This window comes from Desmodus rotundus, chromosome 9 (assembly GCF_022682495.2).
Source record: "Desmodus rotundus isolate HL8 chromosome 9, HLdesRot8A.1, whole genome shotgun sequence".
Lineage (NCBI taxonomy): Eukaryota > Metazoa > Chordata > Mammalia > Chiroptera > Phyllostomidae > Desmodus > Desmodus rotundus.
The window spans coordinates 39,504,595-39,643,929 of record NC_071395.1 but is presented as its reverse complement, the minus strand read 5'-3'; the positions used below and the strand labels follow the sequence as shown (position 1 = coordinate 39,643,929).

The 139,335-nt window shown below is 51.8% G+C and overlaps 6 protein-coding genes, 1 long non-coding RNA gene and 2 other non-coding genes across 19 annotated transcripts; 6 read left to right on the top strand and 3 right to left on the bottom strand.

Moving 5' to 3' along the window:
* The first annotated feature begins 632 nt into the window (after window positions 1–632).
* Window positions 633–17,218, top strand: PLIN3 (perilipin 3). Of its 6 annotated transcripts, none has more exons than XM_024568622.3 (9): window positions 701–778; window positions 2,962–3,063; window positions 3,166–3,247; window positions 5,654–5,852; window positions 6,018–6,100; window positions 7,952–8,249; window positions 11,680–11,879; window positions 13,418–13,546; window positions 16,366–17,218. In XM_024568622.3, the coding sequence occupies exons 3-9, from the start codon at window positions 3,182–3,184 to the stop codon at window positions 16,708–16,710; spliced, it is 1,320 nt and encodes a 439-aa protein (XP_024424390.2). In that variant the 5' UTR covers window positions 701–778; window positions 2,962–3,063; window positions 3,166–3,181; the 3' UTR covers window positions 16,711–17,218. The 6 variants fall into 6 exon arrangements, with proteins under 6 accessions (XP_024424394.2, XP_024424389.2, XP_024424393.2 ...); XM_024568623.4 differs by lacking the exon at window positions 2,962–3,063 and adding an exon at window positions 2,334–2,393 and having other exon boundaries at window positions 707–778; XM_024568626.3 differs by lacking the exon at window positions 2,962–3,063 and having other exon boundaries at window positions 633–778; window positions 16,369–17,218.
* Window positions 17,219–23,620: 6,402 nt separating this feature from the next.
* On the top strand, window positions 23,621–24,309 carry LOC112312259 (peptidyl-prolyl cis-trans isomerase A). The gene has a single exon (XM_053911216.2). It carries the CDS (start codon window positions 23,798–23,800, stop codon window positions 24,113–24,115), a length of 318 nt encoding a protein of 105 aa, XP_053767191.2. The 5' UTR covers window positions 23,621–23,797; the 3' UTR covers window positions 24,116–24,309.
* Window positions 24,310–24,757: 448 nt separating this feature from the next.
* TICAM1 (TIR domain containing adaptor molecule 1) lies at window positions 24,758–33,247 on the top strand. Its single transcript, XM_024569244.3, has 2 exons — window positions 24,758–24,877; window positions 30,774–33,247. Exon 2 carries the CDS (start codon window positions 30,914–30,916, stop codon window positions 33,044–33,046), a length of 2,133 nt encoding a protein of 710 aa, XP_024425012.2. The 5' UTR covers window positions 24,758–24,877; window positions 30,774–30,913; the 3' UTR covers window positions 33,047–33,247.
* A 9,743-nt stretch (window positions 33,248–42,990) lies between these two features.
* On the bottom strand, window positions 42,991–46,782 carry FEM1A (fem-1 homolog A). The gene has a single exon (XM_053911998.1). It carries the CDS (start codon window positions 46,584–46,586, stop codon window positions 44,592–44,594), a length of 1,995 nt encoding a protein of 664 aa, XP_053767973.1. The 5' UTR covers window positions 46,587–46,782; the 3' UTR covers window positions 42,991–44,591.
* Window positions 46,783–53,157: 6,375 nt separating this feature from the next.
* On the bottom strand, window positions 53,158–55,151 carry LOC123480611 (uncharacterized). The gene is made up of 5 exons (XR_006656693.3): window positions 55,080–55,151; window positions 54,679–54,814; window positions 54,526–54,566; window positions 54,130–54,196; window positions 53,158–53,597 (listed from the first exon to the last, which is right to left on the bottom strand). It is a non-coding gene; the product is annotated as an uncharacterized lncRNA (long non-coding RNA).
* A 30,053-nt stretch (window positions 55,152–85,204) lies between these two features.
* TRNAV-CAC (transfer RNA valine (anticodon CAC)) lies at window positions 85,205–85,277 on the top strand. The gene has a single exon. It is a non-coding gene; the product is annotated as a tRNA-Val (tRNA).
* Window positions 85,278–85,526: 249 nt separating this feature from the next.
* On the bottom strand, window positions 85,527–85,598 carry TRNAG-UCC (transfer RNA glycine (anticodon UCC)). Its single transcript has one exon. It is a non-coding gene; the product is annotated as a tRNA-Gly (tRNA).
* Window positions 85,599–85,845: 247 nt separating this feature from the next.
* DPP9 (dipeptidyl peptidase 9) lies at window positions 85,846–120,303 on the top strand. Of its 6 annotated transcripts, none has more exons than XM_053911992.1 (21): window positions 85,846–86,020; window positions 86,953–87,006; window positions 89,194–89,282; window positions 91,597–91,850; window positions 97,127–97,239; window positions 98,419–98,592; window positions 98,675–98,843; window positions 99,535–99,648; window positions 101,470–101,598; window positions 102,702–102,763; window positions 104,039–104,139; window positions 105,183–105,360; window positions 105,552–105,714; window positions 108,140–108,219; window positions 110,881–111,033; window positions 111,450–111,585; window positions 113,298–113,443; window positions 114,420–114,566; window positions 115,323–115,475; window positions 116,079–116,221; window positions 119,193–120,303. In XM_053911992.1, exons 3-21 carry the CDS (start codon window positions 89,227–89,229, stop codon window positions 119,617–119,619), a joined length of 2,898 nt encoding a protein of 965 aa, XP_053767967.1. In that variant the 5' UTR covers window positions 85,846–86,020; window positions 86,953–87,006; window positions 89,194–89,226; the 3' UTR covers window positions 119,620–120,303. The 6 variants fall into 6 exon arrangements, with proteins under 6 accessions (XP_053767967.1, XP_053767968.1, XP_053767966.1 ...); XM_053911993.2 differs by lacking the exon at window positions 86,953–87,006 and adding an exon at window positions 117,460–117,571 and having other exon boundaries at window positions 119,193–119,430; XM_053911991.1 differs by lacking the exon at window positions 86,953–87,006.
* A 4,540-nt stretch (window positions 120,304–124,843) lies between these two features.
* Window positions 124,844–137,876, top strand: MYDGF (myeloid derived growth factor). The gene is made up of 6 exons (XM_024569038.4): window positions 124,844–125,078; window positions 126,099–126,149; window positions 132,711–132,772; window positions 134,547–134,628; window positions 135,875–135,947; window positions 137,302–137,876. Exons 1-6 carry the CDS (start codon window positions 124,902–124,904, stop codon window positions 137,379–137,381), a joined length of 525 nt encoding a protein of 174 aa, XP_024424806.1. The 5' UTR covers window positions 124,844–124,901; the 3' UTR covers window positions 137,382–137,876.
* The last annotated feature ends 1,459 nt before the right edge of the window (window positions 137,877–139,335 follow it).

Here is a 139,335-nt window from a genome sequence, read left to right as displayed (position 1 = left end):
GCTGGGGACATCTGAGTTTGAGACTCTGGTTAATAGGCCAAGAGGATAGACGTTAGTTGTGTGTGGGGTTTTTTTGGGGGGGGGGATTCAAATGGGCGAGGCTTCAGGAAGTGGTTCCTACAGGAGTCAGAGATCCAGGAGTTGGTCCCTGAATTGCCCTAGATGGGCGGCTTCTGATCCTGTGTTCTCATCTGTAATATGAGGATAAAGAAACACACAGTGTTGGAGAGTTAAATGGCATTAGTGTACAGGTCGGGGAGGGCAGAAGGCATTGGATGTATCTGTTCACCGCCGTGATTAAAGCTGTTCATAATGCACGGACGGGTTTGACTTCTTCACTCCTGTGCCCGCCACGCATACATGGTCCCAGACACACCCAGTTTTACAGCCTCGGTTTGGCTACTGAAGAAAGGGGGGCCCGGGGGACCCCAGACTCGCGCTTACCTCCCAAAGCCAAGTTCATAGGGTCTGTAGGTGGGGCTGAGGTGCCCTTGGGTGAATCCGGCGTCCTGTAGCAGTCTCCCCCACCCCAGGGAAACCCTCGCAGGGCGCGTGCCTGACTCCCAAACCCGGCCCTTCCCGGACTTCACTATTGACTCCAACGTCCCGGGCCGGGGAGGGGCGTGGTCTGGCGACCCCCGACCGGATTGGTCGTTCGGACCGTCACTCGCGGGCGCCCGTCCCAGTATAAAGGCCCGCCCTAGACCTGCCCTGGACGGTTTTGAAGATATAACCTCAAAGTCGTGGTGGCCGCGCCCCGGACGTCCCGCTGACTGCGGTGAGAGGCGGGGTACCCGATTGAGGTGGGGGACGGGACCCACTGAGTGCTGGGACGCTCCAGGGGTGGAAACGGCGGGGAGGGCCTTCCCGGGCGCTCTGCTGGTCTCTGCGGCCTGGGGGAGGGTCTCCAGCCCGGGCAGATCACCCCTCCCCTACCCCCATTCCAACTTCAGGAACAGGCTCAGACTTTCAAACGCTCTCCTCTTAACTCCTGGGACTTTGGCGGGGGAGTTGCGAAAGAGTCCCCTAGAAATGGCAGTATCGAGCGGTGGGGAGAAATCCCCCGTACCAAACAACATCCTCGCCAAATTTAAAGTGTGTTTGCTTTGCTTGCAATGCCCTTTGGAGGCAAGCCGCAGCCCGTCCTGCACCGGAATTCCGCCCTCCCTGGAACTTCAGAGCCTTCCCCCACACTCACCATGGAGCGTCCTTCTGTCTAGCAGAGCCCCCTTCCCTACAAATGGTTTTGCTGGCTGTGGCCCTCCCTTGCCCCAACTCCTGACCCCCAAAGGACGGAGGCGAATCGAACCCCGCCCCCTTCCCTGGGTGGGTGTGGCCAGAGGATTGCACAAGGCCGCCGGACGAGGCTAGGGTTGGGGAGCGAAGGCCACCCCTTATCTGAGTCCTTGGGACCTATGTCAGCACTGAGATGAGGGGCCGGGCTCTGGAGACTTCGGAAATTGGATCTTAGTGTATCCTGGCAGCCACAGGGCGGGCTGCGCGATTCCACCCAGTTCCAGCCAGCTCTTGCTCTGGCAGCTGCAGGCGGGTTGTGGACCCCAAGGACTTTAATGAGGTGCGGACATCTGCATGGTCACTCTTGGTTAAAGTGGTTCAAAGGAGGACCTCTAAGCTGCCCAGGTGAGCTCAGGCTCAGAAGAAGGTGAGGGGGACACAGGTGATGACCATCAGGGACAGGTATGTCTCTTCACTCAGTTGGCTGAGGAGCTTGGGTAGCAAGTTGGTACCTCAGTAAGGAGCAAGAATCTCATTTCTGGCTGGCTTCACCCTATGTACATGGCAGCCACATGTACGTGGTGTCACATGGATCTGTTTATTGAGCAACTACTATGTGTCAGGCTAAGCATCACATGTGCAGCATGTCCTCCAATCTGCAGGGACTCTGAGCTAGGAATGGTTATCTAGGCTAATAGGTATACATGTAGCAAGCGAGGCTCCAAGGAGGGGTGATGCCTTTTCAAGCTCTCACTGCTAGTGAGATGCAAAGTGGGGTTAGAACCTGGCTGAGACTTCAGAACTGGTGCTCTGAAGAAGAAGCTCCTTGCCCAACATAGGGCACAGCGTGGACGGAACTGAGACTCCTGGAATCTGATGTGAGCATCTTCCACCCATCTCTCCTCACCTGGCCAGGAAAATGAAGCATACCTGTGGCTCCCATCTCACCTACAAATGTGTGCAGTAGACTCACCGGGGGAGCCTTCCTCGCCCCTCTCTCCCCTGAGTCTGACTTCATTGGTTTGCAGTGGGGCCAGGCATGGTATCTCTAACACTTTCTTTTCTTTTATTTTAAGCTTAATTTTTTTTTTGAACAGGTAATATTATCCACCTGGCTCAGAAGCTTGCCCCAGTTACCTGATCTTCCTCCTTGGAAGGTGGCCACTTTTAACAGTTTCCTGTGTCTCTTTAAAGATTCTGTACACCCTGGCAGGGTAGCTCAGTTGGTTAGTGTCATCCTGATGTGCCAAAGTTGTAGGTTCAGTCCACGGTCAGGGCACACGTAAGAATCAACCAGTGAATGCATGAACGAGTGGGACAGCAAATTCCACGTTTCTCTCTCAAAATCAATTTTAAGAAACATTTAAAGATTCACACCTTTGTCTCTGTACAGTATCTTGGTCCATGTCAATTACATGTAAATGCTCATTCTTTTGCCAGGCACTGGGCTAACCTGGTATTTTCTTTAGTCCCCTTCTGCTGGGCAGACAGGTTGTTAACCAGTGTCTTCTTGTGGCCCACACAGGTACACCCCCTTTGCCCACTTGGCAGTACAAGTGTGGGAGTGTCCCCACAGTGAGGTTTCTGGGTCAAAGGGAAGGTGCATCTTGAAACTTGATAGCTATTGGCAAGTTGCCATCCACAGAGGTTTTGCTCCATGGGTGTCTCTGGAGTTATTGTACAGGTGAGCCCTCCTGAGGCTGTAACCTGACCTTGCCCTTCAAGGTATAGCCCTGGATCAGCTGGATCAGCAGTAACGGGGAGCTTGTCAGAAATGCAGACTCTCAGCCCTGCTGAATAAACACCTGCGCTTGAACAGGCCCACAGGTGCATGTTAATGATTGAGAAGCAGGGCTCTTAGAATTGGGGGAAGGGTTGTCGGAGGGAGGGGAAGGTCAGGCTGTACCTGACTAGTCCATTTGTCCACAGCACGTGCTTCTGAGAAATGTCTACCAACGAGACAGAAGCCCCTGCCAACACCCAGGTGGCAGCTGAAGAACCGGCACAGCAGGTGAGGAAGGTCTGGAATCTATGGGGTGAGGCTTCCCACATCATGGTACCGTGGAACGGAGCCGGGGAGCTGCTGGCAGCACATGGGGGTTAAGAAACGTCTTTCTGACTGGGCTGGGGAGAGCCAGCCAACACACCCCTAACAGGTGTCGCACTAACACGTGGAGGCAGGAAAACTGGGGATCTCAGAGGCTCTCGGGAGAACAGGAGTGCGGTCTGAAACTGCCCGACACTTCACCCAGACACCCGTGCTGTGCCTCTGGAGGTTCTCTTAGGGTCCTCCTTCCAAGAAGTCAGTCCCTACTCCCCCCTCCACAGTTTAAATAAATTCCCTTTTTAATAGACTATTACGGTATCGTCTACATATAATAACACTCACCCTTACGAAGAGTGCGATTCGGTCATCTTTTTTAGTGAACTATCAAGTTGTGCAGTTATCACCACCGTAATGTTAGAACCTTTCTCGTCTCACCCAAAGGAAACCCCATGCCCAGTAGCAGTCACCACCCCTTCCCGTCTCCTCCTTGGCAGCCACTCACCTAGCTTCTGTCTCTGTGAGATTCTTCTTTCACTGAGTGTGATGTTCTAGAGGTTCATCCATGTAGTGTGTCCCATTTGCTTCATTCCTTTTTTAAAATTGTGGTAAAATAGCCCTGGCTGGTGTGGCTCAGTGGATTGAGTGCCGGCCTGCAAATCAAAGGGTCGCAGGTTCCCATTCCCAGTCTAGGGCACATGCCTGGGTTGCTAGTCAGATTCCCCAGTAGGGGGCGTGCGAGAGGCAACCACACATTGGTGTTTCCCTCTCCCTCCCTTCCCCTTTCTAAAAATAAATAAATAAAATCTTTTTTAAAATTGTGGTACAATACACATAACATAAAAATAACTGTTTAAACCATTTTAAAGAGTCCACAGCGCAGTGGCAGTAAGTACAGTGACAATGTGCAACCGCCCCCACCCCGTAATTCCAGAACTGCGTCACCGGCCCAGTCGGGAATCCCAGCCCCATTAGTAGCCACTCCCATTTCCTTCTCCCCCTCCCCGAAAACACTACTCTGCTTTCCGTCTATGGGTTTACCTATTCTGGTGTGGCTGTTTACCAAGAAACCTTTATTTACAAAACCAGGCAGCAATGGAATATTGTTTAGCCATAAAAGGAATAACATAGGGACACACACTGCCACGTGGATGCACTTTGAAGATACGCTCGGTGAAATAAGCCAGGCACAGGAAGACAGTACTGTGGGGTCCCACTCATGTCAGGTTCCCAGAGGAGGCAGATCCACAGAGACAGGAAGTGGATGGTGGGGCCAGGGGCTGGGGGAGAGGGAGTGAGCGTTTCATGGGGACAGAGCGTCAGTTTGGGAAGGTGGGAAAGTTCTGGAGACGGACGGAGGTGGTGGCTGCACAACAGCGTGAATGTGCTTGCGGCCACTGAGCTGTGCACTTACAAATGGCCCAAATGGTAAATTTTATGTTATCTCTACTTTACTATAATTATTTAATTATGTAGGTATGTATGTATTTTAATCCTCACCCAAGGATATGTTTTGTTGATTTTAGAAAGAGAGAAATATTGATGTGAGAGAGAAACATCTATTGGTTGCCTCCATTATGTGCCCTGACTGGGGATCAAACCTGCAATCTCTTGGGGTGTGGGTTGATGCTCCAACCAACTGAGCCACCTGGCCAGGGCTTTATTTTGCTACAATTTAAAAAAAATATGCATTCGAATACACTACTACATGAATGAACACTGAAAACATTACTCAGTGAAAAAGTCAGACACAAAAGGCCACAGAATACATGATTTCATTGATATAAAATGTCCAGACTGGGCAAACTCAGAGACAGAAAGCAGAGTAGTAGTTGCTGGGGCTGGTGGGAGGGGAGAACGAGTGACTGTTAATGGGTACGGGTTCCTCTCTGGGGTGATGGAAAAGGACTACAGTTAATGGTGATGGTTGCAGAACCTTGTGAATGGACTAAAAACATTGAATTGTACGCTTTAAAAATGGTGGAATTTATGATGTGTGAACTTGATCTCAATAAAGCTATTAGGAAAAAAACACAAGAATAAAAACATCGGGTGGTGGGCCATGGTCAGCAGACCCCAACTTTAGACTGTAAACCGTGTGAGAGTAGAGTTCTCATCTCTTACCAATCCCTGGCATGTAGTGGGTGTCAAAGTCACGTCCAAACAAATGAGCTGCAGAGCTAAGACAAAGGAAGCACATGGCGGAACCCTGAAGTTCCTGGGTTGCACAATCCTGTGGACCCAAAGCAAGGGCGAGCTGAGCCATTTCCCTGGCCACAAGCGAGAGCAAAAGCACAGGCAACGGAGTTTCGGGCCCTGCCCTCCGGCCTCCCCACCCCCGGCCCAGCCTGCCTCAGCTGCTTCTCCCTGCAGCCCAGCGTGGTGGACCGAGTGGCCAACATGCCCCTCATCAGCTCCACCTGCGGCATGGTATCGGCAGCCTACACCTCCACCAAGGAGAGCTACCCCCATATCAAGACTGTCTGTGATGCGGCAGAGAAAGGCGTGAAGACCCTCACAGCAGCAGCCATCAGTGGGGCCCAGCCCATCCTGTCCAAGCTGGAGCCCCAGAGTGAGTGAAGTCCCAAAGAACATGGACATCCCTGGCTGTTTGGGGGCGGGGGTCTGCCCCACCCTTGGCCCTGTTACCCCCAAACCAGTGGCTGACCTTCCTGGGACCCCGAGGGATGCTCATGTGAGGTAACCAACATATTTCTGTCTTCTTTCATGCCTGTAGTCACATCAGCCAGTGGCTACGCTCACAGGGGGCTCGATAAGCTGGAAGAGAACCTGCCCATCCTACAGCAGCCGCCAGAGAAGGTAATGGACTTCCGCCAAGGGAGCCTGAAGGAACAGGGACCTACCTGGGTGTTGGGTCTGTGGTCCACCTCAACTAGAAGAGACAAATGTGACAGCTTATTCCCTGACCTCCCTAAACATGCCCCTGCACCCCAACTCTACTCCCCTCTGGGCAGCTGGACAAATATTCTCAAAGCCAGCCAGATCTGCTCAAAACCCCCTCCTGTCTCCCACCTTGCCCAGAGAAAAGCCAAGGCCCTCCCCACGCTCACATGACCCTACCCGATCTGGCCCCACTGCCTCCCTGCCCTCACCACCCGCCTCTCTTGCTCCACTCCAATCACATTGGCCTTCTTATTCCCAGTCAGTGACATCGTGCTTGCACATACAGGCACAGCGGTGGAAACGGTTCCTGCCCGCATGGCACTCGTTCTGGGGCACTGGGAGAAGCGAGGGCAATGAGCACACCGGGCTCAGTCCTACCCCAGGGCCTTTGCACACGCAGTTCCTTCTTCGTGGACCAGGTTTTCAGGTCTCTGTTCTAATCACACCTCTTCAGAGGCCTTCCCTTCCCTGTTAAAGACTCTAGCGTAGCACGGCCCAGTAGAACTTTCTCTGAGGTCCGAGTTCTTTGTCTTCACTGTCCAGTAGGGGAACCATCAGACACGTGAGGCTGCTGAGTCTTTCCAATGTTGTCTAGTGTGACTGAGGAACTCAACTACTAATTTTAATTATTGTAAATTTAAATAGCTACTTTGTAATCTTCTCCATCCATTTTAGAACATTTCATCACCTCCTCCCCGCCCAAAGAAACTTCACACACCTTGGCTGTTATTTTCCTTCCCATCAAACATCCCAACCCCTGGCAACCACTAATTTACTTCTTGTCCCTTTGGATTTGCCTGTTTAGGACAGTTCATGTAAATGTGGCCTTTTGGGGCTGGCTGCTCTCACGGAGCACCATATTTTCAAGGTCCATCCCCCCTGCAGTGAGCATCAGTGCCTCACTCCTGTTCACGGATGGACCACGTTTTGTCTGTTCGTTCATCTGTTGACGGACGTTTTAGGTTGCTTCCGCTTCTTGGCTATTATGAATAATACTGCCGTGAACATTTGCGCACAAGTTACATTCGGTTTTTTATAACATCAAATGCACCATCTTAACTACGTCCGAGGGCACAGCTCAGTGGCGTTAAGCACACTCACACTGTTGTGCAGCCATCCCCGCCGTCCGTCTCCAGAACTTTCCCAAACTGTCACTCTGTCCCCATTGAACACTGACTCCCCTTCCCCCTCCCCCAGCCCCCAGCCCCCACCACCTACTTCCTGTCTCTGTGAATCTGTTTCACTGAGTGTAATGTTTCAAGCTTCTCCATGCGGTAGCATGTCAGAATGTTCTTCCTTTGTAAGGCGGAAAAACATCCCATTGTCTGGATGGGCCACGTTGTGTTTGTCCATTTGTCTGTGGACGGATTGCTTTAGGTTGCTTTTGCTTTCTGATTGTTGTGAGTAATGCTGCTATGAACGTGGATGTACCTATATCTCTTTGAGACCCTGCTTCCAATCACATTTTATTTAGTTTTAATTATTTTAAATTTAAATAGCCACATATAACTAGTGGCTACTGTATTAGACAGTGTGGCTCTGGGAAGATTAAGGCACAGAGAGGGGGAGTGACTGGCCTGAGGCCACACAGCTAAGAAGTATCAAGCCAGGGATTCTGACCAGACTGGCTGACTCCTGAGTAGTGGTCTTACCTGCGATACTGGAGCCACTGTTGACCCTTGGGCCTCCCTGGAGGTTGGGGTGCAGGGGTGGGGCTACCCAGGTGTGGAGGGCATGCAGAGATGCTGATGCTGGCCTGACTCGTAGGTCCTGGCGGATACCAAGGAACTTGTGTCGTCCAGGGTGTCTGGGGCCCGAGAAGCTGTGTCCAACACGGTGTCCAGTGCCAAGGACACAGTGGCCACCCGAATGACAGAGGCAGTAGATGTGACCCGGGGAGCTGTGCAGAGTGGAGTGGACATGACCAAGTCCGTGGTGACCAGCAGCGTCCACACAGTCATGGGGTCCCGCGTGGGCCAGATGGTACTGAGCGGAGTGGACACCGTGTTGGGCAAGTCAGAGGAGTGGGTGGACAACCACCTGCCTATGACAGACTCCGAGCTGGGTAAGTGTGGCCCATGGGCCTGGGGCCCTCTCACCCTCTCAGCCGCCCAGAGTCTGTCCATCTGAGTGGACATTTAAATGAACAGACAGGCCGGGAGTGGTGGTGAGGGAACAGCAGGGGAGAGTCTGGGTGATTTGCAGGGATTGAAGCAGCCTCTGAGCACCAGGCCCTGCCCCAGACACAGGGGCACAGTCAGTGACCTTTGTAGAATTGATGACAGAAGCGATGACCAGTGTTCGAGAGAAGAGAACAGCGTGTCAGGAGGGGGTGTGGGAGGGTTTCAGGACACAGCGCGGAGGAGGAAGTTTACATTCTTAGAGGCCCCACGGGAAGGAGGCGTCTGAGCGCAGAGCTGGAGGAGGAAGGGGGGTATCCCTTTGGATGTCTAGGGGAAGAGTGGTCCTGGGAGAGAGAACAGCACATGCGAAGGCCCAGAAGCAGGACCTTGCCAGTGTGTTGGAGGAACAGCCAGGAAGCCCCTGTGGCTGGAACAGAATGAGCAAGGAGGAGAGAGAGAGAAAGTGAGGGCCGGGGGAGAGGACAGGGGCAGGTGATGCAGGGCAGTGTGGGCCAAGGGGAGGACTAAGGGTCCTACCCCCAGGAAGGTGGGAGGGGAGGTGGGGGCCTGAGGGCAGAGGAGGGTCTGGATCTGATTCATATGCTTACAGGCGCCCTCTGGTGGCTGCTTCAGGGAGGACAGACTGGAAAGCAAGGGTGAGAGCTGAGGGACCAGGGCAGAGGAAGTTGCCCCTGTCCAGGCCAGTGAAAATGGAGTCAGAACCAGATTGGGGCAGAAATGAAGACAAATAGACAAACTGGGGGTGAAGCCATTGGAGACCAAGCAGCTGGTCCTACTCATGGTCTGTACTTGTCTTCGGACACCCATGGCCCTGGTGGTGGCTCTTGACACCATGTTTGAAAGGCAGCCCTCCTTTGTGCACACGCCAAAGACTGTCAGTGTGCTGGCGCATCAGCCTCCAAGGCCCATGGCCCCGAGGGCCCATGGGGGCTGCACCTGAGTAGACACCATGCTCCTTCCAGAGTGCAGCTTGGCCCTGTCCCACTGGCCAGGACTGGTGTGTTTGAATGAAGAGCCAAACATTTGGAGAACAGAAAAAAGTTGAAGACAGGCTAGATACGGTTTCCCAGCTACAGCATCACTCTTCTGTGGAGCCATCCTGGGCACAGCGAAGGCTGAGCAGCCTTTTTGGTCCCTACCTACTCGATGCCAAGAGCACCCCGAGTTGTGACAACCACAAATGTCCCCAGACATTGCCCAGTGTCCCCTGATGGGCAGAATCACCCCCGGATGAGAATCACTGCTTTGCCTGTTCTGGAACTTCATATAAATGGAATCACACGGTTCCCTGATGGGCGAACAGCTGATCTTTATCTCCATCCCTTTTTCCATCTGGGATTGCCACAGGTTGCTCTTAAAAGTATCACTTCTTTCTCTGTCGCTGGAACGCTTCTGTGGAGGAAGTTCTCTGCAACTTCGATTACCCCGAGGTACAGTTTATTGAGGAAAAGCAGGGAAAATGGCGTATTTATTTTGGCATCCTGGCTGGTTCACCAGCGCCCTCCAAGGGTCCACAGCGGTTTTTTCATTATACGCTTGAATATGTGGATTCACACAACATATTCCAACCCGAAATGTTTATTTTATTGACACTTCATTTGCCCCATTGTTTTCAGCCGCTTGGAGTCCCCCTAGAGTTGGCTGTGAGTCCCCATGACCCTCCCTAAGAACCCTCAGTGGAAGGGGGAGTCCATTGCTCTCTGGAGCAGCTCGGTGTCCCAGGCAGTCCTGCAGCGTGTGGCTTGAGTGTAATGTGTCACTTGTTCTTTGAGTTTTCAAAACCCAACTCCGAACCTCTTGGAGGATCGGACCTGGCTGATGTCTTCCCTACTGAATCCCAAGTTCAGTGCTGGCTGGCCCATAGTAGGTGCTCCTCCTCTGTAAGACTCAGCTGTGGACCTTGGCCCCTGAAGGCAGGAGGAGAAAGCAGGGTCTGTTGGAGGAAGGTCTTGAGCCAGGCCTGAAAGCCACAACAGGGAACAGATCCATCTGAGCGGCTTTGCCTTTCTGCATCTGTCCACTGAGGGTGAGAGCACTGTGCACATGGGTGCTTAGGGTACTAGGTAGTCAGTAGATGAGGGTGTGAGGAGCTGTTGCAGTGCCCTGTTAGAACCAGGCGTGTTAGTCAGGGGCTCGGGCTCCTTAGGAGGGCAGCCCTCCTCCCCCCACTTGAGGGTTCTCCTCTTTGCCAAGGGCACCTGTCCCTCCTCGGGGCCTTACCGGCTTGCTCAGACATGCCAGGACTCTGCCAAATATCCTTGGCCTAAGTTACAAAGCTGTTTTCTCTTCCAAGGGCAGAGCTCAAGGGCTCCCAGAGAGCCATGGAGAAGTTCTAGACATCAGCAGGGTGGGTTAAAAATGTTGCTAGTTCTGCTTAGTCTTTGCAAACCCATCTTTGGTGGGAGATTAGAGAGGAATCTGTTTTTCTCAAAATGCATTTATTTTTGCTTCCTCGAAGTGTCCCATGTCTTTTTGCTCAGTTTTTTAAATGTCAGCATGAAATAATTGTTCCAGGCAATCTCTTCCCTAGCCAACCGTAAAGCCCCATCAGGCCTACCACCTGCTTTTGTAAATAAAGTTTTATTGGCACACAGTCACATCCCTTTGTTTACATTTTTGTTTATGGCTGCCTCACACTGGTAATGGTAGAGCTGAGTAATGGAGGCAGAGTATAGCCTACAAAACAAAAAACACTGGCCCTGGCCAGGTAGCTCAGTTAGAGCGCTGACCTGATACACCGGGGCTGAGAGTTGGATCCCCCGACACGGCGCATTCATTCAGCCAATGAATGCATAAATAAGTGGCACAACAAATCAATGTTTCTCTCTCTGTGTGTAAGAAAAAAAATCAATTAAAACATTTAAATTTTAAAAATGTATGTTTCAGTCAGGCACTAATACAGGATCAGCTGGCTTTTTTCCGTAAAGGACCAGGTAATAAGTATTTCAGTCTCCGTTGGGCACGAGGCCGTGTACTCGCTCCGCTGTTGTAGTTGGAAAGGAGCCAAAGACAATATACAGTGAACATGCGTAGTTGTTGCATTCACCATTTGTGCAAAACTGGAGGCAATTGGGATGTGTCCTGTGGGCTGTGGTTGGCAGACCCTCATGCTAGTCTAAGACCTCTTAATCCTGGGAAGTTTGGTTCTCAACATACCCATTCTGCAGATAAGGAAAACAAAGGGAGGGAAATTCTTCACTCCAAGGCCTCAAGCTTGCATCAGACCCATGTAAACTTGAGTAGTCTGCGCGAAACCCAGGGGCCATACCCTAGTGTGCACCAGCAGAACCTGAGCTGTGTGCTCTGTCTGCATCCCAGCCTTCACGATGCTTCTCTTGCCTCCCCCTGCAGCCCACCTCGCCACATCTGTGGAGGGCTTCGACATGGCCTCAGTGCAGCAGCAGCGGCAGGAGCAGAGCTACTTCGTGCGTCTGGGCTCCCTGTCGGAGCGGCTGCGCCAGCGGGCCTATGAACACTCACTGGGAAAACTGCAGCACACCAGGCAGAGGGCCCAGGAGGCCCTGCTGCAGCTGGCGCAGGCGCTCAGCCTGGTGAGGCCCTGCCCGGGCGTGGGGGCATGGCACAGCAGCATTCACTTTCGTGAGCCCTCCCCAAGCCTAGTGGCTTACCGCTCACCATTCTGCACATCCGCCTGGGCGGCTGGTTCATGGGGCTTTGGTCCTGGGTGAGTTTGCAGGGGCCGCCACGACAAAGTCCCACAGTCTAGGTGGCTTAAACAGCAGGCATTTATTGTCTCAGTTCTGGAGGCTGGAAGGCCAAGATGAAGGCATTGGCAGGGTTGGAGTTTCCTGAGGTCTGTCTTTCTGGCTGTAGACGGCCGTCTTCTTCCTGCGTCCTCACGTGGTTGTCCCCCTGCGAGCTTCTGTGTCCTGATCTCCTCTTCCTATAGGGACACCGGTCACACTGGATTGAGTGTGACCTCATTTTATCTCGATCACCTCTTTAACTCCATCTACAAGTATAGTCGCATTCTGAGGTCCTGGGGGTGAGGGCTTCAACATGCACATTTGGAGGGGACACAGTTCAGCCCCATGGGTGGACTGGAGGCCGGGCCGCTGACCAGGGGCTCCTCCTTCAGCAAGCCAGCCCTTCCCCTGCAAGCAGCCTGAGGGATCCAGGTGCAGTGAGAACACATGAAGCACATTTTCTTTTTGTTTTGTTTTAAGTCAGTTTCATAGAGGTATAATTTATATACCATAAATATCACCCTTTTTAAAGTGTACCATTTGAGGAGTTTTATAAATGTAAGTGGATTTTCACTACCACCCCATAAAGTCCCCCTGCCTCTTCACAGTCAAATCCCCCCACCCAGCTGTTTTATTTCTCTGTTCCCTAAAGAGCTAAATTGCTGTTACTACCTCTGCTAAGTATATCTCTTCTCTTTTAAAACATTTTTAGTTGTGGTAAACCACACAAGGAAGTTTACCGTCATCACCATTTGTAAGCACAGCTCAGTGGCATTAAGGAATTTACTTTGTTGTGTGGCCATTCCCATTGTCCAGCTCCAGAACTCTCATCTTCCCAAACTGAAAGTCTGTCCCCATTAGACACGCCCCATCCCCTCCCCCGGCCCCTGACACCCACCATCTTTGTGTCTCTGTGACTCTGACTCCTCTAAGGACCTCATGTAAAGTGGAGTCGCACATATTTGTTCTGTTGTGTCTGGCTTATTTCGCCAAGTGTGATGTCCTCGAGGTTCATCCCCATTGTAGCAGATGTCAGCGCTTCCTTCCTTTTCAAGGCTGAGTGATGTTCCACCGAGAGCACTTTTTACGCTTGTGCTTCCGGTGTTCTGGTGGCCACAGCTGCTCAGGTGACCAGGTCCAGTTGCAAGGGAGGGGAGAAACAGACAAAAATGGGAGGAGCTGCAGAAAATGTATGGCCACTTTGTCGCTGTGGAAACCATGTGAAAACAGCGCCCCTCCCACCTTCCCTCCCCTGATCTCCGAGGAAAGGAGGACTCCCAGGGCTGCCTGTGTAATCTCCCCTCTCCTGGAATAACAGGGCTCTGCTGGCCTTGGTCAGGTGCTGGAGGCAGCCTCCTTCACTGCTCTCTCTCCTGCTCCAGATGGAAACTGTCAAGCAGGGAGTTGATCAGAAGCTGGTGGAGGGTCAGGAGAAACTATCCCAGATGTGGCTCACCTGGAACCAGAAGAAACAGCTCCAGGGCGTGGAGGGGGACCTGCCAAAGCAAGAGGTAACCCACTGTGGGGCGGGGCGTGTGGGGCTTGGGGCCCTGACTTCCCTTTCCACACCTCTGCTCAGAGGACCAACCTGCCTGGAGTGCTCCCCCCCTCCTCGCCTCCCTGTGCCTGCTTTCAGGACTCTCCAGCCTAGTTTTCTATTCTTGGGTATGGGGGCTGCTTCTGAACCTGGGGTACTTGATAGTGATGTGTCTGAACCTGCTAAGCCATGTCTTGAAACTCTTGTAACCTTCCCTCCCCCATCGCAGTGTCCCATCAAGTCCTTCATGTTTACCCACCTGGCTCCAAGTAACTACTAGCTTTCTCTGGTTCCTCCAGTCTGTCCCAAGCACTGGCCTCTCGTACCTGCTCTGACTTTGGCCGCCTGTACCTTCCCTCAACCCAGCTTTCATTGAACCAAAGCCTTACACAATTCTCACGCCTCATTCTGAATGGTCCCTCCTCCCCAGTCTTAGGTCTGTACTAATAATACTGGAGCTTCTCAGCTTAACCTCTCTGGGCCCTGGTATCTCCATTGGTGAACGGAGTATAGGACCTTCTGCAGGGCTGTTAAGATGAAACTAGCTAAACTTGTACTTGAATGTTCATAGCAGCCTTATTCACAATGGGCAGAGAGGGGAAAAAGCCCAGAGGGGATGGACAAAATGTGGCCCGTCCATCCGATGGAGTGTCACTCAGACGGAAACGGAATGAGGCACTGGCACTCGCTGTGACGTGAATGAACCATGAGTGTATTACACTCAGCCAAAGAAACCAGACAAAAAAGACCGCATATTGTATAATTTCATTTATGTGAAATGTCCAGAACAGGCGAGTGAATTTGTCCCTTTCTGCAGAGACAGAAAGTGAATTTGTGGTTGCCAAGGGCAAGGGGAGGGAATTCCTTTTGGAGGTGGTGGAATGTTCTAGAATTAGAGGTGGTGCACAACCTCATGAATATACTAAAATCCACTGAATCATACACTTAGAAGGGTGAATTTTCTGATATGTAAGTTATATATATATATATATATATATATATATATATATATATATATATATATATATAAGATTAAATGATGCCTTGGTTGGTGTAGCTTAGTAGATTGAGTGCTGGCCTGCAAACCGAAGGGTGGCAGGTTCGATTCCCAGTCAGGGCACATGCCTGGGTTGTGGGCCAGGTCCCCAGTAGGGGGCACATGAGAGGCAACCACACATTGACGTTTCTCTCCCTCTCTCTCACTCTCCCTTCTCCCTGTCTAAAAATAAATAAACAAAATCCTTTTAAAAAAGATTAAATGAGTTCATACGTAAAGCACATATGGCTACAAAAGTGATGTTTATAAAGATCCCACGAATATCTCTATAAACACACCACTGCTCCACATTGAGACCCGAACTGCAGAAAACCATCGCCCCTCCCCCCACTGCCGAACGCAACAGCAGCAGACACAGATTCCGGCTCTCCTCAGTGCCTCGCCTGCAGGCCCAAGTCCAGAGCCCTCCCCGGCAGCTCGGGGCAGGCCTGCGCTGACCTCCTTCCTGCCGCAGGAGTTTCCAAGGGCCCAATGTAAACTGCCTACAACTTCCGCCAGAGAGTTCTTCCAGATATTCTTTGTGACTCTGGTTTTTGGTATACAGATGCTCCTTGATTTACAACAGGTTATGTTCCAATAAACTCATCATAAGTCGAAATTCATTCACTACACGTAACCTACCGAACGTCCCAGCTTGGCCCAGCCCACTGTGGACGTGCCCTGGGGTTGGGCAAAATCCTCTAGTGCCGCGGCCAGCACCACGGGAGAGTATCAGACCGTGTATTGCTGGCCCAGCACAAGATCCAAACTCCACATTCGAAGTATGCATATCACTCTTGCACCATCATAAAGTTGCAAATTGGTAAGTTGAACCATCATAAATTGGGGACCGTCTGTATTCACAGGGTGCGGACTTTTACCACAATCCAGTTAAGACCTAATCACCCCAAAAAGAAACCCTGTGCCCATGAGCAGTCACTCCCCAGCCCTCCCCCCTAACCTCTAACAGCCACTCCCCACTTCCTGTCTCTGAAGATTCGCCTGTTCTGGACATGTCACATACACGGAACCACACACCGTGTGGCCTTCTGTGTCTGGCTTCTCTCACTGAGCACCATGGTTTCAAGTCCACCCACACCGTAGTGGGTCAGTGCTTCACCCCTTTTCATGGCTGAGTAATATTCCAGTGAGGGCCCATGTTGTGTGATCCAGTCACCAGTTGGTGGACATCGAGCTTGTTTCCACTTTGACTGATGTGAGTAGTGCCCCTAGGAATACTTGGGTACGGGTTTTTGTGGAGACGTGCTGCTAGGTTACATGGTGACCTGGTGGTTTAATATTTTGAGGTGCCACCAGTCTGTTTTCCACAGCGACTGAACCACCAGCCGGTCTAAGGGCTCCAGTCGCCCCCCACCTTGCTGACTCTTGTTGTGACCTTTGTGACTCTGTCAGCTCTCCCAGTGAGTGTGAAGTGGTGTTTCACTGTGGGCTTGAGCCGCGACTCCCGGATGGCTTGTGAAGTCGAACGCCTTTTCTCGTGCTTATTTCACATGCTTTTCCCGGCCGTCTGTGTGTCTTCTTTGGAGACCTGTCTGTGCCTCTTTTTCACTTTGACCAGTGTATATCTCACGGCTCAAAACTCTGAGAGCCGGTATTCCGGACCACAGTGCTGGGTGGCCTCTCCTATTTCCCGAAGGCCGGTGGTAGAACCGCTGTTTTCTTTTTCCCCCGTCTTTGGATCCAGTTTTCCCCAAAGCAATGGTCCTGATTGCCCCCCACCCACTCTCCCTTCTCAGCAGGTCGAGTCCCAGACGCTCACCATGTTCCGGGACATTGCCCAGCAGCTGCAGGCCACCTGCGCCTCGCTGGGGTCCAGCATCCAGGGGCTGCCCACCCATGTGAAGGACCAGGTGCAGCAGGCTCGGCGCCAGGTGGAGGACCTCCAGGCCACCTTTTCTGGCATTCATTCCTTCCAGGACCTGTCCGGCAGCGTCCTGACACAGAGCCGAGAGCGAGTTGCCAAGGCCCGGGAGGCCCTTGACCACATGGTCGAGTATGTGGCCCAGAACACACCCATCACATGGGTGGTGGGACCCTTCGCCCCCGGAGTCACTGAGAAAGCCCAAGAAGAAAAGAAGTAGGATAGACAGTAAGGGGGCTTGGTGTCTCAGTCCCTCCCGTAGCGGGCCAGCAAGGAGCCCTGGACCCCCTTCCCCCAACCCCCGGCCTATCAGCTGCTGCCCTGGGAAGCTGGGTCCTCCTCACAGACCAGTCCCACCCCCTCTCTGAGCCGGAGGAAGCATGTTCTAACCTTATCAGTCATTAATGTGAGGTATCTGGAAATGTTTATCTAGAAGGTTTTAAAACAATTGGTATAGAAGAAGGTTCCAAAATTTTTTTTTCTTTCTTAAAAACCAGGGATATAGTTCTCCCATCCCACTTCCTTTTCTACAGCCAGGGCCCCAGACATCAGTCTTTAGGGACTGGACTTGGACCTCTGGCCTGTGAAGTGGGCCTCCTGCCACAGGGTGGGGTTGGGGCTCCCTAGGTGCATTCTAGAGCAGAAGGGGGCTAAGACCTGCCCAGCAACTCATAGGTGCCTGACGCTTCAGTGTTGCCTTAATAAATTTTACCTGCCGCGAAGTATAAGCATGTGTGGGTGTGTGTTTTCCCAGCAGCTGAGCCATTCCGGGGGTCTCTGTGTGGCCACCTCGGCCCCATCTTCGCTTTGCTCGCATGGGTGGGACAGGGTTGGACCAGCTACTGCACTTGAAGTTCGGCACCCATGATGGTTGTCAGCAATGTGCTTGCCATACTTGAGTCATCGAATTTGGTCCTGACGTTGCAGAAGAGCAGGGTTCGAGGGCCTCTGCTCCCCACCCTGGCGTGCTGGAGTCTTGCCCCCTGGGCCACGTCATGTCATGTCATAGGTACGTAGCAGAGCGAGAAGCCTGCTGCGTTTTTTGTAGTGGAACTTCTTAGGTGTGGGGGGAACAGTGTGGCAGGCTGACCTCTCCGAAACACCCGCATCCTGACCCCTGGGACCTTCCTGCTTGACAGAGAGGACTTTGCAGATGGGATTCAGTTAGGAATCTGCAGATGAGAGGTGATCCTGGGCTACCCATATGTGCCCTAAATGTCATCACAGGGGTCCTTAGGGCAGAGGGAGGCCGGAGGGTCAGAGGTGGAGGAGATGGGAGGGCAGAAGTGGAGATGGGAAGATGCTCTGCTGTTTGCCTTGAAGATGGATGAGGCCACAAGCCAAGGATGCAGGCACCTTTATAAGCTGGAAAAGGCAGGAAACCAATTTTCCCCTGAAGGTTCCAGAAAGAACCAGCCCCGCCAACACCTTGAGTTTTGTCCCGTGAGACTCATTGCAGACTTCTGACCTCCAGAACTGTGAGATGATGCATTGCGTTTTCTCAGCCTCTAAGTTTGTGGTCATTGTTTGCAGCAGCAGCAGGGAGCTCACACCAGGTGCCAGGACTTCACGTTGCCACGAATAGAACTCAGCTTGTCCACTTGTGTCACTGGCTGTGTCCCCACTGCTGTGCTGCCCTTTACTTATAACACCGAAGCCAATCCTCTCCTTGCCCACTCTGGCCCAGGGCTGTCCCCCTCGCTTCTCTCACATACCCCTTTAATCTCCTCAACCTTGCAGGTTAGGTCTCCCCTCTTTAGAGGTGACAAAATGGAAGCACATGGCCAGGAATAGGGTTGCTGCCCCTCAGCTGTGTCCGCGGTGCCACTAATCTGGGCTCACTCTATTTGCTGCACATTCCTGAGGGCCAGGCGTTCTGTGCTCCTCGGTGCTGACTGGGCATCGCTGGACCCAGCCCAGTGATGGGACATGGGTCTACTGGCCAGCTCCCAGCTCCTGGTCCTTGGTGGGGGCCCCTAGGCGGGGGGGGGGGGGGGGGGGGACTTTGCTTCCCTATCCTCCGGTGTCATCATCTGAGACCCAGCTTCAGTGTAGCTCTGCTGCAAAGGTTGCATGGGATTGTGCATTTAAATAGCCTGGTACTGGAGTTTGTCCCCCTTGGTACAGCACACATTTGGAGCCGGATCCCTGTCTCTGGGCGGCCATCCTGGGCACTGTGGGGTGTTCAGCAGCATCCCTGGCCCCCGTTCACTTGATGCCAGGTCGAGACAACCACATGTGTCCTCAGATGTTGCCCAATATCCCCTGAGGACAGAATCACCCCCTGGTGAGAACCAGTGAATTAGTTGGTTTCCTCCCAAACACTTATTTTTGTGCCTTTTGCTTAAATGAGTCACTGAGGTTCCCCAAACAGGGCTGCTAACTGTGAGGGAGCAAGTGTCTTTTTGTACTAAAGATGCTCAGCTAGCATCAAGCATGGCCGTGATTGGGTGCTTTTCCCAGCACTCCCCAGGTGGGTGTCAGCCTCGTCCTCATCTTAGCCCTCCGAAGTGGTTGCTACTAATCTCCCCATTTTACAGGTGGGGGAACTGAGGCAGATAGAAAACACATAATTTGCCCAAAGTCTCCTGGCCCATAAGTGGTAGTAGACCTAGGTCTCAGACCTGGGCGGGCTGGCCCCAGAGCCCACGCAGGGCCTGGCAAGCAAGTCGGGGTTCTTGTCTTTCAACACGTACCCCAACTTGCTGGAGGAGCTTGGCGGATTGGCTTCCCCTCTCTGCTCATCATTGTTCCCACCCCTCTGCAAAACGGGATGTATTGGTTAGTTATTTTCGTGTAACAAGTTTCCGTGAACTTAGTGGCTTTCAACGTATTTTCCAAAATTCTTTCGTAAAGTCAGTTTTGATGTAATTAGAAGACTGTTTATCCACTACAGGCAGCATCCAGTCTGCTCATTTGTGTTTGTTCCTATTCTGATGGATGAGCAATTGCAGGCTTTTCTTTGTAAAAAACAACAACAACAACAACAAACAAAACCTGTTGGTGGCTCCGGGGGAAATCCCCTCTGTGTTAAAGGCTGGGATGGGAAGACGGAGGATCTCTTTTTCCATGGCCCAGAAAGCCTGACATTTCTACTATCCCACCCTGTGTCGGAAAAGTTTGCCAGCCTCTGCTTGGGGTTGTGCCTCCTGCTACGTTTTGCTGCTTAGACTGAAATATTCCTCCCGGTAGTTAAAAGCTGCGATGTGTTTTGCTGCAGTAACTGGAAACGTCATCCCGCCACACTGATGGTGCCGAAGCTGATGGCGCGGCCCATCTCCAGCAGCGCTCGCAGTGACGATGTGGGGCACAGGATAGCCACGGCCGATGCTGGGGTGCTGGGATGAACCGGCACCATGCCTGCCCCCAACTGAGGCACAGAAGTGGGAGGGGGACTTCGGCTCACACCCACCAGGCCCCCTGGAGAGCTAAAACGACCTTCTATGCTTTCTCATTAGCAAGGGCTGGGTAATGTAGCTTTCTCCTGAGGGCTCTGGGTCGAGGGGCAAGGATTTACAAAGCCTTATTTGAAAAGCAACCTGGGACCCTTTCCCTAGAGTCTAGCAGCCCCATCCTGTGTTCGTGCCCAAGCTTTGTGCGGATGTCCACACAGGGACTTGCCCCCAAATGTTCACAGCAGCTTTATTCACAACAGCCCCCAACTGAAACACCACCCGAGTGGGCGTCCGGAAGAGAACAGATAGCAAATTGGGGTAGATGTACTCTGTGGAATATTGTGCAGCAAGGAACAAGGATGAATTACCAATATTTGATATTTATAACCACATGGATGAAACTCACAGGCATGATGTTGAGTGGAAGAAGCCAGACACAAAAGAATCCATACTCTGGTTCCATTTCAGTGAAGTTTCAAGACCAGTGAAACTAAACTCCAATGAGAGAAATCTGCACAGGGGTAGCCCAGGGGGTAATGATGGAAAAGGGGCCGACGGGCAGTTCTGGAGTCTGAAATGACCGACCTCTTGATCTGGATGTTGGTTACCGGGAGTGTATATATATGCAAAAGTCCGCTGAATGCTCATTTAAGATTTACATACTTTAGCACCTATAAGTTATACTTCAACACAAATGAAGAAAGTGAAAGTAACATACGGTGGTGATGGAGGAAATGAACCCTTTCGTTCACTTGCAATGGGAGTGCAAACAGAGAGCACTGATTTGCAGAACAAGCAGTAGGATTTAGTAAGAGCGAGAATGCATCTTTTCCACATGGGAGGAGAAGTCCCAGAAGTTCCCCTTCCCCGTAGCTACCCTCCAGAGACCCTGCTGACAGGTGCTGTTATCACCTCCGTGTTGCAAGGGAGGGAGACTAAGGCACCAGTCAGAGGACTGGCCCTGAGCCCCACCTCACAGCTACTAAGGGTCATAGCACTCAGATCTCCCCCCACCCTGGTGCCATGGAAATTATGAAACTTCCACCTGGTAAGGTAGCAAGGCCTGTTGTGGGGGCAAAGTGGAAGCAACCGGCATGTCCAGTGACAGTGACAGGGGACTCCATAAATGGTGATACAGCTGTGCTTAATGAAACCATGACACACTTAAAAAGAACAAGGCTGGACTACACATTATTTGATTAGAAAAACGTTAGACATGTCAATGGAATAAAGCTAAACATTGATGCCATCTATGTCCAAAGTCAGCGAACTACGGCCAGTGTCTGGTCCACCACCTGATTTTGTAAATAAAGTTTTATTCGCACACAGTCACGCTCATTTATTGACACATTACCTGTGACTGCTACGACAGCAGCATCATGTCAGGCCAGAAATGCCGACAATAATTACTATCTGGTCCTTTACAGCAAAAAACATTTGCTGACTTCTGGCAGATACGAATTAAAAAGCCAAAGCAGACCGAAGAGTACTAAATATCACATTCATGCGTATGTGCGTACATGTGCAAAACTGAAGGGACGGGCACCCAGCTCGAACGTGGCCTTTCTCTCACTGAAGCACGGAGGTGGGCAACCTGTCTGCAGGTGGTCAGATTTATCCATCTGGAGCCCAGCATCTCCCCTGGGAGCTAGCACGCTCCAGCTGTTACTCCCTCTGAGCCTCAGTTTTCTCACCTATAAAAGGGGCACATTCAAACCTCCTGGAAAGGTCAAGTCACATATCAGATGCATTTGGCTTAGGGGCAGGCACAAAAGTTGGCGATGGTGGGGCAGCGGGGAGAGAGGCATGGGGAGGTGGGTTTAATGCACTTCCCCCTCCAGCTCCAGAGGCCCCAAAGGCAGGGGCCACTTCTTTCTTCCTGATGTAGCCCCAAAGACTACTCGCGCCTAGCATACAGTAGGCACTCATTAAAATTTCTCCCTCACCAGAGCCAAAGCCGGGCATTAAGTAAGGGCCGCCTGGGGGTTGCCTCCATATAACTTCCACTTGCTACGCCCCCACCCCATGACCCTTTAGGTGAACTCTGTCCTGCGATCCATGCACCTCTTGTAGGACCTGATGATAGAGTTCAGGGTGTCCATGGACTGCGGGGGAAATGCTCATCTTTATTTTCACTGACTCTCACTGATATTTATCACTTGCTTAAACTGTGAACAGAGGCAACAGCAGGACTTGGGACTGCACCACAGGTCAGACTGCGTTGCTGCAGACGGCTCAGAACACAGCTGACACTCACCTCCACTGCAGCACCCCTGCGGTCATTAGATCCTGTCAGTGAATTCGGCGGTAAAGGTGTATCCCTAAGCGTCTGTTTCAGAATAGCTCGACTTCAAACATATTTTTAAAAATATTTTATTTATTCTTAGACAGAGAGGGAGGGAGGGAGAGAGGGAGAAAAACATCAATTGTGGTTGACTCTCTCACACCCCCTCCTGGGGACCTGGCCTGCAACCCAGGCAAGTGCCCTGCATGGGAATCGAACCGGCAAACCTTTGGTTCGCAGGCCGGCACTTAAGCCACTGAGCCACACTAGCCAGGGGTCAAAAGTATTTTTAAAGTGATTGTCTTACAAGTTTTTTTTGGTCTTAAAAATTATCATAAAATATACTTAACATAAAACCTACCACCTTAACTGTTTTTAAGCGCACAGCTCAGCGGCATTACATCCACTCACACTGTTGTGCCACCATCCCCACCACCCATCTCCAGGACCTTTCCATCTTCCTAAACTCAAAGTCCATCCCCATGAAACACTAACTCCCCACGCCCCTCCCCCAGCCCCTGGCTCCCACTGTCTTTGTGTCTCTATGAACCTGACTCCTCTAGGGACTTCAGATGCATGGGATCACACAGTGGCAGTGTTTGTCCTTCTGTGCCGGCTTATGTCACTGAGCGTCTTGTCCTCAAGGTTCGTCCACACTGTAGCAGGTGTCAGAGCTTCCTTTTCCTCACTCCGGGATTTGTTTATTGATTTTAGAGAGAGAGGAAGGGAGAGAGAGAGAGAGAAACATTGGCTGCCCCACCTCACACCACACACCCCAACCTGAAACCCAGGCAGGTGCCCTAACCGGGAATCGAACTCATGACATTTTGGTGTAGAGGATGATGCTCCACCCAACTGAGCCACCCAGCCAGGGCAGAACTTCCTTTTTAAGGCTGAACAATGCATAGTCCATTGAACTGAAATATTACATTTTGTTTACCTATTCATCCAATGATGGATTACTAATTTGTTTAAAAATATATTTTAATAAATGCATTGCAACATAATATCCCTATAACCTCCTATATTTTGCTTTGTGAATCTACAAATGGCATTTTGAGAAGAGGCTCCTCAATTCTCCAGGCAGACAAAGAAGCTCAGAAGAAGGCATTTATAATTTGGTGGGCCCCTTACTCCATTAAAAATAATTAATTTATTAATTACTACATTTTACAACTGCATTGGTACAAAGATGAATATTATCCAGGCTGGTTTCTATTCATTCTTTTTCTCATTTTAAAATAATTCAAAACTTTTTGTGGGCCTCTAAAAGTACAATGGCCCTGAGTATGGTGTCTTAGCTATGCCCCATAGATATGTCCCTTCTGGGTCCAGGCCACCTGAAAGGTTAGGACCCCTGCAAATTCTAAAACATCGTGTTTGCAGCTTCAAGATATGCCATCTTGGCCTTGCAGACGTGGCTGCCTGGGAGCTTCCCCCGCCAGGCCAAGGTCAACCCCACCGTGTTCTTTGACATTGCTGTCCAGGGCGAGCCCTTGGGGCGCATCTCCTTCGAGCTGTTTGCAGACAAAGTCCCAAAGACGGCAGAAAACTTTCGTGCTCTGAGCACTGGGGAAAAAGGATTTGGTTATAAAGGCTCCTGCTTTCACAGAATTATTCCGGGCTTCATGTGTCAGGGTGGTGACTTCACCCGCCACAATGGCACAGGCGGCAAGTCCATCTATGGGGAGAAATTTCATGATGAGAATTTCATCCTGAAGCACACGGGTCCTGGCATCTTGTCCATGGCAAATGCTGGACCCAACACAAACGGTTCCCAGTTTTTCATCTGCACGGCCAAGACCCAGTGGCTGGACGGCAAGCATGTGGTCTTCGGCCAGGTGAAGGATGGCATGGATGTCGTGACAGCCATGGAGTGCTACGGGTCCAGGAACGGCAGGACCAGCAAGAAGATCACCATTGCTGACTGTGGACAACTCTCATAAATGTGACTTTTGCTTTATTGTAACCACCTGACCACTCCTTCTGTAGCTCAGGAGAGCACCCTTTCACCCCCATCTGCTTGGAATGTTCTATAATCTTTGTGCTCTTGCCCAGCTCATTGGGTTCCATGTTTCCATACCCTTCCAAGTTTAGCAGGATTGCAGAGTTAACTTTATGACTGTGAAATAAAAATTAACCAAAAAAAAAAAAGACATGCTATCTTGCTTCCCTTCATCCCAACACATGGGTTCCCAAAAACAACTCCTGGATTCCCGTTCCTCGAAATTTGGGGGCGCCCCTGGGTTCGCCCCGCATTTTCCCAGCCCCTGTTCTATTTCCTGGACAGCACTGATCACTGATGGAGATGCTCTGATTTTACATTGCGGTTCTTTTCTCACTAGACTGTGTCCGCCCCGGCCTAGGGCAGGGCTTTGTCCCTTCTGACCCGTGTTGTGGTTCTCAGAGCGCGCCTACCACAAGTGCCCAAACTGCAGCGGGGAAGCGTGCGGGACGGAGGAGGGAGGCTCTGCGGGACCTCTCGGGGACTTTCCGTGTACCGACAAGAAAAGCGTGACCTCACCTCCCAAGCTCCCGCCGGCCCGCGGAAGGGGCAGGCAGCCGGGAGAGCCCGCCCGCCCACACTCCCCGCCCACACTCCCTCGGTGCTCTGCCCTCCGCCTGCGCTACTGCCAGGCTGTCCGGCCGCAAACCCAGGCCTCGAGGACGTCAGCCGCGTGGACGGCCGCCCCACCACCGAAGCCCCGGTAAGTGGAGAAGGCGCGAGGGTCGGCCGTGTATCGTGGCGTGTGTCTGGGGCGCCTGCTGCTGGCCCGGCGCCCGCGGTGCCTTGCCAGGTTCAAGGCCGGCTGCCCCAGCCTTCAGAGCTTCCGGCGTCTGAGCGCTGCAAGTTTGGTGCCCCCCTCAAGGCTCCAGCCCGCCTCTCTGCTAACTCAGGTCCTTCCCGACGCCCCGTTTCTCCCACACCCTGAATCCCTTTCCACCACCCCGAATTTTTTCTCAATCCCTCAGATCTCCTTTAATCTCCGCCCCCTTTTCTCCCCTCTGTTTCTGATTCTCAAATCTCAGAGCTTTCTCTGCCTTAGCCCCTGTTTCTCTTACCCCAGAGGCGCTGCCTCCGCTGCTTCCGCCGCCCCTCCTCTTACCCCCTTCCGAGTCCTGAATCCCCACCTTTCCCAGGGGCTTCAGGGTGTGGGCCCCCCTCCCACGATAGGTCCCTGAAATCGGGAAATTTCCAACCCCCGCCTCAACCTCCTACCCTTTTCCGTGGCGTCTGGGATTGGCACGGAGAACCGCTGCAAGTCTGCTGAGTGCTGGCACCGGCGCCTGCCAGAGCCCAGGTGGCCCGGCGCCCACACGTCGGTCTTCCTTCTCATGGTGGTGGCTACGGCAGGGGGTCGGTGGAGGAGGCACCACAGTGTGACCCAGGCAGGCTGGAGGTCTGGGGTGTGGGTTCCAGAGTTTGGGGGTGGGTAGGTGAGTGAGGCAGACTCCAAAACTGCCTGGGCCTCTTTCCTCCTCTGCAAGGGGCATTTATTAAATCTCCAGCAAACGTTTATGGAGTACCTGCTCTAGGCCAGGAGACACTGTTGAGTGTGCTGGGCACACAGTAGGGACCATGTAGTGCCCTCATGGAGCCCACAGTCAAGAAATCAGCAAAAACTGTGAAAGGTCACAGCAGTGCATGCCACATGCCAAGAGTGGATATCAGGTAGCTTCCCCACTGGCCTGGTGTGAGGATTCCTCAGAGCCAGGCATGGGAAGGGGCCTACACATAGTAGGTGCTCAGTAAACACTGAATAACTGCCTCCTTGGTTTCCTATACAGCTTTCAGAGGGGGTCTGGCAATGTTTTGCTTTGCAGGTCTTGTAACAGTTCTTAATTAGCCAAAAGGAGTGAAGTGCACCCCTACTATGCTCCAGTCTGGGCGGACTCATCGATTAGACTCATTAGACTCCAGATTAGACTCATTGTCTTCCTGGGCAGAAAGGAGTCAAGCAGGAAACGTTTTTGAGCACTTATGATGTGCCAGATGCTATTTTGTCCATTTGTTGATGTATTCAGTTCGTAGATATTTATTAAGCACGTACTGTGTGCCAGTCACCAGAGATACAGCCGTGAACAGGGTAGATGGACATCCCTGTGTTAGTCGAACTTACTCCAGTAGAAAGTGATGCATATTCAACAAAGCGAATAAAAGTGAGTGTCAGGTGGTAAGAAGTTGACAGAAGAAAAAAAAAAGGCAGGGAGTGTGGGGAATGGGGTTCAGTATTAAGCCGGGTAGCCAAGGTCTGACCTTGATGAGGAGGTGCCATGTGGGCTGAGAACTGTAGGAGGCAAGGGAGCCAGCTGTGTGTATATCTGGGGTGTTCCAGGCTGAGGGAACAGCCAGAGCAAAGGCTCCCGGAAGACAGGATCCAGCATGGAGTATTTAATGAACAGGGTGGCTGGATCAGAGGGACCAAGGGGGAAAAGGGAAAGAGGTGAGGGCAGGGAGGTGACAGGGTCCTAAAACAATCCTCGATTACTCCCTCCAGACCCCAAATCAGCTTCTTCCACATCGTTCCAGGCTCAAGCATTTGTGCCAAAAGCCTAGGTGTCCCCCTTGCCTCCTCCTGCTCCTTCATGGTCTTCAAATTACCCACAGACCCAACCATTCCCATCCTTCAGTGAGACCACCACCTGGTCCAGTGGCCATCATTGCTTGCCTGAACCAGTGGTCACCTCCACCTTGGTCCCCAGCACCTCTGCTCCTGTCCTTGCCCCCAACAGTCTGTCCTCCCTGCAGTAGCCCCTCTGGGCTGTGAGCCCCTAAGTCAGGTCCCGCCCCCTCTCTGTCCACAGACCTCCAGGGCTCCTATCTCAGTGAGGTAAAAACCCAAGTCCTCCCCACCATGCACAAGGCCTGGCGTGACCTGCCCCCACCGCCAGTCCTCATCTCCCCAACCCACTCTGCTTTAGCCTTGTGGGCCTGCTTACTATTCCTCCAACACACCAGGCACAGTCCTACCCCAGGGCCTTTGCACGTGCTGTTTCCTCTGCCCGAATTATGAATTTCACATATATACTTTATATATATCTTATAGATAACATCTATAATATATACTTAATGTACTCACTGGACTGTCAGCTCCAAGAGGGAAGAACCTATATCTGTTTTTTTCTGTTACTCTCCTGGTAGGTTCAGTAATGCCCATTACATGGTTGAACCTGAAAAATTACTTCTTGAATGAATGAATACTATGCATGTATCCTTTCCCTCTCCTCACACCATTTATTTATTACACAACAAATATTTTTAGCCCTGAATGGTGTGGTTCAGTGGGTTAGGCATCATCCCATTAAACCAAAGGATCATCAGTTCGATTTCCAGTCAGGGCACATGCCTAGGCTGCTGGCCAGGTCCCCAGTGGGGGGTGTGGAAGAGGCAACTGATGGATGTTTCTCTCCTTCTCTTTTTCCCTCCTTTCCTCTCTCTCTAAAAATAAATCAATAAAATCTTATTTAAAAAACCAAATATTTTTAGAGTTGTTCCTCCATGGATGACACACTGGCCCACTTTTTTTTTTTAAGCTCACAAGTTCTCTTATTTGAATTGGCTGCCAACTTGGCAAAACCTAGCAGCTTCCTGAAAATCTGAATGTTGTCAAGCTTCTCTTGAAATATTAGCAGATCTGGTCCTGCCAAGTCCATTTTCTCTCATAGCACCATGCACAAGTCAAAGCCACTACATTCAGACAGGCCCAAGGTGGTTTTGGTTTTCAGGTCCCCCCTCCATTGGGGTAGCAACTCAAGCCCTCCCTGCAGCCTACAAAGCCCTGTATGGCCTCCCTTTTCCCTCCCTGTTCTCACCTCCTTTCTCCCCACCCTCACTCACTCTGTTTAAGACACACAGGCCTCCTCGCTGTTCCTCCAACGTGCCAGACAAAGTCCTGCCCCAGGACCTTTGCACAGGTTGTTCCCCCTGCCTGGATGTTCTCTTCCCTCAGAAGACCCCAGGGGTCAACTCCCTCTCCATTTTTATGTCTTAATGAAATCTCCCTTTTCACTGAGGTTTTCTTGAACCACGGTGTTTTAAACTGCAAACACCCACCCCAATTCTGGGTATTCGTGACCCCCCACCCCCCTGTTATGTTTTCCCATGGCACTTATCACCGGTTGATACACTGAGAATTTCACTTGTGTACCTGTTGATTGTCCTCCACTCTAGAAAGTCAGCTCCATTGTTTGGGTCTCGGCGGTTTTCTTCTCCCCACCAGCATTTCCACACGTCAGGCCACTTCCATTTTCCGAGCAGCCAGGCAGCCACCGACCTCCTTACACCCTTCCCGCAGCACTGCCGTTCTCCTCTGCGCCACTGCGCTAGTGCCCCTCAGTCACACCCCCGCACCTCCACTTGCTGGGGCCGGCATCCACCCATGCTCTCTCTGCCCTGCTGCTGACCTCCTTGGAATCGCCAACCTTGGCCCGGGTGCCCCAGTGGATGATATGACATCTGCTTGAAATGAGTTTTTTAAAAATCCTGAATCCTAGCTCCGGCTGGGTAGCTCAGTTGGTTAGAATATCACCCCAATACACCAAGGTTGTGGGTTTGATCCCCAGGCAGGGCACGTACAGGAATTAACCAGTGAGGGCATAAATAAGTGGAACAACAAATCAATCTCTCTCTTTCTGTCTCTCTCCATTGCTCCCTCTCTCTCTCTCAAAAAATCAATAAATAATAAAAGTTTTTAAAAGTCTCAAATTCTAGACTAGGGTCCCTCAACATCAGCATGTACTAACATTTGGGGCTAGATCACCCTCTGTGGGGAGCTGTCTTGGGCACTGTGGGGTGATGAGCAGCACCCCTGGCCTCCACCCACTTGATGCCAGGGGCACCTTTCCCCACAGTGTGACAACCAGAAGTGTCCCCAGACCTCACCCAGTGTCCCCTGGGGAGAAGGGGTGTCCCCGTTGAGCAGCACTGCTCTAGGCTGGGGTGCCCAGGAGGCACAGGCAGTGGGCCTCAGCCCCGCCACGCTGGGGGGCAGATGCAGTGTTCTTGGCCCCCTGGAATGGACCTGTGTTTTCCCCCAGTCTTAATATGACATGACTTGAGCACCTGGTGACTTAAATTACGGGGTTGGGACTTTGCCAGAGACCGTGGGAAGGCCTTCTCTCTGAGCCTGTTTTCTCCGCAGTGTTGGGAGGAGAGGACCGTGAGGCTGATTCCTTCATTCAGCAGGTGTCCGTCAGGTGCCTGTTCTGTGGTTCACTGTCCCAGCAGCGCTTGGGAGAGACTCGCCCTGCACCCTCTGATGCCCACTGGCCAGAAGGCAGACAGTAAATGTGAAAGGTTTAATGCACAGGAAAAGTTCTCCCAGGGGCAAATTCTGTTGTGGGGGAAACAGGGTGATATGAGAGGGACAGGCTGGTGTGGGGAGCTGAGGTGGTTGTGGAGGGCTCCGTTGTACCTGAGGTGGTGTCATTGTACCTGAGGGCTGAGCGGTGAGACTAAGGTCACCCAGGCAAAGGTCTGGGAATAAGGTTCTCCAAGCAGAGGGAACGGCGCCTGCAAAGAGCCTGAAGTGGGAATCAGCATGACACTGTTTGAGACATAGAAGAGGACGTAGCCTCCACATGGCTTGGCAGTGCTGTTAGACATAGAGCCAGCACTCGGTGATGGTTAGCGCACCGTATGAACAATGCTACTTGTATCAGTTAGCTATACGTATAGCCGTGTAACAAATCACCCCAGAACTTTGTGGCTCAACATCCACAAACAGGTATGATCTCACACAATTTCGGAGTGTCAGGCAGCTGGAGTCAGAGAGGCCGGGGGTTCTAGCTTGGAGTCTTCACGGAGGTCACAGTCAAGCTGGCCGCTCGGGCTGCTGCACCTGAAGACTTAGCCGGGGCTGGAGTCGATGGGAGTCTGAGCTCGATCCCTGCGTGGCTAGTGGTGGGGGCCCTCAGTTCCTGGCCACGTAGGCCTCTCCACGGGGCCGTTCATGATGTGGTTTGCCCCCAACAGCCTGACAGAGGAAGAGAGAAAGCCAGTGTGTTTTATAACTTATGTCACGAGTAGTACCTTCTCAGTTCTGCCATCTTCTCACAGCCCCAGGAGCCTACTCAGGCACAGTGTTGAAAGGACCACCCACAGCTGTGAATACCAGGGTGGGGAGCTCATTGCGGCCATCCAAACATGTGTTGAGCACCTGCTGACCTCCAGTCAGTGGACCCAGAACTTTCCATACATTGACATAACTCAGTTCCCTGAAGCAATCCCCTAAGTGGGCTTATTATTAGCATGACATGCAGGGTAGTCTCATGGCTAGGCACATAGCCTCTGGAGCCAGACTGCTTGGGTTCAAATCCCAGCTCTGTCACTCACTGGCTGACTTTGCCCAGGTGACTTCACTCTCTGGCTCACTTTCTTCATTTGCAAATGAGGGGAAATAGTAGTGTCTACCCCTAGGGTGAGACCTGGAAAGCGTCAGCTGCTATTCTTTTGCAGAGGAGGAAGCGGGTTGGGGGAGATGACACATCTTGCCCAAGGTCCCCCGATATGATAAGTCATGGTGGCCTCTGAAGGCGGTGTATCTGGGCTGCTTCCCAGGGACTCCCCTTCTCTGGTGGTAATGTGCTTCCTGCTTCCCACAGGTCTGGTCTGCTCTGGCAGTTCCCCGGAGTCCGGTATGGTGAGTGGGTAGGGGACGCTGGGCGTGCAGGAAGGCAAGCGGTGTGGAACATGCCTCCGCCAGCCGGCACTTCTGCCATCGTAGGCCGCACCCGTCTTGCCCATGGCCTGCACGGGCCCGTCGCTCTCCAGTGCCTTTGACATTCTGAGCACAGCAGGCCAGAACAAGCTCCTGCATCTTAAGCACAAGCTGAAGACCCTGCGCCCATGCTGGCGGGGGGCGGACCTCCTGCACGCCATGGTGCTCCTGACACTGGGCCAGGAGACCGAGGCCAGGATCTCCCTGGAGGCCCTGAAGGCAGATGCAGCAGCCCGGCTCGTGGCCTCCCAGTGGGCCGGCATGGACGGTGGCACTGAGACCACGAAGGAGCCCCCAGACGTGTCCTGGGCTGTTGCCCGCGTGTACCACCTGCTCGCCGAGGAGAAGCTTTGCCCAGCCTCTATGCGGGATGTGGCCTACCAGGCAGCCCTCCAGGCTTTCAGCTCCAGGGATGACCCCCAGCTCAGGGAGCTCCAGGAGGAGGCCCAGGAACGGTGTGGGTGGGACATCATCAGGGACCCCAGGGGCTTCCAGCCCCTCCACTCTGCTCTGGGCTGCCTCCCGCCATCCTCGGCATCACCCTCCGCGGCCCGCAGCCTTCCTCAGCCCATCGAGGACCCCTTGGACTGGAGCAGAGGACAATCCCTGAGATCCACCGGCACCCCGGCCTCCCTGGCCAGCAACTTGGAAATTAGCCAGTCGCCCACTGTGGCCCTCCTCAGCCAGCCCCGCAGCTCCCATGGGCCCAGCAAGCTATGTGCTGAGCCCCTGGTGCATCAGCCTGTCCCCACAGGCTTCCAAGAGCCTGAGGAGATGAGCTGGCCTATGTCAGGAGAGATGGCTGACACCCCGGTGCCATCAAATAGCCCAGACCCCGAGCTTCCTGAGGTGGCCTCAGATGCACGCCCTGCTGGCCTGTCCAACCCCTCTGAAACTCCAGACACCAGTGCCCACTACCCGGTGGAATGTACGGAAGTGTCACCTGCCCCCAAATCCCTCCCCTTACCCTCCAGAAACACCTGCCCTGTCAAGGACCAGATGCCACTACAAAGTCCTGTAGAAGATACCCCTTCCTCGATAGCCCAGCCATGCCCCCCAACTCCCTCGGCCCCAAAGACATCCCCTCCCTGTCCTTCTCTGTCAACTCCTTGTCCAGCTCACCTGGCCTCCTTGAACCTGGGTCCCCCTCCCCCGGAGTCAGAGTCACCCGAGCAGCAGTTCTACAGCTTCGTGGTCTTGCACGCCAAGGCAGATGAGCACATTGCCCTGCGTGTCCGGGAGAAGCTCGAGGCCCTGGGTGTGCCCGACGGGGCCACCTTCTGCGAGGATTTCCAGGTGCCTGGGCGCAGCAAGCTGAGCTGCCTGCAGGACGCTATAGAGCACTCAGCCTTCACCATCCTACTGCTCACTGCCAACTTTGACTGCCGTCTGAGCCTGCACCAGGTGAACCATTCGCTGATGAACAGCCTCACACGGCAAGGGTGGCAAGACTGTGTGGTCCCTTTCCTGCCCCTAGAGAGCTCCCTAGCCCAGCTCAGCCCTGACACATCCAGGCTGCTCACCAGCGTGGTATGGCTAGACGAGCGCTCTGAGATCTTTGCCAGGAAGGTAGCCAACACCTTCAAGCCCCACAAGCTGAGGGCTCGCAAGGCCAACTGGAGGAGGGAACAGGATGCTCGGGCCCTGCGGGAGCAGCGCCAACACCTAGAGGGTGAGCGGCAACAGGCAGCAGCATTGAATGCCGCGTACTCAACCTACCTCCAGACCTACTTGTCCTGGCATTCACAGATGGAGCAGCTCCAGGTAGCTTTTGGGAACAGCATGACATTTGGGACTCAGTTGCCCTCTGGGGCTCAGGTGCCCTGTGGGGGCCAGGGGCCCTTGGGAGCCCAACCACTGTTTTCTGGAGCCCAGCCACCCTTTCCTACTTGGCCCAGCCACCAGCCACCAACCCTGCCTCCATGGCTGGCTGGCACCCCCAGCCCAGCCTTCCCGCAACCTCCAGCCTTCCCGCAGCCTCCAGCCTTCCCGCAGCCTCCAGCCTTCCCACAAGCCTCACCTGTGCCCCCTCAGAGCCCAGGGCTGCAGCCCCTCATCATCCACCATGCACAGATGGTGCAGCTGGGGCTCAACAATCACATGTGGAACCAAAGAGGGACCCAGCCGCCTGAGGACAAGACACAGGAAGCGGAATGACCAAGTGATGAAGCTTATGACCTTGACCATCCAATGCCCTTGGAGACTTCCCATCTCCCGGGGTGCAGTGGAAGATGGTGTTACCTGCTATCTTCAGGACATTGCTAGGGACACCTTCATGTCTCAGGAAATCATGCAGAATGGGCCCCAATGACTTTCCAGCTCTTGGGAAGGCCAGAATTAGATGTGGTGTTTACAAACTTTCTGGATGGTGGGGTGGGGGGAGGATGGGCTAGGGGATATTAGTGCAGTGTTTTAATTATAATAAATATTTATTGAATGCTTCTCTAGAGCCATTCTTCTCTGGGAAACTGCTGGGAGATTTGTTAAGATAAAAAACATGCCTACTGTACCCAAAAAAGGGAAACTGAAGAGAAACTCGCTTCTCTCCATGAATGGAATGCACTAGAAGTCTCTGGTATTTGCTCCTTTCATTGGCCAGAACGTGGTTACAGGGCTCCTCTCCAGCTGCAAGGGCCACTGGGAAATGCAGTCTTCTGAGGGACCGTGTGCATTGCTAAAAGTAGTTCTAACACTGGAAGTGGTTATTTAGCAGTTTCTGCTGCAACTCTTTCGGGGAGTTTTGGGGGTTGGGGTCTCCCTTCATGTGTTTGCTGAGGCTGGGCTCAGATCCCACTGTGTGATTTTCAGCGAGTGTCTTCACCCCTCTGAGTCTTTGCTTTCTCAGAAGTGCAGTTATGAGTCCACTGTTTCAAGGTCATCAGTAAATCGTCCCATAACACTGAAACACCAGGGACAGAGTCAGGGCTTATTAACTTCGCATGCCTGGCAGGGGAGGGATTCATCTTTTCCTGAGAAGAGGAGTAGAATTGATTTTTGAGCACTCACCACTGAACTGGAAGCTTTAAATATCTAAATATATTTTAATCTCCCAAAATGACCCCTGAGGTAGAAGCTTCTGTGGCTGGGCACATGTACAGAGGGGGGAAACCTGCGACCCAAAGAGGTGAATTCTGGCCCCAGAAGTCAGGGGTTGGAACTGGGGAGATTATAATGGATGAAGCCAAACTTCCAAGGGAGGAGATAGTGGGAGGGCCCAGCAGGCCCTGTCCACCCAACTGCCCACTCACTTTGCGCCCCTTCCCTCCAGTGGCTGCCGCCCCAAAGGGCAGGCCTGGTGTGAGTCACCTGGGCTGTCATTTGCACTTGCTTTCAGTGGCTGACTCATATTTTGTCAGGGCTCTGCTCCTGGCCTCCCAGTCATGGTGAAGTGAAACCCCGGGGAGGAAATCCTGAGATTAGATCCCAGGGTGGGTGGTGCCGGGAGGGTTTTAGAGTGACCCTGTCGTAACTGCACAGTGGCAGAGGATTTTTGCGTGCTTATTCACTGCCTGAGTGCCTGCTAGGGTTTTCCCAGACAGTGCGGTGTTGTAGGGGCAGATGTGAGTGTCCCTTGTTCTCTTTTCAGATGGAGGTGGAGGAAGGGGGAACAGTGAATGAGTCATCAAATGAAGCCAAGATAACAAGGCCAAGGATGGGATGGTTGTATCAGGAGAGAGACCTTTGGCCCAGGGGCCAGAGAGGGCCTCTCTGAGGAGGTGGTGTTGGAGCCAAGATCAGGAGGAAGAGAGGGAGGTGGCCATGGAAAGAACTGGGTGGAATGGGGTGGGGGTGATCTGGGCAGAGGAAACAGCCCGTGCAAAGGTCCTGGGGTAAGGCCATGTTTGGCCCGTCGGAGGAACAGCTAGGAGGCCCACGTGGCTAGAGGAGAGAGGGAGGAAGGAGGTGAGGGCTGGGAGAGGCAGTTTGTGCAGGGCCTTCTGGACCACATGGAGGGATTTGGGTTCCCCGCTCCACTCCCACTTCCACCTGCTAAGAGAGTTAAGAGCGGTGGAGAGCTGTGGTCTGAGAAGGGCTGGGACCTTAGGTGCTCACAGGCGGCCTCTGGTGGCTGCTGTGGGGAGTACAGACTGGGAGCCGGGATAGGAGCTAGGGCACTAGGGCAGATGGGCTTATGTCATCCTTCCAACAGCCCCAGGAGCTGGTGACCATCATTGTTCCCAATGTACAGATGAGGAAACTGAGGCCCAGAGAGGTGGAGTTACTTATACAAGGTCACACAACACATAAGTAGCCTTCAGGGGCAGGCGTTCTCCCTACTGGATTCTAGCTCATACAGAGACTGCGTAGCCTGTTAATTCATTGCCTTGACTTTTACATTCTTCTTGTTAACTTCATTATTTGTTAATTTGTGGTCTCTCCTCCACACCCTGGCCACCCTGAGAGGGCTGGGGACAGATCTGTCTTGGTCACTGGTGTTTTCAGAAGCCAGTGTAGAGCATGGCACGTAGTAAGTGCTTGGTAATTGAGTTATTTCATAGACAATTACTGAGCACCTGCCGTGTATGAGACGGTGGGGGACTTTGGGGGGCATAGACCTGTTACCAGTGAGTAAGGAGAGAACTTATCCAACCAACATTTATTGAGGTCCTACTGTGTGCAGGCCCTGTGGGAACAGTGGCGGCTGAGTAGTCACCTGGGAGGTGACCCAGGACAACCCCATTCTGTCTTTTCAGTGTGCCTGGCCCAGTGCCAGAGGCAGAGACTGTTACGGGGTAATTAGGGTTGTGATGAGGAAGTCTAGGGAGCTGCTAGAGCTTAAAGGGGGGCCCTTGGCCAGCCAGGGCCCCCCTTTAGAGAAGCTTCTAGAAGGAGGAAGTAAGCTGAGACACGAGGGATGGGTTGGGAGAAGTGTTCCTGGAGGTGGCAGAGCATGGCAAAAGCCTGCAGGGGAGACCATGCAGGACACGGTAACTCCAGGGGCAGTGGGAGAGTTGGGGGGATGGGGGTGGAGGGAGGGACCCAGAGTTTCCCAGAGTTGGGGGCTCAGCTATCATTCCTGCTGCCCCCACGGCCCCTGGTGCCTACATGGGCCTGGGTATTTCCTGGAGAAGACCCATGTCCCCTCTTGGCCAAATAGCCTTAAAGAAAAATAGAAAAACTTCCTGGAAAATTTTCCCCTTTAAAAACTGTGAAGTATGAATAAATAATAGATTATTTGTTATTTTGGAGGTCAACAGCTGTGCCCTGCTTGGAACGGTGTCTTTCTGAGATGGTCAGATAGTGTACAGATATTCTCCGCCCTCCGGGCCCGAGGGTGGCACCTGGCCGGGCGTCACAGCATATGTGCAGCTGCGGCTTGGCCTGGGCAGAACGGGGAGGGGAGGTGGGCTGCATTTGGATCTCACAAATGCATGTCTCCAGAGCAGGCTGAGTGTCCCACTGCCTGGCAAGACTCAGAAGGGATGACAGGTCTCCCCCGCCCCACCCCCAGCCTCCCCAAGGGTCGGTGTGGCGCTGCACACAAACCCTCAATCAACAGATGTGCATTTAGAAGTATTTTCTGTCGAACAAGGAATGCATTCCCACAGGTCAAAATTCAAAACGCACCAAAGAGGAATCCGGGTAAAGCTGCCCTCTGTTCCCCGTCCTCAGGCCCCAGTTCTCTATTCCAGAGACCCTACTCAATCCCTGGCCCCCCATCCTGCGCTCTCCCTGAAGCAGCCAGAGGACACATCTGAGTGCCCAAGTCAGGTCCTGCCCCACCTCTGCCCACAGCCCTCCAGGGCTCCCATCTCCTCCCTCAGGAGAAAAGCCCAAACCCTCCCAGAGGCCCTGTATAACCTACCCCATCCCCTCCTCGCTCCCCCTTGCTCACTCCACTCCAGCCACACAGGCTTTTACACAGGCTGTTCCCTATGCTTGGAATGTCCTTCCACCAGAAACCCCCATAGCTCCCTCCAGATCTTTGCTGGAATGTCACCCTCTCAATGGGAGGCTTCTCTGAGCACACCATTTAAAGTCCATTTACAATCTCACCCACCAGATCCCCCTGAATCTGCTCTATAAGTCATTTACTCATTGGCCAGATCGTTATCCACCTTCTCCCTGAGGATGTGAATTTTTGTCTATTGACTTCACTGCTGTATCCCAGTGCCTGGCACACAGCAGGTGCTCAATACATGAATTTGAATCACTGTTTAGGTCTGTCTTTATCTTTAAAACAGCCTCTTGGTTCCATGTTCCCTTCCTGCCTGATGGCAGGCAGTTCATTCATTCATCATCCCTTCTGTCATCCATTCATTCGTTCATTCAACAGTATGTAACAAGCACCTACTGTATGCCAGGGATGGCTTCAGATTCAGGGGACACAGTGTTGACTGAAGCAGACCGTTACTGTCTTCATGGAGCTCACAGCTCTGTGGGGGAGTCCGACATGGGACTAAGTGGTTAAACTTAGGTAGTCCTGGGAGTGATGGGGCACACAGGAGTTCCTGAAAGGGGCAGTGCAGGGAGGAAAGGTTATAGTCCAGACAAAGGCCCCGTGATGGGGAGGAGCCAGGTGCCTCTGAGGGACTGAGGGGAGCCAGTATGGTTGACTTGGGTACAGGACCTGTGTCTCCCTGGCCTGGAAAACAGGATGTTTCGTTTGTGGGGACCCAGGTGCTTCGATGAGCACTCAGCGCCACCAGGTGGTGCTGACCATCAGTGTTTCCAGCCTCTCCCCCTGCCAGGGCTGGGTGGGGAATCCTCCCAAGAGAACCCTGAGGGGCAGGGACCCCCAGAGAGTGCCAAGTTCCAAGCCACACCAACGGCCAACAGCCCCCTCTGCCAGCCTACAGCCTCCTTAGCACAGCATCCACATAAATCTCCCCCTTAAGTGGGTCTTCGGAAATCGTTCAGTCTAATGCTGTTGGGGGACCGGAGGCCAGAGAGAGCAGGCACATGCCTGCAGTCACAGAGCAGGTCCTACCCCTGCCCAGCCTATACAGTGCCTCCTCCCAGCCCCGAGTGCTCCTGGGCGGATATCTTTTATTTTTAACCTGGTCAGTGGACATGGCCTTATTATAGCCCTGGGAGGCGCCCAGGGTCTCCAGTTTCCAAGGAAAGTTAAAAAACTTCTTTTCTTCTCAAGAAAAGGAGCTGCCTGAGACCTCTCAGGGGGGCAGGCCCAATCTCCTCTCCTCCCCAAGGCTTGCCTGGGGTTCCTCAGGCCCCTCATTGGGCTCTGACCCTGTCTCCACCTTGTAAACCCCCGTCTCCTCCTCCACTAGCACCTGGGCTCTGGCCAGCAGGACGGGGTGGGGTGGTGTGCCCGATCCCATCCCTTGTTGGGTCTGAGTCCCCTGTTGTCATAGGGAGCTGTGAGGCTCTTGGGCAGCCTCCTGCTGACCCCTGGCTTACCTGTCTACTGCCCTCATGGTCTTTGCCAGCCACCTGCCCTCTTATTTTTTTTTCCCTATTCTTTGAGTCATGTGATAATTTTCTTTAAGCAGGCTTTAAAATGCCTTCCTCCCCTCCCCTCCCCGCCCCGAATTAATTAGTGGTGACGTTACGCGACCCTGTGACTACACTAAAAGCCACTGAATTTTAGACTTCACAATGGTAAATTTTATTTTGGTAAAAAAAAAAATGTATAAAAATACAAACTCGTCTTTATTTTTAAACTTAGGTCATTTGCAGTATTAACATCTGTGAACTCACGTGTCGTGCGGAGCTAGTTACGGTTTGTTCCTTAAGACACGTTCAAATGAATACATAACTAAATATTTTAAAGCTTCATTCACGTATTAACGTGCAAACGGGCATGCAGACAGTAGGCGCCCTATAACCGAGAGCTCTGCCGAGCACTCGCTGTGTGCCAGGACGTTTTCATGAGCAAACTCATCTGACCCTTCCTACAATGCCAGGAGGCACTGCCACCAGCACCCCGTTTCATGGATGGGGAAACCGAGGCACAGGGAGGGGAAATGATGGTTCCAAGGTTATTGCGGCCTGTGTCCTAACCACTACTCCACACTGCCCAATGAGCATGCCCATATTCTGAAAGAGGAAACTGGACTAAATCAGAGAAATGATGGCAAGTTGGTGGCCTTAAAAACGTAAAATACAAAAAAAAAAAAAAAAAAAAAACCGAAACGCCCCCCAGCTTTTGTAAATAAAACCTTACATACAAAAAGGAGGCTGGACCCGGCCCCCGGGCCCGTTTGTAGACTCCGGCAGCAGATCACGGCCTCTCCTTCTCACCCCCTTCTGAACACTTGGCGCCGGTGCTTCTCTCCCTCATGCCTTAGCTGCTGTCCCACGTATTTCCTGTGTTGTGCTTTATGCTCAATTCAAAACATTTTCTAGTTTTCTTTGTGATTTCTCCTTTGACTGAAGCTGGGTCACAGCTGCCCACCCACCTATGTCACCTGCTGGCCCCAAATGACATCTCAATTTGAGGTCCTTTAGAAATCAATGCGAAGCCGCTTCAGCAACTCAAAGGCCTACCTTCCCTGGGACTGAGAGCTTTCAGTTAGTCAACAACACTGGCTGAGCGCCACTATGTGCCAAGCGTTTTCCTGGGTACAGCGTGCAGTGATGGACAAGGCAGCTACGTGGGCTCCCGTGCAGCCCTAGAGCCGCCTTGAGTCCAGAACTCTGCTGCGTTAAAGAGCCCCACCATCCATCCACCTACTGGCTCAGGCTCAAAACCTAGGAGTACACTTTTTTCCTTTTTTATCCTCACCCAAGGACATGCTTATTGATTTTAGAGAGAAGGGGAGGGAGGGAGAGAGAGAGAGAGAGAAATATCCATGTGAGAGAGAAACATTGATCGGCTGCCTCTCACATGTGCCCTGACTTCAGACCAAATCTGGAACCCAGGCATGTGCACTGGCCGGGAATTGAACCTGCAACTTTTCAGTTTACAGGACATTGCTCCAACCAACTGAGCCACACTGGCCAGAGCTAGGAGTACATTTTTAATTCCTCTCAATCCCCATTTTCCAAGCCAGATCATCAACAGCTCTTACCAGCCCAACTCCAAAGTAGATCCAACAAGCCCACTTCTCCCCACCCATGGCATGACATGGTCCAGCCCCCTTCTACCCAGTGCTCACAGGGTACCTGCATAGCTTCCCTGCACCATGGTCTCTAGATCCACCCCAAACCATTCCTCCAGGCTCACCTACAGCAATCTCAAAACAAATCAGGTCACTCCTCTCCTCAGCTTGAAACTGCCACGGCTGCCTGTCTCCCTAAGGATAAAACCCAAACAGCTCACTGGGGCCTAAAGGCCCTGCACCATCTGCCTGCATCCCCTACCTCCCCCTGCATTACACTGGCCACATAGGCCTCTGTCCTCTTCTTAGAAGGAGCCATGTGAGTTCATTTATTCATTCAACAAACATTTAAAGAGCTACTGTATGTCAGGGAGGGAGCAAGGGAGAGAAACATCAACGTGCAAGAGAAACATTGGTTGAGTGCCTTTTCTACCTGGCCTGCAACCCAAGCATTTGCCCTGGCTGGGAACTGAACCGGAGACCTTTCGGGTTTGCAGGCGGGCACTCAGTCCACTCAGCCACACCAGCCAGGGAGTCAGGCCTTCTTTTAGGGAACACAGCAGGGAATGAGCTTGTGTAGTTGACATTGTCAGGGAAGGACACAATGAAAAAAAGAAGCATGAAAAGAAAAAGATAATTATAGGAATTAAGGTTATAAGAGTTGAGAAGGAAATACACAAAGGGGATGCGGTGGAGGATGGCTGTGGCTGTGCCTTTGATGATCTGGGAGGGCTTCACGAGGGAAGTGACATTTTATCAAGATCACCGCTCGATGGGCTTTCAGTCGAGGACATTAGGGCATAGGGCAGGGGGAGAGGGTTGCCCTGGGTGATCTCAAAAGTCTTGTTCAACATCAAGGTTCAATTCTGTTCTGTGGCCTACAAACCCACAGGTGCTGGGGTCAGGGGAGGGAGTGTTTCTCCCCCAGCCCCGTGAAAGGGGAGCTACTGCTTGAATTCGGGTTGGGCATCGCCTAACACACGTGACCACCACTGGAGGGAACCACCCTCTCTGTCCAGTCCTCACAGAATCTCCCCCAGGAATCTACACCCCCATCCACCCCTTTTCCAGGCCCATGGAATTAGTGACCTGCTGTGCCAGCGGTCCCAGGGGTTGGTCATCTTACCTTTCCGGCCTGTGATGTGATTTGGAGCTGTGCTATCTTTAACTCCGCTCCCTTCCATAAACACTGCTCAGATGACAGCGCCGGAATCCGGTGGGGGCAGCGGGCTCTGAGCAGGGCCAAGCCATCAGGGCCTGCTCCCCGTGTTCCCTGAAGCTGCCCCGAGTAGTTCAAGACTGGAATTCTGGGAGTTGTGAAGCATTCATCCATTTCCTCACTCAATCCATGGGGGCTAAGGTCATGGCCGTGACCAAGACAGACCCTCACAGGGCTCTGGAAGGGCTGAGGAAGGCATTAAGCAAGTGGATGACCAAATGAGCAGAATTTCAGCCCTGACTTCAGTTCTATGGAGGCAGAAAGTAAGGTGGGAAGTGACAGTGAGTGGGGGTAGTGGTTCCCACTGATGAGGGGGGATGCATGCTTCCTGGCTGCACTTGAGCAAACCCCTACTCCTCTCTGAGCCTGTCTGCTCAAGTCTCAGTGAAGTGGGTCATTACCTTGGCTGTGTGGCCTTGGGCAGGCCACTTCACCTCTCTGAACTTTTTTTTTTCAGATAAATTACACGTAATTTTATCATGGTTTATTTATTTATTTATTTGCTCTCTTCCATGGAATCTGTTCCATTTTACAGCACCCCAACTTCACTTGGGGTACAGATGTTCTGGGGAGGCAACCTCCTCCTCCAGCCCCTATTTCCAGGTTACTGATTGGTCCAATCCAAATGAAACTTTGGACTTGGCAGAAAGATGCCTTCCATTCTGCTGGCTGCCCTGTCAGGACCCCCGAGGAACCAGGTCATTCCTGAGTTCTGAGCTGCTGAAACATCCCTCACCCAAACTTGCCTGAGCTGTGTGTTAAGATGGCTCCCACCGGGAAGTCTGAGCTTGTGAAGCATTTGGCACAGTTTTCCTCTTTGGTGACCCTCCTAACACTTCTTAATAGCCTCAAAATAGGAGTAACACCTACTCGACAGGACCGTTGTGAGCGGTTAACGAGGTGGCCAACTTAAGCGTGTAGAATGGTGCCAGCATACAGTCAGGGCTCAATAAATGCTTTTGCTACTGTTATGTTGTCTCCCAGGAGAACATGGCTGAGAAATCTGATTTGAAACCCACCCCTTTAAGGCAAGGATATATACATTCATGCTGTAGCTGAGGGGGAGCGAGGCAAACTGGGACAACTGTAATAGCATAAACAATAAACTATAGTTTAAAAAAAAAGTTGTTGGACCCCCAATGAAACCAGAAGACCACTCCAGCCTCATGAACCACTGGGCGAGCAATGTCCCCAGGACATGGCCTTCCCTACAGCCTGCCACAGGGGGCGAGAACACGGGGCGCTCACGGACCTCAGGCACCACGGCTCAGTCCTTACTCCTAAGGGGACTTGGGGCATGCCTGGCAAACAGGTGCTCGGAACGCCTCAACGACCACCCAATGGGGAGTGCCTTTGGGTAGGAGTTTGAGGGTGCCAATGCGGGGAAAACCAGAATTTCCCAAGGGAGATGGCAGTAGAAACAAAGGACGGAAGGCCTGGACTCTCCTGCGCTTAGAACCAATTCCAGGAAACTCACCAACCCCTAAACACACCTCTTGGGCCACAGCGCTGCACTGGTTCCATCCATGGGTCTCCCATTGATTAGGGACCCATTTCCTTAGTCCTTCCTCGCCTTTCAAAAGGGTCAAGCCACCCTCTTTTCCATGGCAACCCTCCCACAAGGTGGGGAGTTTGGTGCTCACTTTTTATGCAGCAATGCTCCATTTCCAAGTGAAATCTTACACACAGCCCCAGTACATAGAGAGAGACTCCTCCAGCTAGAGAGGGTGGCCCAAGGGATGCTCCTTGGACACCGTGGCCTTAAACTCTCAGGGGCGCCCACTTCCCACCTCCTCCCCTGCCTACCCAGCAAAGAACTGCCCGGTGGTTCTCTTCAAATGTTGTCTTTTTAATGACTTCCACACCAGTGCCAGGACTCACAATTTAAACAGCCTCATTTCTTTATTCCGTTCAGTTTCCTGCCTTGACAGAAGGTAAAACCTGGTCTTGTAAATAAATAACACCCTAAGTAACACTGCAAATCCACACGAGGCCTAGTTTTCTCGGAGGGTGGAATATCCAGGGACCTGCTATAGTGTCCGAAGGCCTCTGTGTAGCTGCCACTTGACACGGCTGCGGGAGAGGCGTGGGATGAGGATGCTGCTGTCCTGAATGTGACCTTTCTTCTGAGCTTCTGTCCCCTTCTACCATTCACTGCTGCCCAAACAGGCTAAGAACCACCCCTCCCATCGGAGCATACGCAGTACAACCCAGGACAAACCCCCCTGCAGCAGGTTCTCTTACACAGGCACTGCACACCCTGAGTGATGGGAAGCCAGGATTTTGTACCACTTCAGCCCTCAGCATTCACTGCCTCATCCAGCTGACGTGCCGAGTTAATGCTGCACTTAGGATTTCCTCACAAAGACCTGGATTCGGGTCCTTGAGCAGTGGGAAGAGTGGCTGGAGCCACTAGGGGTGGCTATGCCCACAACAAAACTGTGCACTTGTACATGATTTGTGGGGCTGAAGCGGCCTGCAGTTCTGACTCAGAATCTATAAAAACCAAGCCCCAAGCCAACCTTGCTAGTTCTTAGTGGGAAGCTCTCATCAAGCTCAGCTTCTTGGGCACTTAGCTAGAACCTATTTAGAAAATACTTCTCTAATGAGGATGGGAATACAGGAGGCCCAAGAAAAAGGTGAATAAGTGAAGTTTTAAGAAATGTACAGCCACCGCGTTTTAGGAACCGATACCATGGTTTTCTACTCCTTCACCAAATTCTTCACACAACGAAGCTCGCTCCTAGTGGTGGTGGCCACCTCAAGCATGACAAAACTCTTGGCACACAAAATTAACTTAGCAAGTTTTAAAAGAAAATGTCAAATTCTTAAGAAAAAAAAATGGCAGCAAAACCTCAGAATTCCTGTGCAATGCCCGTAGCCTATCCACCTACTAAATAAAGAGAACACCAAACCAGCCCAAAGCTATGCAAGTGGCAGGCGCCCTGGCAGGCCAACTATGGCAATGCGGGGAGGGAGCAGGGTGCAACTGTGCTGGAAGAAGTGAGAGGTGGTCTTGCTTCTTGAGTCTCCAACTTTCCACCTTGGGAGCCCCCAATCCTAACACTGCATTTTGTGGCTAGGTTTATCCAGCCATGTTAAGGGGCAAAGGACAGACCCAATTCTCAGTTTCTTCCTGTTTCTAGCAGGGGAGGAAGGCAATGGCTTCAATCCCTCTGCCTCTCAGTAAGAAGGCAAAATCTTCTGAGACCCAGGCAGATGGGATGTTGGAAGATCGTGCATCTTCTCCCAACTAAGGATGGGTGCACATGCTCCTGAGAAAGACAGTTCTCTGAGCACACAATCCTGGAGGCTTCTAGCACCGACAACTAACTCCTATCCCCTCTCTGCAGAGGTGAAGGGCTGTGGAGGTGGGAAAGCCCTTTGCCCACTGCATGCCACCTGAAGTGCTCACCAAGAGCGGGCAAGGACTGGTGTGGGCTACACCTCTCCAGGTTCTCCCCTCTCAAGAACCCTGTTAGTGCAGCTCAATGAACGCCTCCAGCTCCTCGGGGATGAAGCCCTTGTAGGGGATTTTATTCTTGTCCAGGGCACGGGCTGCAAGGCACTGCAGGGTTACATAGTTGAAGGGCTGAATGGTGCTCTTAGCCAGCAGCTTCTCATCCAGCAGCTCGTAGGCCGTTTTCTTGAAGGCATTGGTGGCATCCATGTGGGCCCCTGCTTCTATCAGGGCGTTCATGATACCCGGGCAATTGTTGTGGGCTGCTATGTGCAGTGGGGTGTTGTTGTCAAAGTCCCGACTGTCTGGGTCAGCCCCGCAGTCCAGCAGTACCTTGACCACCTGGAGGGAGGGGAATCTGCCCACTGGGTATCGGCCTACATTCGTGGTGTCCTTGTCCACAGCCATGTGCAAAGGGGTGAAGCCATTCTTGCCCCGGGGGGCACACTTCAGCAGCCGGTAGACGGTCTGATGCTTCAGATGTTCCTGGTCTGGTGTGCATTCCACTTTCTCCAACAGATAGAGTAGGTGGAGGATGATGGCCAGGGTCTTGGTGAACTGGACTGAGTCTCCAGGCTCCTTGGGCAGTTGCAGGGCTCTTTCCACTTCCCGGACCCCTTTGCAGAGCACCCCCATGAGGTCTGCAAAGCCGATTTGTGTGCCCTGGCTGCCCTTGGCTGTGCGGTCCTGAAGCACGTAAGAGAAGAGTTCAGCGAAGGACAGGAAGCTGCTGGCGGTCATGGGGCTCAGAGGCTCCAGGTTGTTCTGTTGCATGTCTAGGGCATATTTCCACAAGCGGATACAGCGCTCAAAATCGCCTGAGTCGGCATATACCGCGCCCCTGTAACGGATATAATAGGAAGTGTCTGGGTGAGAGGGACCAAGGATGCGCTCTCGGATCAACAGGGCCTGCATGCGCATCTCGTCCGGGTCGGTAATCAGTGCTTCCAACTCCTCGGCAGTGTTTACCTCCCTGGAATAGTCATAGGCCAAGACCAGCTGCGGGGGCTCTGGTTTGGGCAGATATGCGCCCCCCTGGTGACGTAACTCCATAGCCCGTCTCCAATGTTTCAAGGCCCCAAGCAGATCACGCTTCTTATCCACATACGTAGCTCCCAGCAATTCCAAGGCTTCCACAGCAGCTTCCCGGCTGGTAGGGCAGCAGCTCTCATAAGATTCACTGCCAAGTGGTTCCTCTGGGGAGGAACTGCAACAGCTGGCCCCCTGGGGCATCACGCATCCCGGACTGGTGGAAAGGCCTTTTTGGGCCAGCCCTGACTGCACTTCCTTCCCAGCAGGCTGCTCCTGGATAAGGTACTCCACGATGTTGGTATGGCCAGTCACGCTGGCTGCCAGCAACGGAGTCATGCCATAGCCATCGCGTTCCATGCGGGCATTGCACCCAAGCAGCAGCTGCAGGATCTCCAGGCTGCCGGACTCGGCACAGTCGTGCAGGGCCGTGTTACCCTTGGCGCTGCGCCGGTTCACCTGGGCACCCTGCTCCAGCAGGTAGCGGGCGATCTCACGATGGCCCTTGTAACAGGAGATCATGAGGCATGTGTGTCCATGCCGGTTGGCCACCTCCAGGTCTGCTTGGTGCTCACCCACCAGGTAGCGCACTACTTCCAGGTGTCCATCGAAGCAAGCGGCGCGCAGGGGCGTGGAGTTGGTGCGCGTGGTGCGGTTCACTGAGGCCCCGCGGCGCAGCAGGCTCTGCACCACGTCCAGGTGGCCGGCGGCTGAGGCGGCCCACAGAGGCGGCGCGCCCTCGATGGTCTCGCCATCGAAGTGCACCGAGCCGCCCGCCTCCACGCTCGCGCCGCACCGGTCCACCAGGTACTCGACTACGTCCAGGTGGCCGTAGCGGGCGGCAATGAGCAGCGGCGTCCCCTCGCCGGCCACCTCGCCTGTCAGCTCATCCAGCTCCTCCTGGGACCGGCCGCTGAGCAGCTTTTGAAGCAGCTGAAGCTTGCCGTCGCGGGCGGCGTTGTACACGGCGGTGCGGAGGTCCATGGTTCGGGCCTCCGCCAGGCCATTGGCCGACCGCCGGGGGACCGGGAGATGGCGGGTTACAGCCCGGAGGGGTAGGGTGCAACCTTCACCGTCTCCCCCACCGCCATCTTAAGGGGTTCTTGGGCGAAACAAAATGGTTGCCGCCACCTGATGGCGTTCGCTAACGGGAGCGCGTAGAAAAATGTAGTCCCTTGATCCGCCTGCTCTGTAGGATTTAGAAGGAACTATGAGGTTTGAGGACTATATCTCCCAGAAGCCTGCGGGCCAGCCTCAGCGAACTGGTAGCATAGTGCATGGTGGGAATTGTCGTTCCACTCGCTGTCGATTGCAGCGAAAACTGAACGGAGGACTACAATTCCCGAGATGCAATGCCATCGCAATAGCTTATGGGTCTAAAGAATGTTTTGTGGCTGCCTCAATGCCTGTGCGGTTCAACCGGAAACGCAAGCGAGCGCCAAAGACTACATTCCCCAAAAGGTATTGGGAACAATTTGGCGCCAATTACAGAGAGTGAAGGCTGGCTAAGTCGGCCAAACGGGCTGACTCAGGTTTCTGACAGGCGGCGCTCAGGAGAGGCAGGAAAGTCGGCCGTGCCTGGATGTCAGGGATGCAGGAAGTACAGTTGGTCCTAAGGGTCAAAGTCTTGCACTTCTCATTCATTTATTCTTTCGTTCACTCACGCATCAATACTATCAATTGAAGACGGTTGCAACCAAGTCAGTGCAACTAGAAATCCGTGGGGTGCGGTAAAGCAGGGAGACTAGTGAAAACAGCTCAGTTGTGATATAGCTTGGGTGTGGAACGGCTGGACTGTGAGACAGCTTAGGTGTGAGACAGCTCAGTCCAAATAGCTCCAGTGAGGGTCTCTTGCTGCTTCAGTTCTGGTGTTACAGCCCCTGCTGAGGAAGCTCAATCGTGTAGGGAAACAGAGGGCACTCCACTGAGGCCCTGGGGAAACTGGCTTATACAGAGAGGAGTCCACGCTCGCGTCCCTGATTGGTCCATTTCTATGCAAAGGAGGGCATTCAGTACTCCATTGAGTCACTCACTCCGCGCCTACAGGAGAGCATGTCTGGGGGATTCTTTGCCAACAATGAGGGGATACCCTTCTCTTTAAAAGTCCCAAAATCAGTTATGCAATTGGTTCTTTTTTATAAAGTACTGAATGAGACAGTCAGAGGTAAACACATCTATCAAAGGACATTTTGGCAAAGTCTTCCTGATTTTTCCTTCAAGACAAGACATTGCTGAGCAGTAAACATTGTCCACACTACGTTCTTAGCTCACTGTGGTGAAGTGTCTTTTTTTATAGGAGAAGTTTGGCTTGTGAAGATACCCGTGCACACCTGATGTCCGGGGAGTGAGAGTGGAGTCTGCCGCGGAGAGCTATGAGGGGGCGTGTTAGTCACTGCTTCTCCAGCAGGGATGACTGACATCAGTGGCGTTCGATATGTTTTTTCTTTCACATGGAGGGCCCACCCTCCAGACTCCAACGCTTTCACATCGATGTCGTTAACAGGAGTCTGTGGTTCCCTGTGACAACAAGCAAGAGAAAAACTTTTCTTTGAGTCTGAAATTAAAAAAAAAATTGGCCCTGGGCCGTGTAGCTCAGTGGATTGAGCGTGGGCCTGAGAACCAAAGGGTCACAGATTCGATTCCCCGCCAGGGCACGTGCCTGGGCTGCAGGCCAGGTCCCCAGGATGGGGTGAGCCAGAGGCAACCACACACTGATGTTTCTCTCCCTCTCTTTCTCCCTCACTTCCCCCCTCTCTCAAAATACATAAAATAAAATCTTTAAAAAAAATTGAAGTAAAGTTAGCCATGTGAACATAATCAATTCAACTCATTTAGTACTTTCACAATGTTGAACAACCGTCACCTCCATCGAGTCCCAAACCACAAGGGTGGGCAGAAGCTGGTTTACAGGGCTGAGTGTGCAAAGCAGTTTATTCTTGTATTATTATCCGTTCATTACTGTGGTATTTTATGTACAAAAAACTGTCAACCTACTTTTGCCCACCCCTGTATATTTATCACCCCAAAAGGAAACCCTAGCCCCTTGAGCAGTCACTCCCAAGCTATATAATATATATCCATTATACATAACTTGTGTATATAAATGTGATACACAAGCATATATTATATATAATGCTTACATTATATAATAGCATATAATTATAACAACATAATGTATTACAAATGTTACAAATATGTACAAATATGTAAAATAATATACAATGTATAAAATATATTATAAATTCATTGATATGTAAAATAAGATGTAATGCACATATATACACACAATGTATAGATAATGTTTTCCAAATAATTTGAGGAAGTAATTTGGAGTCTTGACAACCTTTACTTTTAAATACTTCAGTGGGCATTTCCTAAGAATGAGAATGTTCTCTCGCAGACCCACGGTTCAATGATCAAAATCGGGAACTGTAACACTGATAAGCCCTAGCATCTGACCCACCCTCCAGACTCCAACGCTTTCCATTGTTCCAATAGTGTCCTTTGTAGCCACTCTCCGTGGCAGAGGTCAGAGATATTCGCCTTTCGTGCTTTTCTTCTCTTGACCACTGGTTTATCAGAGTCTGGGCCAGGTGGGATAAAACAAGGATGAAGCTTTCTCCAATAATTGCCTTCCCTGCTTTCTGTCAAATCTCCCTTCTCTGCCCTGAAGAGCACATTCTGTAACCTGACTGGTCACCGCCGTTAAAAAGTCTTGACCTGTCCAGTCCTGTTAACGATTTCCATCTCAGAGCTTTCTTCAACCCCGTGGCTGATTGGTGATGTTACTGGGAAAACGTGGGGTGATGCGGAGGCTCCTGGAACCCTCCTCTGTGCCCAGTCCCTTCTGCCTCACTTTGCACATGTGCCCGGTGTGTTCTGTTTCTGTCCCTCCCTCCACCACTCGGCTGGGGCACGGCCAGGGAGAGGGGTGCCTGAGTGTATCAGCAGGTGTGGGCTCTGACCACCCACGCAGGTGCTCTGTCTGGATCCAGGAAGGCAGGCATGGAAAAGAACAGATTCCTGAGCCAGATGTGGGTTGGGGGAGGAAACTCAGCTATTTCCTTGTGATGCTGCCTGCCTGTTGTCATGGAAACCCAAGCCACTCTCTTTTGAAGGACCTATTAAGGTACAGGATATAATCAGCGCCCTCTCTGGCAGACCCCCCACCCTCCCTAGACGATGCAGCATCTGAATTTTGCCCTCACACCCCTCTCCAACTCTGGCTGAAGATGCCTCCCTATGTGACCGCAAGTCTCCATTCCTGTCTACATCTTGGCCTCCTCCCCTGTGGAAATGACAGAGGGACATGTCACAATTGCTGCATTGCCTGTGTGTGCCAAACTAGGGGGAGAGTGTAAGGTAGTGGTTGAAAATGCAGACACTGGTTGCACACTTCCAACATTCAAGTCCTGGCTCTGCACCCTCTGGCTGTGCAGCCTTGAGCAACTTGCTTCACTTCTCTGAGCCTCGGTTTCCTCTCCTATAAAATGGAGTATAATAACGGCACCTACCTCATAGGAGCTAATTTATCTAAAGCCATTAAAACAGCATCTGGATTAAAAAAAGAAAACCTAGTATATCCATCCAATGTAATATTACTCAGCCATATAAAAGGAATGAAGCACTGATACACACTACGACATGGATGAGCCCTGAGAACATGCTGCTGGGTGAAAAAAGCCAGATGCAAAAGGCCACATAGTCCTGAGCCCATTGAAATGAAATGCCCAGAAGAGGCAAATCCACAGAGACAGAAAACACATTAACGGTTGCCAGGGGCTGCAGGAAGAGGGGGGTGGGGAGTGAATGCTCAATAGAAACTGTGTTCTTTTGGGGTGATGGAATGTTCTAGAATTAACTAGGTAGCGGGGATGGTTGTAAAACTTTGTGAAGTACTACATCCCTCTGAATTGTCACTTTAAGATGGTTAAAATGCAAATATTATTCTCTATTTATTTATTTTATGAGATTTAAAGTTTTTATGGAGAAACACAACACAATGACTCTCATACAAGAAAGTCAGAACCCTTTGTTTGTTGGGGCTTCAAAGAAGAGAATACGAGGCTTTACCCAGGGATGGGGGGACAGTAAACTGGAGCTGTAGGGGCAGCTAGTGCAGGGCAAGCCTGTTGAGTTAGCTAGGTTTCCTGGGATTCCTGGCATTGCTAATTTAAATAATTTTCCAAACTCCAGGACAATAGGGCTGTCCCTAGTTGCCTGGTTTCTAGCCCTGGGGTGCTAGAAACCAGGCCAAGGCAAGTGCCAAGTGGCCCTTGCACCACTTGAGAGCTGATAAGGGAAGTGGCCCAGGTGCGGACTTCATCAATTGCTCAAGAGAAACTGATCGGCCTCCCTCCCTCTCTTCTTTCTTTCCTTCATTCTGTGGAAGTAGAAATTCATTTCTCATGTGTAAGTCTAGGCATGGAATTGCTGAGTCAAAGGGAAGAAAATAAACTTCCCTTTGTTTAAGCCACTGCTATTTTGAGTCTGTTAGAGTAATTGGACTATATCCCCACATGTTGGCGCTCCCTGCTTCTTTGCCTCACTCTGGTTCCTTCATTCCTGGAATCACTTTCCTTGTCTCGGGCTCCACTTTCATGGAATCCCAAATGAAGATAATTGGACACTGACCAGATGTAATAGGAAAGCTCAATGGGTTGTCCCTTCAGATCAGATGTTCCCAGATCCACTGCAGTTGATGGCTCATCTTTACAGGTGCATGTGGCCTTCGTGTTTCTGTGTCTGACAAACGGTCTCAGACACCAGTGTTTATCTCAACTGAGTACTTACTGGGTGCTAACACTGATCTGGGCATGGTGGTGGTAATGATGAAACTGGTGAGATTAAATGAGGGCCCCCCTCCCAGAAGTATTTGGGAGAAATAAATCTTGGTGGTTTTCTTGGTAATCCTTTTTTTTTAATCAAAGGAAGGATTCCCCTAAATTAGAATCAGTGGGGCCCCGGCCAGGTAGCTCAGTTAGTAAGAGCATCATCCCTATACACCAAGGTTTCGGGTTCAGTCTCTGGTCAAGGAATATACAAGAAGACGCCAAGAATGCATTAATAAGTGGAACAACAAATTGATATTTCTCTCTCTCTCTCTCTCTCTCATCAACAAATAAAAGTTTTTAAAAAAGAATCAGTGGGGAAGCTGGTCAAAATGCAGATGCTGGGGCTCACCTCACCTCTGGCTTATTGAAACTGGGAGGGCCCTAGGAATCTGCATGCTCTATGAGCTTCCTAGAGAAATCCAAGATGGTCCTGGGCGGGCTAGTTGTTGAGTGTAGCTGGTGGGAAAATGATAGGCAGTACTCTCATCTTGGATGGGCCAGGCTGCATTTTGAAATTTGAATTTCATCCAGGCAATGGGAGACTTGAAAGTGTTAAAGGCAATGGTGGGACTTGATTATATTTATGTTCTAGAAAGACTCCTCACTGCATGTGGAGAATAAGTTGACTGTGTGTGTGTTTTGGGCAGGAAGAGGCCATGGGACAACCAGGCAGTGATGGAGGCAGAGGGCTGGAGAAGAGAATGGATTTGCCCAGAATGACTCGCGTTGGCAAATGCAGGGCTGGGGAAATGGATGAGGAGGGGAGGGACTCTGGGGTGTGGAAAGGCTGCCACATTGATGGGAACATGGACGGAGGGTGAAGTGGGGGTCAGGTGGATTGGGTGTTCAGTTTGAAATGGTTAATTTGGAGTGATTGTGAGGCACCCAGGGGGGACGTTCATAGAAATACCAGGGCAGAATCTCTTCTTTCATGGGCATCCCTAAAGGGCAGTATCTGGGTGTCTCTTTTTTTTTTGAGTCTAAATGCTCTCCCATTCCCAAAGGGTGATTCTATATATAACAAAAATCTCTCACAATTAGCCTTAACCCAGACATTGAACCCCTTTCCCCACCCATTCTCAAAGTGCCTCTGGCATGTAGGTGTCTTGTAATTGTATTTTCTCTGCTTGTTAATGAACTCGCTGAGGCAGTACTCCCGGAGAGAGAAAGATTTCATTTGTCTGGGGCTGAGAAGGGAGACGGGGGTTGCCAGAGCTAATGAGGAATCAATGCCTGGTAATTGCTAATTAAATGAGCCTGGCTCTCTCCTGGGGCTATTAGTTGGCTGGCTGGCCCTTGAGTGTCCACAAATTTAATCACACTCCCCAATAAACACCTGCAGCACCCTACGGTATCTCTCTGGGGAAGACCAAGGAGAAGCAGGATCTTCATGTGTGTGCTGAAACCATCAATTCATTTTTTAAAAAGATATTATTTGTTTATTTTTAGAGAGGGGGAGGGGAGGGAGAAAGAGAGGGAGAGAAACATTGATGTGCAAGAGACATCAGTTGCCTCTCACACTCCCCCAACTGGGAACCTGGCCCACAACCCAGGCATGTCCCCGACTGGGAATCGAACCGGTAACCTTTCCATTCGCAGGATGGCACTCAATCTACTGAGCCACACCAGCCAAGGCCATCAATTCATTTACTGATTAATGCATTGGCTTATTCTCTGAGCCTTTATTGATTCAACGAATGTTTATTGAGCATTTGCTGTGTGGCAGGCCATGGTTTGGGTGCTGGGGATACGGAAGTGAAATAATACAAATACATTCTCTGCCCTCTCGGAGCTCACAGTATAATGAGGGCAACAGGCAGTTTTTGTAAAGTTAACAATAATTGGAGGAAGTACTGGAGAGAAGATTTCCAGAACTATGAGAGTATACAGACTTGACAGGGATGATGGTGAGGCCACAAGGAGTTTCCATTGATGAAGTGAAGCTTGGATAAGAAGTCAGAGGGAGCTGTGGGGCACTCCGGGAAGCAGAGCGTTCCAAGATGAGGAAGCAGCAAAGGCAAAGGCTCTGAGGCTGGAATGACTTTGATGTAGTGTCTATGATTTGATTAAGATGTCGCAGAGAACTGGGAGTGAGCCTTGATGATACCACAACTCACCTACCAGCCACAAATTTACACTGTCCTGTAGTTGGTCCATGGAACTGATGGTAGGATGAGGGAGAAAATAAATTATTCCTAGATTTTTTATTGAAATGTCTCAGTAGAATCCTGGTCTAGGGAGGGCTTCAAGCACCATTCCCTCATTGATTCCCCAGGAAAGTGTAGGGAGGTGGTCAAGGCCCTGGGTTCAGAGTCAGATATTTTGTATGTTCAGGCCTGTGGGTGGCATATGAGTGACATGGCCAAAACCATACATGGCACATTGCTATGTGTTCAAGGGGAGCATGTCCCTGTTTTATTCCCTCCCCTGTTCTTGTCCCAAACAGCTAGCCAGCTCACCCCCTGAGTGGAAGTGATTCCTTCCTGGCTTTCGGCCCCCTACACTTGCTTGTCCATCTTGGGCGGAGGTTGATGGGAGTCCACGCTATGAGGAAGCTGTGACTTGTTGTCATAGTACACCAGAACAACAAAATCACTAGTCTTCCACACAGCACTAGACCACAACCGCTCCAGTCTTCTTTGCCACCCTTTGCCCTTTGTCTGATATCCCCCAACCCAGCTCTTTCCGCTCACCTGAGCCAAGTTGTAGATGTGAACTTCTTGCTTCTCCATTGCCTCCTGTCTTCTACTCCTGGTCCTCCTGGGGAGTGAAAGGGTCTGATCTCCAAGGACCCAACTCCCACTCATGAAACATGGAATTTGTAATTGGAAGGATGTGGGGTTGACTTGCATGTTCACCCTTGGCCTGAGACCCCTCAGGCTAGTTGTATACCTGCCTCTTTCTGGGTCTCAGTTTCCTCAGTTGTCACCTGGATGTAATAACCCCCATGTCCTAAGGTTGAAGGTGGCATGATATAATGTATGTAAAACACTTGACACAGTGTTTCCCACAGAAGTCTAGAAGGACCACAATAATGTCATCTTGGCAGGCACCTGTTCCCCCACAATCCTACGGATTGGTCATTTTACCTGTTGGGAATTACAGGTTTCTGTGTTCGGTTTCGTCTCATCTGTAAAATAATGCATTGAAGAATCCGTTAAATGAGGGGCAAGTCTCCAGAAACGTCAGACACCGCAGACCACACTCTGGTCCCCCAGTAAGGTACTGGGGTTCTCCTTCACCTGGGGAGCTGTCCGGTGTCCTGGTGCTGAAACGAAGTCGGCCGGAGACCCCGCTCGGAGCTCTCCAGAACCTTATGCTGAAGCAGGTCGCGGTTCCCTTCCTGGACCCCGAGAGGCGCTGTCCAGAGACTCGGTGCTGAAATAAATAGCAATTTCCTTCCGTGGTCATCGGACAGCTGTCCTTAACATCCGTGCTGAAGAAAAACTTAACTTTCCTCTCTTCCTCGGTTCAACCCACTACCCTCCGTCCTCTGTTCCTCTGACTCTTGGGAACCCCCTCCTCAAAATTTATTTTCTCGCCGATCCTCTTCCTGGGGTTCTTCATAATGGCAAAGGGGGAGACTCGGAGAGGTAGCAACTAGGACTCATACCTTACCTCGTTCCAGGTCCCCAGGTCTTACCTAGCAGGTAGTCAGCCCGGCTGGTCTCTGCTTTCCAGACCGTCAAACTTCGCCGTCTTTGTCGCTTTCTGGGAAGATGTCCAAGCACTGACCTGCAAGCCAGCCCCATACCCGGGGTACCAGGTCCCCCAGACCACCCTTCTTCCACGCGGCTTAAGTCCCTCCCTTGTGTCTCTCACCTCCTTCCAGTCTCGTAGGCAGATGCAGGTTTCCAGTGACTGCTGAGGCGGGGACTGCGCTTTTATGGGCTTTGGGGAAGGCGGGACACCGGGAACCTGGGGAGGGGCTTCACCAGCTGGCCAATGGGACTCCACTTCGAATGCAGCTCCAAAGATTACCTCATAGGTTGTGGCCTCGGCTTCAGAATAAAAGAGTGGCATCTGCCAAAAAACTGGGTTGGGGATTTTCTGAAGGGGGAGGGAACGTTCATTGTAGCCCCTAGGATCTCCCCACTTGGCCCAACCCCCTCCTGGATCTCTGAGCTCCTCGTAGGCTTAGGAGCTCTGGCTCAGTCAGTACCTGTTTCTCTCCATGTGCAGCGTGTGCTATTGCTGGATCAGGAGAGAGAAAGCTGGTAAATTGTGTTGGGGGTGACACAGGTGAGGGTCAGAATATTTAAGTCCAGTTCCAGATGGGAAACTGAGGTCTGTGTGAATGTAGGGCTCAGAGGAACCTGGAGCAGAGGTGGGACTCAAGGCCAGACCCTCTGATTTCTTGACCCAACACCCACCTCATAACTTAGTTTATTGTTTTGCTTTACCGAGTAGGCTCTGTGACAAAAAGCACCCAAACTTGGGTTCAAGTTCAGATTTTTCTCCTCCTTGCTGTGGGACTTTGGGCACAGTTGAACCTCTCTGTGCTTCAGCTTCCTCAACTATAAAATGGTGGTAATAGTAGTAGTATATTCTCAAAGCATTGTGATGAAAAAATAATGCCATGGTGTAGATTGCACGTTGGAAATAAATAATCAGGGTCAGGACTAAGGTGAGGGAGGCACTTGCCTCAGGAACAAAGTTTAAGGGGACACACACACACACAAAACCCTCAGTAATCAAAATGAATAATGTTTTAATGCATGCCCTTGCTGGTGTGGCTCAGTGGATTGAGCACCGGCCTGCAAACTGGAAGGTTACCAGTTTGATTCCGAGTCAGGGCACATGCCTGGACTGCAGGCCAGTTCCCCAGTTGGGGGTGTGTGAGAGGCATCCAATCGATGTGTCTCTCACACATATCAATGTTTCTCTCCCTCTCTTTCTCCCTCCCTTCCCCTCTCTCTAAATATAAATAAAATATTTTTTAAAAAACACAATTCAAAAGTAAAAATATAAATAAATAAATAATTTTTCAATGCAATGTTTTAAATAATAAAAATTGACGTACAAAATCCACAATAAATAAAATATCAACATTTTAAATAAAGACAGGATCTGCATTCCTGATTTTTTCCTTTTACCTCAGGCTCCTGTGCAGCTTGGCATGGCATTAGAAAAAATGTCTGGACCTGGTGAATTTTCCAACAATGTAGTTATTGTTATTTTCTGAGACATCCTATCCATTCACTCAAAACAACTTTATTGTATTAGGCACTGGGGAGGCACATTTATGAATTCAGCAACTAAGCATCCTTTTGGGAGGGTGAAGCCAGGAAAAAGTAACTCTTCTTCAGAATAGTATGCATGACAGTAGAGGGATTTGTGTCCTAGCTTGTGCTCTCCCTAGTATGAAAGTCCCCTAAGAGGGCTGCTTCTTTTGTGGAATTGGAGCTCACAGATGAGCTGCCTGCAGATCACCCATGGATCCAGGAATGTCAGATAAGGTTTGTCAACAAAGATGCCCAAACCAAGGTTTAACTCCACCCATGCACTGGGAAAAAGCTCAGTCAAACCCATGGGGTGGGGGCACAGAAGCTATTTGGAATTCCGACACATAGTAGGTACTCAACAAATCCACTGTCAAGTGTATGACTCATCTGAAAAACTCTAACTTCTGCATTCTGCCTCCATACAGAGGCTCATTCTGGCTTCACAGTTCCAAAGGAGGAGCAGAGAACTTGCTACCAAAGGAAGAAGAAGAAATGGGGGTGTAGCCTGGAAATGGCTGCTTTGTTTGTTCATTTCTTCTCCTTCTTTTCCTTTTAACCTTTTCACTTTGAAAAAAAATATTCAGACTCACAGGAAAGTTGTAGGAAAGTGCAATGAACTTCCATATCATCTTTACCTAGATTCACCCACACATTGTTAACATTTTGCCAACGTTCGCTTTATCTTTGCCTTTTTCTCTACATACATCTTTGTCTCTGTTTCAACCATATAAGTGGCAGACACAACTGCCCTTTCATTCTTAAATACTTCAGCATACATTCCCCAAGGTCAAGGACAGTTTCCTATGTAACTACAATGAGATAATCACAACCATGAAGTTAAAATTTTGACAACACTACTCTCTAATCCATAGTCTACATTCCAGTTTCATCAGTTGCCTCTCCACTGTCCTTCATGGCATTTCTTCCCAAAGTGGGATTCAGTTCAGGATCATGCAGTGCATTTCATTGTCCTGTGTGTCCATCCCTTTTGCAGAGAGGTGGGCTTGTAGTAATAAGATAACTCCAGCTATCAAGAGGCAGAGCTGTGATTTAAATACAGCTCTGTCTCTTGGCTCCAAAACTCATGCCCATCACCACTCTTCCACCCCTAATATTGCCTTCACTTGTGGTCTCCTTTGTACCTCCCGGAGAGCAGAGAAAGTCTTCATGCCTAGGGTTCTGAGATTCTTCTATATGTCAGTTCTTCTATGCTGCAGAGCAGGTGTGAAATGCCCTGTTTTACAGATGTGGCAGAGGCAAGCTCCCTTCCCCAGAGACTGCAGTGATCAGAGGCTGTAGCTGGGATGGGAACCCTGTCTGCAGCTCCAATATCTAAACTCTATCAACTGTCCATTCCTTTCCTGCCCCTTCCAGAGGTCCTCACACATATATAATTTTATACGTCACCCTCCCCACACTTGATCTTTTAACTTTAAGAAGGTTTTTTAAATGATTTTATTTATTATTTTTAGGGAGAGGGGGAGGGAGGGAGAAAGAGAGGAGAGAAATGTTGATGTGTGAGAGATACATCAATCAGTTGCCTCTTGCACTCCCCCAGCTGGGGACCCAGCCCACAGCCCAGGCATGTGTCCTGACTTGGAATCAAACTAGTGACCTTGCAGTTCACAGGCCGGCACTCAGTCCACTGAGCCACACCAGCCAGGGCAGAATTCACTTTTAAAGCCAGGTATATTGAGGTATAATTTATAAACAGTAACATTCATATTTTAGGTGTACAGTTCTATAAATTTTGACAATTGGCAAATGTGCAATTATGTATCCAACACTGTAGTCAAGATACATAACAGTTTCCTTCACCCCAAAAAGTTCCCTTGTGCCCCCTGGCTATCTCCACCCCACCCCTAATCACTCGTAACCGCTGATCTGATTGTCATCATTATAGTTTTGCTTTTTCCAGAACATCATTTAAATGGAATCACATGATGTGCAGCTTACAGTTTCTGGCTTCTTTCACTCCTCACAGTGCATTGGAGATTCATGCGTGTTGTTGTGTGCATCAGGAATCAGCTTCTTCTTGTTACCATGTGGCATTCCGTTATGTGGGTGGAGGATAGTTTGTTTAGTCATTCACCAGTGCAGGGACACTGGGCTCAGGGACGTCTCTGGGTTTGGGGGATTATGAATAAAGCTACTAGAAATATTCACATACAAGTGTTTGTGTGGACAGGATGTTTTGATTTCTCTCCAGAGATACATAGGAGTGGGATATCTGGGCCATATGGTAAGGATATGTTTTTTTTAATAAAATTATTTATTTTTAGAGAGAGGGAAAGGGAAGGAGAAAGGGAGGGAGAGAAACATCTATGTAAGAGAGAAACATCGATCAGTTGCCTCTCGTACATGCCCCAACCAGGGACCCAAACTCACAATCCAGGCATCGAATTGACAACCTTTTGTTTTGCAAGATGATACCCATCCAACTGAGCCCCCTGGTCAGGGCAGGCATATTTGACTTTTAAGAAACTGCCCAACTTTTTTTCCAAAGTGGCTGTACTATTTTGCATTCCTGTGAGCTGTGGATGAATGTTTCTTTTGCTTGAAATCTTTGTTAGCACTTGGTATTGTCAGCTTCTTTTTTAGCCACCTAAGCAGTGTGCAATGACTTCTTCCCCCTTTAATGCACAAGGTAGCATTCTATACACATCTTGAAAAACATGCTGTTTTCACTTAGCAGTATATATAGGAGAACACAATCCTACATAATCCTCAATAAAAAATCTAGTTGAAGAGATAGATACTCCCAGGATATTACAGCTCAGAGTGAACAAAGCTGTGACTGAAGAGACTCAGGGTACTGCGAGAACCCAAGGGGGTCACCTGCCACAGTCCAGATGGAAGAAGATGGGGGACAAACTAAAGAGGGCTTCCTGGAGGAGGTACCACTGTATAAACTGAGACCTAAGGCTGAGAAGGAGTGAGCTAGGTGAAGTTGCAGGAATTGTCTTACTGATAGAAGGAACATGATGTGCAAAGGTCAAGAGGAGGCTCTGGACTTGACACGTTTAAACTCAACACCACTTGGTTGCAGAGGCCTTCCTCCTCTTACCTCTTTTGCTTGCCTTTGGGTCTAACTGGTTTGTTTGTTTGTTTATTTATTTATAATGATGTCCTATTTTATTTCTGATAATATTATTTATTGTAATCTTGCTTTTATTGATATTAATATGTTTTTTAATGATTTTTTTTATCTTTAGAGAGAGGGAAAGGGAAGAAGAGAGGGATAGAAACATCAGTGTGTGGTTGCCTCTCATGTGCCCCCTTACTGGGGACCTGGCTGGCCACCCAGGCATGTGCCCTACTCTGGGGATCAAACCAGCAACCCTCTGATTCGCAGGCCCACGCTCAATCCACTGAGCTATGCCAGCCAGGCTAACTGGTCCATTTAAACAGAGGCATTGACTTTCCCTTGCAGACACTGGTCCCTTAGGAGGCTCCATTCTGCCTTTCAGAATAGCCATAGCTAGTGGTTTTTAATTACTTACTATGCCCTTGCTAATTTGGGTTCTGCCCTTGTCATCTCATTGGGAATCTCAGTGAGTGTCCCCTTTGGTCTGTTTTCTCCCCTCTGGGTCCCTAGAATCTGCAACATTTGCCTGTGTCCCGGGAGAAGGGCAGGTGCAGGTGGGCAGAAATGAATGAGTCTCATTAAAGAATGTCCCCCATGAGGGCTCCAGTTAGGAAGAGTAGCTAATTATCTCCAGGGATAATAAGCCAGCAATGAGTATTAATTAAAAGCTCATCACAGTAGAAAAAAAGATTTAGGAATAAGGGTCTCGGGTGATTCTTCCTCCCTGTTCCCTGCCTGATACATGCGCACACACACACAGCCCCTTCCTCGGCCGTTACTATAGAGACCTTGTTCCTGCCACCCTCATGAGCATTTATAAATCAAGACTGCACAGATGGTGGCCTCAGCAAGCCTGTTGTTCTCTCTTCTAAGGACAGTTTCTGGAGCCCTGAGGATTAAGGAAACAAGGCTACTCTGGACAACATCTGCCTGGGCCTGAAACCTGACCCTCCAGCCCAGGCAGGGGGAGATTAATGGAGGCATTTACCCAGAAGGGGCAGAACACACAAACAGGACCACACAGAGGCCACCCTCCTCACCTGAGGCCTCCAGGGAATCCCTAATGAAGGTCTCAGTGCCCAGCGCCCAGTGAAATTACCCCAGGAACTTTAACACTTCAGACCTGGAGAGAGAGGAGAGAATCTCAGTGTGTATCCTGGGATTATTGCAATAATCCCAGCTAGTGTTTCCTGAGCATCTATTTTGTGCCAAGCACTGCACATTTTACATATAATAAAATATATAATAACATATAAATGCATACTGAAAGACTATATATAATAATTATTATAATGCTGATGCTCATTTATTTGTTTAAGAGCTTTATGGATCGTCCAAGAGCAAGGATCTTGCCCATTTTAATCCCACTGTATTTCCCAATGCCTGGAATCGATAGTCATTGAATGAATGAATGCTCTAAATTACTTCTCACAGCCACTGTGCAGCATAATTAGTTACTGAATCTCATTTTTCAGATGTAGAAACCAAGGCTTAGAGAAGTGAAGATGTTCCCCCAAGGACACTCAGCAAGTAGGGGCAGAGGAGGGATCTGAAAGGAGGTCTTCCTATTACGGAGCTCCCTCACTCTCATCTGGGTGCGGCCAAGAGAGGGAAAGTAACTTTCCCTGGTTCACAAAGCCTGTCAGGGACCCAGCAGGACTAGAACAAGGCTTTCCCACCCCTCTCTCTGGCACTCTTTTTCTTGGCTCTCCCATACTCCCTTGCAGCCCTAGCAACAAGCACAATGTGCCACAAACATTGGGCCCTAACAGTAGATATTAAGGGATATTTCTGTATGTACCAGGTTAAGGCCTTCCAGAACCTTCTGGAACCCTCAGGTTATCTTCCCTGCTCTCACATCGATCCAAGAGGCCAGAACATGGAGCTTTGTCCCTGGGGAGGAGGGAAGAACACAGAGGTCAGACTGCTAGCTTATGGTCACACCAAGAGAAGGCGGCTGGCTGGGGCTGGATGTTTCCCCCCAAGCCATCCTGCTGCTCCCCTAAACGACTCCTCTCTCACACCTGCCAGTTTCCAAAACCAATGTTCTAGCTTTCCTGATGGTTCTCTGGCCCTCAAACATCCTTTCAATAAACCCCTTTTCTGTTTACGTAATAAGGCCAGCTCGCATTTATTGAGCACTTACTAAGTAAGGGCTCTCTAAACCTTGTCTGATCCTTACATTAACATCCCAAGCTTGGTGCTACTAGCCCCATTTCCCAGAGGTGGAAGTGGGCACAGAGAGATTGGGACACCTGCGCAGGCTCACACAGCAGGGGAAGGAGGGAGAGGTGTTGTTCAAAACCAGAGCCCACCCCTGTAGCCACATTGTGTGGTTAATGTCTGTGTGCTGAGTGGGACCAGCATCCAGTCTCCAAAGGGTGGCTCTCAGGCTGTAGAGTCGATGAGGAAAGCCAAGCCTCTATGGACTTAGTTTCCTGTCCAACCCTGAGTCCTGGAAGGACCTTGAATGAACACCAAACAATGTGTTCTCTCTTCTCAGCTTTCAGAGGTGCTTCATGTATTAACAAAATTCCTGGTACAACCCTTCCCATCCTTCCTTTGACTGCCTGTCCTGGCAGTGAAGGAAGCGACAGGAACAGAATCCTTGGCAGTAACAGTGGTGGAAGGGAGTAAGATGTGTCAGTGAGGTAACTCAGAGGCTGTGCCCTTTGTGCGGAGACAGGAAAGGTGAGAAAGAGCCGATCAGTGAGCAGAGCCTGCCAGGCAGAGGGAATAAGAGGTGCAAAGGGAAGGGCATTTGCAAAGGCCTGGAGGTGGGAAGCAGTTTTGGAGAACCTGAAAGAAGTACAGATCCAGCCTCTTGTCCACGGAGCTCCTGGGCCACTTCCTGTGGTCAATGACAAAGCTGGCCCTTGGAGCCTCTGTTCTCAGCAAGGAAGCTGAGGACTCAGACTCAGAGGGCCAGGTACACAGTAGTTGCTCAATTAGTGTTTGTTGATGAAAGAATGAATAAAGCAAAGAACTGGAAGGAATTTAAGAGATCCACCAGTCCAGGAATCAAAAATTCAAACTCATCTAGGGGTATTTCATGTGGAAGTCCCCGATTTGGGCTCTTTGAAAAAATCCTATGAGGGAACAAACCCCAGAGGCTGCCTCTTCGGCATACCTGTTTAATCTCTTCATTCATCTGTGGAAAAAACTGAGTTTAGAGCCGTTAAATGGTGCTTGAAAGTCTCACAGCTCCTGAGTGAGAGCAGGGACCATGGTGATGATGATGATCTTCTGTTTATTAAATGCCTACTGTATGCTTCACATACATTCTCTCAATAAATACAACTCCCACGTAAATATTGAGATCCCCATATTTGTTTGATTTCTTCATTGATGAGGAATCAGAGGCTCAGGAGGGTAAAGGACTCATCTGGAGTCACGGAGCAGTAAATGGCAGAGACTGAATTCAAACCCAATCTGCTCAGAGCTGTCTTTTTACACACTCCCTTCAAGAGTGTATTTTTCGCGTTTTTCTGCATGAGGAAACTGAGACAAAGTGGAATATGGTATGTGTGTGTGTGTGAGTACAGCCCACAGTGATCGAGCCATTCCTTTGAGACCCCAAATGTTGAGTTAAACCCATCGCTCTGATTCGCGCCCCCACGTTCAGATTCACCAAGGCCGACGGCTACGGTTTCCCACTCGCTCTGCAAGTGTTCCGACCCTCCTCCCCTACAGTAAATGTACGCAGTAGGCGCCTAACGAGCTCTTTCATGGAGGGTATGGAAGCAGTGGCGAAGCTGCAGGAAGGAAAGGGTTCTGCTTCCCTGCCCTCCCCCCTCAGCTCCTCGGGGCCTGCCCAGCCCCCAGCCCCCAGCCTCAGCTCCCGCGCAGCCGGAGCTCCCCCACCGCAATTACGGTAATTAGCTCCGAGCTCTTGCCTGGGTGGGAGGAGGAAGGGAGGCGGACTTTGGCCCAGGCTGACCTGCTTCCAGGCGGGCCCTCGGATTGGTCCACTCCAAACACGTGATGTGCACGGTGGACTTGTTGCTGGGCATCCCAGTGTTGCCGAGGCAACGCCTGCCGCTCGTCCTCCCTGACAAGTGTGGGAGAGAAGTGGCTGTGCAGAGGGTCTGGAGACTTGGCAGGAGAGTGAGGAGGGGGGATTGGGAGACAGAGGCAAGCTGCTTCCCTCCCCTAGCTCTTCCCGGGCCCCAGCCCCTCAACCCAGGCTCCATGAGGCCCCCATGGAACTGACATCCAGGTGGGTGTACACACCAAGTTTAAGGTAACAGACCCAGACAGGGGGCATGCACTCTGCCAACACAGATGCGACCCAGGCCAGGGACTCCCCCAGGCACAGGCAGGGTGTACAGAGAGAATATAGATACACAGATGTTGTATTAACAAATAGTTGCTGAAAAGCCCACCAGGCTCAGAGCCTGTGTTCAGAGAGGGATGACACCAGACAAGATAGAGATGACACAGTCCCTGTCCCTGAAATCATCATCCTCATTACAGGTGCCCCTACACCTGACTAGTCTTAGGTGCAGTGCCTCAGCCAAGGACTTTACCTGCATTTCATCTTCATTACATCCTATAAAAATCCCTTTTACAGATGAGGAAACAGGTTCAGGAGGCGCCAGCACCTAGCTAAGAATGCAGGGTCTCTGCCCATATACTAATTCGCTTTATAAAACTTACTCTAGTAATCATAATAATGCTAATAGTGCATTAGTTAGCTATTGCTGTGTAACAAATCACTCCAAAACTTAGTAGCTTAAAACAGCAATATTTAACATTTTAATATACAGGGTCTGTCCAGAAGGTATTCAGCCATGTAATATGAAAAATAGAGACATTTATTGAAGAAGATACGAGACACAAGAAACATTGTACAATGACACCCCAGTCCCCTTCAAAGTAGGCACTTGGGGACCTCATACAGTTCTCCCAATCACCATCATCTGGCCTATCATATTTTCCTGAGCCTTATCAATGGTCTAAAATCTCTTCCTTTTCAAAGGTGATTTTAGTTTTGGGAAAAGCCAGAAGTCACAGGGTGCCAAATCTGGGCTGTACCTGGGCTGAGTCACCTGAGTGATTCGATGTTTTGCCAAAAACTTCCACATGAGACGTGATGACTGAGTACCCATGTTGTCATGATGAAGCTGCCAATCGTCATTGCCTATATCTGGCTTTCTGAGTCATCAGAATGGTTTCTGCAGAGGAATGTTCAAGCTTAACGCAAAATTTGATGCAGATTCGTTGCTCTACTCTCTCAGTCATTTTGAATGTGACGGCCACACAGTACACACGCTCACTCAACAGCGTCTAGTGCACCCACTGACTAGTACAGTGAAGTCATCATTGTTCACGCATGTGCGTTCCAGTCTGCTCTCCTTGGCTGCCAGCTTACACTGATGTCGTGCAAACCGTCCTCATCACATTAACGATGCTGGGACTTTCTCCAGACAGACCTCAAGTACATCTTGTTGTCGTCACCTTGTCTTACATAATTAGGACGCAACAAATGCATGAAATTGAACATTGACTCAATGTTATTATTCAATATGTAATTCATATTCAAAGTTTGCTAACCATTACATCATGTTCTTTATAATGCTTTTCTTTTTTGATCTGGGATATAATCAGAATCATATGTTGCATTTGGTGTTCCTGTCTGAATTCACTCTCTTTGTCTTCCATGACACTTAAAGAGAGCAAAGAAGTTTTTTTATAGGTGCTTTTGGTTTGCATTTGTCCTATGGTCTCTCTAATTCATTTCATTAATTCAACAAACACTTATTGAGCTCCTGCTTCATGCCAGATACTGGTGTCCCAGCAGCAAACAGGACTTCCTGGTTGTGTGATAAAACCATCAGGTGGATGGGTGGTAGTGGTGCTTCGAGGTGTCCAGCCCTTCCAGGCCAGATATCCAGCTCTAGCATTCACTGGCTATGTGACCTTGCGTTGGACACTTTTCCTTGCTGGGCTTTAGTTTCGTCATCTGGAAAATGTGGGTGATGCTAGTCTTAACCACTTACAGGGGTTCTGAAAATTAATGGACACCACACATGGCTAGACTGGTAAATACCGGATGTGCAATAAACAAAGTGACCTCTTCTGATTTTTGTTCTGTGAATCTAGCTCACAGTTTCTCCTCCTCCTTGGCACTGCTGACATTGGGGCCGGGTTGCCTGCTGTGGGGGCTGCCCCGTGCATTGTAGGGTGTGGAGCACATCCTGACCTCCACCTGTTGATGCCAGTAGCACCCTACCCTATGCAGTGGCAATCACAAATGTCCCCAGATATTGCCCAGTGTCCCCTAGGGAGGAGAACCACCCCTAGGTGAGGATATGCGATCTATGATGTATGACTTTAAAGAAAGACGGTGATTGAAGCAATCTGTAATTAGGAGAGCAAATACTCGTACCCACACAGCTCGGGGTTGAGACATGCTAATGAGTCTAAGGACCCTTTCTAAGGATCTTTGAGTTCAGAGTGTCTGGTTTCACCAGGGTAAGATTTCCCAAGCTGTGGTCAGGCACTTCATTTGCTGCCCAGCCTGCCTGGGCCCCTGGAACACCACCCCTGGCTCACTCACCACTGTGTCTCAGTGGACCTGAGTGTGCCTACCTGCCCAGCCTCTGTCTCCAGCCACCAGCCAGTGGTGAGAACGGGGTCTCGGGTTTCAGCTTAGGGCAGCTGCTGGGAGGCCCTGCTGGGCAGGTGAGGGCTTGGGAGTGAGTGCTCTCTGACAAGACTGAGCCTCGTAATCCTTGTGTCACTCATGCCCCTTGCAGAGTGTCTTAGCCCACCTGTGACAGCTAGCTCAGGGGCCCAAGAAATGGAGATTGTGTGTGGGTAGCGGGTCATGTAGGGTTGCGTGCCTTGTGTCTACCTACACCAGCGGTAGCCAACTGGGCAGGGGGTTTGCCCCCCAGGGAACATTTGGCAATGTCTAGAGACATTGTTGGTTCAAGGTGCTACTGGCATACAATGGGTAGAGGCTGCTGACATTCTATGATACACAGGACGGCCCACCCACAAGCAGGACACATCAGCCCCGATGTCAATAGTGCTGAGGGAGAGAACCCCCGGCGTGCGCTGGGAAAGGGGTTGGGACTACGTCTGCACACACACGCCCATTTTCAGCCATACAGGTACACACACAACCGTGTACCACTGCATTCATTTCATGTGTTCAAAAAAGAATGTTTTTGTTGTCTTTTTCTTATTCTGTGAGTGCGTGTTCCCTGCAGATAGTTTCGTAATGACAGAAAGGCACCAGTGAAAATGAAAGTCACCCACGACAACCCCATGCGGAGGAAATTGCTGCCGACAGTGTTTAATACCCTCCCCCGCCTTTTCCCCATGCATCTGTGTTCTCATTCACATATTTACAAAAATTGAGTCATTCAGCACAGCATTTCACTTAATAGATGGGACACATCTTTTCATGACTTAAAATTCTCTCCTATGTGATATTTCCTGATACAGCTGCCCCACAGTTTGAGTGACAAGTGCCCCATCATTGGACCTGCTGGTTGGTCACAGGTCAGGGTTAAAGCGACTTTGTGATAGAGCCTTTTGGGACTAAACCTTTGTGCACGTTCACATTTACTTCCTTAAGGTAAGTGGTTGGGGGCAGAATCGCCCTATCAGCAAGCGTGCTCATTTTAAAGTCTTTTTTAAATGACGACTTATCTACTACCTACAACTGCAAGCTGATAATTGCATTATCAACTACGGTACAATTGGAAAATGCAGGTTGTGAAAGAGCTTACAGAAGGACATGAAGAGGAAAAATAAGCGTTTCCGTTATTCCACCGCTTAGTGCAACGTCTCTTGAGAGTTTGTGCCCACATAGGAAAACCTCTGTACGGACACAATCCCACGTTCATGAGCTTCGCTTCCACAGAACTCGAGGTCGCTCTGCTCTTGACCATGAAGTCTTCTTTAAAACGAGTGAGACCATCCTTGTTCCTTCTCTTTTCAGTTCCAATGACATTGATAGGCCGGGCCCGCCTGACTCTCATTCTTCTTCTGTCGGTTGTGTGACTTAGTGTTGGAAGCGTCCTCATTCATTTGTGCATTCAGCACGTGTTTACCGAGCACCTGCTGCTGCCAGACTTAGTTCTAGGTGAGCAATGAACAAGACAGAAGCATCCTTGCCCTTGTGCAGTTTGTAACCTATAAAGAAAGTGAGACGGACGCTGAACGAGCGAGCAGTCTGACCCAGGGTGGTGCAGAAAAGCGCAGGGTGACTCGAGTGCTCATGTGACACGTGACTAGGGCAGGCTTCCCTACCGACAGGGGAGCTGAGACTGAAGGATGGAGCAACACTACTAAAAGACACAGAGAGGAAAGAGAGTTCTGGGAGGTGGGCACAGCATGTGCAGAGGCCCTGAAGTGTGAGGGAACATGCCCCATTAAAGGCGCTGCAACCAGGTTTGTGTGGGTGAAAGTGAGGGAGAGGGTGTCCCGGTTGGAAATGTCCTGGACTGGTTCTGATCCTGATGCTGGCTGGGACTGAGCTGGGTGTGAGCAGGGGGACTTGGGTTAGGAGCAGAGAAAGTGTCAAGGGGATTCCCCAAGATTCTGGCCTGTGAGGCAGCGTGGGTGGTGGCGAGGCTTGATGAAGGTCAGGTTTGCCGAGGAAGGATCATGAGCTCAGGTTTGGAGGTATCAAGGTATCTGTTAGTGTTGGGGGCTGAGAGGGTGTCAAGAAGTCAGGTGTAGGAATTGAGTAAGAGGCTGGAGGAAGAACTCAGAGTTTCAAAAGTGCCACCAGGGGGCAGGCACAGGCGAGGGGCAAGGTGTCCTAATGGCCCAAGCACCTGCTTTGGGACCTGGTAAACCAGCCTCAAGTTCCCCACCCCGACCACCAAGTCCCCCTTCTCCAATACTAGAATAAGACAGAGCCTGGGAAGGGGTCTGTGAGGGTTACAACTGAAGGCCTTGGTACAGCCTCCTTTCTCTCCCCTTCCAGAGAGAGAGAGAGAGAGAGAGAGAAATTGGCAAGAGCAGACAACATCCTCCTGAAACCATGGTGATCAGTACAACTCAAGGAGGGGGGTGATGATAATAATAATCATCTATGTGGATTTTCCCAGCGTGAGTTATTATATGGGCAAGGCAGCATGTGTGTGTGCCTGCTTGCACGGTTGTTGCTGTGTGTGCATATTTGCATAGGTGTCTGAATATGTGTGTGACTATGCATACATAGATAACAGGTGTGTGCTGTGCATGGGTGTGGCTGCAAGTGTGTGCACTTTTCCACACAGGTTTGGAGCTGCATGTGGGCAGGTGTGAGTCCCATGTGTGTCCAAGTGTTCCTTTACATGTATTGTGTAATCAGCTCTGTGTACCTGTCCATATGCTCACATCTGTGTAGGAATCTGAGTCCACTTGCACATATGTGTGCATACTGTGAGTGAGTGACTCATTAGCTTCGACACAGGTGTTTCCATGCACACATGGGTTAGTCGTGTGTGTGCTGTCCCAGAAATGCATACACACACATGTAGGTGCATGTGCCCAATATGGGAGCTGAAGTTTGGGAAACGAATATCTATAGTCTAATTAGCAGTATTGTAACTATGTTAATTGCCTGGTCTTTAGAATGTTTTTAGAGTTCTGTAAGATGTTACTATTGGGGGAAGGCGGGGGAGGGTACTGGGACCATCTGTGCTATATTTGCAACTTCCTGAAGAACCTATACTTATGTTTAAAATTTAAAAAATTTAAAAATCTGGAACTGAGAAACACAGATATCACACACTTTTGTGTCTCCTTAAAACAAGCAGGAGAAAATGCTTACTCCAGGCAGCCAGCCTATGATTTTTGTTAAGTAAGATTTTTAACTGAGAACACTGTTGATGCCCTAAGAGTCCCAGGTGGCAGATGGCAGTTCAGGCTGTATGTATGTTGGGGAGCGGGGGCAGGAGTAGGGGTGAGGAAACTCAGACCCAACTCAGGCAGGTGCAGCCATGTGGCCGACTGGTGACACAGGAGGACCTGGGAGGGGATCAAGCGCATTAGCAAATGACTGGGACTTCATAGGTAAAGATGAGGAAATTTAATCAAAGTGAAGTGGAAAAGTCAGAGGCATCAAATCTCTTGGGGTGCCCGGAGAGGGAGGGGCAGAGCAGCTAATCCTCGGGGGGTGTCGGGTTGTCTGACCACCTGCTGCTGTGGGGATTGTTCCCAAACCCCAGGGTCCAGAGTTGAAGGGGGTTGGGGAGAGAGGGAATGAGGCAGGGAGGGGGGGAGATAGAGGCCAGGGGGAAAGAGAGAGACACAGAGAATAGACAGAGGGAGAGAGAGAGACAGACAGAGAGACAGAGATAGAGACTGAGACATAGAGACACAGAGACAGTCAGAGGCACAGAGATGGACAGACAGACAGACAGAGACAGAGAGAGAAAAGGAAACAGAGAGATAGACACACAGACAGAGAAGGGGAGACATAAAGAAATGATTTAAACATTTATTGTCTCTATCAAGCCATTGTCTACTTGCTTAAAAGGATGGATCAATTAATTGGTCCATTCAGTGGTCTTCTCTCAGCAGGCCAGTAATGTATCAGTTGCCCACTGCTGTGTGACAAACCATCTCCAACTTAAGGCTAAAAAAATGTATGCTTTTTCATGGTTCTGTGGTTTGGCTGAGCAGCTCTTGCCTGGGCACACTCATGCAGCTGCCTGCAAAGGGCAACTGAGCTGGGCTAGAAGGCCTAAGATGATCACATCTACTTGTCAGAGGCCTTGAGGGATGGCCTCAAGGTGGGGATCTCTCTCTACAGGCGGCCCGGCTGGGGCTGGGTGCCTCGGAACTACATATCCCAGAGTCCCCTGCAGCTAAGCTCTGGATGCAGCCAAGTTCTGTTAGTGGAATAGAGTCATAGGATGGTTGGTGTGGAGGCTTTGTTTCTGGCATATCTGTTCTATATTTCTTAAAAGCACGGTGGGGTATGGTATGAACAAAGGTGTGACTGTCCCGGTACCATCTTTGGAGGACATTAAAAGGCAGGGCGTGGGGGTCCAGTTTGGTCACTGTCCTTGGCAGTTGCTGAGCAGCTGAACCTGTTTGAGATCCATAGTCTGTCACTTGCCACCCAAAGAGTCCTAAATGAAGGTGAAGTCTGCATGGATGGATGTTTTATGCAGAAGAAAGCAGAGAATTTAGTTTAAGGGAAAGAATTTCAGGTCAGGTTCCCAGCTCAACCAAGGCTGGGAAAGCAATAACACCGGAGTCACCACGTGGAACAGCAGAGCCACAAGAGCCCTCAGAAAAACACCACTTGAACCACAGTGAAGTAAGCTGATCCAACAGGGGCAGACGGGCTTGCCCAGGGTCACACAATGGTTTTAGACAAAGCTCTTTTCCTCCTGGTGGCTGGGGTCGGGGGGAGGGGAAGGGTGTGGGAGGGAATGGGGGGCAATTTCTGGGTGTGCAGAATTGCAGTTAGAACAGGAATAAAGATCAGTCTTCAGCTAGATGGTTTAGAGGCAGAGCCCTAAACTGTCGCTGGTCTGAAAAAGGCCATCTCTGAGAAAGGATGGAGAGATGCACAGACATCAGGGGAGACGGCGGCATGGACGATGCTTTTTTCAGGCCTTCAACTCACTCTCGGTTTCTGGATGGAGAACACACAGCGGCTGGTGTTGCCAGGGTCCTGGGGCACAAAAATGACCTCTGCTCAAATGTCTGTTTTTCTGTGAGGCCTACTTTGGGTACATTAAGATTGTCGTGCACACCCCCATCCTATATTCGCCACCCCTTTCCCCTGCTTTATTTTTCTCCTTAGCATTCAACACCATCTAATAGGATATAGCTTGTGTACTAATAATTTCCTAACTACGTCTCCCACTACAGTTCGAACTCCATCAGGGAGGTGATTTTTAATTGCTTTGTTCACTACTGTGTCCCATCTCCTATCATACTACCTGGCATACTGTAGACACTCGATAAATAATGATTAAATGAGTGAGTGGGAAAAAAATATATGAAATATACATATGTATTTCAGCCATGAAGAAAGAAGGAAAATCCTGCTATTTGTGACAATATGTATGGCATTATGCTCAGTGAAATAGGACAGAGAGACAAACACTGTATCATCTCACTTAATATGTAGAATTGAAAAAAGCTGGACTCATAAAAACAGAGTAGAATGCTAGCTACCAGGGGCTGGGGCTGGGGGTGGGGGAGACTGGGGAGATGTTGTCTGAGGTCACGAACTTGCACCCAGTAGCTACACACGTCCTGCAGAGCCAATGCGCAGCAGAGTGATCAGAGACAGCAATGCTGTATCATAAACTTCGAAACTGCTAAGGGACTGGATCTTAATTGTCCTCAGCACAAAAAAGAAATGGTAACTATGTGACATGCTGGAGGCGGTAGCTAACCATGGAGGTCATCACAGTGCCATATATACGTGTAGCAAATCAACACATTGCGCCCCTTAAACGTACACAGTGTTACTCGTCGATTATACTGCAATAAAAACATTTTAAAGACCTTATTCAAGTTTCACTAATTGTCCTGTTGATGTCTGTCTGCTACAATATATTTCAAATGAACTATAGATCTTATTCAAATTTCACCAGTTTTTCCTCTTAATGGGATTAATGTTGTTACATTACTAATCATCTTATTAAAATTAAATTATAAAATTAATCCTATTAAATATTAATAGGATTCTCATCTAGGATCCCACATCGCATTGGGTCTCCTCCAGTCTGAGCAGCTCCTCAGTCTCCTGGTCGTTCATGACCTTCACACTTTTGAAGGAAGCTGGTGAGGTATCGTGTACAACGTTCCTCAGTTCAGGTTTGTCCCATGAGGTTGAGGTTATGCACTCGAGGGAAGGAAACCACAGAAGTGAAGTGCATCCTATCCGGAGATACACGATGTCAACATGTCTCACCATCAGTGACGTTAACCTTGGTTGCTTGGTTATGGTGTTGCAGACCAGGCATCTCCCCTGGAAAGTTACCATTCTCCCCTTTGTAGTTCATAAGTATCTTGGGGGAGATACTTTGAGACCATGCATGCCTGTGCGCACTTAAACTTTTGCTCACTGACTTTTAGCTTATGAAAGATTTGGAAGGTCAAGCCAACAGAATGATTCCCGTTTCTAATTTAGGTGTCCCCCTCAAGCCACCCCAGAGATCAGCTGCTGTCAGTTCCTGAATCTTGTAACTTGAGGGTGTTCTCCAGTCGGAGCACTGAGCTTGGCTAGCATATGTATGTCAGGGGGCAGGGGAGCCATTCCAGGAGGGCCCCTCAACCAATAGGACACGACAATTGGTGGATAAAGGGAGGGACAACGCTGACAACACCCGATCTGGTCTCCCAGAGTCACCAGTGGGTCTGAGCCCCTGTTGCCATGGTGATCACCTCCTGCATCCCCCTTCCCTGCCTGGTCTTAGTCCCCACCCTCTCTCTGGAGTTCCCACATCCACAATTTGTCCCTAAACTTCTGTTTCAGGGGTTGCTGCAAAGAACTGGTTTGGGTGCACCCTCACAAATTCCAGCTTGAATTTGGGTTTTCAAATAAATAGCTTTATTGAGATATAATTCACACATCATATAATTTACCCCTATAAAGTATACAGTTCATACTGGTACTTTTTTCTATCTGTTTTTAGTACAGTCACAGAGTTGTGCAACCATGGCCACAATCTAATTTAGAACGTTTTCATCTCCTTGAAAAAGACCCAGTTCCCGGTAGCAGTCACTCCCCATCCCCTCCCCCAGCTCCTGGCAACTACTAACCCACTTCCTGTCTCTGTGGATTTGCCTGTTCTGGGCGTTTCACATAAATGGAATCACACACATACTGTGTGGCCTTTATGTCTGGCTTCTCTCCCTGAGTACTGTGTATTGTTTTTTTAAAGATTTATTGAGAGGGGAAGGGAGGGAGAAAGACAGGGGGAGAAACATCGATGTGCGAGAGATACATCAGTTGGCTACCCCCTATGTGCCCCCAGCGGGGGACTTGCCCACAGCCCAGGCAGGTGCCCTGACTGGGAGTCGAACCAACGACCTTTCGGTTCGCCAGCTGGTACTCAATCCACTGAGCCACACCAGCCAGGCCGAGCATCATGTTTTCGAGGTTCATCCATGTTGTAGTGAGTGTCGACACTTCACTCCTTTTCATGGCTGAGTGATATTCCCGTGTGTGGATGAAACACATGCATTCGCTGACGGACATTTGGATTGCTTGCACTTTTTGGCTGTTGTAAATAGTGCTGCTATAAACGTGGCTGTACATATTTCTGTGTAGTCTGGGGCCATGGACACTCTCTTTCCAGGAGAAGTGCCTGAGGCCAAGGGCAGAGGTCTTCACATGAGACCTGACAGGGAGAAGCAACACGCATTTCCGTCTGGCAGGGTTGGAGTTGCTGCACCGCACGGCAGCTTCACATTTGCTTTGCCGAGGAGGGGGATGCTCTGAGCTCCCAGTTGTAACCGCGGTCTCTAATTATCTGTTTCTCATAGAATGGCTGGTTCGCCTTTCCCACTGGAAGGTCAGCCCCACCGGGACAGGAGCCCCTCTGTTTTCTCACCACTGTGAGCCCTAGGTCTAGTCCAGTGCCCGGCATGCAGCAGGCGCTGGATAAACATTTGCAAACTTAAAGAAAGGAAGCAAGGTGGAGAGCAATCCCTGTAGCTGCTGACTTTGCTGCCAAATGTCCCGTGTGGGGGTGGGGGGTGCTGGAATGCCTGAGCTCGGGCCTCTTTCTCTTCCTACAGAGCTCGGTTGTTCGGATCTTTCTGTCTCAGTGTCGCTCTCCGGTCTCTCTCTCTCTTCATCTCCCCTCCACCCCCGTCACGGCCACCTTCCTTCATCTGGCTTAGCCTCTGTCTACCTGTCTCTCTCTGTTATTGCTCTCTTCTCCCCCTGCTACCCCCATTTCTCTGTCCTGTCTTAATTCTCCCTGATCCCCTCTTTGTGACTCTATGCCTGTTTTTTATCCGTTAAGCGTCTTCCCTTCCTGTTCCATTTCCCTCTCTCCCTCCTCTCTTGACTTTCATGCCTTGAGACCGCTCTTATTCCTTCCGTCCTCCTTTCTGCTCTCCTTTTCTGCCCCTTTGTGTCTCTGTGCTGCTGTCTCTGCCTCTCCGGGGGCTCTCCCTCTCAGCTGCCTGCCCACCTCCGTGCCCTTTAAATGCAAACGAGAGGGAACTGCAGCCCTGTAGGTCTGGGGACCACCCCTCCTTGGTTGCCAGGGCACTGGGGCCAGGGAGGGGCTGTGGGTTCATTACCCTAATGGTGTCTGCCAAGGGCACCCAGCCACCCAGGAAATGGGCCACTTAAGCCTTTTGGAGCTAATGGCAGCCCATGGCCATTTCTCCTGGCTGCTTTTGAGGCTGGGCTGGGAGAGGGAAGAGAGGGGAGAGAGAAGGGAAGGAGGAGGGGAGATGGGGGGAGAGGGGGTATAGGAAGTAGGAGGGAGGGAGAGGAGGAGGATAGAGGGAGGATAGCAAGGGAGGGGGCTGCAGCTCCATTTTGGGTCCAGGGTACCTTGGGAAAATGCACTGGACTGGCTGAGAGCAGCAGGTAGGTGGGATCCTGGATCCCAGGAACAGGGCCCCTCCCATACTTTTCCACCACACATTCCCACTCAGGGGCACCCCAGAGCCACACAGGCCTTGGACACAGGCACCTCCATGCTGCTCAGGCAGTTCTTGGGACCCCCAGGCCCCTCGGACACTGTCTTGCGGAGTCACACAGGTATACCCCCAGAGCCACAGGCATGCAGGCTGGGGCCGCGGATAGTCATCCCAGGAGAAGTGCCCGCGGCCACGTGCAAAGGAAGGTCTTTGCACAGGATCCCACGTGGAGAAGTGGTATGCGTGCGATAAGCTCAGTACTTATGTCCACACCATGCTCTCACACGTGCACACCCACCCACACAGTCTGACACACAAATGCTTGTCCACACACTCACACAGCATCACAGGCCCACAAAGGTGCCCACATACATGTTCATGTGCACTCTCACTTGGTCACAACACATGTACACATATGTTTACACAGATGCAGGCACATACACTCATGTCCACACAATGCTCACACGTGTGCACACGGGCACATGCCCCCCACACATGATCACAGAGATATCTCACAAGTACACACAGGGACACATGCCCACTCACACATGACCACAGACACATGGCACAAATACCACCACACATGTACTCACAGGCACTAGTCCACACTCATGCACACATGGTTACGCAGCGTCCCATGTCCACACACACACAATCACAGATGTCAGAAACACGGTCACACACTGGGACACAGGCCCAGAACACTCACCTGCAGTCACAGACAGACAGATCACAGCACACACTCACACGCTCACGCACACAGAGTACAAACAAACTGCTTCATGCACTGCACCAAGAGGCATGGAGAACACAAAGGAATAAACGTCTGCACACGCAGTCACACACGCAGCCGCACACGCAGCCGCATGCCCACCTGCCGGCCGCATGCGCACTGACAGCACAGAGCTACCAAACACCAATGCGTGTGGATTGGGAATTCACCTTCGCCCACCTTCACGTGTGTGGTCAGACACAAGCTGTCGCGAACACGCACACAGACTCACAGATCACAGACGTGCGGGAGCAGACACGAGAGTTAAACGACACACGCAGCCGCAGCAGCCAGCCACATTAGGGCCTCTCCAGCCTGGCTCGCAGCCGTGTGGTGCCGGGCAGGAAGGCCAGCCCGGCACGGCCACCAATTTTCTCCTGGAGAAGCTGCCCATCCGGATTTTAATGTGGAACCACTTACAAAGAAAAAGAAAATAAACAGGGTATAGCCCAGACCAGCAAGACTGATGATCTAGACCCCAGCTGCCAGTTGGCAAACCCCAGCCACAAGCTGGGCAACCCCTTGGCCTCTCCGAGCCTCCAGCTTCTCTTCTAGAAAATTTGGTCCTAACAGTCCTCTTCTCGAGGGCCTACTAGGGGGACTGCGGTGTGGTGCCGGCTCAGCCAGGGAACAGAGGGAGGGCAGGAGCCCCTGACTTCTCTCCCCTGTTCTGTGGTGGTCTTACCCCACCTCAGTCTTCCTGTCACGTGCACACACACCCACAGGGAAGGCAGGGAGACCTCTGGGCTGAGCTGAGTTCTCGCAGGAGCTTTGATCCTGAAGAATCGGAAGTGGAGTGCCTGTGTGTGCACTGGTGCACTGGCAGGGAGAGGTCTGGGTTTCAGACAAGCCTCCACCACCCCAGGAGACTGAGCTCTTCATTTCTCCGAAGGGCCTTTCGTGTTGAGCTAGAATAGAGGCCTCTCCATCCTTCTTCCATGGGTGGAACCCCCACCTGGGAGCCCCCACCCCCTCTCCTGTCCTCTAGGCTCACACTGACTTGCCTTCCAGCCCTGACTGTGACTTGTTCTTGTTCTGTGACTTTGGGCAAGTCATTGCCCTTTCGGTGCCTCAATTGCCTCATCCATCCATAGTCTCCCAGCAGACCCTTTCAGGCGGGGTGGTGCCCTTCCTCCCTTCTCTCCTCTGTTCTCTCCCCACTCCCTCACAGCTCACTCAGCCCCCTGTAATCTTTAATTGGCTTTTACGGTCCTTAATTCCTCGGGCCTCTGCACAGCCCTGCAAGGTGGGAGGGGCCACAGCTTCCCCCACCGCCTCCTGCCTGGCTAATTGGAGGGCTCCTTTATGGAGAGGTGGCCCCTCAGGCCCTGCCCCCTCCCTGCCACTATCAGCTTGCTCCAGCAGACAATGCCCAAGCCGCTGTCCTAAAGGGCTGCTGTAATTTCCTCTAATTCGGCCTGGAAGATAGCAATTAGAGCTAATAAACAGACCCCTACTCCGCTTGGTCTCACCCACTCCCCAGCCCTGCTCTTCTCCCTGCCGCCCAACTTCTCTACCTTCCCCTCAAACAGAGGAGGGCCAGAGGAACAGAAAGGCCCTCCCAGCCTCAGTCTGGCCATCCAGGAAGTGATTATAGAACTGGTCCCCCAGCTTTGTCTGTGTCTGCCCTGCACAGTTAGGCTGGGCAGCCCGCTACTCAAATCAGCCCCCTTCCTTGTGTCCTTGAGTCCCCAACCGACCCCATCCCTCCCTCTGGTTACCCTGCCTTCTCTCCCCGACCCCAATCTCCCACTACTCTGGCTCAAATCCAAAGTCAAGGTGTATGATGAGGTTTGGGGGTATGTTGCAGGTGGGTCAGGACAGAGCTGACCTGTTTGTCCTAAATGGGGCCTGGAAGAGGATCCCACACAGGGCTTACTGACCTAGTGGGGTGGGCAGGGCTAAGGGGAACCAACGATCTCCCACCCCAGTCAGGGCCAGTGACATATGAGGGTGGGGGTCACAGGGGTGAGGGGAGGGAACAAATAATGAATCTCCAGAGAGAATCCTAGGAAAGGGCTGCATGCCACCAGATATCTGGGCACCCCATGGCCCAGGCAAGCTGACACCTAAGATTAACCCTCATATAAAACCACTCTTCATGAGGACTAGCCCACTCAGCCCTTCACAACACCCAGACCTCCCAAATGAGAACCCAAAGCACAGAGAGGACTGGTAGTTCATCTGATGTAACAGAGCAATTAAGAGGCGAGACTGAGATTTGAACCCGGGTACCAACGCCTGGGTGCCTAGCCACTAGGCCATAGTGTCTTATGGTATGACTATTGAGCAAATGTAGTAGACTCTTGGGCAAGTTGGTCTTACTTCATCAAATAAAGAAAAGCGATTTCTAGAAGGGAACCGAGAAACTTTAATTCATTTGTTCGTTCATTCATTCACTCATTCATACACTTAATGTCTTTCCTAAACACCACAGGTTGTATCCTGTGGCCAGACCAACGGCTAAGACACACGGACCTGGCTTGGGGGAAAGCAGAAATAGCAAGAAGATTTCAAAAGGGATGGTCTATAGACCTTAGTATTTCTTTGCCTGAGTGGGGAGAGGTCAAGGAGCAATTGAGGCGAGGGCCAGGCTCAGCACCACGTGAAAGGGCAAGTCTTCAGCGCTCCTGAGTGGCTAAGTGCCGTATGCCTGCCCTGGGAAGCCCTTCCTGTGCACTATTGCCCATGTAGTGCTCAAGACAACCCCAAGAGAGAGGCCCTGTCATAACCTCCACTTTAGAAAACCGAGGCCAGCACCAGGTGCTCCGATACTGCGGCCCAGGGTGACCCAACGAGCATCAGCTGTGATTGCTGGAATGTCTGTCCTCCTTACTGGCTATGTGGCCCTGCAATGGTGTGGCAGGTGAGAGGGGAGGAGCGGCAGGTCTGATGCGCAGAGAGCATGCAGCAAAGGAACTGGAAAATTCAGCTGACGATTTATAACCTGAGTTGTCTCATGGTAGCTCAGCCTGGCCAACAGTTGGGTGTCAGAGTCTTTGTCATCGTGGACTCTAGGAGGGCGTCAAGGGTGAGGGTCCCCACGTTGGTTGCGAGGCACTGGGAAGTGTCTGTCGGACGACACTTATGGTCAGTGGCAGAAGGCACACTAGTGTCCTCACCCGGAGGGACCCGGGGCCAAATAAAACTCACCATGAATGTTCTGTATTGGACCAAGCCCCTTGGCTAGCCCTTATTTTGGGTAACCCTACCATTACCCTTCATGAGATAGTACTGTTATTATCCCCATTTCACAGACGAGGAAGCTAAGGCTCAGAGAGGGAAAGCTTCCGGCCCAGCAGCCCACAGTGAGACTGAGTTTACCAGGCCAACCAAGAAGAATGAGAGAGAAACCCAGTCCTGGGGAAATTCCAGTAGCTTCTGGGTGTGAGTGGAGGATCGGGGGAGGACAATGGGGTAGAGACACAGATGTGGGGAATAAGAAGAGTTTTCCCGTGTCCCTCCCATCACTCCCGCTCTGATGCGCCATCTCTCCCTACGTTTAGCCTTCGGGTGGGTGATGGTTTGATTGTGTAGATCTAAGAAAACAATGCAAAGTGGCCTCCAGATGCAGGGAGGTGGGCAGGTGAGAGAGAAGAAGACAGGGAGGGAGGAAAGTCTCACCCCTCATGTATGCCCCCCAGGTCTCCTCCCCCTGCTGTAGTTTCTGCCAGCTGTCTTCTTCATCTACCATTCCTGTACTCCCATGACAAAAAATAACGAGACTACTTTGTCACCATCTCTTGACTGAGAAAGCCATTTCTGTATTTACAGGCACTGGTTGAACTGTGGCGAGGTTTAGAAACGTGTGTTCTGGAGTCAAAAAGTGAGGGTTAAAATCCCCTCTCGCTGGCCAACTGTGCGGCTTCACATTTTGGGGCCTCCGTTTTTCACCATCTGTGTGATGGAATTGATCATCCCACATCACTGGGTAGTTGTGAGGATGAAATGCTATAGGAGAGTGCCCGGGAGGCCTTTGATAAATGTTACCAGTTATTGCGGACATGGTGACTGAGGGGTGTGAGATAGAACTTAAGGACCCCCAAATGGCACGAATGCGGGTGGACACCAGCATGGCCTCACACAAAAGACGTCATTTGTAAATCAGTGAAAATGACAAATATTTGGTGGAGTTGGGAGTTTCCCAGCCACTGCAAACCTCACCTACCTGATAATCAATCAAAGAATTGTCACTGTGGCATTGAGAATAAAACGTGATTATTGTCGTGTTGACACTGAGGGGACAAATAATTTAATTTAAAACTATTTCCCCTGGCTGGTGTGGCTCAGTGGATTGAGTGCCGGCCTGCAAACCGGAAGGTCGCTGGTGTGATTCCCAGTCAGGGCACATGCCTGGAAATTTGGGTCAGGTTCCCAGTTGGGGGTATGTGAGAGGCAGCTGATTGATGTTTCTCTCCCTCTCCTCCTTCTTTCCTCCTCCCTTCCCCTCTCCTTCCCTTCCCTTCTCTCTAGAAATAAATAGAAAAATCTTTTTAAAAATTTTTAAATAAAAATATCTGTCAACAGCAAAAATTCCTCTTAGTTGATGTAGGGTTGTTGTGGAGGGCCAGTGAAGTGAGTAGGATCGTTAATGGACTCTCTCTTGCTCTCCCTCTCTGCTCTCTCCCTCTCTGCTCTCTCTCTCTCTCTCTCTCTCTCTCTCTCTCTCTCTCTCTAGTACACAGCCCCTAGACCAACTGAAATGTGAGCCTTAGCTTCCCTAGGTGCAAAACGGGCATGAGAGTCCCAACCCCTACAGAGATGGTTATAATAAAAAAGTGATTAAAACACCCAGTAGGTACCTAGCCCCTTAACTATCATTGCCTAACTACTAGTTAACTGCCTCATTAATATCATTATTTTCTTAACTTATTTTTCATTGAAAAAGCAATACCAGCTCACAGAGGACATCAACTATATACGGTATGCCTTATTTGTCGTTTTTAAAAAGACTCAAAGCAAATATTCTTATATTCTTTCCATTTTTAATGGGCTTTAATTACAGAATGAACACTTGGCTCATCCAAATTCAGCATGACAAAAGGGTATGTCATGAAAAGCGAGGCTCTCTCTCTTATGTTTGAAAAAGATTCCATGGCCTTTTATTTTATTCTTAGTTACCTTGAGTCCCTTGAACTTCGTCTAATCTGGCCACTGCTACAAATGACCATCCTCGCAGTGTCTCCTATATTTGATTCTGGCAGTTCCCCAAGTGTGTTTTCACATTCCTGCCCGTGCAAAGAAGAGTCAGCTCCATCTGGTGTTTGCTTTTTCTGTTTAACTTTAAATGTCTTGTGGGAGGGCTCATTCCACATCAGCACATCCCCCTTGCTCCCTCCCTAACTCCACCATATTTGGGGTGCCATTCTTCTTTTTAAAAAAGATTTTATTTATTTACTTTCAGAGAGAGGGGCAGGGAGGGAGAAAAAGAAAGAGAAACATCAGTGTGTGAGAGATACATGGATGCTTCCCTCTCGCACGCCCCCAACTGGGAACCTGGCCCGCAACCTAGGCATGTGCCCTCACTGGGAATTGAACCATCGGCCCTTTGGTTCGCAGGCTGGCACTCAATCCACTGAGTTGCACCAGCCAGGGATGGTGTGCCATTCTTTATCTAAATGAATTATGGAAGAGAAGAGGTTTTGGAGTTAAAGCCATGCTCTCTCACCCCACAATCTTTTCTGTGTGTTTGGGATAGTTTAGAAGTCGAAATTCAACTTGTGTAAAAATGGATGAGCGGAAAGTCGGTGTCCTGTACCCCGAGCCCCCATGCACCAGCCCAGGTGCCTCACCCGAAGGTCATAGCCAGCCACCCCTGCCGTGCATTTCATGGGTTCCTCCCAGAGATATTTCATGCATATGCCCAACCACTTTTATGTCTGTTTATCTATCTGTCTGTCTATCTATCATCTATCTATGTATCTATCTCCTTTTTGGATTGTGATTACTATAAATAACTACGTATGAAATACACCTCCCCAAATTGCCCCAGCTCAGAACACAAAGGGCCTCCTCATTCATTTTACTGTCTCTCCAGGCTGTGGGTGGACATTTGGGCTGTTTATATTCTTTTGTCTAGAAACCTGTCAGGCTACCGTGTCGTATTGTACCCATGATGCTTAGAAGGCCCAGGTTGCTGTTCTAATGGTTGGCCCAGATTCATGGCCTTTTATTTTATTTTTGGGTCTCTTGATGACCTTGAACTTCAGCTATGTAGTAGGCAGTCTAGTCTTGTGCCATGGACTTTGGAACCAGACTCCCTGACTTTGAATCTCGATTCTGCTACTTATAAGTTTTGTGACCTTTGGCAAATTACTTAACTTCTCTGTGTTTCCTGGAGCACATTACTAACCTCTCTGGGCCTTAGTCTCCTCACTCATTAAAAGAGGGTGGATGATACTGATAGCACCTGTATCATGGGATTGTTAGGAGGACTCAATGAGTTTTAAAAAAAAGTAACATTTTCTTAGAACAGTTCCCAGCATGCATTCCCAGCATCCCATGCACGTTATCGTCAGACACGCACAGGGGTCTGACACAGCTAGCCTTTGCCAGAACAGCTCCCCAAACGTTTGCTGAAGACTCCTAGGTTGGCTTGACATCTGCTAGGACAGGCCAGCACCCTGCCTGCTGAGACAGCCTGCTTGGGGACAGAGACACTTCGCAAATCCTGAGATGTGTGTTGGAGGAGGGAAGTGTCTGAGTCTGAGATGCTGAGGTCTGGGGCTCAGAGTGGAGCTGGAGGGGAGGATGGGGTGGGCAGCAGAGAGAGGGTAGGGTTGGGGGTGGGAGCACTGTGCATCGCCCTGCTGGCCCGGCTCCTGCTGACACCTAGTGGAAAGATGGGATTATCATCCTTTTCATCTGAGGTCCCTCTCTAGGTGTGTAGCCTCCACCAGAACATCTAACTGACCTGTGAGACTCGACGCAGTGTCCGTCTTTGGACTATCGTGAATCACGCTGCTGTGAGTATCCAGTGACAAGTTTTTGTGTGGGTGCATGTCTTTAATTTTCTTGGGTAGATCCCTAGGCGTGGACTTGCTGAGTCAGATGGTCATTTATACTTAAACCTTTTGAGGAATTGCCAGACTGTTTTCTACAGCAGCTGCACCATCCTACATTCCCACCCGCCATGCATGAGGGTTCCAGTTTCTCCACATTGTTGCCAAAACTTGTTAGTGCCTGTCTTCTTGATTATAGTCATCCTCGTGGGAGTGAAGTGGTAAGTCCGATCAATATTAGGTCCTAAATATCTCTCAGAACAGACCCCTTGTTACCAGCCTCACCTTGAACTTCTGCTCTTGTCTCTTCCCACCTCTTCCAAATTCACAAAGTAGAAGGTCAGTAAATACTTGTTCAATGAATACATGGATGGGTGAGTGGATGGACGGGTGGAATATTATGTAGCTGTCAAAAGTAATGTTACAGAAGGATGTGTGATAAGGAGGGAAGTTGTGGTCAACAGGATAATGCTGTCTCCCCAAGTCCACATCCTAATCTCCAGAGCCTGTGACGATGCTCCCTTATATGGCAAAAGCATCTATGCAGATGGGGTTAAATTGAGGATCTTGAGGTAGAGGAAAGTACTTTGCAGTACCTGGGTGGGCCTGATGTAACCACAGGGGTCCTTATGAGAGGAAAACAGGAGAGTCAAAATTGAAGACTGAGACGTGACAACGGAAGCAGAAGTTGAAGTGGTGCAGGACCACGAGCCGAGGAGCGCAGTGGCCTCTGAACAGGGGTGTCCAACCTCTTGGCGTCCCTGGGCCACACTGGAAGAAGAAGAGTTGTCTTGGGCCACACATTAAATACATTGCGACCCATAATCACAAGAAATCTCATAATGTTTTTAATAAATTTACGATTTTGTATTGGGCTGCATTCATAGCCATCCTGAGCTGCATGTGCTCTGTGGGCCACAGGTGAGACACCCCTGGAAGCTGGAAAAGACATGGCAAAGGGTTCTCCCCTGGTATCTCCAAAAAGAGCCAGCCCTGCCTGCATCTGGATTTTTACCCCCAAGACTAATTTTTGGACTCCTGACCTCCAGAACTGTAAGATAATCCACTCGTGTTGTTTTCAGTCAATGTTTGTGGTAATTTGTTACAGTAGCTGTAGGAAACTAATACAGAAGTATCAATATTTGAGGTCTGTCTGGAAAAAGTCCAGCCATTGGTAATATAAGGAGAACAGTTTGCAAGACATCCATGTAACCTGGCAGCCAAGGAGAGCAGACTGGAATGCACATGTGTGAACAATGAAGACTTCACTGTACTAGTCAGTGGGATCACTAGACACCGTTGAATGAGCATGTATGCTGTGTGGCCATCACATTCAAAATGACTGCGTGAGCAGAGCCACAAATCTGCACCAACTTTTGTGTTAAGCTTGAACATTCCTCTATGGAAACTATTCGGATGATTCAGAAGGCCGCAGATATGGGCAACTGGTGATTGGCAGCTTCATCACAACAATGCGCCCACTCACACATCACCCATGTTGCTTGGGTTTTGGTGAAACATCAAATCACCCAGGTGACTCAGCACAGCTATAGCCCAGATTTGGCACCCTGCAACTTCTGGCTTTTTCCAAAACGAAATCACCTTTGAAAGGGAAGAAGTTTCACACCCTTGACCAGATTCAGAAAAATAAATCCGGCCAGCTGATGGTGACTGAGAGAACTGTGTGAGGTGTGAAGGTGCTTACTTTGAAGGGGACTGGGGCATCATTGTCCTGTGTACAATGTTTTGCATCTTCTTCAATAAATATCTCTAATTTTCACATTACATGGCTGGATACCTTCTGGACAGGCACAACAATGAAACACTGGCTTTAGCATGGGTTTGTTCGCAACTTTTGTCTTTGATTGTTTTAATAGGACGTGTGTTGCCGATAAAGTAATAAAGATATGTGTGTATGGGCTGTTTTCCCCTTTCCAGCAGCCACTGCATCGAGCAGAGTGATGAGTTTTTAGGAAAGAGGAAATCGTCCACGAGGCCGCAACCAAATGATACAGTATTCTTCTCGGGAACTATAATGTAACAATTTTTTGTAACATTGTCTGTGCCTAGTAATTACTAAGAATGTGCAGTCTGCCAGTTTCTGTAGTGTAGTGGCTATCACGTTCGCCTCACACGCGAAAGGTCCCCGGTTCGATCCCGGGCAGAAACACGTAGGCCTTTTTGTTTTGTTCTGTTTTGTTTTTCTCTTCATTACACAATTGTAAAATGTAATTCAAAGTAACTGTAATGGAAATTCCAGTTCGCTAATTTTTTTCTTCTGCTCCTGTCTTTTTATAAATTATTATAAAGTTCAAGATGTTTTCAAAGTAATTGAAATTCTAGTTTGATTATTTTACTAAGAAACTTTAGATGGATACTCAAAGAGGGACTAAGGAAGGAAAAAAGAAACCAACTTTCTTGCGTTGGCCGGGAATCGAACCCGGGTCAACTGCTTGGAAGGCAGCTATGCTAACCACTATACCACCAACGCAACGGCATGCTTTTTGCTTTTCCAACTACCCTTAGTGGAAGATTCATTGGACTGGCTGGGCGATACCAAATTTTATAGGGACGTCTCTTCCTGGCGTCCCTCCGCGCATCCGAAGACACCGTCCAAAAGATGTTCCACGCCACTATCCACGAGGCCGTGCCCGCACGTCGCCACCCCCACCCGACGCAGCCTTGGTGCTGGCCGGGCGGTGGCCAATCCCGGGCCGCCGCCTGGGCCGCTCGACTTCCGGGTCAAAGGGACCTGAGCCTCCCGAGTCCCCCGTGTCCGCCGCCTCCGCTGTCCCCCGTGCTCGCCACTTCCGGGGCCGCTGTCCTGGGCATGGAGCCGCGATCCTGAGGCGCCTCCCGCCCCGGGACGTCCTGGCCAGCCCGGCCGCCGCCCCGCGCCAGCCCCGAGCCCTGGTGAGCAGCGCCTGCGCGCCCCGTCCCGCCTCGGCCGCCACCCTGAACCCGCCGGCGACCCGCCCGGGTACTCTGCCCCCTCCTTCCCGCACCGCGGCCCCGCAGTGGACCGCACTCCGGCTGCCTCCAGTCCCTGTGTCGATTTCCTCTCCCCCCGGCCCCTCCTCACCCCTTCTTCTCCGCCCGCCCGCTTCTATGCTTGGCCACCTCTCACCTCTCCCTGGCCCCCCTCGCCTGCCCACCCATCCCGTCGCAGCCTAAGCCACCTGGCTCTGGCCCCTGCCGGGGGTGGCCGCACCCAAGAACGCCCTCCTTTCCTTGCAGACTCTGGAGGTCCCCACCTTCTCCAACTCCCCATACTAACGTGTGAGAGCTGAGGCCGTCTCCCTGCCCCGTGTGCTTCCTCCTCCCACTTCCCCGCAGGATCCAACCCCTTGTCTCAGCCTCCCCCGGCCCACTCCCAGACCTTTCCAGCCGCCCACCTTCCTGAGTGTCTCAGACCCACCCTGACACTTCCTGACACCGATGCTGCCGCTGAGCCAGCGTGGGAAGCAGCCCCTTCCCTTTGCCACTGCCCCTGTCAACCCTCCCATCCCCCACCGTAAGGAAGTCCCTTGCCTCTGCGGGAAGAACCGACTTGCTTTCCAGGAGCTGGGACTAAAGCCCAAATGTGCACTGTGGCCACCAATCCTGTGGTCTCAGGCCGGGTCCTGGGGGAATGGGCCCTGGGAGGACTTTTCTCCTAGGTGTGGTTCAGGACTCACATACTTCACCACAAGGCTGTGAGGCGCACCTAGAAACAGCCCAGGTAGACAGAATGAGGCACCACAGCCGGGACTCCCCAGTGGAAGGAGAGCGGAAGGAGAGCGAGCGAGTGGTTAGCCAGTTCCTTCATTAACCTGCCACATTAATGACACATTCACTCTGTCAAGGTCTTGTGTCCCACACCTGCAGCCAAAGTGGAGGCTTTCTGGACTCTTTAGAAGGTCAGTTGGACGGAGGTGGGGCAGCCAGGGAGGCTGAGTGTGGGCTGGTGGGATTCATTTGCTCCAGGATTTAGAAGTTGGCAGGAAGTGTTTTTCTACAACCCTGGGTCACTGCCCGTAGGGACAGTTGGCTGGGACCCAGGCCAATAGCTGCAGCTTTGTGTGCTCTTGCTGAAGACTTCTCTTTCCATCCAGTGTTCCCTTCCAGCTGCCCCCCTGTGAACCTCCAGAAAGACTGGGGGTGAAAAAGGAGGGAGTGCTGATTCTAGCTGGGTTTGGTGGAGGCATGGCAGGCATTTGGTCAGTGAATGGGGTGGATTCTGGCTCTGAAAGGGACTTTAGTCCAGTTTGCCCCTTGGGTATAATTTTAAATAACTTGCTTATTCACCAGTATTAGCTGTCACGTAGTTTCTGCCACATTGGGCACTTTACCTGTGCAATCTCATTTAATCCTAACAGCAGTCCTACTGCAGCCCCATTTTATAGCTGGGGATATTGAGGCACAGAGAAGTTCAGTGACTTCCCCAAGGTCACAAAGCCCGGAAGCAGCAGAGCCACTATTTGGACCCATATTTCTGACACCAGAGCCCACTGTTTTCATGACGGCACTGAGAGTGAAGCCAGTGCTGCTTTATGGTGACATGTTGCTTCACTTCTTCCATGTGATCTCTGTCCTGCTTTCCTTTTCTTTAAGCACTTGGGCACCTGCCTATTCTCCTGGGACCTACCTTGTTAAGAAGGTGGTTGGGTACCAACCAAACCAGAGGTCCCTTTGACTTTAGACAGCATTCAAATGAGGACAGGGACAAATTCACTCAACCTAAAATGTTTATGGAGTGCTTCCTATGTGCTAGGCTTGGCCCTGGGTTCAGGATTCTGCAGGGCCAGGACGGATGTGGGCCTGCCCCCGTGGAGTGGGCATCCCAGTGAGGAGTGCCCACTCACCCAGAGCAGGGCTCCCCAGCCTCAGAATTGTCATGTTTGGAGTGAGGTCATTCTTTGTGGGATGGGGTAGGAGGCCATCCTGTGCATCGTGGGATTGGACCTCCACCAACCAGATTGCCAGTAGCATGCCTTCCCGTTGTGACAACCAAAAGTGCCCCCTGGGGGCCAGAATCGGCCCTGGTTGAGGCTCCCTGGGTGAGGGGATTCCACTGACCGCACCACCAACCCCACCAGGAGGGAGACGCTGTGTTCTAGAATCATTGGACCTGCTGAGGCCCTGGAGTGCTGCACGCTTAAATACGTGAACTGAGTGGGGCGGGAGGGAGGAGGTGACTCACAGATGCTGGGGGTCATTCTGGTTTATACCATCTGACCGTCAGAGGTTTACTTTCGTGTCTGTTGTGAGCGTAAGGATCGAACTCAATTTTCCCCCAAGTAATAAATGTAGTTTTCTCCCCTCGACACTGCTGACTTTGGGACCAGATCATTCTCTGTTGGGGACTCTGGGGGGTGTTGAGCATCATCCCTGACTTTCACCCACTTGAAACCAGTAGCAACACCAGTCCCATCAGTGGTGACAACCAAAAATGCCCCCTGGGGAGGCAGAATCACTGCCATTGAGAACCATTGCCTGCAGTGAGTGCTATGCAGAAAGACCAGGTGTTGTGATAGGGGCGATAAGGTGACACCTGAGAGTTGGGTGCCAGGAAAGACCTCTGAAGAGGTGATGCTGGGACCCAAAGGCTAAAGGAGGCAGGTCATATAGGGAGCCAGGAAAGGGTGTCCCAGGCAGAGGGACTGGCAAGGGCAAAGGCCCTGGAGTGGAAATAAGTAGTGTTTTCAGGGAAGAGTAAGGCCAGTGTGCAGGACGTAATGGTCAAGGGCAGGGAGCATGGGAGGTCAGGGAGCAGCTACAATGGGGAATTTGGTTTCATTCCACTTCTGGCCAGCGTCTGTGGGTGGCATCCTCAGTCATTTGATACTCCCATCTTCTCAGGGACCTCTCACCTTGGGAGAACTGCTGGACAAAAAAGATGCTGGTTTCTGGCAAATGCCAGGCGCCCTCTCAGATTTCAGGGTAGGGCCTGAGCCATCTGCCTCATCAGAATGCCCTTGATGTTGAGTGTTCCCCGGAGGCATGGAGGGCTGCCTAGGGAAGGGGGAGAGGGGAGAACAGAGTGATAGCTTGCATCCCTGGACTGCCTGGTGGGAGGTGCAGCCCTGTGGTCTCTTCCTTCGCAGGCTGTCCCACCCTCCTGATCAGCCGAGTGGTTAATGCGGACGGTTAAGAAGCTACGCCTGGACAACGTGAACACAGGAAATTGGAGAAGGTAAGGGGCATGACCTTGGGAGCCCTGGTTGCTGGGGATGTTGCAGATTCTTAGGTCTGGGTCATAGACTGTTAAGGGTGCCCATCCGATTGGCAGAAGGAAAGTGCAGGTGGACCTGGCCTAAGAGGCTTGCAATCCAGTTTCATTTCCCAGCTGTGTAAACTCTTGACTCAAGAAGCCCAGTATAGGCAGGCACCAGATGGGAAAGGGCTGGCACAGACTTGCTTCACCGAGGCCCCGTTTCATCCACCTGCCGCTCTCCGCAGCCTCTTCCCTCAGTCAGGGCTTTGCCTCTGGGGAGGAGAGAATTGAGTGGAAGACCAGGCTGTAGCACCAAACCTTAACCTGTCTGGGAGTGCATGCTGCCCCACTGCATCTAGAAGATTCTTAGACGTTTCTCACGATGTTTCATTTTATTTCTCATCTCCTGGATTGCATTTTTGCTCCTTGGGCTCTCTGTAGTGATTGGAGGCAAGATCATTTTTATCACTCTTTGCTGTGGAAGTAAGCCATGTGATTTTGTGAGTACTTTCCTTAGGCTTTTTGCTTCTGGGGTCCCCTTTAGGGACCCTGGAGGTCATGATCCATTTTTCTGCTGTGAGCAAGGCTTGAACTGTGGTGGCAGAGTTCAGGAGGGTTGGATGGCTTTGTTTTCTGGGCTTGTTGCTGGCGGCGCTTGGAGCCGAGTAAGTTCTGGAGTGCTCAGCCGTCCCCTGCGCAGGACGTGCCAGCTTCTTGCATGCCCCCCAAGCTCCGGCAGGGTCATGTAGGACTGAGCAGGGGGAGGCTTCTCCCGCCATTACGGAATTTAGTTAGAAAGGGAACTTGGAGAATCAGCCTGTAGTGGAAGCCCAAAAACCATGGGTGCTCTTCTCGTGTCTCTTTTTCCCTTGCCTTTCAAAGCAGGGAGGGGTCCTTTGTCCTCTGGTGGCCACTCTGTGGGGCCTGCTACTGGCAGGGGTCAAAGCTTTCTGGGAATCAGGGTGCCTGAGTGAAGGGGGATGGGCAGAAATCTGCCTGTTACTGTTCTGCCCTTGGCCTGTGCTGTTCTGGCCATGAGCGCAGCAGTAGTAGGTTCAAGTCCCACTCTCCCACTCTGACAAGTGACTGCAGACTGCAGCTTGCAAAGCTGCTAATCCCAGAGCACACAGTCCTGCACCCAGCAAGGGCAAGGCCTTCCACCTTGCCGGGTGCGGAGGAAAGCAGGGCCAGCCTGCTCACTTTGGCTGGCCTCGTGAAACGACCTTGGCTCTTCCACAACCGGGTCACCATGGTTGTGTTTAGATTGCCCTAAAACAAATATTTGCCTGGCCAGTCCAGTCTGCTCAAGAAGTGTGCTCAGAAGTGAGTGCTGGAGAGGGGAGGGAGGGAGCGTTCGCACTGCTGCAGCTGCTCCCGAAGTGGGCTGGCCTCTGAGGGGGAGAGGGCCCGCAGCATGCTCTCACCTAGAGGTCTCAAGTTCCCGGTGAATGCCTGCTGCTCTGAGCGCCCCCAGCGAGGCACACGTTTACCCTGCTGGACAGCAAGCTGATGGCACAGGGGACAAGGTTTGGGGATTAATTCTCTGTGTTCAGGCTTCTGTGGGCAAGTGTGTCTTCCATGGCCCTCAGTGAAATGCCCACCGAGCCAGGGCTCCACGCGAGGTTCTGGGGACGCAGCCATGGGGACAGGGCTATGAACAGGACAGACACGGGGGAGACAGGCGATTGACGGTCACCCATTGTGACGAATTCTTTGAGGGTGGGGCAGCCAGGTGGCCTGTGAAAGGTTAATGGAGAGACCAGCTTTGGTGTGATGGTTGTAGAGAGTTTCTAAGGAACTGACAGATATTGAAGCTGAGATAGGATTAGAAGTTAGTTGAGCAGAGAGAGGGGAAAACGTGTTCCAGGTAGAAGGGCCAACATGAGCAAAGGCCCTGGAGAGGGAAGGAGTCTGGCCTGTTTGAGAAGCCGCGAGAAGGCCAGTTCACCTGGGGTATAGTGACGACAGGGAATGAGGTTCGACAGCCTGGCAGAGGTCAGAGGAAGGAGTGGTGAAGGCCACGGTGAGGACTGGTTTTCTCTAGGGAAAACCAAGGAAGGGTTTGAGTTGGTAGATGGTTGCCGTCATTCAGCTGAGAGGCGACAGAGGCTTGGATCTTAGCCGTCATGGTGTTGGAGGGAAGGGTAACAGTTTAAGAAGAGGGGGCAGGGAAGGCTGCACAGTATGGGGCTCAGCTGGAGGAACCGGTGTCTGTGAGGTGGCAGTTTGTGCATGGAACTTGGGTACCGTTCTCCTTCTCATTTTCTTCCTGCATGTTCCTTCCTCCTCATAGCTTCTCGCTGAATTCCGAGGGGTCAGAGAGGATGGCCACCAGGGCACCGACGTCCGACGCAGGAGACACGGTTGAGATGGAGGACCCGGCATCCCGCTTCCAGGTGCAGAAGCACTCGTGGGAAGGGCTCCGGAACATCATCCACGGCAGCCGCAAGAACTCAGGCCTGATCGTCAACAAGGCTCCGCATGACTTCCAGTTTGTGCAGAAGATGGACGAGTCGAGCCCCCACTCCCACCGCCTTTACTACCTAGGTAAGCCCTCCGTGTCCCCTTTCGGGCCCCGCAGGCTGTCCTTGAGCAGGGCAGTGTTTCTGAGATGGCTATTTCTAAATTCTCTAGTTTCCAGAGGTCAGCTGGTCCTCTTAGAATGTCCAAATAGATGGGCCTGGTCCTAAGCAAACTGTCATGCCACCCACAGTGACATCTGTTTACAATGAAGGTCTGGCCCAAGGATCCTCAAGAGGGTCAGGTATTCTGGTGAGGGGAGCAGAGGACAGGACCGCCCATCTGTGATGCGTGGTGCTGTGGTTTGGGCCTGGGACATGGGCCTGAGCCGCTGAGACTGTTTCCGGTGCCAGTCCGTTGAGCCTGCCCCCTGGGATGTGCTGGGCTTGTGAGCTGCGGGACTCCCACAGCAATGAGTAGTCTCTGGCTGTGGTGCAAAGTGTTAAGTAGGAACCCAAGGCTCTTGGAAAGCTGCCGCAATTGCATAACCGTATACCTGGTAGGCTAACAATGGAGGCTGGCCTGCCACATTTCTGTGGCTGCCCTAGATACCTGGGTAAGCATGTTAACAGCTAACCACTGCCTCTTCCTGGTATGTGCCTCTGGAGCAGCACTTTCCACCCTTATGCAGTTGTTTAGGTTCGTGTTCCCTGCTGGGCCATGTGAAAACCTGTAGGGCATGGCATGGGTCCTGTGCACCTGTGGCCTCCTGCATTTGTACCTGCAGCAGCCAGCCTCGGCCTGGCTCCTGGCAGGTGGACAGTCAGAATCTGTAGAGTGAATGAATGTTGTCCTACTTACCTAATGGTCCCGCGGAACAGATAGGAACAGTTCCACGAGTGTTTGAAAGCGGCGTGACACATGGTTATTGACCCAAGGCCGGTTTCATTCTTAGCACTCTCGAGTTGGGGTCCGGGATCAGTCTCTCTGTGTCCTCAGCCCCCGGGGCAGCGCCTGTTCCTGGTCATGCCCTCAGTCAGTGTTGGACTGAGCTATGGAATGAATGAATGAAGTTCATTCTGCCTGAGGCCAACCCCGTGCTCGTGATTGTGACTGTGACCAAGATGGACACCAGGGGGCTCTCCCGTCCCATAGTTGATGCAGACCCTCTTCATTCAGACCCACAGGAGAGCCGGATGGTGGCTCGGCGAGCACAGAGTTAGAAAGAGAGGTGGTCTAGGATGGGGGTCGTCAAGCAACAAGCTGCCGGTTTTGGAAATCTAGTTTTACTGACACCCAGCATGCCCAATTGTTTATTTCCATCTATGGCTGCTTTTGAGTCTAGTTGCACCAGAGGTCATATGGTCTGCAAAGCTGAAAATATTTCCTGTCTGGCCCTTTACAGAAAATAGTTTGCCAGCTCTAGTTTAGGGAGATTAGGGCTGAATGTGCTTCAAGCTTCATTTAGCCAAGGAGGAGCGAGGCTGTTAGGACTGAAAGTAGCCAAGACTCATGGACTCTGGTGGGCTGTTGCCTCCCTTTATCCTGCAGTTTTCCGCCCCCCCCCCCCCCAAACCCCCTTTTCCCACTTTCTTTGACCACTTACTCAAGTTCAGGTCTCCATCCTGGTCAAGGTACCTGGTCAGGTTTCCTAGAGCTGCTGCTATAATAAATCACTCTCAACCAGGTGGCTTTAAACAACCAAAATTCATTCTCTCACAGGTCAGTATTCTCACCAGAAGTCTGAAGTCAGTTTCTCTGGGCTGAAATCAAGGTGTGGGCCCGGCTGCACTGCACTCCCTCCAGAGGCTGGAAGGGAGAAACCATTTTTGGCCTCTTCCAGCTCCTGGTGGCTGCTGGCATTCCTTGGCTTGTAGCTACATCACTGTAGTCTTAGCCTCGGTGGACACATCACTGCCTCTTCCTCTGTGTCTGAAATCTCTCTCTGCCTCTTTTTATAAGGCACGGTGATTACATGGAGGGCCCACCTAGATAATCCACGGGATCTCCCCAGTTTAAAGGCCTTAACTTAATCCCATCTGCAAAATCCATTTTGCTACTGGTCCTGTATTCACAGGTTCTGGGCATTAGGACACAACATTTTGGGGAACCATTGTTCAGCTAAGTACGGAGCTGCTAAAAGAGACAGAAATTCTCTGAGTTCCTTTGGGCCACCAAGTGTACTTTGTAGTAAGGTCTCAGGGACATCGCAGGGAGCCCCCACCCTGGACCTTATGATATGATCCCCCAAGCCTTGTGGAGCCTGCGCAGCTGCCCTTTGTATATTCTTCTCCATGGGTCCACCTTCGCTGCCCTCCTGCCTTCCGCTCCCGGGGTTACTTGTCTAGGGATCTAGCCCCCAGCAGAAATGGACGAGCTTTTGCCAAATTCCTGGGAGAAAGAATCAGATCGGCTCAAAATAGGTCAGATGTCCACTTGTCCAGTCAGCTGTAGCCTTGTGTGCATGTCCGTGCCTGAGGTAGGCGGGTACCTGAAGTCCACAGGAGGCTCTGGGGGCTCACCCCAGTGGATGAGGGTGGCTCCAGACAAGGGCTGTGGACCAGGCAAAGACCCCAAAGTGTGCCTAGAACAGTTCAGATCTGTGATGCCGCTTTGGGAGTGACGTTGCTCACCCTTGAGCTGATCCACTGCATCACTCGACACCTCAGGGCACCCTTGACTTGACTTTATGTCTCAGGTGATGGGGCAACTGTCCCTGGAGTTCCTGAGTATTTATAATGTGGCTTTGCACCAGCCCAGCACCTGAGCGAGTGCTAGCAGCCAGCAGCTCTGTGGATAGAACAGAAGGGGCCTCCAAGGGCGATGCCTAGCCTGCCGCTCTGAGTGCCACCTGCCCCCTGCTCCCCTGGGACCCCTGCCTCCTCAGTGGATACCAGGCTTTGCTGTTGGCACGTGGAGCCAGTCACCAGGTCCTCAGTGAAGGCTCTTGCCAATGTGCCTAATGAAGGAGCAGAGAAGGGACTTTGCTGATTGCTGCCGCCAGGAAGATGGGATGGCGGTGGCTCAGGTTCCAGGGCTCAAACTGCAGCGTCAGGAAAGCTTCTCCTTCTGGCACTCCTATTCCTTCTGCTCCTCCTGCCTGTGGGCATCTCATGTTGCACGGGGAGGGCACAGAGCCCCAGACAGCTTTGGGGGCCCCTTAGACAGGAAATACAAGATCCTTGTGTCCTGTGTCCAGATCCAGGGTCCCATGCCCCCACCGCACCAGTCACCCAGGCCACAGTGCATGGGGGTAGAGATGGTGCTTGCATGGGAGATGGGGGTGCTGTCCCTAAAGATGGGGCAGACCTGGAATGAGAAGGCAGAAATCAGCATTAGTCACCGGTCATCTCAGACCCCTGCCTCGCATGCCAATCAGCTCCGTTACAGGGAATGTGCTAGCTTAGGCCATTGGTGTCTTCTCTTACTAATCAGCTGGGGAGGGAGGCAGCCCCAAAGTCCTTGGCAAGGCCACACCCTTGACTTCCCATTTGGAAAGCTCCGGCTGTCCCAGAGAACCCCGCAGACAGAAGTTATCCAGAGCACACACCACGGGCAGCGTGGCCGGGCGGTGTCACCTCCGTGCCTCCAGCTGGCAATGGTACAAGTTCAAGGTGCTGAAAGGGTTCTTAGAGATCGAATCGTGAATGCTTCCCACCTGCACATCTAAGCTAGCTTTGTATGTTCCTTAAATCCGCTTTAAAAGGAACCCTTATTAACCTAACAATTTTCTTTAAATATGTTCTTCTTTTGCTAACTATACTTCGTGAGCAACTTAATCATAAGTGGAAAACCCATGTCACTTGCCGTATTGAAAAGCTACCTACAAAGACAACTGTACGCAGAACAGATGTTATTTATTAAGCTCTAGCTCTAGAGGGGCCGAGCGTGGGGCCCACTTGTTCTCCCACTAATGGAAGTGCGGTCGTATGACGGAGTGCTGAGAAGAGGCCAGCACCAGATTGAGGTTCCTCTGGAGAGGGGCTCAGCTTTCCGTGAATGATTGCTAGCTCACGGCACGTTCCTGGGCCACCATAGAATATCCCATCTAGGGGGCTCCACACTGGGGGAGCGCGGCCCTGGTGTCCTCCACCTCACTGCACAGAGAGGGGGAACCCAAGGCTCACCAGAGAGAGTTGTTCTGCTCCACCGTTAACTTAGTTGATGACACTTACACTGTTGTCCACCCTAAGACGCTAACAGCTAGGTCTGCCATTGTTGTATTTGCCACTAAGAACAGGCCCGTAGGACACATCTCACCTTCAGAGACATACAAGCGTGAGAAACTGCAGCTTACTGGAGTTATACTGAAGTCTCTGAGTGGCGTATCCTGGGCACTGTGCTAAGTGCTTCATCTTTCTTGCCTCATTTAATTCACATTGAATCCTCACTGGGCAGCTGCTCTCATTTTCTAGGTCAGGTTAGATCAGTGGCGCTGTCAGGGAGACACTGGGCAACATCTGAGGACATCTGTGGTCGTCACAGCTGGGGGTGCTGCTAGCACCAAGCGGGTGGGGCCAGAGATGCTGCTCAACATGCCACAGTGCCCAGGACGGTCCCCCACAGAGAGTGACTAGGCCCCAGTGTCACCAGTGCCAAGGGGTGCTGACCCTCGATTAAACATATTTGCTCTAATCATAGATTAGTTCATGGCCTTTGCAAACTCCTTTTTTAAAAATTTTAATCTTTATTGAGTTCTTTTCCATTACCATTGAGCCCCCTCTTACCCCCTCCCCTCAGCAATCACTATGTCGTTGTCTGTGTCCATGGATCCTTTTTCCTTTGCAAAAGTCTTCTTTAAAAAACAGATTATTTATTTTTAGAGAGAGGGAAAGGGAGGGAGAAAGAGGGAGAAAAACATTGATGTACAAGAGATACATAGACTGGTTTGTCTTTCGCATCCCCCCATCTGGAGACCTGGGCTGCAACCCAGGCTTGGGCCCTGACTGGGAATCAAACCAGCAACCTTTTGGTTCCTAGGCCAGCACTCAATCCACTCGGGCCACACCAGCCAGGGTGCAAAAGCCTTTAAATAAAGGACTTTTAAGGCCGGAGCCTCACCTGTTGAGTAAAATCTGGGTAGCCCTGACCACCCTTTTTTGTTCTACTGTGTGCTGTTTTTTAGGTAACTTAGGCCCAGATATTTAGCACAAATACCTCAGCGATGGAAGATGCTATGCTACTGCTGACATGCTTAGACCCGTGGCCGTAGCTTCTCTGAGGAGGGTGTGCAGCCAGGATGAGCTTGCAGGATGACGTAGAAGCAGAAGGAACCCGCTGAGCCCAGCCCTGGGGAACCTGAGGCTGGCCCCTGCCTGTCCTGGACTAGGTCACCCATTTTGCTTTTTTCCTCTTCCCCCAAGGGATGCCTTACGGAAGCCGAGAGAACTCCCTCCTCTACTCTGAGATCCCCAGGAAGGTCCGGAAAGAAGCTCTGCTGCTCCTGTCCTGGAAGCAGATGCTGGACCATTTCCAGGTGAGCTGTACCTGTCGAATCCTGCCTGTGGGCGGGGGATTTGGTCACAGGCCATGTCATCAGGCTGTACACCATTTCCGTGGGCCCTCAACCCCCAAGAGTGAGCCGCACAGTTCACACACACCAGGCAGAGAAGAGCTTCCGGCTCACCGCAGCCCTCCCTCCACCCCAGTCTGCGCTCCAGCCCCTGAGTCTAGGCTTCCGATGAGAATGCTTATTAAAGCATCTCTTCCTTCTCAATGCCTCACCGAAGAGTTGAACCGACTTGGGCCCAGGCCTTTTTATGGAGACTTGAATAATAATTAATGTCATCTATAGTTGTTTCAGTTCCAAGGAGGATGGCAGGTGAGGGACGAGAGTGCCTTTTTTATTGGTTTGTGTCTAGTTCTTTCCGACTGTAAAAGCGGTATGGCAATTAGCAGGGTGTGGGGGAGCGACACATTCTAAACTTCTCCATGCCAACACAACAGCCCCTTTGCCTGCCCCAGTTAGTCCCTAAGCCAAGGAGCTTGTGTTCACATAGATTTTCTCTCAGCGTGAGCGTAATTTTGCTTTGGGTTCTGCTTTTTCTAAATGCATTTCTTGTCATTAACATTCCTCCGCATCTCTGTATCTTCAGAAGTCTCCTTGGGACAGCTGTGTGGTAGTGCCCACAATAGTTTAGCTGCCCGGGCCTGCCGTGGCTGGGCGTTTGCGTGGGCAGGTGGTCCCAAATTTGCCCTGCCTTCCACCTATGCAGAAAGTATGAATGTTTGGTGTTGGGTAGGTTCAGGTGGAATGCTCTTGGCAGGAAGGGGCAGTGAAAAGGGCAGGGCTGTCTGTAGGATTGGCCTTGGGGACCAGGGAAGAGCAGTCCAACAGTGTCACTCCATGATGCGGGGCAGAGGACAGTCCAGTCTGCCTTGGAGAGATTCTATGGGGAAAGTGGCACAGGGAAGCCCAGAGGTGGACCGAGAAGGAAGGAGTTCCATGTAAGTCCCGAAAACCTGCCAGCCAGCCAGCCCTGGCCACCCCTGGCCACCTGGTCAAGGGCTCTGCTGCCCATTCAGCCGGGTACAGCTCTGTTCATCAGAACGTTCTCTCTGGCGTGGACCTCTCCGATAGGTCCCCCCCGGGACTGCCCAGGTTGCCAGGGCTTCTAGCTACTGACACTGGCATCTGTCTCCTGTGTGCCCCCAGGCCACTCCCCACCACGGGGTCTACTCTCGGGAGGAGGAGCTCCTTCGGGAGCGGAAGCGCCTGGGAGTCTTTGGCATCACCTCCTATGACTTCCACAGCGAGAGCGGCCTCTTCCTCTTCCAGGCCAGTAACAGCCTGTTCCACTGTCGGGATGGGGGCAAAAACGGCTTCATGGTAAGTTCTGGCCCCTGGCTGGGGGGCAGGTGGGCAGGTGGGTAGCATCCTGCCCTCCTGAGCCAGGTCTCTCTGTCCCCAGGTGTCCCCCATGAAGCCATTGGAAATCAAGACCCAGTGTTCCGGGCCTCGGATGGACCCCAAGATCTGCCCTGCTGACCCTGCCTTCTTCTCCTTCATCAACAACAGTGACCTATGGGTGGCCAACATTGAGACGGGCGAGGAGCGGCGGCTGACATTCTGCCACAGGGGTAAGGCAGGCAGGGGGCGCCAGGTCCTGGCTAGGGTGGACAGGAACCTATACCAGGGATGTGGTCTGTTGGGCCAGGCCTAGCCAGCCATTTCCAGGGCTAGCCACCAAAGCCACCAGCCCAGCTTCTAGAAAACACCCTGCCCCCACTCCACTGACCGTGACCCCCGGGAACCTTCCTGGACCCTGCTCTCAGAGCCCACCCTCCTGTGTGGCATTGCGGCTTCTCCCACCAGGCACTTTGTCCATTAGCCCGCTCGGCCCCTCCACCCCCACACCGGTCTGACTCATGGGGGCAAGCTCAGATCTCACCTGCTGCCCGAGGTTTCCCTCATGCCCCTTCTCACTGGAAGTAACCTTCCCCTTTGCAGATGCCTGTGTAACTTGGCACCCGGCGTGGTCTCAGACCTGCCACCCTGTCCTGCCCTTGCTCTAAACCTGAGCGGCTCAGCCAGGGGCAATTCAGACACTGGCCATGTCCAGGGATGCTTTTAGTTGTCATAGCTGGGTCAGGATGCTCTTGGGACTGAGTGAGTGGGGGTGCAAGGATGCTGCTCAACCTGCTCAACACCCCACAGTGCCCAGGACAGCCCTCATAGAGAATGTGTCAACCCCAATGTTAGTGGTGCCAAGCCGGGGAACCTGCTTTAAACTAGACTTCTCATCCCTTATCCTGCTTTCTCCCCCTCCAGGCTTATCCAATGTTCTTGAGGACCCCAAATCTGCGGGCGTGGCCACCTTCGTCATCCAGGAAGAATTCGACCGCTTCACCGGCTACTGGTGGTGTCCCACAGCCTCCTGGGAAGGTAGGTCCCTTTCCATTTTTAAAAGAGGCTTCTATAAACCTATATTAATAGAGTCTAAGTACTTTTCCGCTCTTTGCACTTTTCACTTAAAGAAGCCTGTCTGTTGATATCAGTGTCTTAGCCCGTCAGTGCCACAGTTTTGAGGGGCTCATAAACAGCAAACACTTACACCTCCTGCTTCTGGAGGCTGGAAGTCCAAGGTCAAGGCACCAGAAGTTTGGGGTCTGCTGAGGACCTCTTTCTGGCTCATAGATGGCACCTTCTTTCCTCATGTGGTGGGGTCTCTTTTATAAGGACATGAATGCCACTCATGAAGGCTCCACCCTCCTGACCTAGCCACCTCCCAAAGGTCCCACGATGTAATGCCACTAAGGGTGAGGGGATAAACATCCAGTCCATTGCACCATTGCAGTCAGCACACAGAGAATTTTTTTTTTTAAAGATTTTATTTATTTTTAGAGAGAGGGGAAGGGAGGGAGAGAGAGAGAGAGAGAAAGAAACATCAATGTGTGGTTGTCTGTCACGTGTGTCCCTCACTGGGGACTTGACCTAAAACCCAGGCATGTACCTTGACTAGGAATCGAACCAGCGACCCTTTGGTTCACAGACCAACACTCAGTCCACTGAGCTACACCAGCCAGGGCTGAGAACTCTTTAATGACTATAGTTGACCCTGGACTTGAATGTGCCACGGTTTATCGAACTAGTCCCACATGGACACTTTGGTTGATTCCAGTTGTGGGTTTTGGTTTTATTTTGGTGTCATACAATACTCCGATGAATGCCTTTATGTACGCGTCCTGGTGGGTGATCTTCTGGGAATATATCAGTGGTTCTCAACTGGGGTGAATCTGCCTTCAGGGGACATTCCACAATGTCTGGAGACATCTGTGGTTGTCACACCCAAGTCTGAACCACTCCCAAACCACATATCCTTAAGCCAGCCACTCAGCCTCTCAGGCTTCCAGTGCTCCACCCATAAAGCAGCTGTGGACAACTGCGTGTTTCTGGGGCATCTTTGGTCTGCCCACAGTGAGCCTCGGCTGAGGGTACAGAGGGCAGCGGATGGAGAATTTTCTCAGGAGCTTGTTGAGGAAGGAGCGGCCATGGGCTCTGTCCCTGAGGTTTCAGCACGCTGGTCAACATGCTCCTTTCTGAGCTGTTACCACCCAGTGATTTACTTATTCTCACAATGATCTTTATTGTAATTCTTCTTGAGCCATGGGTTAATCAGCTTGGCCTACTGAACCAACTCCCACAGATTGAGGGCATAAACAACAGGTGTTTATTGTCTCACTGCTGGAGGCTGCAAGTCCAAGTTCAAGCTGTCAACAGCAAATACCTTGAACTCGGCTCTCCGTCCTTGGCTTGTAGATACCCCTTTCTCTGTGTGTATCTGTGTCCTAATCTCTTCCTATAAGGACACCAGTCATTAGGGCCCTCTGTAATGGCCTTGTTTTACCTTAATTACCTCTGTAAAGACCCCATCTCCAAATACAGTCACATTCTGTGGTCCTGGGGGTGAGGGCTTCAACATAGGGACACACATAATTCAGCTCGCAAACACCCCATGTGGCCATCTCCCATGCCATTTTGTCCTGGCAATAGCTCAGTTCTTGTCCCCACTGTGCAGGTAAGGAAACTGAGGCCCCAAGAGGAGCCTTGACTGGCTGAAGGTCTAGTCAAGGGCAGACCCCAGGGTTCCAGCCCCAAGGCTCATGCTCTTGTCTGGGCCGAGCTGTGGCCAAGGAGAGTCCTTCATATGTACCAGATGGGGTGAGACTCCCGGCACCCTCAATAGTGTCCCCTGCCCCCTCCCAGGTTCAGAAGGCCACAAGACACTGCGAATCCTGTACGAGGAAGTTGATGAGTCTGAGGTGGAGGTCATTCATGTGCCTTCTCCTGCGCTAGAAGAAAGGAAGACAGACTCATACCGTTACCCCCGCACAGGTGAGTGCCCAGGGCAGGTTTGGGTGGCTGGGTAGTGGTCCGAGGCCCCACAGAGCAAGGTGAGGCACCAACCAGGATGGGCCCACAGGATCTAGAGAAGCGGGCCAGGCTGGGAACAAGAGCAGGGCCAGCACCGCCTTGGGGCCCAGGAGACAGAAGGAGCCAGGGGGAGGTTGTGAGGGGGTGTGGGCCCCATTCTAGGATGCCTCAGGCATTGACCACCTTGTAAGAATACAGACTCGAGTTTGCCTGTTTCTCAAGAGAAACTGGAAATCCAGAATCACTTGAGAAATTACCCAATTCTTAAGTGTTACTCGAATTATTTAAAAATGCTTAGTGAGCCAAACAAAATACACAGCGGGCCAGGTTCAGCCTGCAGGCCTCTTGTTTGCCACCTCCACGGAAGCAAAGGAAAGAGTCGTTCTCACTCACCAGCAGTGAGCACCTACTGTGCGCCGGGCTAGACGGAGCCTTCCTAGAGGATCTTCCCAATCCCAGTGCAGGCGGGAAAAGTTGGTCTCACCCTCCCCTTTTGAGGAGTGAGAGAACACCGAGGCTCGAGGACACCCCTGCCTGGGGTGCTGGAGCCCTGTGCGCCACAGTTGAGACCCAGCATAGAAATGACTGGAGCCTGAGCCAAACCCCACCTCTGAGTGCACATCTTAGTAATCCCAGTCAACAAGCCACCTGCCCCCTGGCGGGCGGGTCTGTGTTACCCAGGGTGCGCGCCACCTGTCTGCAGTGTTGGTGGTTTTATTACGGATGTACCCCGTTTCACAGCCAGATGGCAAGCTCTCCAAAGGCAGGGAGGTGTCTTCCTTGTGTGTGTGTCCCCCATGGCCCCCCATCAGCATAGAGGTTGTTACGTCACTGTCTAGAAGGAGGTCCAAGGTCCTGGCCCAAAGTCAGAAAGTCCAGGACTTGTGCCTGGACCAGAGAGGGCGATGTGCCCTCAGAGAGACCTCTGGACACCCTTCCTCCACTCCCCCCACACCAGCTGTGTCACTTTTCTGTAGGTGTCACCCTGCACCCTCCATCCTGGTACCTGCTCTTACCCTACATGGGTGACACCCGCCAGGCTCACCTCACTTTCATTTCTGCAGGTAGCAAGAATCCCAAGATCGCCTTGAAGCTGGCCGAGTTTCAGACTGATAGTCAGGGCAAGGTAAGGGGGCTGGCGAACCGCAGAGAAGCTTCTGGACAAGAAGAAGGGCTGCAGGGGGTGTTGTGAGCTGGGGTGGATAGTTGGGCGGCATCAGCAGGCTGCTTGCCCCGCTGTGGAGGCAGGAGCTCCCCTCGGCCTGCTGAATGCAAAACGGCACCGCCCGGAGCCCTGCTCCCAGGCTGGGCCCTGCTGCCCCTGCTGTCCCGCACCTCAGTCTGAAATGCAAGAGGCCCTCATCACCTGGGGAGTTGTTGCTCAGGCCTCCACAGTCAGGAGGGCAAGAGAGGCTGTGTCTGAGAAGGGCTGTGGGGGTGGGGCACTGGCACCACACGTCAGGGGTCAGAGTTCAGACCAGCTGAGGAAGCCCTTGCATATTTTTGCCAAAATGCATTCTTGTGTAACATTTCAGGAAAAAATATGCAATAAAACACACTTATATTTGTAATTTAGTAGTCTTTTTCATTTCTGGCACAGTTAGGTCCTAACCAAACCCCTCCTTCACTCTTGACCAGTGTACGCTTGCAGATGTGACACAGATCCGCTCTAAGTGGCTTTGTTTTAAACAGTCCCTGGCTCTGTCAGACAACAGCTTCTGCGGTGGCGTGGGTTATAGCAACTGCATAGGCAGCTAGGGGGTGTGGGGGCTGACCCGCTGGGTTGTAGGCCGTGCGAGGCCCCGCCTGCCTTTTTTCCACCGCCCCCACCCCCATCCTCCTAGGGAGATGCCATGCCAGGCCCATTTAGGCTCCAGGAGGCTGTGGCGTCCAGAGGCTATCTTGCTGCCTGGCTCTGCAGTGACAATCCACACTAGAACCCTCGGGGTCCTGTCAACAGGCTGTCATAGTAAAGTCCCTCAGACTGGGTGGCTTAAGCAGCAGAAGCGTATTGTCTCACAGTTGAGGAGGCTAAAAGTCTGAAATCAAGGTGCCAGCAGGGCTGGTTTCTCCTGAGGCCGACAGAAAGGACCTATTCCAGGCCTCATCCTTCCTGTGTCTCGTCACACGGCACTCTTCCTGTGATGCCTGTGCCCACATTTCCCCTTTTATGAGAACACTAGTCCTGTTGGATTGGGCCACCCTCCTCCTGCATGACCTCATCATAACCAATTACGTCTGCAGCCACATTATTTCCAAATAAGACCCCATTCGGAGGTACCAGGGTGAGGACTTCAACATACAGATTTGAGAGGGACACAGTGTGCCCCTAACAGTGACTGTCTACTTCTGGGTAGCACGTGATCAGGCCGAGTGTGACCCAACTCCGTCTTCCCTTTAGATCATTTCGACCCAAGAGAGGGAGCTGGTGCAGCCCTTCAGCACGCTCTTCCCGAAGGCGGAGTACATCGCCAGGGCCGGGTGGGCCCGGGACGGCAAATAGTGAGTTTCCGTCTGGTGGGCTCTAAGTCATTTACATTCAGAAGCCTGGGTGGGCCACTCCCCACCCCCCTGTGCCCTGTCGTAAGAATCGTGGAGTCCCAAAAAGGAAGGATTCTTGTTTCGCTTGCTTTCTAGCCCTTCTGCTCACATCAGGGACAAACATCTCTGACCAGGGTCCTAAAGCACGGCCCAAGGGCTGAGTCCTCACCACCCTCCTTTTTCTGTGAGGCCCAGGAGCCAGGGAATGGTTTTTATGTTTTTAAGTGATTGGGGGGCTCTAAAGAATAATCACATTTTATCACACACAGACATGATATGAAATACATATTTTGGTGTGTATAAATAAAGTTTTATTGCCACACTCATTCATCATAGCTTGTCTGGGGCCGCTTTCACATTGTGAGAGCAGGGTTGAGTAGTTACGAAGGACACTTGGGGCCAGAGTTGAAATCCTGACTGCCAGCCCCTTTGCAGAAAGGGTGCACTTTCCCCACTCCAAACGCTCACTGGGCCCCCTTCACGATAGGACAGGACAGCGAGCCCCGGGCTCGGCACCTGGTCAGGGCGCGGGCTGTCTCTGGAACCTCCCATCCCTGACATGTTGCTCTTTGATTTGGTTTTAGTTGCTCCCTGTTGATGTTGAGACGCTGCCTTTCCACCTAAAGTACTGATAGGTCTTCTTTTAAAGTATATTTAGGTCAAAAACTGTCAGGTTACAGCAAAGTATGAAATCAAGGATGGTGCATGTGGTTGGGGATTTGGCAGAAATTACGGGATTTTAAAACACTACTCTAAGATTAAATGATGTGGGACGTTTCCGGAAGGCAGGTTGTGGGGTCCCGTCAGCCCTCCTGTCTTCCCCCGAGCACACGTGCCAGCCGGAAACCTTTGTGTGTTGTGGGGTTACACTGTCAGGCAATGGCAAGGTTGACCAAGGGGCGGGGGTGGGGGCAGGGGAACAGCATTAGTCCCCCTCCGCTAGGAGGCCAAAAGGCCCCCTCTGCTGGTCCCTGAAGCCCCTGGCTTCTCTTCTGCCCTCTCAGTGCCTGGGCCATGCTCCTGGACCGGCCCCAGCAGCGGCTTCAGCTTGTCCTTCTGCCCCCGGCCCTGTTCATTCCTACCACTGAGAACGAAGAGCAGCGGGTGGCCTTCGCCAGAGCTGTGCCCAGGAATGTCCAGCCGTACGTGGTGTACGAGGAGGTCACCAGCGTGTGGATCAACGTAAGGGTGGGGAGGTGCTGGGTGTGCAGCCCGGTCCCCTGCGTGGAGAAGCGAGCTCAGACAGGCCTCCCCCGACCAGGGAGTGAGACAGGCCATGTGTGCCTCTAAACCCAGCCAGCCGTCAGAGCCCCACCTTCCTTGGCAGGGCGGGCCCCCCCTCCTGACGCACCTTCTCTCCTCTGTCCCAACAGGTTCATGACATCTTCTATCCCTTCCCCCAGTCAGAGGGAGAGGATGAGCTCTGCTTCATCCGCGCCAACGAAAGCAAGACGGGCTTCTGCCACTTATACAAGGTCACCACCGTGTTACAGCCCAGCGGCTACGACTGGAGCGAGCCCCTCAGCCCCGGGGCAGGTGAGCAGAGTCTGAGTGACAGCATTGCTCATCAAGGCTCGTGTGCCGTTTGCTCCCGGATCCCACCCTTTGGCTGAGCCGCCTGTGATGACGAAGCTAGCCTTTGACACTTGTTATTCATGGCCTGGTGGGGGCTATCAGAGCAAGGTGTTGTTCATCAGTCAGCAGTAGTTATTGGCACCCACTAGATGCCAGGCCCTTCTCATACTGGGGGTCAGCAAGCTATAGCCACAGGTCTGTTCCAGCTCGCTGCCTGTTTCTGTAAAGTTTTATTGGCACTTGGTCACACACCTTCACTTATGTGTCTTCTGTGGCGTTTTTGTGCCATGACGGCAGAGTTGAGGAGTCACCCAAAACAGTGAGCGATGCTGCCCGGGAGTGATGAGTGTGAGCAGGGAAATGCAGCAGGATAAGAGGTTGGAGAGGGAGGGGCTTTCTCTCTAGAAGGGGTGGTCAGGAGGACGTCCCTGGATAGTGTGCTGTGCCGCAGAGACCTGGAGGACAAGGTAGAGGTGGCGAAGGCAGCCACACAGAGCACTCCAGGCCCGGGAGCAGCCCATGCAAGCAAGCATCCTGGGAAGAACCTTGCCCAGCATATTAGAGGAACAGGAAGGAGGTGACCGGGGCAGAGTGAACAAGGGGGGGAGAGGGGAAAGGTGAGGGCAGGAAGGGGACAGGCAGGCCCTTCTCTCGGGGGAGACTTGGGCTTTTGCCAGCGATATTATACCAGCTTAAAATGATTCCTGGGTTTGCCACATGGAGTGTAGCCTCAGGGGCAAGAAGGGACAAGGACTGGAGTTGGGCAGTGGGGCTGACCCCGGTGATTCAATTCTGGATGCACTCGGGCAGACACAGTTTGCCAGTGGGTTTGGATGTGGAGTCTGAGACAAACGGAGGAAGGCACAGACACTTGGAAGATTTTCGAAGGCCTAGTCTGAGACGGAAAGACTCTGAAAGGGACAATTTTGGGAGGGAAAACTCCAGAGGTGGGTTTTGGACGTGTTCAAGGTGAAGCGCTCAGTGGTGGGGATGCTGGATGGGCGGGTCCGTGGGCTTGCAGCTGTGAGGAGCAGAATGTACTCACGGTGGGAGCGTGGCTGTCCTCCCCTGAGAGGGGCATCCCAGCCTCAGGGCAGGTCGGAGCAGCAAAAGGCCACACCTGGGCAAGAAGCAGTGTGGTCTGAGAGGTAAGCCAGGGCTCTTCCGGCTTGGAGCAGGGTCCCTCTCTGTGGGGGTCGTCCTGGGCACTGTGAGGGGTTGAGCAGCATCCCTGATGCCCACCTACTCCCCAGTCGTGACAACCATAGGTGTTTCCAGATGTCGCCCAGTGTTCCCTGGCACCAAGTTACCCCAGGGTTGCCCTGCATGTTAGAGGTAGAGCCCACAAAGGAGCCACAGGCAGCCACCATCCCAGGCCAGAGACCCAAGTGAGGTTGTGTTCAGGGCACCAGGAGCCGAGGGGGGCCCAAGTGTCAAGAACAACCAAAGCCACAAGCTACGAGGGGCTGAGTAGGGCAGGGGCCAAGGAGTGACTCCTGTCTCAGGGCGTTGCCACTCGGGGTGTAACGTGGCCATCACAGGACAGCAGAGTCATCTCCAAGGGGAGTTTTCTTTGGTTCATGGGTGTTTCTGCTTTTTGGTTTGTATGTTGACTTAACTGACCCCACTTAGTCTTGGGAAATGTTACTTGAAAAGTTCTCATTTCTGCCTCTTGAAATGGGCTGACTGAGTGCTCAGATTTTACCTGTTGGTGGGTGAGTGGAGCTTACAGCAGGTATGTCCTGCTTTGGAGTTGGGCACACCCATTTTCCCATCGGCCCTGGGCGGGGAAGGGACCCAACTGCATCCCCATATCACACTACCTGTCACATGTCTCCCACCATCCTGGTGGCAGTTGAACAGATGAGAAGGCATGGCCTCATTCACTTCAGAACCTTAAAGGCAACATCAAGGTGTCCTGGTAAAGTGGGAGTGAGGCCAGGACGCATGAGGGACAGGGACGGGGTGACACTGGCAAGTGAAGTGTGCAGTCCTGTCGGAACTGGCCCGCAGGTGTGGTTGGCAGGACCCTCTGGGCCAACAGGAGCGTGGGCTTGAATCTGGATGTCCGAGGAAGACTCAAGGGCCTCTTGAGAGGGTAGCACAGGGCTCAGAATGGGTGGGAGCAAGGCAGGGGGACTAGCTAGCTGAGCCATAACCCATGTTTCAGCAGGGGGCTTCTGGGGCGGCAGGAAAATTGAGGAAGGGCAGGGCTGGCCTAGGACACAGAGGCTATAGACTGGCATTTGGCCAGTTGGTGGGGGCCAGCCTGGAGGATGTGGGCTCTGGGATAAGTCTGCAGTAGTGAAATTGGGTCTCGGTGCTTTGTGTCCCCATCACAGGTTCCTAGGGCCCCCTTCACCTCCTTTCCTTTCCTTCCTTCCAGATGAATTTAAGTGTCCCATCAAAGAAGAGATCGCGCTGACCAGCGGTGAATGGGAGGTTTTGGCCAGGCACGGCTCCAAGGTACCAGTGTCTCCATACACGCTTGTACACGCACACACTCACAGACACACACACACCTGGTCCCTGTCCAGACCTCTTGTGCTTGTGACTCGCCCTGCTCCCACCTGGCCACTCCTCCCTCCTGCTCTGCTCCCTCCACAGTTCCAGCGTGCCCAGGGCCTTGGGGACTGTGGTTCTAACCAGCTGAAAACACCCTGGGTCCAGGACACAGGGCCTGCTCTGAGCATCCGTTATTGGATCCCTGTGGGTGGGGCTTGACCCATTCTCACGGCCACCTGGAGCTTTCTATTGTCTCCTTCTGCTCCATGAAACCACTCGTCCCTGGAAGAACAGTCTATGGGATACTTGGGGTACCCACCATGGGATTGTCCTGCAGCTTCTGACCAGGGCCCCCCCCCCCCCAACGCCTCCCCCCAGAGGGTTTCGGGAACCAAGGATGCGGCCACAGGGAAGACCAGAAACGTACCTTCCATTCCCCCAAATGCACCATCATAAAAATGTGGTGAGCCTTTGCCTCTGGCTGAGGTATCTTCACTGGGGTCCAGGTTTACAGAATTCCAGGTTTTACAGAGGCCCCTTCATCAGACTACCTGCCTCTACCTCACACCAGCAGAGATGCCCCTGGGACCAAAGACAGACGTTAGAGATGTTAGCACATACGTGAGCCACTCAGCACTCTGCGTGTGGTGAGAAAGAGCGGTCAGTGAATGCTTGAGTGAGTGAGCCAGGGGTGCACAGGTGGGTCCAGGCTCCGTAGACAACCATTTTGATTGTAATGTGACCGCTCCCGACAGAATGCCCTGTCACCAACTTGTAAAGACATCACTACAATTCTTGGGAACGAAGCAAAAGCGTAAAACCGTGGAGCATGGTCCTGACTGTCAGATTTCACATTCGCATCTCTACGTGTGAGGAGAGCGTGCCAGAGGTTGGGCACAAAGGTTAAAGGGCAGTCGCTTATTCTGAGTGGCTGTGCTGTGGTTGCAGCCAGTTTTGCTGGAGGTGTCGCCCCCCTCACCCCCAGCTCATAGCCTAGCCCTGCCCCTTAGTAGCTGGGTACTGAGACTTAGTTTCCTCATCTGTGAAATGGGGCCATTTAGTAGCTCTGATTGTTCATCTTGACAGCTGGTCCCTGCCCCTCGTCACTGCTGACATCGGGGCCAGATGATCCTCTGTGAGGGCGTCCTGGGCACTGCAGGGCACTGAGCAGCCTCCCTGGCCCTGTATAACCACAGTTGTCCCTAGACATGGCCAGGTGTCCCCTGGGGGCAGAGTCACCCTGGGTGAGGACCCTGCTGTAGAGCACTTTGAAGCCCTTGGCATACGTGGCGTCTGCAGACACACACAAGCCCACATCGCCACCTTTTTCTGTCACCGGAACGCCTCACCCTTGGCATGCCTTATCTTTTTATCCAGAAATGAAAAAACAAAGCAGCAGCATTTTAAAAATTAAAAAAGGGAAGGAGTGGCCCTCTCACATTTCTGCCGGAGGCCATGTGCCCCAGCCTGTTTCTGGCACCTCTCCGGAAAGACAGTGGCCCTGGTGGGCCCCTCGCCTGAGAGCGCCTGCTTCCCGGCTGCACCGGGTCACGTTGTCCTTGAGACAAAACCGGCTCTTCACTCTGTATGGTTGGAGTTTCCCAACAACATCCTCTGTTTCTAGAAAACCTTTATTTAAAAAGTACGCTAACAACAAGTGCATCAGTGTTCGTCATAGTAACTGAATCGTTCTAGATAAGACTCAAGTTGGAATCCCCTTCGATGCTCCCCCTGGACCCTGCAGCCACTTCCCCTCCATGGAGGTGCCCGGAGAGGGAAATCCAGCAGACCTTTCCTATTTGCACACATTGTCTTAGGGGATTTCTAGAGGTTTTTTAGAAAATACATTTTTTTTGCGGACCCAGAGAATTGTGTCGTAATTGTGAGAAAAAATCCCACCTTTCTGCACATTCAAGTTGTCACTTTTCCTTAGTCTTCAGAACATGTGAGCATCTTTGTCCTCCATTTTGAAACCCCCTCCTGGGTGGAGCCCTCGGGAGCACTTCCCAGGGCCGGTGGCCAGGGCAGGGGACGCGCCTTTTTAAGTGCTCTGTCTCCCTGCTGCCAGGTTGGCCCTGAAAGGCAGTGCCTGTCCTCATTGTCCAAGCAGGGCTTTTTCCTCCCCTCCTGAAGACATCACCTCAGAACCACACAGGGCCTGGAGGGGTTTCTGCCGGCAAATAGGTGGAGCAGGGAGTGCCACCTCTTCACTCCCGTTCATCTGGGTCACAGAGGTGGGCTGAACCCTCCTGGGACCAGGACCTGGGCCTGGTAGGCCCTTGGGCCCAGGATGGCCCCTCCCTCGGCCTCTGTCCAAGACACTGGCCCTCAGCTCCCACCCAAAGGCCCTGGGCACACCCAGGGTAACTGTCTGGGCTTCTGATCCTAAGCCGCCCCAGGACGTGCAGTCAGCCCAGCCAGATTGGGATCGCCTCCTGCTCCACAGGATCTGAGAAGGGTGTCTCTCCCAGGCGCTTCTCCAGCCACCTTGGGGGATAGCAAGTCCCTTGTTCACAGAACACTGGGCCCTCCCTGTGGGGGCAGGGAAAGGGGTGGGGGCTGTAAGAAGACAGGCATGGGAAGCATGCGGCAGCATCATAAGGAGCCCCGATGTTCCCACAGATCTGGGTCAACGAAGAGACGAAGCTGGTATACTTCCAAGGCACAAAGGACACGCCCCTAGAGCACCACCTCTATGTGGTCAGCTATGAGACAGCCAGCGAAATCGTGCGCCTCACCACGCCCGGCTTCTCCCACAGCTGCTCCATGAGCCAGGTGGGCATTCCCCTGAGCCCTGATGCCCTCAATGGCACCGTCCCTGTACCTGCCCCTAGCTTCTTGGAACATTCTAGAACATCTGACAGCAGCCAAGCACAGGGCCACTCCCCATCCAAGGCAAACACTTGGTAGAACCAGAGAGATGAGTGGGCTCTGGCCTCAGAAGGATCTGGGTCTGACCATATGGGGCTCTTGGCCAGGGGATGGATTCCTCTCGGGCTCAGTTTGCTTATCTGCAAAATGGGGGTGATGGTAATAGCAGCCATCCTGTGTGGGTGGAGTTTTGAGGTTTAAATGAGCACTCAATGAGGGTAAAGATGGTAAATATTCAGTGAAGATTGGCAGGTGATGGGAGCAAAGGGCACAGAATCAGCAGCAGGGAGAGGTGCTCAGTGCCCCCGTCCTACCTGCAGAATTTCGACATGTTCATCAGCCACTACAGCAGCGTGGGCACACCGCCCTGTGTGCACGTCTACAAGCTGAGCGGCCCCGATGACGACCCTCTACACAAGCAGCCTCAGTTCTGGGCCAGCATGATGGAGGCAGCCAGTGAGTAGCCCCGGATGCCCCGGAGCTTTGACTCAGTCCTTCCCCTTGGGAGCCTCAGCTTGCCCATCTATAAAATGGGATGGGGTCCCATTAAATAACAGTGGTGAAAGGAGGTTGTCCTTGAGGGTCTGAGGCAGTGAGCATGCCCAAAGCCCTGCCTGCTAGGCCTGCCCAGCACCCGGCCCCAAGAGCTTGTTGTTGAACATGACCACTAGCCTCAGCTGTCCTGTGGGCTTTTCCACCTGGGACAGTCTCTGATTTTTGCACTGCTGTCAAGGACTCACAGAGCAGACTCGATTCAGGACCCGACTGCCTGGCAGAGGGGTCCCTGTAGAGCACAGGTGGCAAACACAAGGCTCACGGGCTGAGTCTGGCCCTCCGCCTTGTTTTATCTGGCCCGGCACCTTGTTTCTACCCGGCGGCAGCGCCGAGTTCTCACTTAACTGGTAAGGAGTAGTTACATTTACACAGTCCTAACATTACATTCAGCCCTTTGAAGGCAACCGTGAGGCTGATGTGGACCCGGTGAAAATGAGTTTGACACCCCTGCCATAGAGGGTGTCCCTCTCCTCAGGGGACACTGTCTCCAGGGGTGCAGGGCAGACACTCCAAAGCCTTGCTGGAAGAAGCCCAGGAGTCAGTTTCTGGTGGAGCCTTAGGAAACAGGAGGCAGTGTGTCTGTTTGTCCAGCAGCCTGGAGAGCGGTCTGGACTCTGCTGGGGTGACCCCAGGTTCCAGTTCTGGCTGCAGAACCATGGGCAAGTCAGCTTGTCTCCCTAAAATGTTCCTTTATCTACAAAATCGTACAACACTCATTCTTAGGGTGAAAATCAAACCCTCGGATCACACAAGAACCTCGCCCTAGGAAGGACTCCCTTCCCTGACCCCCAGCCCTGCCACTTGGCTAGACTTCCAGGTGTTCTAGGAAATGAGGAGCCCTGGCATTTGTAGAGTCTTCTGTGGGTTAAGAGTACCTCGTTACATCATCACCCCTGGAACCTCAGTAGATGCAAGGCCTCCCCACCCAGTAACACTCCGACCCCTCACGTCACCATGGGACGTGACAGAGCAGGACCTTCAGCCTCGGCTGTACAGATGGGGATGGGTCTTGCCCAGCAGTGGGGGAGCAGTGATGGGAACTTGAGCGTCCTAATGCCAAGCCCTGGGTTTGCAGGCATGTTTGCAGACAACCTGTGTGAGAGGCTGGCCAACCCAGGGCAGATCCCGCCACGCCCCATCATATGCAGCGTCAGCGGCCACCTTGAGGCTGCAACAGCTGAGTTGTTACTGCAGAGATGCATGTCTCCTCGGCACTTAAAGCCCAAAATACTCTCCACGCCTTTCCAGAAAACGTTCAGCAACCCCTGAACTACATTACCACCTACTTACTGAACTTTTAAGTCTGCAACCTATTTACCTGAATAAAATTATTGTAGAGAGAGACCTTTCTTCACTGTCATGATCCCAATACCAGTGTTGCTTTGCCAAAAGGAAAGTGATTTTAAAGGTCAGAGAGGAGCAAGCCATGAAATTGGCTGTTAGTCAAATCCCAGAAGCATTGTTACCTCCGTGGGGGATAAGCTAGCACCGGGGGCTGCTGGGGTAGGGTACCTCCAACCCAGCCTTGGCAGGTGGGGGCCAGACAGTGGGGTGTGGGTGTTTGCCAGCTGTGGGCTCCTGCCTGAGTAGCCACAGCTTCTCGGTCTCTGCAGGCTGCCCCCCTGATTATGTGCCCCCGGAAATCTTCGACTTCCACACGCGGTCTGACGTGCGGCTCTATGGCATGATCTATAAGCCGCATGCTGTACAGCCAGGGAAGAAGCATCCCACCGTCCTCTTCGTGTACGGAGGTCCCCAGGTGGGTGCCGGCCGGCTCCTTACACTCTCTCCTTCCATGCCATGACTCGGGTGCCCCACCCCATCCCCACAGACCACCCTGGGTTCTGGGGTCCCTCGATCTTCTGCCTCTGGCTTTCTGTACACTTTATCCTCCCTAATGACCACCCACTCCCCCTCTCCTGCTGATGCTCCCTGTCCCTTTGGGATGTCTCCTTCACCCCCATGTGTTCAATTTGAGCCACCTGCCCAGTAGTGATCCACTCTTACCAGCATGGGGGCAGAGGTGGCCTGATCCCTGGGCCCAGTTCCCTGAGAAAGGGGACAGGGCCAGGCCAGCAGGTCCATTTAAGACAGTGGTTCTCACTTGGGGGTGTTCTTTCCCCCAGGGGACACTGGATGCTGTCTGGGGACATGTGTAGTTGTCACAACTTGGGGGAAGCACTCTTGGCATCGATGGGTGGAGGCCAGGGATGCTGTCTACACTCTGCAGTGCCCAGGACGCACCCCCGCCCCCACACGCAATAACAAGGCCCCGGATAGTGATAGTGCCGAAGCAAGGAGCTGGCTTAAGTCAAGTTCCTCAGAGAAAGCGACCTGCTGCCACCAGCCGCCCCCCTCCCACCAGCTTTTATATCCGCTTTTTAGAGATAACTGAAGGGTATAAGAGGCAGAAAGTGGCTAATGAAATAAGAGAAGGCTCCAGGGAGGGCCTAGCTGAGAAGAGAGCTCGACTGGGGCCTTCCTCTGTGTACCACATTCTAGGCACTAGACCTGCTGCAGTGTGGGCCCCTCCCATCTTCCCCTGCCCCACCTCCAGAACCCTTCTGGGTCATTCATAGCCTTCACTATAAAGTGCAGGTGCTTGATGAGGCTGTAAGGCCCCGCCCTTGTCCTGCTGCCTTCTGGGCCATCTAGCACATTGTGTCTTGCATTTCATTCAGGATTTCTTACCACTTGCCCAAAGCCCCACATTTTCTCTTTGCCTTCTCTCACAGGTACAGCTGGTCAATAACTCCTTCAAGGGAATCAAGTATTTGCGGCTCAACACGCTGGCATCCCTGGGCTATGCCGTGGTTGTGATTGATGGCAGGGGCTCATGTCAGCGAGGGCTTCGGTTCGAAGGGGCCCTGAAAAACCAAATGGTAACTTCTCTTCCCAGTCTCTCTGGACTCTTCCTGTGTGGTGAAGGGAGATCTTGGTTTTGTTGGCTCAGGGTTTGGGGTGGCCCCGGGGCCGTCAAGGACTGTCCTGGCCAGGATGCCAGGCATAAGTGGAGTGGCATTTCAGAACCAAGGGGAACATCTGCTTTGCTGCTCAGCTCTGAGCTTCACCCCATGAAAGACAGGTGTACACCATTCCGCCTGGTGCCTGAGACCAGACACAGCCAGACATGTCAGCACAGGCCCAGGTGGCAGGAAGTGCCAAGGGCTGGGCCCGAGAGGAACTGGTGTCTGTGGAAGTGGTGCTAATGGTGATTGATGGTGGTGATGATGGTGAGGAAGAGGAGTGTGTTGTTGGAGATGATGACAGTGAGGATACCAACTACTCACTGAGCCCTACTACATGCCAGGCCTCTGATGTGGGACACTTACCATCTCTCGTCCACTATAAAATGGGTCCTACTTAGGTTAACATCCTCATTTTGGGGATGCGAAAACTGAGGCCCAGACAGGGGATGTGACTTCCTCAGAGTCCCTGAGCTGGGAGGTCGCAGGGCATGTGGTGCGGGGCCTCTCTGACCGCCGCCCCAGCGGGCAGGCAGAGCCTGGAGAACGGGATGCCTTCCAGAAAGCTGCTCTGATCCGGGAGGGACAGGGCTCCTCACAGGGACAGAGGTGGGGCAGCAGAGCACACACCTGGGAAGAGGCCCCTGAGAGGTTCCTGGCCTTGTCCCCCAGGGCCAGGTGGAGATTGAGGACCAGGTGGAGGGCCTGCAGTTTGTGGCTGAGAAGTACGGCTTCATCGACCTGAGCCGGGTGGCCATCCATGGCTGGTCCTACGGAGGCTTCCTCTCGCTCATGGGACTGATCCACAAGCCCCAAGTGTTCAAGGTGGGTCCCACCCCCGACCACTCCCTCTTGTCTACCAGCGCCCACCTGTGTCCCTTGGAGCCCCTGGGGGAGGCATCTTGGCAGGGGCTTTGCCACGTGGCTGTTTCTCCCTGCAGCAGCCCCACGGGGCCGAGCCCCCCTCCTCATTGCCCGCCACTGCTGACCCCAGGATGGCGTCCGGCTGCACAAAACCCCGCCAGCAGCTCTCTGTGGGAGGCTGAGCCTGGGACCCCGGCCTCGGATGGGCAGAGGTGGGGCATGGTGTGAAGAGCATCGGGGGAGGGGCCCCCAGGCCGGCAGCACTGTCCGGGCACCGCGGGGCGGCGATGAGGAGGAGGAGGCAGAGAGGCAGTGGGACCAGGGAGGGGCCGATCTGGCCTAAACATGCCCGTTCAATTCACCTTCCCTCAACAGTGCACAGTCCATGGGGACACACGATCCGAGGGCCCCTCCCTGCTAGCCCCCCATGTGCATGCCCTCTGGGGGAGACCCTGGGACAGCCCGCTGAGCCAGGGCTCCCGGAACCTGACCCATGTGTGTGTCTCTCTCTCTCCCTCTTCCCCCCACCCCCCACTCTGCACTGTCCATCCACGTGGCCCTCAGGTGGCCATCGCAGGTGCCCCAGTCACAGTCTGGATGGCCTACGACACAGGATACACGGAACGCTACATGGACATCCCAGAGAATAACCAACTTGGCTATGAGGCGGGGTCTGTGGCCCTGCATGTGGAGAAGCTGCCCAATGAGTAAGGCCCCCACCTGCCCTGGAAGCTCTGAATCTCCAAGGCCCCCTGGCTCTGACACTGCGCTCTCGTGGCTTCCACTCCTCCACTCATCTGCTTAAGCCTCACATCCCAGGCTGCACTGCAGCCCTGTCTCCTCTCTGTTCTCCCAGGAAGTGGGCGCCTGGGTGCTCTGGGAGGGAGGCCCCGGGCCCTGCCTTCAGAAGGCTGGAAAAAGGTTCTGGATTTGTACAACTGCACATGTGGGCTGCCCTCACTACCAAAGCACATCGCCCACCATGGACCTATCAATTGGTCTGCACCTGAGCAGCCTCTGTCTGGCCGGTTTTGACACGTGTTTGCAACATCAGCTCCATGGTACCAGCCCCAGTGTCCCGAGTCATGCTTTGGCATTGGCGTCTCCTTTTCTGATTGAAAGAAGTCAGTGTAGCCACGTTCTGCTGTGGCTCTATCTGAATACATGCCGGGCTCCCGTGTCTTTCATGCTGGTTCCCGTTACCTTACACCAGCCCGGGCCCTCCCCAGCAAGGCTACTCTTTGTCTGGAGTGTGGCCTGGGCTCCCCCGGGACACCAACATGCAGCCCTGCTTGGAACCCCCTGCTTGAATTTAAGTTCACATTCACTCACATCCATTGGAATAATAAATCTCTTGAGACAGACATAGATTGCTGGTTGCCAGGGGATGGGAGTGACTGCTGATGGGCATGGGGTTTTGCTTTGGGGTGATGGAATGTTCTGGAACTACACAGAGGTAATAGTTGTACAACCTTGTGAATGCACCAAACGTGTACTTTAAAACAAGTTAACTTTAAATTATGTGAATTTCACCTCAATAAATTACTTTCTAAAATCAAAGTTAAAAAAATACAGTTCCTTGACCACTTCTGCTACATTTCGAGTGCTCAGTAGCCATGTGTGGTGGTGATGGTGATTTTAAGGCTGGGCAGGTCTAGAACATTCCATCATCCCAGAGTGCCTTGGGGCGGCACTGCCCTAAAAGCTTTGCTGTAGCTCAGGGCACTGCACACACAGCTGAGAGCACCCTCCTCCCCTCCCTGTCTGGAGGAGGTGAGGAGGTCTCCCCAGCCCACCGAATGTGCCCCCTGCGACTCTCAGTTCTGCCGCCTTCTCTTGCTTTTGTCCTTGCTGCCTCCAGGCTGGAGAGGGACTCTGGGACTAACTGCCTCGGGGCAGGAGAGGAGGGTCCCAGCCCAGACCATCACCCCATTTTCCCTTCCAGGCCCAACCGCCTGCTCATCCTGCATGGCTTCCTGGACGAGAACGTGCACTTTTTCCACACCAACTTTCTCGTCTCCCAGCTGATCCGAGCCGGAAAACCTTACCAGCTCCAGGTGGGTGGCTCCTGGACCCTTTGGGCCCATCCCAGGAGCTGGCAGGGTGAGCAGGGCGATCGGGTACACTGGCCACCTCTCCCAGGGCATCTGTGGTCACCCTGCACTGCCTGCCCCCACCCTACCCTGGGCCCTCTGTGTCCAACCCTCACTCGTGCTTCATTCAGCAGTCATGGGTTGGTCCCCGCTGCCCTCAGTGCTGGGGACACCACGGGAGCACGGCCAGAGCCTCCCCGGCCCAGGGCCTGCTGGAGTGAGGTCATTGCTACCAAAACTATACAGGCATAGGTTTTATTTTGAATGAAGAAATTTGCTTTGGAGGAACTTTCTGGTGCTCTGGAAGCACCTAGGTGGGGTGTCACCTTGAATGGGATGTCAGAGAATTCCCTGAGGAGGTGACACTTAAGGGCACCAAACACTGAGTGGGAGTCAGCTAGGCCCCGGGGGTCGGGGGAGGTGTGGAGGACACCAGATACAGGGAGCGAGCTGGAGGAAGCAGATCAGGGACAGGAAACTAGGGTGGCTGGTGGGGTAAATTGGAGAGGAGTTGGACACTGGGCAGGCCCAGCTGGCTAGGGCCTCTAGTGAAGAGTGGGGTACTGGGAGAGGGGCGGGGCTTTAGTAGTAAGGGGTGGGGCCTTGGTGGGGGGCTAGACTTCAGCATCAAGGGGGTGGGTTTTGGGTGAGGGGGCAGAGCCTCGCCTGGATTTTGTTCTGAAGATGAGGAGAGGTGTCCGGGCCTGGAAGCAGAACTGTGACTTTCTGCCTGCCATGGACCAGCACGTCCCTAGCGCCTGTAGATGAGGGCCTGTCGGACATGAGCCACATGGTCAGTTGTCCTGGCAGGAACAGGGTCACCAGTGGGAAGCAAGAGGCTTGGTGGACCGTGGAGCTCTTCTGGGGGAGAGAGGGACAGATTTTATCACATCCTGCTGCCACGTCTTTCTCCTTCCCAACTCCTCCATGTGCTGGCTCTGTCCTGTCCGGGGGATGCCATAACTGAGGGTCACACGGCAGGAGGCACTGGCTTTAGGGACCTGTGACTGGGCACACACTTGCCAGACATGGCAGGAGGGAGGCAGGCAGAGCTTCTGTGGGGTGAAGAGCTGTTGGAGTGCCTCTCAGCAGCCCTGTCCCCACCTGCCCCTGCTTCTCGCCAACAGGCCTTTTGGTAAAGCGGAAATAGCTCCCAAGGTTTGAAGTTCCACCCCTCTGCTGACATGGGTTCATTGCACGTCGTTAGGTTTGGGGACAGAGTGGCAATACCATTCCTTAAGTCTTTCACATGTGCAAGTGCTCTGTGTTTCAGCGACCCTTGGAAAGATCCTGCAAGGTCCAAATTCTTCGCCCCATTTTCAAGGGGGTGGCGGCAGTCAGGGAGACAGTCACTTGGCCAGTTACACAGCAGGCTGACTGGCAGCAGGCGGGATTGGAATCGGGTTTTGTCAGCTCCAGAGCTCGTGCTCTTCTGTCTCCACTTGGAGGGGACGGTGGCACAGCCACCTGCCCAGGGGGGACGCTCTGCACCAGAAAGAGGGAGGGGCTCCAGGGTGCAGGGGTAGGCCTGCGACTCCAGCGGGGTCCCTTGGTGTCACCAGCCCTGCCTTCTCTGTCTACCCAGATCTACCCCAACGAGAGACACAGTATCCGCTGCCCCGAGTCCGGCGAGCACTATGAAGTCACGCTGCTGCACTTTCTACAAGAATACCTCTGAGGGCCCGTGGGCGCTCGGCTGCACATTTAGAGCACAAGTGGCTTCGCCGCCGCCGCCACCACCACCACCACCACCAGGGGGACCAGGCGGGAAGGAACAGGTGGCCTCACAGCCACCAACCCTGCAGTGCCCTCTCCTCAGCCCCTGCTGGACCGCCCCAGGCCCAAGAGCCACCGCCTTCACGTCCCAATGCCTTTTATCATTTTTTAAAACGCTCCTGGATTCTTTGCCTGCTGCTTCTTGGTTGCCAAGACAGAAGACAGGGCTGACATCCACGAGGCACTTCCTAAAGCCATCCTCTCCTCTTCCCGTTGTCCGGGAGCGGGAGGCCTGAACTCCACTGGCCACTGGAGGGGCTGGGTCTGCCTCCTGGGCCCTGACCCACCGCTGCACCCAGCACAGAAGCATGTGATTTCCTTTTCTCCCCACCTGCCCCACTTCCTATTTGTTTTATTTTAGGGACGTTTTTCATAATTATTTAAAAGACAGAAAGCAAGGGGTGCCTAAATCTAGAATTGGGGTCTGCTGCTGAGCAATGGGCTTCGGCCCAGTCAGCGCCTGGAGAGCCCCACCTCTCTCGAAGCCCAGAGTGGGGAGCGGTGGCCGGCGGGTATGAGCAATGCACATGGTGCAGGGCCACCCTCCTGGGCCCACCTCCCCAGCTTTCAGGTAGGCTCTGAACTCGTCCAGCTTCGGTCTCTGCTGCCTGGTGGCTGGTGCCCACTTCCCAGCCCTCTGGCCACACACATCTCTTTGGCCTGCACAGACCGGTTTCCAGGGTTGGGAGTGGAACCATCCCCACCTCAGGGTTATCTTTACTCCTTCCTTTCCCTCCCTGCCAAGAGTTCTGCCAGGGGTGGGCAAAAAAAAAAAAAAGAGAAGAAGAAGAAATAGGAAAAAAAACCCACCAGAAACAAACCACCTCTACATATTATGGAAAGAAAATATTTTTGTCAATTCTTATTCTTTTATAATTATGCGTGTAAGAGGTAGTCTCATTAAACGATTCCAGACGGAAGTGTTGCCCCCTGCCTGCAGTTCCTTCTAAGCCCTGGGGATGGGGACGGGCCTTTCTGAGTGTGCAGAGTCCAGGTGGTGATGGAGCCAAAGGCATGATGGTCTTTACAGTCAGCCCCGGGCACCTTGGCACAAAATGGGGAGGGGCACTGTGCCCTGGCTGGAAGATGCCCCACTCCTCATCAGAGTGGCCCAGGGAGGACAGTCCCCACTGTCCTGATGTGTCACTTGAGGACCCAGCATAGGGTGTGGCAGGCGGCCTATACTATCTGCCACCCTTTTGCAGGGTGCCAGCACCCTAGGTGCAGCACCCTTCTGGCTGAGAGCTCTGTGGGCCGCCATGCCCTCATTTTGCAGCCGTGCTTGTCCGGAGGCCTGACTCCATGGTTGAGAGGTCAGGACCTCCTTTAGGTTTGTCCCCATAGCAGAGACCCGGGGAAACCGGTGACTGTGCCCGTGTAGATGGCATGTGTGGTGCTGGAGTTTCTGACAACTGGATGGTCTTGCTGAGTGTGATCACCCCCTCCATCCTTTGAGAAGCTCCACCTTTTTTTTTTCCCTCACCCTCACACGAAGACATCTTGTCATTGCTTTTTAGAGAGAGGAGGGGGAGGAGAGAGAACTGGGGAGGGGAGAGAACTATCAACGTGAGAGAGAAACATCAGTTGGTTGCCTTCTCACATGCACCCTGACCCGGACTGAACCCGCAAAGCAGGTATGTTTTCCGACTGGGAATCCAACCTGCAACTTCTTGCAACTTTTTCATCTATGGGAGGACACTCCAACCAACTGAGCCACACTGTCCAGGGCTCCACTTTTATTTGTTTATTTTTTTTTTAAGATTTTTATTTATTTGCTTTTTAGAGAGGGTGAGGGAGAGAGACATTGATGTGTGAAACATCAGTTGGTTGCCTCTCGCACGCCCCCAACTAGAGATCTGGCCTGTGCCCTGACCGAAAATTGAACAGGTGACCTTTCCGTTCACAGGCCAGTGCTCAGTCCACTGAGCCATACCAGCCATGGCTCCACTTTTATTTTTAATGGCTTAAAAAAATGAACTTAGGTATAAAAGGGTATGGAGAAGAAAGACACCCTCCCACCCAACAGGTAAGCCCTCCTCAGTCTCTCTTTTTTTATTCTCACCTGAGGACAATTTTTTACTGCATTTTAGCAAGAGAGGAAGGGAGAGAGAAACATCCATGTGAGAGACAAACATCAATTCGTTGCCTCCTGTAAGCGCCCGGACCAGGGATCGAACCCACAACCTAGGTGTGTGCCCTGCCTGGGAATCAAATCTGCAGCCTTTCCGTTACGGGACGATGCTCCAACCAACTGAGCCACAGTGCCAGGGCCTTAGTCTCAATTTTTAATAAGTGCATTCTATTCAGCTTTGTGAATGTGCCATAATTGATTTTGCCAGGCACCTATCAAGGGATAATATAAGTTATTTGGGGCTTTTTGTATTAATCAGCATAAATCGGGTCAGCTGGCCTCCTCTGTAAAGAGCCAGATAGTGAATATTTTGGACTTTGTGGGCCAGATAGTCTGTTCCAATTACCCAACTTTGCCCTTGTACTTCAGAAGCAGCCACCAACGTAAATGAGTAGGCATGGCTGTGTGCCAATAAAACTTTACAAAACCAGGCAGCTGGCCAGATTCGACCCACAGGCTGTACTTGGACAACCCCTGGTATAAATGATACAGCAACCAACAGACTTGTACATATTTTGGGCATGTGTTTGAGTTTATTGGGTACATTCCTAGAATTATGAAAAGGCATATTCATTTTTAATTTTAAAGAATTCTGTCAAATTGCCTTCCAAAGTGAATGCCTCAGTGTACACTTTGCCAGGAGAGCAGTGCGCCAGCTTCTCCACTGCTTCACCAGTACTACGTGTCATCACACATTCTTACCTTCGTCGATCGCAGAGGTGCAACACGGCATCTCACAGTAACTTCACTCAAATGTCTTCTGTGTGTTAAGACACTTGTTTCCTAGTAATTCGTCTACTGTCATACAGGTTGCAAATTGAACTATGTTGCTGATTTCAAACTGTTTTACAGGTAGGAAGCTCAGCCAATGAATGCTTAAAATCATCTCGGGAGCACGTCGTCTTTCACTTAACCCACCATGACATGGCGTGGAAAGGGAACTAGTAAGTCACAGAATGGTAGAAAATGGTGAGAAAGGGGACACTGGGGTTGCCCCAGGAGGCTTGGCAGCTCAAAGCGGAACTCTTCATCAGAACCTTCCGACCCTGCCTCACTCAGCCAGCTCTCATACTGTCACGTGGCAACATCTACTAGCCGGACTTCAGTTAGTCACATTCCTGTCCCAACAACGAGGCCAAGAAAGGGAAGTGGGGTGCAGCAGGAAGGGGAAATGAATGAGAAGCAGCTACAAAAGGACCCTGCTTTAGAAGGTCTCAATATCTCAGAGGTGGCAGGTTAGATATGTGTTTCTTCCTGCCGATACCTGGCCACTTGTTTCCTTCCCCACTGGTGGGGACTCCGTAGGCCGAGGGTCCCTGGGGCTGTGTGAGGCCCGCGTGCACGTGCCTGATTCCTTTCCTGGTGCAAGTGCTCATCTCTTCCCTGACTGCCAAGGACCCGTATGTGATAGACATAAAACCCTGGGTCGTACCAGTTGCAGATATTTTCCTGGCTTCTTGTTTGCCTTCCAAACATGTTTATGGTATTTTAAAAATAATAACTAGACACATAGGAAGTTGCAAAAAACAGCACAGAGTCCTGTATACCCTTTACCCAGCTTACATCCTAACCATAGTACACTGTCAGCCCAGGAAACTGGCAGGGCAGTGCAATTAACTAGACTCTAAACCTTGTTCTCATGGTATCATCTTTCACACGCACTCATTTCTGTGTGTGTGTTTAGTGCTGTTCCACTTGGTCATCCGAGCAGACTCCTGTACCCGCCACCACCTTCACAACACAGAAATGTTTATTCACCACAAGGCGCTCCTGCGTGCAGTCCCCTTGTATACACGCCGACCCCATTTATGGTGTCCTGACACAGGAAGTCCATGACATTTGTGTCATGTGTCATTGTCAGGGTTGTTGTTTTTTTTTTAGGACTGTTGGATTTCATGTCATGATTAGAAAGCAGGATCTTTGGAATGATGGCGTTTTCTTTTAATTCCTTCAGTGTGATTTTTTTTTTAAGGCAAAAAAGAAAAACAAGAGGCTTGGGGCTCTTTTTCTGAACACACACACACATAAAACAAAACATTAAATAAAATAAACCTACCCGTCTTCAGTAGGAGACCTCATCAGCTCACAACTGAAACGCAGTGTCTTGTTAGCAGACAGCTCTGGGCCACTAACTGGATTCTTCACGGTAACAGGCTGAAGGTCAGGCATGGGGTGAGAATAGGCAAGACAGCGATGGAGCCGTGCGGCGTAAAATTCCAAAGAAACAGGACAGCGGCCCAAGTTATGGAGCCAATTTCCAGTGAATCCAAAGCAGCCAGCTGCAAGGAGGAAATTTCTTAACACAAGCAGGTGTCCCGGTTGGGAACAGGCTGTGCTGCCAAAGAAGAAGAATACTGGAGTTAAGGTTATCTGGTGAGCAGTCAGCCTTCTGCAGGAGCCTCCTGACTTCCTGGAAACTGACTTTCATCTTGGGGGGGGCGGCTTGAGAGCTCCGAGTTCCTAAGGAGTGGAATACAGCCCAGCTTAGGGTTTACCCCTGACGTTTTCTCTCTGCACTCTGTTCTTTCAAGTCAGGAAGGACTAGGAAAAGCAGCTTGATTTTGGAGAATCCAGACATGGCCACTGATATTTTCTTGAAATTCTAAGCAATTTATGACAAAAAAAAATTCCTTCTGTAATTGAAAACCTGGAATTTCTTCATTGGCATCTAACACGAGCAACAGCTGGAATGTAAAGTTTTTACCTGCATTCCCTCAGTTAATCCTTCTGGCAACCCCTTGAGGTGAGGATACTTTTCTTTTAGATTTTTTATTTTGAAATAAAAATTTCTTATAGATTGAGGTCAAGCACTTTGGGCCAGAATTCCAGAGGTGCCACTGAGAAGGTATATGTTCTCAGTGCATCCTGTAGTGATGTTAACTTTGACCATTGGGCTACGGTGGTTTCTCCATGGCAAAATCACCTTTTTCTCGTTGTGGTTAATAAGTATCTTGGGGAGAGAAAATTCTTTGACACTGTGCAGATGTCCTGTTTCTCACCCTACCTTTCCCACCACCAATTTTTAGCATCCATTAACGGATGGATTTTGGCAGCAACGATTATGAGGTGTTTGCCCAATGGTCATCTTCCATTTCCCTCATACTGTTTATACTTACTAACTTGAATTTTAGTGGCGATGTTTTATTACCCTCATTCCTTGTACGTTTACTAAGAGCGGAGGAGTCAGTCACATAGTGAGGGACAACTGAACCAAGACCACCTACCCCACTGACACTTCGTGGACTTCCAAACCCCGCCCCAACAAGGCGAAGGGGGCGGGGAGCCTGGTCACGTGGTTGCCCCGGCGCTGACGTGGCCTTCGGAGGATGCCCAACTTGTCCCTCGTAGCGCCCCGTCTGCCGTTTGCCTCGGGTACCCGATCCCAACATGGCGGCGCCCAGCGGAAGGAGGGCCGGTGGCGGAGGTGCAAGCTTGTGGGCCACGCTGCTTCTGGCGGCCGTGGCGCTGAGGCCAGCAGAAGCGGTGTCCGAGCCCACAACGGTGGCGTTCGACGTGCGGCCCGGCGGCGTCGTGCACACCTTCTCCCAGAACGTGGGCCCTGGGGTAACTGATGCCGCCGAGCTGGAGGCTTGAGCGAAATGCCCCCGCGGGGATGGGGCCTGTGGAGGGGTTGCTGCCAGAGCAGGAAGGGGCTCCGACGTCGGGGCCTGAGGGTGGGTGCAGACTTGGAGCCTGGCGGCTTTGAGAGAGCTGGGTCACTAGCCTCAGTCCCTGCCTCCTCTCACCTGCCCGGGGTACCCAAGCAGCCCTATCCCCCAGACCCAGGCGAGTTCCCAGCCATTGGAGGGCAGGGCCGACACAGGTGGGGAGAAGGGAATTGGGGCCTGACGGCCACGCGCCTGCAGGTCCCCTCCAGGTCCCGCAGAAGAGGGCTGGTCCTGTTGCAGCTGTGACGAGGGAGGAAGTGGACATTGTTCCTTCCTTCTATTGCACAAGTTCCGCGTCTGTTTCACCGTAGTGTGAGGCCAGGCCCTTCTTTGCCTAGGCAGCAGGCCTACGTCTCGCCCAGCCTTATCCTCAATTTTTTTGGAGAAGTCTCTGCCTCTTCCATTCTCCTTTTTCATTGTCGCTATTTATGAGCATTCACAGCAGGGTATTGTGCTGAATGCTTTCTATGTTAGGCCTATTTTGCTGATGAGGGAATAGAGGCTCAGAAAGGCTTGCACTTGCCCACAAGCCACAGCAGCGCGGAATTGGGCCCCCAGGTGTTTCTCCTTGGTGTCCCAAAGCCCTATCTTCTAGAGGGGTGGGTGCTAGAAGGGGTCTGACCTCCTTCCTGTTCTTTATTCCTCAGAAGCCACACGGGTTGTTTGTCCTGACCCAGGAGCTCACCAGTAGGGAGGCAGGCAGGGGAATTCTAGGTTGTCAGCCACTAGGAGGCCTCCTGGGGACGCTTCCAGGGACATCTGCCAGAGGTATCTGCCTCCTTCCCCTCCAGTGCTGATGTTCAAAAGCAGGAGCTTCTTGATTCTGGTTCTCAGAAAGACGTCCTGACACCCTGCACCTTAAGCTCTAAGGATTTCCTCCTACCAAGCCTTTTTTTTTTTTCATTCCATTTTCTAGGACAAGTATACCTGTATATTCACCTATGCTTCTCAAGGAGGGACCAATGAGGTGAGTTGTACAAAATTCCATGTAATTTAGTATGACAGTGTCCGCTGTCATACAGAGTTGCTCTCCCGGGACAGTGGGGTGAGTTATGCCTGGGTTAATTTACACTCAATGAATTATCCTTACTTAACCAATAAAAACGAGAGTGCTTAAGTTAAATAGTGAGGGTGTATTTCACTCAATTTCACAGAGCGAACAAATGTCTGGACAGAAGAAGGGATGTGAGATGTGAATCTGCTATTCCCATGAGCCTCTACTAGAGGTGTTGTATTTGTTTTCTGTGCTGCTGGACAAATCACCACAAACACAGCAGCTTAAAACAGCACCCATTTATCATCTCTCAGTTCTGGAGGTCAGAAGTCCTGGCAGCTCAGGTGGATGCTTCATAAGCCAAAACCAAAATCAAAATCAAGTTGTCGGCTGGAATGGGCTCCCATCAGTTTGTCGGCAGAATTCAACTCCTTATGGTGTAGGGTTGAGGTCCCCATTTCCTTGCTGGAGGTTTTCCCCAGCTGGTTGCGGAAGAGGAAGTAAGAGAGATTTCAAGCACCAGAAGGGTGCATTGCACCTTTGCCTAGTTTGAGGGGACCACGGAACTAGAAGTGCAGGTGGCCTTTAGGTGGTGAGAGCGGCCCCTGCTGGCATCAAGGAAACAGGCTTCAGTCCTACCACCACAAAGAACGGATTCTCCCCAAGCTCCAGTGGGAACGAATGTGTGTGTGAGACAGCAAAGGGCCCCGCCCCTCCCTGCCCTGCCTTTTTCCCCCCATTTACCCCATCCCTTCCCCTTTGGTAACCATCAGCTCATTCTCTGCATCCATGGGTCTCTTTCTGTTTCGTTTTATATATGCCTTTGGTTTGTTCATTAGAGTCCACATATAACTGAAACCGTATGATACTTGTCTCTTTATGGCTTATTTCACTTAGCGTCATTACACTCTAGGTACTTCCATGTTGTTGCAAGTGGCAAGATTTCATTCCTCTTATGTGCTGAATACCATATTTTGCTCAGTATAATGTGCTCCCATGTATAATGCACACCCATGTTTTTGACCCAAACTTTCAGGAGAAAAATCATTTAAAAAAAATTAAATTATTTATTTATTTATATTGAGAAACAATACCAACTATTGTATTCCACAGTATTATTTTGCATATGAATATCGTTATTGCTTTCTAGAGTTACACTTTTAATGCAAAAAATATTGTTTGTTTATTCTTTTAGACAGAGGGGGAAGGGAGGAGAAAGAATGGGAGAGAAACTTCGATTGCTTGCTTCTTGGATGCCCCCAACTGGGGACCTGACCTGCAAAGCAGGCGTGTGCCCTGACTGGGAATCAAACTGGTGACCTTTTGGTTTGCAGGCTGGTGCTCAGTGCACTGAGCCACACCAGCCAGGGCTAGAGTTACACTTTTAATGCATAAACATAAATAAAAGAATTTAAAACATTTATATGAATATGGAATTAGTACTACTCATGTATAATGTGCATCCTTGTTTTTCCCTCAAAAATTTAAGCAAAAAAGTGTGCATCATATATGGCAAAATACGGTAATATTCCATTGCATATACTCACCACATCTTTATCCATTAACCTATGGATGGACTCAGGTTGTTTCCATATCTCTTCTGTTACTAGTAATGCTGCAACAAACAGAGGGGTGCATATATCTTTTCGAATTAGTGTTTTTCTATTCTTTGGATAAACACCCAGAAGTGGGATTACTGGATCTCGTGGTAGCTCTATTTTTAATTTTTTGAGGAATCTCCATACTGTTTCCCATGGTGGCTGTACCACTTTACAATCCCACCAACAGTGTACGAGGGTTCCCTTCTCTCTATATCCTCGCCAGCACTTGTTGTTTATTGATTTATTGATGCTAGCCATCTGACAGGTGTGAGGTGATGGCTCATATTGGGTTTTTTTTTTTTTTTTTTTTTTTACACCCCACAGGCGCCCCGGCATAGTGGTTTTGATTTGCATCTCTATGATGATGAGTGATGTTGAGCATTTTCTTTATATGTCTGTTGGCCATCTGTGTGTCCTCAGGGGAGAAATGTCTATTCAGGTCCTCTGCCCTTTTTTTAATCTGAGTGCTTGGGTTTTTTTGTTAAGTTGTGTGAGTTCCTTATATATTTTGCATACTAACCCCTATTGCATGTATTATTTACAAATGTCGTCAGTAGGCTTTTTGTTTTGGTGATGGCTTCCTTCACTGGGCAAAAAAACCTTTTAGTTTGATGTAGTCCCATTTGTTTATTTTTGTCTTTTGTTTCCCTAGCTCAAGGAGATATATCTAAAAACATATTGCTGAGAGTAATGTCAAAGAATTTACGACATATATTTCCTCTAGTAGTTTTCTGGTTTCAGGGCCAGCATTTAGGTCTTTCATCCATTTAGAGTTTGTTTTTATGTACGATTTAACAAAGTGATCCAGTTTCCTTTTTTGACATCTATCTGTCCAGTTTTCCCAGCACCACTTATTTTTAAAAAAATATTATTTACTTTTTTAGACAGAGGGGAAGGGAGGGAGAAAGGGAGAGAAACATCAATGTGTGGTAGCCTCTCATGCACCTCCTACTTGGGGACCCAGCCTGCAACCCAGGCATGCGCCCTGACTGGGGATCGAACCGGTCACCCCCTGGTTCACAGGCCAGAGCTCAGTCCACTGAGCCACACCAGCCAGTGCTGTTGTTTTGATTTTTATAGCTTTGCAATATAGTGTGAAATCAGGGAGCATGATACCTCCATCTTTGTTCTTTCTCAGGATTGCTTTGGCTATTTGCGGTCGGTCTTTCAGGGTTCCATATAAATTTTAGGGTTATTTGTTCTAGTTCGGAGATGAATGTTACTGGTATTTTGATAGGGATTGCATTGAATCTGTAGATGGCTTTGACTAATGTGGACATTTTAACAATATTACTCCTTTTGATCCATGAGCACTGTATATGCTTCCATTTAATCTGTATCTTCTTCGGTTTCTTTCCTCAGTGTCTTTTCATTTTTGGAGTATAAGTCTTTTACTGTCTGGGTTAAGTTTATTCCTAGGCATTTTGTTCCTCTTGATGCATTTGTGATTGGGATTGTTTTCCTAATTTCTCCTTCTTATTGTTCGGTTTAGTGACTAGGAACACAATGGATTTCTGTATATTCATTTTGTATCCTGTTACTTTACTGAATTCTTTGATTAAGTCATTTTTGGTCGATTTTTTAGTGTTTTCTATGTATAGTATTATCCATCTGCAAACAGCAACAGTTTCCCTTCTTCCTTTCCAGTTTGGATGCCTTCTTTTCCTTGTGTGATTGCTGTGGCTCAGACCCCAGTACTGTGTTGAACAGTAGTGGTGAGAGTGGGCAGGCTTGCCTTGTTCCTCCCCGTGGGGAGGAGCTTTCCCCTCTTCACCACTGAGCGTGACGTTAGCTGTGGGCTTGTCATATATGGCCCCTGTCATGTTGAGGCAAGTTTCTGCTGTACCCACTTTGTTGAGAGTTTTCATCATAAATGGATGTTGAATTTTGTCAAATGCTTTTTCTGCATCTACTGAAATAATTATATGATTTTTATACTTGGTTTTGTTGATGTAATGAATTAATTGTTATGTAGATGTTTAACCAGCCTTGCATCCCTGGTATAAATCTAACTTGATCAAGGTGTATAATCCTTTTAATGTACTGTTGAAATCAGCTTGCTAGTATTTTGTTGAGAGTTTTGGCGTCTATTCTCTTCAGGGTCTATAATTCTTTTTTTTTTTTTTGTAATGTCCCTGTCAGGTTTCATGCATGGTATTGCTGGGCTTTTAGAATGAGTTTGGAAGCATTCCTTCCTCTTCAGTTTTTTTTTTTAATATTTTGAGAAAGATAAGTACTAATTTTTCTTTAACTGTTTGGAAGAATTCACTTGTGAAACTGTCTGGTCCTGAGCTTTTGTTTGTTGGGAGTTTTTTGATTACTGCTTCAGTTTCATTGCTAGTAATTGGTCTGTTCAGATTCTCTGTTCTTCCTGGTTTAGTTTTAGAATGTATGCTTCTAAAAATTTACCGTTTCTTCTATATTGTTCAATTATTGGCATATAATTGTTTATAGTATTCTTTAATGATTTTTCGTATTTCTGTGGTGTCGGTTTTAACCTTTCCTCTTTTATTTCTGACTTCATTTATTTGTGTTCTCTCTCTTTTTCTTGATCAGTCTTGCCTAATGGCTTGTCAATTTTATTTATTCTTTCAAAGAAACAGCTCTGATCATCCATGTGAGAGAGAAACATTGATCAGTTATCTCTGGTACGTGCCCCAACCTGGTGGGACCCAACCTGCAACCTTCCACTTTGCGGAACAGTACCCGGCCTGGCGGGTCAGGACAACACTGGCCAACTGAGCGACCCAGCCCAGGCTGTTCAGATTCTTTATCAGGCTAATTACTTCTCTCCACGTCATTGGGCTTTTCTCTGTGTTTTGTTCATTTGTTTTATCATTTGGAACATATTCCTTTGTCTGCCCATTTTGTTTGACTTCCTGTGTTTGTTCCTGTGAGGTGAATGGAATAGCTCTCTCCCAGTCTTGAAAAAGTGGTCCCTGTGTAAGCGGTGTGTTGGGTGGCCTTGGCAGGCCAGTGATTGTTGGGGCAGGTGCATGGGGTGCCTGGTGTGTCACCTGGCCTGTAGCAGTGGGTTCTGAGTGGGGCGGGCTGGTGTGGGTGGGACTGCTAGGTGTGTGCTTTGTGTGCCCTGTTGCTTTGTCTGTTGGCAGAGCAGGGTCCTAACAGGGTTGCTCTGTGTGTCTCAGTACCCTACTAGCTCTGCCCTTTGTCCGTGTGGGGCAGCCTGGTGTGGGTGTGCAGCCGCGGGTGAGCACACTGACACAGCAGTGCCCACCCGCTCTCCCTGGGGTAGTCCTGTGTGTGGGTGTGCAGCCGCGGGTGAGCACACTGACACAGCAGTGCCCACCCACTCTCCGTGGGGTAGTCCTATGTGTGGGTACTGCAGTATGTTGCTAATCCCGCGTTTTCTTTGAGCAGAGAAGCTCCCTGTGAACACACAGTAGCAATTCACTGTCTCTGCACTTTCCCGGGACAGGGTAGCCCTGTAGGCAGATATTGCAACTGTTTGCTCACTCTTCCCAGGTGGGGGGCTCTACATTCACACAGTAGCCCAGTGGATGCGCGAAGCAGCACCGCAGCATCAATCACAGGGCGGGGGGTGGGGGGGGGCCCTTGTATGCTCTGGCGTCCTCCTGTTCCTGCTGTAGCTGGGACTGGCTGAGGACCTGCAACAGTGCCCTGCAGTTTGACCAAAGAACCTGGATGGAGCTCTCGGTCTCCGTCCGAGCGGGAGAAACATAAACAAGGGCGCTCCAGGTTCCTCTGACCCTGGGTTCCTCAGCTGGCAGACAGCTCTCTCATCCTTCTCTCTGTGGTTTCTCTTGCACTTGTTGTGCAGAAGCTGTTTAATTGGCTCACAGTTGTCTCTCAGGAGGAAGTGCTCTAAATATTTCTTCTGTTCCTGGGAGGGGGCGAGCTCAGTGTCCACCTCCAGCCCCATCCTGGCCCTGCCTTTTGAATTGAACACTTTAAAGGGGTGAATTGTATGGTGTGTGTAAACCAGTAATTGGCTCCTGCATCAGTGCTGCAGGCAAAAGGCTCCAAGTGCCCATTCACTCCCATGATAATTAACATAAAAATGGCCTTGTTTCCATAATGAAAAAGCTGCTGCTGGACCAAGTAATGGGAGCCCGTCATCACTCCTGGGAGGGGGGACCTTAAACTCCTTTTACTAACAGACTGTGGAAGTGCCTCAGGCAGCCCGGAAGGTAACAGTGGGCTTTCCATTTCCATGTGGCTGGTTTCTCAGAGGCCATGGAAATTAGAATATACTAGTAGTGGTGTGTTTTGGAACTGGTTTAAAATTTTAATTTAAAAAAATTTAATTTTAAACAAGCTAATACATATACATTGTCCAAAAAGAAAACCTGTAAAAGGCGACAGTGCCTCCTGCTTGTACAGTCCCTGCGCAGCCGGTGACCGCGGTCGCTAAAGTGTTGTGTCTTTTCTGAGGGCTGCTTCTTGCTCTGCGAGCAGGCAGGAGTGCACTGTCCTCCCTTTTCCTTTGCTTTTATTTTTCTTAACAGACACTATTTTTTAGAGCAGTTTTAGGCTCACAGCAAAATTGAGCAGAAGGCGTAGAAATTCTGATATACCCTCTCGCCCCTCCCCACACGCACAGGCTGCCCACTGTCATCCCCCCTCCAGGGGACAGTTCTTACAGTTGGTGAGCCCACACTGGCACGTCATTGTCGCCCCAAGTTCATAGTGGACACTAGGGTTCACTCTTGTGTGCACTTGTTTTGTGGGTCTGGTCAAACGTAAAACGACATGTACCCACAATAGTTTCCCAGAGTAGTTTCCCTGGCGCTGACAGAGTGTGGCAGCCCCCGGGGACCAGGCAGCCGGAGGCCCAGGAAAGGGCCACTCACCTTGTGGAACTGGAAGTAAACCTGAAGCTCTCAGAGCCAGCCCGTGCACAGTCAGCCTGTGTGTCCCGGACTGACCCATGTCTCTGTCCTCTCCCTAGAAGTGGCAGATGAGTCTGGGGACCAGCGAAGACCACCAGCACTTCACTTGCACCATCTGGAGGTGAGCTGTGGGTCCCAGCAGTGGGGTCTCCTGGGAGCAGTTGCCTTGGTTCAGGCTGCTGGGGGTGAGTGCATGGCTGCTCTGGGGGGCCGGGAAAGAGGGGGGCAGACAGACCAGAGCATGCTGTGGCCCTGGAGGGGCACACAGACGGAGTGCCACCACTGTGCTGGGAGTTGGCAGGGGCCAGAGGGCTCTCTGGGGAGCACGTGACACTGAGGCCTAGAGGAGGCTGTGGGGCCTGGGGATGTGCAGACCAGGCGGTGGCCAGGGCACCAGGGAGCGGGGCCCCCCAGATGCTCGCCTGCAACGTCACCCTCAGTCACGTTCACGGTTCATGGGCTCAGTCTCCCCACCAGGGACTGATGCTCTGTTTACCCTTCTCGTAACCCTGCTGCTGGCACCCCGCTTGATGAGGGAATGGTGAGCCCAGGAAGGGGTGAAGGCGAGGGAGTGTGGCGCTGGGTGGGGAGGAGGGCGATGGGGCTACATGGAATCGTGTCCCTTCTCCCCTGGGCAACTCTGCCTAGAGTGTGTCACCCAAAACAGAACCAATTTCCTGAGCATTTACTGGATGCCCGAAAGGAAAAGTCCAAGCTGTGGCCCCACCCTCGGGGGACCAGGGTCTACCCGGGAGACAGACCCACAAGTTGGACACAGTGGGAGAGCAGACACTCGACATTAATTAAAGGACACAATGCATTTTTTGTTTGTTTTGAATTTATTGGGGTGACATTGGTTCATAAAAATCCACAGGTTTCAGGCGTATAGTGAGGACACGGCGTGCTTTAATCACGCCTGCGGGCGCCACGCCGCAGTCTCCCACTCGGGGCTGCACACACTGCAGGTGTGTACTGGGTGCCGTTGGGGAGATTCTTGCCCTTCTGCTGGACTTCCCCAGGGGCGAGGGGCCTGCTGTCCATCAGGCCAGACCCTGCCTGTGTCACCTCCCCCGGCCTCAGAGAGAAGGGTCACAGAGGAAGGAGCCCGGGGCGCGCTCACTGCAGGGAAGGCTCGTTACGGGGTTGCCTTCTGCAGTGTGCAGCTCGCCGCCTCTCCATGAACAGCAGCCCCCCAGGGGCACAGACCCCGGCCAGCCGCACAGGCCCAAGTACTCACTCATCCCCAGAGCCCTGCTCAGCCACGGTCTAGATTTCAGATGCCCACCCACCCCCTGTCCACGCAGAGGCGTAGAGAATCTGGGAGGCTCCCTGGATGCCACACCCCCACCCCTTCAGCCTCCTCCCTGGCCTCCTGGCTGCCTTTTCTACTCCCACCCCCATTGCTGTCTGCTTTCCACACGTGGCCAGTTGGAGCTTTTCATACTGCAGACATCATTGTCCCCTTCTGTCACCAGTCCTCTTTAGGGTCCTCTCTCTGCTCTGGCCATGCTGACCTCATGTTCTGTAAATGTCCCCACTTGTGCCCTCTGAGGGACCTTTGCAGTCACCATGTCCGAGGCCCGGGCCAGTCCTCCCCCTCCCCTTCCTAGTTAACTCCTGTACTTCTCAGCCTTTGGCATGTTGCTGTGGCCCCACTGCAACACCTGGATGTCACTGGCACTCGGTAAAAAGCATTCAGTGGACGAGCATGAGGATCCCTGCCCTAGAACAGCTTCCCCCAAGAAGGGTAAAGAGGCTTGTCAGTAAAAAGCCAGAAGAATGTCTGGCAAGGGGAAGGGGCGATGATGTCAAGGGCCCTTCAGTACTTCCCAGAGTCAGCAGTGCTTGGAAACACCTGGCCCTGGGCTGACCCCTGACCCCACCTTTCTCTGCAGGCCCCAGGGCAAGTCCTACCTGTACTTCACACAGTTCAAGGCAGAGGTGCGAGGTGCTGAGATTGAGTACGGCATGGCTTACGTGAGTATCAGCCCTGCACATCGGGGTGGCTGCCTGGGGTGTCCCCCTGTGGACAGCACCTTTCAGACCCCGGGGGAGGAGGAGAGGCAAGATGAGAGGGGCAGACCCTGTCTGTGCCACCTGTCCTAGAAGTGCAGGGAAGGACACGGGATATTGCTGACCCCTAGAAACCCGGAAGGTAGGCAGAGCAGGAAGTGCACACCCTGACGTCTGCCAGTCTCCTGCCAGTGCCCGCACTGGAAACACCAACATGAAGCTAGAGGGCAGGGAGGCCTGGATGCTCAGCTCTGGGATAGGAACAAGGACAGCAAGGCTGGCAGTGGCCCCGGAGGGGCAGGCGGGTGGCTCACTGGTGTACGTGTGGAGGTCCACGTCCCTTGGCCCCAGGGACCTGTGGTTCTCGGCCCCCGCAGCACTGCCTGAGGCTGGCCATGCCGCAGAGCCTGCCCTCTCCGCACTGGGGTCGGAAAGTTTGAAAACCGCTGCCTGGGGCCAGGTTCAACAAAGAAACAGAACCAGTAGGAGAAAGGCTTTCAGGGATGTATTGCCAGGAATTGGCTTCTGTCACAGCGGGTTAGTCAAGCAGCTCTGGAGCCCACAGGCCCTGCAGGCAGGCCGGCGGGGCCGGCACTGGGGCACCAGCCGCCCCTGCCACATCCCCCCAGGTGGGGTGTCTTCAGGGAAGACACAGCTCTGCTCCGAAGGCCCTTCCCAGTGGTTGAGTCAGGCCCGGCCAGGTTATCGAGGGGAAGAATCAGCTCAGGAGGTATTTTTACCACAGGTACGGATGCCTCCACAGCAGCACCCAGTGAGAGGTTCTCGGCATAACTGGGTGCGGCCGCTCCCAGGTGACACATCAGCCTGACTGTCACAACTTTGAACTCATTATTCTCCAGGGTCCCTTCTCACTTTAAAACTGTTATTTTAGCTGATTTGAGAGAGACACAATTCTGATTTTTAAAAATTATATTCATGAGGCTGTTGTGCTTGTCCCATTTCCATAAATTAAAGGAAAAACTGAATTAAATACCTTCTTCCAAGGATTTGCGGTGAAGGCACGAGATTTCACGCCAGTTCACAGTCTCTTGAGTGGATTCCTGAGCCACCTCTGGATTCCCTGGTGTGCTCAAACAGGTGTCACCTGGCTTTTCAGTAAAAGCACAAGGCTGTGGTCTGTGCCTTCTGGGAAAGCAAATCAAATCCTGTTCGTTCTTGATTAGCAAAGTTTCCACTTTTTTCCTTTCAGTCTAAAGCTGCGTTTGAAAGAGAGAGTGATGTTCCCCTGAAAAATGAAGAATTTGAAGTGACCAAAACAGCAGGTGGGTAATGATGGACTGTGGACACGGAAGCCGACTCTCAGAGGAGGTGGGGGAGGGGTCAGCAGAAGGCCGTCGGGCCCGGGCAGAGCAGGGACTATTGCAGGGCACCTGCAGGCCGCAGGCCAGGCCCTGCGAGCAGTTCCTGTAACCAGCTCCACAGTAAATATTTTCGGTTCAGTGGGGCACATGGCCCCTGTTGAAACTGTCCGGTCTGCCCTCTTGGGGCAAAGGCCATTCCCCACGGCAGTGAGTGGGTATGGCTGTGTCCTAACAAAACTTTAATACTTTACAAACTTGGAAATGTGAATGCCATATCACTTCGCCATATCACAGAATCCCATTTTCTTTATATTTTTGTTAAAGCTATTTAAAAATGTAAAAAATGCCCTTAGCTCAGGGGTGGTGGGCCACACGGTGCTAACCCCTGTTAGACAGCTGAGAGCATAAGAACGTCCTCGTGCTCCGTGGGAGGGCTGTGACCTCCGCACAGCCTGACTGTCCTGGGCTCTGTGACCAGGCACAGCTTCAAGACTGGGACCTTCTGAGCTCCTGAGCGCCCCCGCCCCAGTCCTCTGAGCCGCATTCAGCCACGAAGGGCAGGTGCTGAACAGGAAGAGGTGGGGAGCTCCAGAGGTGGGGCTTAGGGTTGCAGAGCAAGGGGGGGACAAGCAAGTGGTTAGGATGATGGACTTGGGAGCTAGCCAAGTAGGAGAGGGGAAGCCCCGAGCGTCTAAGTTTCAGGAAAAGATGAGGTGAAGGAGCCCATGTGGCTGTGGACATCACCAGGTATGAACCCCTAGGGAGGAGATGGCATGGGCAGGATCTTTAGGGAGAAGGGAGGTCTGGGTCGAGCCCCACCTGCAGGCCCTTGAGGGGATGGCGACCATTCAGAGCAGAGGTCAAGGACAAGGGGATGTTGGGTTATGGGCAGACACTGAGCCCCAGGGCACATAGGACAAGGCACACAGGGAGTCAGGGACTGACTGGGTGTGGCAGACGGAGTTTGCCGATTCCCTGACCCTGCTGTGAAAGCATCATGGGGTCCTCAGACAAGCTTGCCATGTGAGCCGGAGGCGATACAGGCCAGCCCCAACCTCCATTCGTTCTCAGTAAGCCAGCGACGACCAGGGTTCTTCCCACCGGGACCTTTCCTGTGCACTCCCACCACCCTCGGGACAGGGCAGCCGACCTTTTCACCCTTCTCCTGTCACTCGCCCGTAAGACTTTTGGGGATGGCGTTCTTGCTACGTGCAGTCCACTTTGGGGACCGCTCGCCTGCTCTGCCAGGCCTCACCCTGGCCCAGGAGCACCTGTGGGGTCTCGCGGGCCCTGCCACGTGTTTCTTCTTTTGCAGTGTCCCACAGGCCCGGGGCGTTCAAGGCTGAGCTGTCCAAGCTGGTGATCGTGGCCAAGGCATCCCGCAGTGAGCTGTGACCAGCAGCCCCCTGGAGGGCGGCTTTCCCTCATCTCTGCTAAAGGGGCCGTGCCCTGTGTGGACCGGCGCATTACTGGGTTTCTAGAGGACACTGTGGGATTTCTGCCTTGGCCAATGTTGCCCTGCCTGGAGGGGCACTCAGGGTGGCGAGGCCCTGGGACAAAGTCCAGGCCCAGGAGGTTGGGGGCCTGCTGGGCCTCCCCACCTTCCACCCTTTCTCCTCTGTACTCAGGGTGTGGGTCCAACCCCCCCTGCTCATTGTACCAGGAGAGACATCAGCACAAGAGGGAGGGTGGGGCGCAGCTTTTCTGAAGCCAGTGTGTCTCCCCTTGGGCACAGGCCAGGCTCCGGACATTCCAGGAAGAATGGTCCCACTGCCCTCTGACCCCAAGCTGACTGTTTTCTCACAGTTTCCCCAGGAGACCACCTTTCAGACTAACTGGGAAGAAATGAAATGTTTTGTATTTAAATAAATAAATTGAAAAGAAACCACACAGACTGGGCGTCTGGTGCTGGTGCCCGCCTGGCTGGGTCCAGGGACTACAGCGGGGTCTGGCTGCCCCTACTTCTCTGGTGGAAACAGGCAGACTGTGTCCCCCAGGACCTGTGGAATCTCCAGGCACAACTTTTCTGCAGGTAAAAAAGCAGCAGATCTGAGGCAGGTGGGCAGCCAGGAGCCGGCTCCTGTGGCCAGGCACTGCGACTCCCTGAACACAGGGGCAGACCCTGCCACGTCCAGCATGTCCCACGGGTGGCGCTGGTGGAGGGCGAGCGCTCCGGGGCAGACCTCTTCTGACCCTGCCAACTGCTTTCCTGAGTTGGTAAAAGCCAGGTTGCAGTACGGTGATTTAAAAAAACAAGAAAACGAAAAACACCCACAGGCAAGCAAAAATGAATGAAACCCCAAAACACTGCAGCCACTCAGAGGAGCCTTGGCCTCCCAGTGATGTGGGGGCTGGGAATCTGACCCCTGGCAGAGTCTTTAGGAGCCAACAAGGGGAAATACTGTGTGGCTGTGAAGCGGGGCCCTTCCTAATTGAAATCGCCCTGGATCAACGGGGACCTCTCTACCTTTCACTCACCTTCCCGCACCTTCAGTGGGTCCTGCAGTCAGGCCAGTTTCAGACCGAGGCGTGTGAGTGTGGAGAATAACTGTTGTCAGAACAGGTAACCACTGAAGAGGGACCTTGGGCCCCAAAGACGTTCCGGGGGCAGACCCAGCCGGCCTCAACTTCTGAGCCACGTGCTCTGCCACCTCATGAGAGAAGCTCTGGAGGCTATATGCGTCACAGGGAAGGTCACTCGACTAAGAAGGTCCAGCCCGAAGGTCTGGTGAGCACGGCCAACTGCAGGATCCAAGAGATGACCGCCCAGGACCTCCTGCCACACCGGGCAGTGAGACCCTGAGCCCTGAGGTGACAGCAGAGGGGAAGGGGATTTTTCCACAGTCAGCCCAGAGTCACCACTGCCAAATCCCTGGGTGGCACCAAGGATGCAGAACAGTGGGTTTGGCACGCCAGGACACAGGAGGGCGTCCCTGGACACAAAGAAGCTTCCTTCTGCCCCCATGTGGCGCATGCGTGCATCTTTATGTAGCTTTCAGGCACCTGAAAGAACAAAGCCACACCGACGCCAGCACCTTCTCATGAGGAAAAGCTGAGCTAAACCCCGTCTGGTGTGCAGAAGCCAAGCTCTGCCACTCCACTAGACTGTCGTCACGGCGCCCAGTGCAACAGAAATCAAACCTCTCAGCAGGGGCCACAGAGGCGTGATACCCACCTGCAACCTCGATTTAAAAGGCCAGAGCTGGTGCGCCTCCTGCTCAAGGTGGCAGAATAGAACACTACTCACCTCCCGTGACCACGACAAAATTGCAACAATTCCAGAAGAACCGTTCTTGAGAACTGCCTGAAGACCAGCTGAACACAACTCCTATTACTAAGGATATAAAGA

Bases quoted from the DNA above. Each gene is read 5' to 3' on its own strand.
- MYDGF (XM_024569038.4), top strand. From the start codon at position 124,902: ATGGCGGCGCCCAGCGGAAGGAGGGCCGGTGGCGGAGGTGCAAGCTTG. The intron at 125,079-126,098 runs GTAACTGATGCC...TCCATTTTCTAG, and splicing joins CCCAGAACGTGGGCCCTGGG to GACAAGTATACCTGTATATT. The intron at 135,948-137,301 runs GTGGGTAATGAT...CTTCTTTTGCAG, and splicing joins TGAAGTGACCAAAACAGCAG to TGTCCCACAGGCCCGGGGCG.
- FEM1A (XM_053911998.1), bottom strand. From the start codon at position 46,586: ATGGACCTCCGCACCGCCGTGTACAACGCCGCCCGCGACGGCAAGCTT.
- TICAM1 (XM_024569244.3), top strand. From the start codon at position 30,914: ATGGCCTGCACGGGCCCGTCGCTCTCCAGTGCCTTTGACATTCTGAGC.
- LOC112312259 (XM_053911216.2), top strand. From the start codon at position 23,798: ATGTGTCAGGGTGGTGACTTCACCCGCCACAATGGCACAGGCGGCAAG.
- DPP9 (XM_053911991.1), top strand. From the start codon at position 89,227: ATGCGGACGGTTAAGAAGCTACGCCTGGACAACGTGAACACAGGAAAT. The intron at 111,034-111,449 runs GTGGGCATTCCC...TCCTACCTGCAG, and splicing joins ACAGCTGCTCCATGAGCCAG to AATTTCGACATGTTCATCAG. The intron at 114,567-115,322 runs GTAACTTCTCTT...CTTGTCCCCCAG, and splicing joins GGGCCCTGAAAAACCAAATG to GGCCAGGTGGAGATTGAGGA.
- PLIN3 (XM_024568621.3), top strand. From the start codon at position 3,182: ATGTCTACCAACGAGACAGAAGCCCCTGCCAACACCCAGGTGGCAGCT. The intron at 5,853-6,017 runs GTGAGTGAAGTC...TCATGCCTGTAG, and splicing joins GTCCAAGCTGGAGCCCCAGA to TCACATCAGCCAGTGGCTAC. The intron at 6,101-7,951 runs GTAATGGACTTC...CCTGACTCGTAG, and splicing joins TACAGCAGCCGCCAGAGAAG to GTCCTGGCGGATACCAAGGA.